The following is a 121,896-nucleotide window of genomic DNA, read 5'->3' on the forward strand; positions in this document are numbered from 1 at the left end:
AAAATTGCAGATGTGAAGATGTATATCAAAGCAACACAAAATGAGTTGTGCTCGACAGTAAAAAAGTTACCCGTGTTGTTAAACAAAATAAACAAACTATGAAGGTGTACCTCTAGCTTATAACATTCTTAACTACTCGTAATAATGGGGTTGTTCATAGTTATGATCTGCCGCAGTCGACGTCCTGAGTACATTGACAGTCACTGTAAATTAACTACTGGAGAGTTAATTTGGTTCAGTCTTGTGTTAAGTTTCATAATTTTTATTATACTTTCAAAGCAAAATCAAAGTATTACTGCATTAGCCTACAATACTTACAATACAAAAAGGGCAGCTACATGCTCATTGCTCAAAAACCAAAACCAATGGACTACATTGCCAACGTATCTGTAGCTATTTATACTTCCTTAACAATCCCAAACAATCCTCAGCATTGTTTAAAATGATTATTTGATTAATTAAGAAATAAAACTCTCATCCTAAAACAAATGACACATTTCAATGATTACCTAGATTCTTACATATTAAACACATGAGTGAATTCTAGTCTCTATATTAATCATATCGTGTATGAACACTAAGGTATCAAATGCAAACAATACACTTGTTATATTTACTAACTACAGAAGAATCATATCATACAAAATGTTCCTACAAATTAACAGACCTCTACACATTCTTTAGTAACCGACTGTAAATTATACATACGAGGGTCGGTCAAAAAGTAATGCCTCCCATTTTTTTTCTACTTAAAGAAATTAAGTTAAGTGAAAAATTTGAATTTGGCGCCATTCCTCAAACCTTCTTCTGCAATCCACTGCAGTAGTAACTTTCTGTGTCAACAGGTGGCAGCACAGCAGAAGTTTGTAAGATGGCCGACATCGATGTTCGTTTGAGACAGCGTTGTGTGATTGAATTCTTGAATGCAGAAGGTGAAACGCCCATACGCATTCATGAAAGACTGAAGAAGGTGTATGGTGTTGTGACAGTGGATGTCAGCACTGTTAGACGATGGGTTCGTCGTTGTAAGGAAGCTGAAGGGCAAACACCGTTGACTGACGAAAAGCGGAGCGGCAGGCCGGTGAGTGCAGTGACTCCACACAACATTCAGCAAGTTGATGACATCATTCGTGGTGACCGTCGGGTGACTGCAGATGAAGTGTGTCGCATTATTTCTCTTAGTAAAGGCAGTGTGATCACGATTATTAAACAATTGGGGTACTCAAAAGTTTGTGCACGGTGGGTTCCAAGAATGTTAACCGATCAGAATAAAGAGGCAAGGAAAACAATAGCCTCCCAACACTTGCAGCGCTTCCGTTTGGAGGGAGATGAGTTTCTGAAAAAAATTGTGACCAGGGACGAAACATGGGTGCATTTTTTTGAACCCGAATCAAAGAGGCAGTCAATGGAGTGGCGTCACACAAGCTCGCCGAGGAAGAAAAAATTCAAAACTGTGCGATCGGCAGGGAAAGTTATGGCAACAGTTTTCTGGGATACAGAGGGTGTGATTCTGGTTGATTTTTTGGAGCAGGGATGCACAATAAATTCTGTTCAATACGTCACAACCCTCAACAAACTTAAAGCACGTCTTCAGCGAGTTCGCCCAACAAAATCAATGGCAGATGTTCTTCTTTTGCATGACAATGCAAGACCACACACCAGTCGTCACACCTCTGACGAGATTGTCAAAATTGGATGGGAAGTTTTGCCTCATCCCCCATACAGCCGTGACCTGGCACCATCAGACTTCCATCTGTTCGGGCCACTAAAAGAAGCTCATCGTGGGATTCATTTTGAAGATGAGGAGGCCGTCAAAACATCCGTGCGTCAATGGCTTAGGAAGCAGAGCTGTGATTTTTACCGTGCTGGGATACATGCCCTTGTTCAAAGATGGACCAAAACTGTAGAGATGGGCGGAGATTACATTGAAAAATGACAAAATGATCCTCAATGTTGTGGTTTTCAACCTATGTAATTGCATTTAAATTTCCTGACAATTAAACGTAGAAAAAAAAAAAGGAGGCATTACTTTTTGACTGACCCTCGTAGATTAAGAAGAAAAAGCTATTCAGAAAAAATAAAATGAAATAGTGAGCAAGGTAAACATTAACCACTAACCTATAAGCCGTGGAAGGTAGGATCGGCAATCTTTCAGAAGCAAATATTATCAGATCTCGCAATATGCAATATGATTCATGGTGTGGGTTCCTGTAGTCATGTCCTAGTTCATGAACCACAGGCAACGTATGAGTGGCCAAGTAAGTGGTCCCGACAGTCGAGATACCAATTGCTTTGGAATAAGGCTGGGCATCTCGGACATATTCTGAGTCGTGGTCACCTTTGTGCTCATACGCCAAAGACTACCAAATCCACCGGTTAGTCCCTCAGCCATTAGGGGTAAAACCCGATGGGACTCGGGGCAAGTAAGGCTAGCAACCTGCTTCCCTGGTACTTTAAATATGATGCTGGCAACAATCAGAGCAAAATGCCTCGGACCTTTGGAGGTGACGGAGTCCCACCTCTAACTGACAAACCAGGGACTCCTAAGATATGACTTGGCAAACAAATGGTAATGAGATGGGGAGCTATTAATATCAATAGGGGCTACTCTGGGAAGAAAGTAGAGCTGGCAGAGGCTGCAAGTAAGATGGGGCTGGACGTTTTAGCTGTTAGTGACATTCAGGTAAGGAGTGAGAAAGAAGAGGAAGTGGGAGAATACAAGGTCTACCTGTCAGGAGTCAAAGCAGGAATAGCACAATGGGGTGCAGGGCTTTACATCAGGAAAGAAATGGAACCCAGCATAGTTGCAATAAGGTATGTAAACAAACGACTGATGTGGATAGATTTGACAGTGTCTAGCAAGAAAATTAGGATTGTGTCAGTATATTCGCATTGTGAAGGGACAGATCAAGATAAGATGGATAGTTTTTATGAGGCACTCAGTGATGTAGTTGTTAGAGTAAAGGACAAAGACAGTGTTCTGCTCATGTGTGATTTTAACGCCAGGATTGGAAATCGAACAGAAGGGTATGAAAAGGTTATGGGTAAATTTGGAGAGGGTATGGAGGCCAACAGGAACGGGAAACAACTCTTGGATTTCTGTGCCAGTATGGGCTTAGTAATCACAAACTCCTTTTTTAAACATAAGAACATTCACCGGTATACTTGGGAAGGCAGGGGAACCAGATCTGTCATTGACTATGTAATAACAGATCAGGAATTCAGGAAGGCTGTAAGGGACACACATGTATTCAGGGGATTCTTTGATGATACTGATCATTATTTAATCTGCAGTGAAATTGGGATTGTGAGGCCGAAAGTGCAGGAGGTCAGGTCCACATGTAGGAGGATAAGAGTGGAGAAACTTCAGGATAAGGAAATCAGGCACAAGTACATAACACCGATCTCAGAAAGGTACCAGTTAGTTGAATGTAGCCAATTACAGTCATTGGAAAAGGAATGGACAAGGTACAGGGACACAGTACTAGAAGTGGCTAAAGAATGTCTTGGAACAGTAGTGTGTAAAAGTAGGAAGAAGCAAACAGCTTGGTGGAATGATACAGTCAAGGCAGCCTGTAAAAGGAAAAAGAAGGCGTATCAAAAATGGCTACATACCAGACCCCAGGTAGACAGAGAAAGTTATGTTGAAGAAAGAAACAAAGCCAAACAGATAATTGCAGCATCCAAGAAGAAATCATGGGAAGACTTTGGAAACAGGTTGGAGACTATGGGTCAAGCTGCTGGAAAACCATTCTGGAGTGTAATTAGCAGTCTTCGAAAGGGAGGTAAGAAGGAAATGACAAGTATTTTGGACAGGTCAGAAAAACTGCTGGTGAATCCTGTGGATGCCTTGGGAAGATGGAGGGAATATTTTGAAGAGTTGCTCAATGTAGGTGAAAATACGATCAGTAATGTTTCAGATTTCGAGGTAGAATGGGATAGCAGTGATGATGGAAATAGGATCACATTTGAGGAAGTGGAAAAAATGGTCAATAGATTGCTGTGCAATAAAGTGGCTTGGTGTGGATGAAATTAAGTCGGAACTCGTCAAATACAGTGGAATGTCAGGTCTTAAATGGCTACACAGGATAGTTGAAATGACCTGTGAGTCAGGACAGGTTCCATCAGACTGGACAAAAGCAGTAATCACACCAATCTTTAAACATGGAAACAGAAAAGATTGTAACAACTACAGAGGTATCTCTTTAATCAGCGTTGTGGGTAAAATCTTCTCAGGTATTGTTGAAAGGAAAGTGTGAATATTAGTTGAGGACCAATTGGATGAAAATCAGTGTGGGTTTAGGCCTCTTAGAGGTTGTCAGGACCAGATTTTTAGCTTACAGCAAATAATGGAGAAGTGTTATGAGTGGAACAGGGAATTGTATCTATGCTTTATAGATCTAGAAAAGGCATATGACCGGGTTCCTAGGAGGAAGTTATTGTCTGTTCTACAAGATTATGGAATACGAGGCAAACTTTTGCAAGCAATTAAATGTCTTTACATGGATAGTCAGGCAGCAGTTAGAGTTGACGGTAAATTGAGTTCATGGTTCAGAGTAGTTTCTGGGGTAAGACAAGGCTGCAACCTGTCTCCACTGTTGTTCATATTATTCATGGATCATATGTTGAAAACAATAGACTGGCTGGGTGAGATTAAGATATGTGAACACAAAATAAGCAGTCTTGCATATGCAGATGACTTAGTTGTGACCGAGCGAGGTGGCGCAGTGGTTAGACACTGGACTCGCATTCGGGAGGACGACGGTTCAATCCCGCGTCCGGCCATCCTGATTTAGGTTTTCCGTGATTTCCCTAAATCACTCCAGGCAAATGCCGGGATGGTTCCTCTGAAAGTGCACGGCCGACTTCCTTCCCCATCCTTCCCTAATTCGATGAGACCGATGACTACGCTGTCTGGTCTCCTTTCCCAAACAACCAACCAACCAACTTAGTTGTGATGGCAGATTCGATTGAAAGTTTGCAAAGTAATATTTCAGAGCTAGATCAGAAATGTAAGGACTATGGTATGAAGATTAGCATCTCCAAAACGAAAGTAATGTCAGTGGGAAAGAAATATAAATGGATTGAGTGCCAAATAGGAGGAAGAAAGTTAGAACAGGTGGATGGTTTCAAGTACTTAGGATGCATATTCTCACAGGATGGCAACATAGTGAAAGAACTGGAAGCGAGGAGTAGCAAAGCTAATGTAGTGAGCACTCAGCTACGATCTACTCTCTTCTGCAAGAAGGAAGTCAGTACCAAGACTAAGTTATCTGTGCACCGTTCAATCATTCGACCAACTTTTTTGTATGGGAGCGAAAGCTGGGTGGATTCAGGTTACCTTATCAACAAGGTTGAGGTTACGGATATGAAAGTAGCTAGGATGATTGCAGGTACTAGCAGATGGGAACAATGGCAGGAGGGTGTCCACAATGAGGAAATCAAAGAAAAACTGGGAATGAACTCTATAGATGTAGCAGTCAGGGCGAACAGGCTTAGATGGTGGGGTCATGTTACACGCATGGGAGAAGCAAGGTTACCCAAGAGACTCATGGATTCAGCAGTAGAGGGTAGGAGGAGTCGGGGCAGACCGAGGAGAAGGTACCTGGATTTGGTTAAGAATGATTTTGAAGTAATAGGTTTAACATCAGAAGAGGCATCAATGTTGCACTGAATAGGGGATCATGGAGGAACTGTATAAGGGGGGGGGGGGGGGCTATGCTCCAGACTGAACGCTGAAAGGCATAATCAGTCTTAAATGATGATGATGATGATGATAGTGAGCAAGGTAAACATTAACCACTAACCTATAAGCCGTGGAAGGTAGGATCGGCAATCTTTCAGAAGCAAATATTATCAGATCTCGCAATATGCATGTAAATAAGGCACAGGATAGGGAGCACACCACAACCTGTTGGTATTTATCCACAAATAGTTGTATAGCAGCTAGCAGTGACAGTTGTATAGTGCAAATTGTAAACTTAACCACAACTCCAACACCTGGGCAATTACCAACTGCAATTACAGGTAACTACAATAACATAAATATGACCAAAAATGCCACATGTCTATCAACAACTTTTGCAGAGGAAGGTTTTCTGAGACATCGACAATTTCCTACATTCGCTAACAAAGGTAAAAGAAAGAATCAGGTAGTATTTGTCAGTGCTTTTAGTCATGTACAGGGTGATCAAAAAGTCAGTATAAATTTGAAACTTAATAAACCACCGAATAATGTAGATAGAGGGGTAGAAATTGACACACACGCTTGGAATGACATGGGGTTTTATTAGAACCGAAAAAAAAAACGAAGTTCACAAAATGTCCAACAGATGGCACAGGACAACAAAACTGCTACCGTGACGGGTGAGAGGTACACCAATATGTTACAGAATTGCATCATCCCCAGCCTGGCTGATAAACACCTGCTGGAACATACGATGTTTATGCAGGATGGCACTCCACCCCATATTGCTACATGCGTGTATCGTTTGGTGATGATCATGTGCTCAGCCGCCACTTTCATTGTGCTTCACCTCCCAGACCTCAGTCCATGCGATTATTGGCTTTGGGGTTACCTGAAGTTGCAAGTGTATCGTGATTGACTGACATCTCTGGGAATGCTGAAAGACAACATCCAATGCCAATGCCTCACCATAACTCCGGACATGTTTTACAGTGCTGTTCACAACATTATTCCTCTTCTGCAGCTGTTGTTGAGAAATGATGGTGCACATATTGAGCATTTCCTGTAAAGAACATAATCTTTGCTTTGTCTTACTTTGTAATGCTAATTATTGCTATTCTGATCAGATGAAGCGCAATTTTTGAACTTTTCTATTTTTTTGGTTCTAATAAAACCCCATGTCATTCCAAGCATGTGTGTCAATTTGTACCTCTCTATTTACATTATTCTGTGATTTATTCAGTTTTCAAATTTATACTGATTTTTTGATGACCCGGTATTTCCATGCAACTGGACAGAAGCACAGAAAATCAGATTTGCTGTGGGATATACATGAGGTTATGTACTTTCATGGGCAACTGAAATGGCCAAACGTTGTAGCACTTGCACACAATTTGAATGAGCTTTCCTTGGCAAATACTGGTCTGAGGCAGTACAAGGCAGACTCGGACATGAGGTTTTCAACCCCCATCATTCATTGGCAAATAAGGTAGTCTACATGAATACTTTGAACAATACCTGAGCAAGACACACTACTGGATGAACCCAGTATCACAGGTAGACGTATTAAAAATTCTGAAGTCGCTTACCATGGCACATTAGAGAAACGTTAGTCACAATGCCAGAGCATGACACTGCATATTTTCTGTCAGTGCTTGATTCTGTCAATTTAATATATCAAGAAAGACCTGTTCTGAATAGAGCAACAGAAAATCGGGCACAACTGCATAGTTACATAAATCAGGCCATGAAATGTGATCTAAACACACAGCAGTGATGGTACGTACAACAGTACAGTTACATACCCAGAAGTAACGAATATGGGAATGGAAAATACATAAGATTAAAAAGAAATTTTGAAAACAGGAGTAATTTCAATACATGATCAAATTACAATTCACCATCACAAGGTCATATGCTGAATACAAACAGAAACAGTCAGCCACAGCAGTGGCCGACATGTGCCAACGGCATGCCTTATGCTGTACAACAGCCAACTTATGGACAGCTAAGTAACAGCACAGCAGTTTCTACTAATAAGATGAGCACTCGCAAAGAAATGCCATGAGCAGCCAACAACACAAACCTGGCACTCCAGGTAATGAATTGAGTCACACTAAGCCATCGGGAAACCCTAGTAGGTCGTTGTTAAGCACCAGCTATTGACTTGTCTGGGAGTGGGGGCAAAAGAAAACTACTAACTTGTTTTATAAGATTTGACAAACGAGGCAACGTCAAGAGGGATCTGTATCAGCATGAGTTAGACACAATGAATAATATGCAGGAATAACAAGTACAAGCAATTTTTAAGCTGAAAATATTTCATATTGACACACAGTTAATTTTAGGTACAGTTTCATATACAAACCTAAAGTCAAAATCATTTTTCTGTGAATCGAAGAAAAAAGGAAAAATTCCAACATACCCTGTCCAAAATTGCAAGGTGTGAACTGCTACAGGCGGTAAGACTAAATTGCTGACACATCAGGCACTTATTCCATTACAAATTGAACATTTTACAGTGAAGTGCAACTGTCATACAATTCACAAGCTTAGTTGTCATATTGGCACGGACACGTTTAGAACATACAAACCACAGATTGACATAGGTAATGGTAAATTCCACTTTTATGTAAAGGATTAGATTTTTTTCTGTTGATTTAGTCAAAACACCCGATTAAAGTAACAAAAACACACCAGATTCAAATGTAATAGTACAATATTTGTCTCCAAATGTGAATTTTACAAATTTGATCCCGAATGAGAAGCAAACACTGATGTTAGTAACGAAATGGTAGAGCAGACACTATGTGAATCACAGATACTAAATGATATGCAATGACAAGAACTTTCAGAGTTGTTGTTTAAGCATGCAGATGTTTTCAGTAAGAAGCCTGGAGTAATCATACACTATGAATATAAATTTGAAGTTCATCCACATGAAATATTTTGTGTAATGTAATATCCTACTCCATGGGCAAAATGAGAGGCAGTAAGGGAAGAGATCAATCATATGATCAAATGGGAGATTATATACTCTTCGTTTTCACCCTATTGGAGTCCTATATTACCAGTAAGTAAACCAGATGGGTCTGTAAGTTTAGTTCTCGATGCCAGAGGTATCAATAAGACTTTAGTAACAGTGTGCATGAGACCAGAAATCGTGGACAAATAGCTTTTAAAGTATTACAATACAAAATACCTCAAGGAGTCCTATTGGCAAAGAAAGCTCCACAAAGAAAGTTGATAAGATACAGCATTTGTTTGTGGTGGCAGGAGGTATGAATTCTGTGTTCTACCTTTTGGACTGAACATGAGTGCAGGCATGTTTATATTGGCACTGGACAAGGTCTTAGTACTAGAATTGCTTAGCAAAGTCACTGTTTATGTGGACAACATGCTGATAGCCACACCCGCTTGGTTAGAATGTATCGGGCTGACTGAACAGGTGCTTGAACAATTTGCAGATTATGGAGTAGCAGCCAATTTAAGAAAGTCTAATTTTGGTAAGGAACAAGTCAAATGTTTAGGACATGTTGTGTCAGAACAAGGTGTATTACCTGATCCGAAAAAACTCATGCCATATGCAATTTCCAGCTTTATGGAATAAAAAACAATGAAAAGCTTATTTAGGACTAGTATCCTGGCCTTAGGTAGGGGATGACAAGTGTTAGGAGGAATTTAATAACATTAAGCAGGTATTAATTTATGCAAACATTCTTAGCCACCCTTACATGGCCAATAATTTTTGTCTATGCGCAGCTGCATTATCTCAGGGACTGGGGGCATGCTTGTTCCAGATGCGAGAAGAAGGTGAAGAAGGACCCATGCTCATTAGTTTTGCTAGTTGAACATTATCAGAAGCAGAAAGACCTTGCTCTGTGTCAAAATTGGAAATTTTAGCTGTAAATGGGCATTTAAAAAGTTTGAATATTTTTTATGGGGTAAAAATACCAAAGTTTGCTGTGATCATCAGTCACTGTCATATCTTTTAACATATGAACAGTTGCACCATAGATTAGCTAGGTGGTGTCTATATTTACAAGAATTCAGTTTCAGGACCATTTATATTAAAGGATGTTGATGCAGATGCCTGGGTTACCATAAGATTTTGAGGAATTTAGTGAATTAACAGAGCAAGATAAAAAATTAAAAATGTTATAAAGGCAAGGTACAACACAACCGTACGATTACCACAAGTTTTGTAAGCAAATGAAAATTATACAACAGCAAGATCGCAGATGGAGTAATTTCATGTAAAACATTAAGCAAGAGGAAGTTGGGAAGGTAAGTAAATGGTATCAGGAATACAAGGAGCAGACAAATGAACAAAGAACATTATTCACTTTTCTTTTTACATGATTTTATTTCACTCTCTCATATTATGTAGAAGGATGGTTGAGATATATTGCTCAAACTACGACATGCTACAAGTGTTGTGTATTATATGTGATTCTGAATAAGAGAAGACTTAATAACAGTATTAAATATTTTTATTGAAGTGAGATAGAACCAAGTTGGGAGGATTTCCTTCACTTTGAGAGGCACTGGTGCCCTTGGAGTCAGCTGCCTGCATCTACAATTGAAATGTAAGAGAGCAAGTCCGTGGTCCTATTTCGTAAGATTAACAGAAGTAAGAACTTTCAGAAGACGACAAATATACATATATATAGTGATGGAAGTGAAGGAAGAATAGCACTATTTCATACACACAGTTCATTTACTAATAATGCAATTGTACTATCCCTTAATTTTTTCCATATTAATTATACGTCATTTATTATTATTGACCTTTTTTTTCTCAGACTTAAGTCTGGTTAAAAATGGAACGTGACGCGGACCTCGGTCAAGCGTGACTTCCTTGTAACTGTATGGTATATGTTATATTGCATTTAGGAACTTTCGGGTAATTGAACATGTATCAATAATTACAGATTTTTGTAGTTGTATATATATGTTTGGATGTAGCTGTATTGCATTGATGTACTGGTGGATATTGTGAGGTATGACTCCTGTAGTTGATAGTATAATTGGGATAATGTCGACTTTATCCTGATGCCACATGTCCTTGACTTCCTCAGCCAGTTGGATGTATTTTTCAATTTTTTCTCCTGTTTTCTTCTGTATATTTGTTGTGTTGGGTATGGATATTTCAATTAGTTGTGTTAATTTCTTCTTTTTATTGGTGAGTATGATGTCAGGCTTGTTATGTGGTGTTGTTTTATCTGTTATAATCGTTCTGTTCTAGTATAATTTGTATTCATCATTCTCCAGTACATTTTGTGGTGTGTACTTGTATGTGGGAACGTGTTGTTTTATTAGTTTATGTTTTATGGCAAGTTGTTGATGTATTATTTTTGCTACATTGTCATGTCTTCTGGGGTATTCTGTATTTGCTAGTATTGTACATCCGCTTGTGATGTGATCTACTGTTTCTATTTGTTGTTTGCAAAGTCTGCATTTATCTGTTGTGGTATTGGGATCTTTAATAATATGCTTGCTGTAATATCTGGTGTTTATTGTTTGATCCTGCATTGCGATCATGAATCCTTCCGTCTCACTGTATATATTGCCGTTTCTTAGCCATGTGTTGGATGCGTCTTCATCTATGTGTGGCTGTGTTAGATGATACCACTCATCTGAGATGAGTGGTCATTATTGCTATTATTATTATTATTATTATTATTATTATTATTATTATTCAACAACCACTTAATACCCATAGGAGCTGGAGTGATGAGGTTGTGACGTGGAAGGTTAACTCAGAAGCATTTGAAGCAATTTCAGTCAAATTTTGTATATTCATAACTCATTATGTGTATAAGAATACTGCCCAGGTATCATCACCCAATCACTGTTAGGAAAGGCATTGTGGGTGTGACTATTAGCACCTTCCTTTAGGAGGATAGATTGATAGACTGAGGAAAGTCATAAAGGAATTGTAGGCCCAGTATGAGAGACACCCACATGTGGTTATGGTGAGGGTAGGCGAAGATGAAGGGGGAGACACCAGAGAGAGTACAAGGTGAAAGATAGTATACTGGCAAGCACTGTGTCTGCTTCAGACCAGAGATGAGGGCAGTGTGAGAAGTAAAGATAGCTTAGGTGAAGAGCAATAGTCCAATGCAGAACCAGGAGAGCAGAAAAGAAACAGAAAGATATGAGGAAGGACAAGAAAAATGGATGGTGAGTGGAAAGGAAGCATAGTGAAATAAAGTGGGAGTAAATGTATGTGAAGTCTAGGATGTTGTTGGGATCTGAGTGTGTTGGAATGTGAGCTCCTCTCTGGATTTCAGGGAATCTGCTTGGTCTCAGTCACTCATCAATCGACCACACATCCATACCAACTTGGTGGCCATGCTCCAGGTGTTATCTGCCACAGCCAGCACAAATGTCAGTAAGCTAAACCCCAACCTGTGCTCACCTCATATATTAGTAAACTTTCCTGACGGTGACCATAGACGTCGAATTGTTATCTGTGGCAGTCGAAATGAGAGGCACCCGTTTTGCTGGTGGTAGAGTGTGGATGTTCACCATGTTGCTGCAATCATAGCCTGTGTTTTACTGACATCATGTCATGTGCCCATTAGCAGGTCACACCGTATCTCCGTGCCATGATGGTATTTATGCCAGTGCACTATCACAGAATGGCTGTTCAGTCCCAAACATCGAACTAGTTCATGTCATGGGTGCTCTGGACAGTTATGCTGACTACTGCTACAGATCCTCATTGCCTCTCTGTCAGTTGTCCTGCATTTCCAAAACTGATTGTGGGCAGAGTTGCAGCCAGCATGCCCTTAGGACAGCCACCTATGAAGGAAACTGGAGCTGCCAACCTCCTTGTCATTTCCATGCGCAATTGGTCTCTACGATTTAGCACCTCACACACAGTATTGTGGCTAACTAGCATATTTGGACTTGCAGACTGTTATTCTGTAGTGTGGTTCTTCATATATAGGCTTCGTTACTTTTCCATGTACTAGGGATTCAGAAGATTAGTTATTGCATTCAAACCTTAACAGTGTTTCAGAACTGAACTGTATTTTCTTTATTGTGGGGGTCTAATAGATGAACCAGACTGACTTTGCTTGGTCTAATTTCATTTATTTCCTGGAAACATTCAGGATAACTAAAATACATTCAAGAATGTACTACAAATAAAAACCAAACAATCATAAAATACTTAGCATTTCACACTCCAAAAATGCCCTCAAGAGTATCTTTAAGTATTCTTAAATTGACATAATTAATCAAGAATAACCTAATTTGAAATGAAAAAATTCTGCACCCACTTAGATTTTCTTTACAGAACACTGAGAACATTCCAAAACATTTGACAACATGCTAAAATATTTGAGAAAAATCCAAAATATTCGTAAATAACATTTGAGGACAGAAATTTTGTTTTTTTGTCTCCAGTTAAATACACTTTGAAAAATTTAAAAGATTTGTTCACCTCCCACATGGGGCTCACAGTTTTTTCATGAGTTTTTGTGTGTTGCATACTGGACCCTGCATTATTGCAGCCCATTTTTCTTTCACTGGCTGCATTTCCTGCACCCTGTACCTCTCTCCCTATCCTCGCTCCTTCCCCGCAGCCCCATTCTTCCCCTTCTTCTGTGTTCTGATTTATGTCAATCTGGTTATCGACTTGGTTCCCTGTATTGCTTGCAATTTTGTTCCTCCTGCCAGTTCTTTCATCCTTTTTGGTGTGTAGGTCCTCAATTGACGTTTGACCTCCACGTTTAAATTTTCTGTTTCTAGTCTGAGCCTTTTGGTCAAGAACTCTCTCCCTGGTGTCTATGGCATGAATTCCTCTCCCCCTTCCCACCCCTCTTCCATCCTTGCCATAGCCCCCCTCCACCCTGCTAGGTCACCATCCCGTGTAGACAGTCCATGTGGTGGGACTGTTATGTATCCATTTGGCCAAGTCTCCTGACAACACAGGGATCACACTACTGACACCTGAGCCATTCCCACCCCACGTAATCCGAGGATTGGTTGCTTGTCTTCCTCGAGCATAAGACCTCCCGAAAATGGCAGCTGTGCCAGGCGGCCCTTGCTGTGGTTGGGTGGAGGCCATGGGGAGAGCCCCTGATCAAAATGAGTGGTATTCGGTTGGTTGCTTTCCCTGTAAAGCATATCAAACTGGAAAAATTTGGCCATTCTAAACTTGTCCTCTCTTTGAATGGTGAGGGGCAATTGAATGCTGTTTGTATCACCCGGCATCTTTCCCTTCCCCGGCTACAATGCGGGAGGAGGTCCACGCTTGCCATCTTAGGATGAAACACTTTCCCCACAACCTCATCTGTACTAGGATGGACAGGAATACATTCACCACCACGAGGCCATTGTTTTCTATAGAGAATATTGAGGACATGTTTGGTGAAGTGGATTGTCTCAGTAAGGTGTGCTTGGGCTCCATTGTGATCAAAGTTTATTCTGACACCAAATCTGCAGGTCTTCATGCTTGCGATGATCTCGGCAATGTCCCAGTGTCTATTACCACTCTCCCGTCTCTGAATATAGTCCAGAGAATGGTTTTTCATAGGGACCTCATTTTGAAAACTGATCAGGAACTTTGGGCTAATCTGGAGTTACATGACATTCATTATTTTTTTATGTGTGCAGAATGGTCATAAAGATGAGCGAACCAATACTGGCGCCTCCAGTCTGGCTTCTGATGGGGAGACCCACCTAGAGAAGGTGAAGTTTATGTGCTATGGGTGTGATGCGAAGCCACAAGTCCCACAACCCGTGAGGTGCTTTCAGTGCTTGCTTTTTGGGCATAAGTCTTTCCACTGTATGGAGGACCCCCTGTGTGGTGATTGTGGACATCCACTCCATGATGGAAGCACCTGTGTTCTTCCACCTGTGTCTGTCAGTTGTCACAACCTGCACTCTCCTCACTTGCCAGATCGCCCAACTTACAAGGGAGAAAAGAAGATCCAAGAGTACAAGTCCCTGGATTGCCTGTCTCCTGCTGAGGCTTGACAAAAACATGAGAGACTCCATCTGGTGTCACTTTCATCAACTTCTGCCTCCATTACATCCTTTGCCACTGACACTCTAATTTTGGCAGAAACAGCAAAGGACTTGGAAGAGCAGTTGAACGGAATGGACAGTACCTTGAAAGGAGGATATAAGACGAACATCAACGAAAGCAAAACAAGGATAATGAAATGTAGTTGAATTAAATCAGGTGATGCTGAGGGAATTATATCAGTAAATGAGACTCTTAAAGTAGTAGATGAGCTTTGCTATGTGGGCAGTAAAATAACTGATGGTCAAAGTAGGGAGGCTATAAAATGAAGACTGGCAATGGCCAGAAATGCATTTCTCAAGAAGAGAAATTTGTTAATGTTGAGTTAGGATTTAAGTGTCAGGAAGTCCTTTTGAAAGTACTTGTATGGAATGTAGCCGTATATGGAAGTTAAACATGGATGATAAACACATTAGACAAGAAGAGAATAGGAGCATTTGAAGTGTGGTGCTACAGAAGAATGTTGAAGATTAGATGGCTAGAGCAAATAACTAATGAGGAGGTATGGAATAGAATTGGGGAGAAGGGAAATTTGTGGTACAACCTGTCCAAAAGAAGATATCGGTTGGTAGGGGACATTCTCCGAGTCAAGGGATCACCAATTTAGTACTGCAAGAAAGTGTGTGAGCTAAAAATTGTAGAGGGAGATGAAGAGATAATATCAGTAAGCAGACTGAGGGATGTAGGTTGCACTAGTTACTCGGAGATGAAGAAGCTTGCACCAGATAGAGTAGCATGGAGAGCTGCATCAAAACAATGTTTGCACTGAAGTAACGACAACAGCAACAAAATCCATTCCCACTCGTACCTCTTCCTTACAACAGCCCTATCCCCCTCTCCCCTCCCTGTCCGCTGCACTTCCCATGCCTGCCCCTTGAGGAGCCACTTCCCCTTCCTTGCTGAAGAAGTGGCCCCATTCTTTGGCACCTGCCAGTGATTGCACCCCCCACCCCCCCCTGTGTCCCCTCTCCACGGTGTCTCTTGGACTGGAAACCAACTACCGTACCTCAGCCACGAGACACACCATCTATCTGTGCATACTAAGATTTCTTGCTCTCTTTCGGTTCTGGGTCTTTCACAATCCTAGACTCCCTCTGTGCCCTACCCTCCTCCGCCTCCGAAAGAGAAGAAAAAGAGATGTAAGTCCCAGGACAAGCACCCCTCCCTCCCTCCTGGTGGCCCCAGAATAGCACTCTCCCTCTTTGAAACCTGAGTCTGATGACTTGCAACAAATTTGTTATTAAAAATCAGCTGTAATAAAAAATACACACAAGGCATGCAGTTAAAAAGTAGCAAAAAACTTTAAAAAACAGTGACAAAATTTTTAATATGCCTCTTCTTGGAGCATTGCTACAAAACGGACTGCTTTAGTATCGGTTCTGTGAACTTTGATGTGAAGAGAGCAGATTGTGTGAAGGATCAGTTTGCATGGTTAGCTGTCTTGTATTACAGTGTTGTGAGTAGTTTTCTATTTTTGTCAACACTGCTGTGTGCAGCTGTATTGGCTAAGGAGCCATCAGCAAAGGAGGTGCCCACCATTGATTCCTGTAAGTGCGATATATGTTCATAATTCACTTTTGCACATGTAAGGTACTCCATGCATGGATATTGATTGTCAGTTGATGTAAGTGTATGGTGACAAGTGTATATCCATTCAATGCATTTGAAAATAGTGCACGGAGTTTAGTGCCAGTCACAAGAACATCCACAATGAAGAACACAGTGGAAGAGCTTCAGTTTCCGAGGCAGTTATCGAAATGGTCCAATGCAAAATGCTTCAAAATAGGAGGTTCACAATCCATGAACATTTTGCTAGGATTCCTGGGAGTTCTTACGGTACAGTTGAAAGAGCTTTGATGGAAAAATTTGGGTATCACAATTGTTGCCCTTGATGGGTTCCATGTATACTGACAGCAGAACTCAAGGATATACGAGTTTGCTGTGCTGGCCCATTTGTTCAACAATGTCAAGAAGATAAGGACGGATTGTTGGAGTCCATAGTCATGGAATACGAAATGTGGGTGCTTATTTCACTACCGAAGTGAAAGAAAAATCCAAACAGTGGCGTCACTCAGGGCCAACAGTTGCAAAGAAGTTTAAACAAACTCCTTGTGCTGGCAAATTCATGACGACTGTCTTTTGGGATTGTAAGGGGATACTGGTGATGTATTTCAAGGAACCTGGGACAACAATCACTCATGTAGTTATATTGAAACTGTAGGGAAAATCAGGCAAGCTATGCAGAACCACCAGAGAGGACAACTGGCAGAGGGTGTAATGCTGCTTCACGATAATGCCCGACCTCATGTCTCCCACCAAATCCAGGAACTTTAGAGAAACTTTTGTTGGACTGTCATGCCCCACCCATCTTAGAGTGAAGACCACGTGCTTTGTGATTAACACTTACTCCCCAAGTTAAAGGAACATGAGGATGGCCACCGCTTTCGGGAATGACAGTGAAGCGAAAGAAGAGGTGAAGTGCGTCAGCAGGTTGGTGGCAGAGTTCTACGGCATGGGGAATCCGAAATTGGAGCACCATCTACAAAAATGCGTGGAAAAAGTTACAATTATGTAAAAAAATAGAGATAAAAAGTTTCTTCTTTCTAACAGTGTAAATTTCTACGAAAATAGAAAATGTTGTATGTTTGAAAAAGTGAAGGGGACCTTACATCGCGACCAACCCTCGTACTTCAAGGGAGTGGTACATTGCCCCTCTGGCTATCTAATACAATGGACTACTTTCTTTGTTATTAAAGTCGCCACTCTGCTTAACTGATTTCTCCTTTAGCTATTGCTCAGATAGATTTAACATCTCAGATGTTGATATCAGTCAGTATACAAAGATTTTTGATCACTAACTTGAGTACCATACAGTGTTTCTTGCAGTACAAAGACAGTCCTACTTTATCATTTCAAAGAGTTTCCTTTCCCTTGCTCATATTTTGATTCATTTTATAATCCAGAGCTTATTTGAACTGTACTCTGTCATTTCATTGGGAAAGCAGCTGCTAGAGCTTGATGGAAACCAGTAAATAAATACATTCACCTCGCTGGAATTTACGTCTTTCACAATATATACATCCTCCTAATCAATATTTTGTAAGGCTGCATTGAAAGTTTCTGTTGTTTGTTCATTTATTCATATGTTTTGTATGATACAATTTAGTATGGCTAGTTATGCATCATGGTCAGAGAGACCATTCACTATTGGATAACATTTATGTCACTGATTAAATGTTTACTTGCGAAAATGTTGTATATTATTATACTGCCTTTCTGTGTAATTCTGGTGGAAAGTTATCATTATAACTCACGTTCCAAGTGGTAAGCAATATTCTCAAATCATTCATTTTATCTTAATGAACCAGAAACATAATATTACCATATTATACAAAAAGTGTTATTACAACACTGTATGGGCCTGAGTTATTTTAATTTTCAGGACAGTCTAATTATGTTGTATTTATGTTTGAATAACACATGTCTGTTTTCATTTTGGAACATGTAGGGCTAATGGAATTTTAAGAGTAAGGCTTCTTTAGCTTAGATGTCTTCCTTGTGAAATCTCCCTCTGCAGTTTCTTGAGCATTCCTGTGACACTCAAATGCTGCCCAAGCAAACATGAGACAAGCACAGCAACTCTTCTCTGAATTTTTCTGTCTCTACAGTTAATTAACTTAGGAAAAGATCCCGTAACAAGAAACAATATCCAAGTGATGGTTGAATGATGGATTTATACATAACATCTTATTCTTCCCTCTCCCATTTTCACATACATTATCATTGAAATAACTATACCTGTAACATGGCCTCTGTTGTAATATTTAGAGAGAATAACCTGTAGAAGGCTATAGAACTCAGCACAATGTGGCTGGCTGACAGTTAAGAAGAATCCGGAGGCTGGCAGTTAAGAAGAATCTGGATTTTACAGGATAAATGTATCTCAACTACTCCAGTTACCTCAGGACTACATGTAAATCAACTCAAGTTCTTGCTACTTTAATTGAAGATTGTACATAAAATTGTTCAGATGTGGCAACACTTATGTCCATTTCAATTTAGCTTTTCCTGGGTGAAAAACCTGTTGTGATTTAGGCTTAGCTGCTTCGATCCATGGTTTTCAAGATGCAATGTGAGTTAAGCACAAGTAAGTTTTTGCACAACTGATGGTTTCAAAAATGGTGTTAGTTGGCACAGAGAAGGTCATTGTACCTCATAATGTTTGTATTCAGAATATATTTCAAGACTGGTATTCCCCTTTACTGTTTCATTCCTGTGGTAGGTTTGATGTGGTATATGTAGGATATAATAACTGTAGAGCTTACAAATTTATTTCAGAGTTAATTATATGTATGTGACTACTGTTGCTTGTTGGTGGGTTTGATGTGGACGGACGTGTGAAGCTGGCCATTGGACAGGTGGAGGTCAATGTCAAGGAAAGTGGCATGGGATTTAGAGTACACCAGGTGAATCTGATAGAACCAAAGGAGTTGAGGTTGGAGAGGAAATTCTGGAGTTCTTCTTCACTGTGAGTCCAGATCATGAAAATGTCATCAATAAATCTGTACCAAACTTTGGGTTGGCAGGCCTGGGTAACCAAGAAGGCTTCCTCTAAGCGACCCATGAATAGGTTGGCGTACGAGGGGGCCATCCTGGTACCCATGGCTGTTCCCTTTAATTGTTGGTATATCTGGCCTTCAAAAGTGAAGAAGTTGTGGGTCAGGATGAAGCTGGCTAAGGTAATGAGGAAAGAGGTTTTAGGTAGGGCAGCAGGTGATTGGCGTGAAAGGAAGTGCTCCATCGCAGCGAGGCCCTGGACATGCGGAATATTTGTGTATAAGGAAGTGGCATCAATGGTTGCAAGGATGGTTTCCGGGGGTACCGTCCTCCATCACAGCGGGACCCACCTCCTCTTCCTCAAAATCACCCTCTCCTAACCTTCCAGGAATTTCTGACTTCCAGCCTTGCCTCTCAATCCTTCTTAAAAAACCTTAATCCTACTCCCAACATCACCACTGCTGAAGCCCAGACTATCCGTGATCTGAAGGCTGACCAATCCATCGTCATTCTTCCGGCGGACAAGGGTTCCACGACTGTGGTACTTGATCGTCGGGAGTATGTGGCTGAGGGACTGCGTCAGCTTTCAGACAACACTACTTACAAAGTTTGCCAAGGTAATCCCATTCCTGATGTCCAGGCGGAGCTTCAAGGAATCCTCAGAACCTTAGGCCCCCTACAATACCTTTCACCTGACTCCATCAACCTCCTGACCCCACCAACACCCCGCACCCCTACCTTCTACCTTCTTCCCAAAATTCACAAACCCAATCATCCCGGCCGTCCCATTGTAGCTGGTTACCAAGCCCCCACAGAACGCATCTCTGCCTACATAGATCAACACCTTCAACCCATTACATGCAGTCTCCCATCCTTCATCAAAGACACCAACCACTTTCTCGAACGCCTGGAATCCCTACCCAGTCTGTTACCCCCGGAAACCATCCTTGTAACCAATGATGCCACTTCCTTATACACAAATATTCCACATGTCCAGGGCCTCGCTGCGATGGAGCACTTCCTTTCACGCCAATCACCTGCTGCCCTACCTAAAACCTCTTTCCTCATTACCTTAGCCAGCTTCATCCTGACCCACAACTTCTTCACTTTTGAAGGCCAGACATACCAACAATTAAAGGGAACAGCCATGGGTACCAGGATGGCCCCCTCGTACGCCAACCTATTCATGGGTCGCTTAGAGGAAGCCTTCTTGGTTACCCAGGCCTGCCAACCCAAAGTTTGGTACAGATTTATTGATGACATTTTCATGATCTGGACTCACAGTGAAGAAGAACTCCAGAATTTCCTCTCCAACCTCAACTCCTTTGGTTCTATCAGATTCACCTGGTCTTACTCTAAATCCCATGCCACTTTCCTTGACATTGACCTCCACCTGTCCAATGGCCAGCTTCACACGTCTGTCCACATCAAACCCACCAACAAGCAACAGTACCTCCATTATGACAGCTGCCACCCATTCCACATCAAACGGTCCCTTCCCTACAGCCTAGGTCTTTGTGGCAAACGAATCTGCTCCAGTCCAGAATCCTTGAACCATTACACCAACAACCTGAAAACAGCTTTTGAATCCCGTAACTACCCTCCTGTCCTGGTACAGAAGCAAATAACCAGAGCCACTTCCTCATCTCCTCAAACCCGGAACCTTCCACAGAAGAATCCCAAAAGTGCCCCACTTGTGACAGGATACTTTCCGGGACTGGATCAGATTCTGAATGTGGCTCTCCAGCAGGGATACGACTTCCTCAAATCCTGCCCTGAAAGGAGATCCATCCTTCATGAAATCCTCCCCACTCCACCAAGAGTGTCTTTCCGCCATCCACCTAACCTTCGTAACCTCTTAGTTCATCCCTATGAAATCCCCAAACCACCTTCCCTACCCTCTGGCTCCTACCCCTGTAACCGCCCCCGGTGTAAAACCTGTCCCATGCACCCTCCCACCACCACCTATTCCAGTCCTGTAATCCGGAAGGTGTACACGATCAAAGGCAGAGCCACGTGTGAAAGCACCCACGTGATTTACCAACTGACCTGCCTACACTGTGAAGCGTTCTATGTGGGAATGACCAGTAACAAACTGTCCGAATGGACACAGGCAGACAGTGTTTGTTGGTAATGAGGATCACCCTGTGGCTAAACATGCCTTGGTGCACGGCCAGCACATCTTGGCACAGTGTTACACTGTCCGGGTTATCTGGATACTTCCCACTAACACCAACCTGTCAGAACTCCGGAGATGGGAACTTGCCCTTCAGTATATCCTCTCTTCTTGCTATCCGGCAGGCCTCAATCTCCACTAATTTCTAATTTCAATTTGCCGCCGCTCATACCTCACCTGTCTTTCAACATCATCTTTGCCTCTGTACTTCCGCCCCGACTGACATCTCTGCCCAAACTCTTTGCCTTTACAAATGTCTGCGTGTGTCTGTGTATATGCGGATGGATATGTGTGTGTGTGCTAGTGTATACCTGTCCTTTTTTCCCCCTAAGGTAAGTCTTTCCGCTCCCGGGATTGGAATGACTCCTTACCCTCTCCCTTAAAACCCAAATCCTTTCGTCTTTCCCTCTCCTTCCCTCTTTCCTGACGAGGCAACCATTGGTTGCGAAAGCTAGAATTTTGTGTGTATGTTTGTGTGTCTATCGACCTGCCAGCGCTTTTGTTTGGTAAGTCTCATCATCTTTCTTTCTATATATATATATATATATATATAGATATATATATATATATATATATATATATATATATATCTATACACTCCTGGAAATTGAAATAAGAACACCGTGAATTCATTGTCCCAGGAAGGGGAAACTTTATTGACACATTCCTGGGGTCAGATACATCACATGATCACACTGACAGAACCACAGGCACATAGCCATGGAGACGATCGTAAAGATGCTGGATGTAGTCCTGTGGAACGGCTTGCCATGCCATTTCCACCTGGCGCCTCAGTTGGACCAGCGTTCGTGCTGGACGTGCAGACCGCGTGAGACGACGCTTCATCCAGTCCCAAACATGCTCAATGGGGGACAGATCCGGAGATCTTGCTGGCCAGGGTAGTTGACTTACACCTTCTAGAGCACGTTGGGTGGCACGGGATACATGCGGACGTGCATTGTCCTGTTGGAACAGCAAGTTCCCTTGCCGGTCTAGGAATGGTAGAACGATGGGTTCGATGACGGTTTGGATGTACCGTGCTCTATTCAGTGTCCCCTCGACGATCACCAGTGGTGTACGGCCAGTGTAGGAGATCGCTCCCCACACCATGATGCTGAGTGTTGGCCGTGTGTGCCTCAGTCGTATGCAGTCCTGATTGTGGCGCTCACCTGCACGGCGCCAAACACGCATACAACCATCATTGGTACCAAGGCAGAAGAGACTCTCATCGCTGAAGACGACACGTCTCCATTCGTCCCTCCATTCACGCCTCTCGCGACACCACTGGAGGCGGGCTGCACGATGTTGGGGCATGAGCGGAAGACGGCCTAACGGTGTGCGGGACCGTAGCCCAGCTTCATGGAGACGGTTGCGAATGGTCCTCGCCGATACCCCAGGAGCAACAGTGTCCCTAATTTGCTGGGAAGTGGCGGTGCGGTCCCCTACGGCACTGCGTAGGATCCTATGGTCTTGGCGTGCATCCGTGCGTCGCTGCGGTCCGGTCCCAGGTCGACGGGCACGTGCACCTTCCGCCGACCACTGGCGACAACATCGATGTACTGTGGAGACCTAACGCCCCACGGGTTGAGCAATTCGGCGGTACGTCCACCCGGCCTCCTGCATGCCCACTATACGCCCTCGCTCAAAGTCCGTCAATTGCACATACGGTTCACGTCCACGCTGTCACGGCATGCTACCAGTGTTAAAGACTGTGATGGAGCTCCGTATGCCACGGCAAACTGGCTGACACTGACGGCGGCGGTGCACAAATGCTGCGCAGCTAGCGCCATTCGACGGCCAACACCGCGGTTCCTGGTGTGTCCGCTGTGCCGTGCGTGTGATCATTGCTTGTACAGCCCTCTCGCAGTGTCCGGAGCAAGTATGGTGGGTCTGCCACACCGGTGTCAATGTGTTCTTTTTTCCATTTCCAGGAGTGTATATGTGACTAACATTATTTAAAGGTAAGACTAGTTGACAAATTTTTTGTACGTTCTGTAAGCCAATTGACATCAAATTTTTTTCATGTTGTTTTGTGGGACTTCTGTGAACCCTCTATGTAGACACACAACAAATGAGAATAACTCAACCAGGTATCTGCTGAATGTTTGTATTGTTATTTGATATGGGGAGATAGCGGGAGACTTGCCTTAAATTACCTACTGTATTTTGCAATAAAATGGATGGTAAAGTTTGTAAGCTTAGAAACACTCTGTACGGTTTAAAGCACTCTCTCAAATTATGAATGTTAAATTTGACAAAGTAATAGCTGACTTAGGATCTGTGAGCAGTGATTATGAGGATTGCTTGTATTTAAGTCTGAAAAGAGCAATAAAACATACTTGTTTACATTGATGATCTGCTGTTAGCTTAAACTTCCCAAAGTGGAATGGATGACTTACACATGTTTCTAAGTGATAACTTCAGAAATAAGGATTAAGGTCTGATTAGGAACAATATGGAAATGAAAATTTTTCACAATTTAGTGAAGGGTACTGTTACTAATTGTGAATGTTCCTGTCTTGAAAAAGTATTAAAAGTTTTTGATATATATTAATGTAATTCTGTTTCAATTCTCATGTAGTAAAGTGTGTTGAAGAGAGAATAATATGAAAATTGTGGCGTCATCGCCAGACACCACGCTTGCTAGGTGGTAGCCTTTAAATCGGCCGTGGTCCTTTAGTATACGTCGGACCCGCGTATCGCCGCTATCAGTGATTGCAGACTGAGTGCCGCCACATGGCAGGTCTAGAGAGACTTCCTAGCACCCGCCCCAGTTGTACAGCTGACTTTCCTAGCGATGGTTCACCACCTACATACGCTCTCATTTGCAGAGGTGACAGTTTAGCATAGCCTTCAGCCACGTCATTTGCTACGACCTAGCAAGGCGCCATATTCTGTTACTATGTCTTCTGAACAGATACTATTGTGACTTATGTACCGTCAAGAGCGACGTTCATCGTTAATGGATTAAAGTTAAGTATCAAACTAGTTACGTCCACTTTCTGAATTCTCATTCCTTGTCATGTTCCAGACGTCACATCAGTATAGTTCTTCCCTCCTCACGCCAGCCCGCGTGAGCTAAAACATGTGCATTTCAGCCTCTACTTGTAACACGGTGTTGGCTCTTCTGCTAACCCAAAATTGGGGACGAGTAGTAAAAATTGTGTTTTATCTATACTGACATACGTCGCTGAGACTGCCCTGTTTTAATTGTGTAATGGCTTCGCCACAATCTCCAGATGTACTGTCCGAATTTTATCGTAAGAATCAGCAGACGCAGGCATTACTGGATGCCCTTGGACAGCGGCAGTAGCCACTCCACCACTAATGCAGCCACAACACGCAGTTGCACCGACCTCCAGACCTTTTGATGCTGCACTGGAAAGCTGGACGGAGTGGTCACACCAATTTGGATTCCATCTCACTGCCTACAGAATTCAAAGTAACGAGTGGCAGCCTTTTCTTTTGTCGTCCGTCGGTGTGCAAACCTACCGTGTGATAGTCAAATTATTTCCCCGACGTGACCTAGAAACTCTGTCCTACGAAGAAATTTTGTCTGCATTAGATGCATATTTCAAACAATCAGTCAATGTAGTTGCGAAATGGTACACCTTCTTTTGTACAAAATGTACGGCAGGTCAGACTAATCGGGAGTGGGTTGCAACCTTGCAAGGCCTCGCTAGGGATTGTGCTTTTGAGTGTCAATGTGGACTCCCATATTCAGATACTATGGTACGTGATGCTGTTGCACAGAACGTTTTTGATGTTCATTTAAGGGAATAGATTTTGAAACTAGTCAATCCCTGCCTTCAACAAGTGATGGACATATTGAATAGGCAGGACACACTTGACTTTGCTTAGGAATCATTTGAAACTTCGCCAGCCATGTGTCAGGTTAACCGGCCTGCTGGGCGAGCTGCACGGAGTAGTAAACAGACCTCGCGCCCGGCCGTGCCGCTGCCGCCAGGCTCTCAACCACGTGTGCCATGCCGGCAAGCAAATGCAGTGCTCAAATCACGCCTGCGGTCGCTACTAAACATTCGTGTGAGAATTGCCTGTCATGCCAAGCTATTTGCTTTTACTATAATAAAAAAGGACATGTTCAGAGTGTTTGCCAGAAAAAGCTCAGATCGGAAACTCAAAACCATTCCAGGCCCTTTGCTTCATGCCGGGGCCGGAACTGAACCAGGGATACTCAGGCTCGCGAAACATCACACATGGAAATTCATATCATTCGTTCCACTCCGCCCAGTGCCACTCTCTCTAACAGTGGCTGTGTTCATCCCACAAATTGTGTGCGGTGACATCGCCAGAACTCCCGTCAAGTCGCAAGTGATTTTGTACCAGTGTCCGTTCAAGTTGCGCGAGGCAGTCGCTCTTTTTGTCAGCAGGAAAATAAACTTTTTGTCGACTTGGACATTAACGGCAAAGTGATACCATTCCAGCTCGATACCGGAGCTGCAGTTTCACTGATCAATCACGACTCTTACAAACAGCTGGGCACACCTCCGTTGTGTGCCGCAACTGTTACGTTAACTAGCTATTCAGGTCAAGAGATCCCTGTGTTAGGACAGTGCAGCCTTCTTGCAACATACAAAGGACAAACACAACTTTTGTCATTTTACATCCTTTGTTCTTCTTCTGCAGTCAACTTGTTTGGTTTTGATTTATTTCAGTTGTTAGACTTGTCTATAGTAAATCAGGTCCTATCAGTGAACCAGACTATGCCTTCAGACAGTGTTTCTCGTCTATGTGAAGAAGTTGCAGACATTTTTGCACCGGACCTCGGTTGCGCTAAGAACTATAAGCACATTTGAAACTGAAAGTAAACGTGCAACCAAAGTATTTCAGAGTGCGCAATGTTCCCCACACATTGTGTGATGAGGTTGCAAAAACATTACATGATTTGGAATCACAAGGTGTAATTGAACGTGTGCAGGCTTCTCTCTGGGCATCACCCATAGTAATTTTGCCAAAAATTGAGACTTTGTGTGGACTACAAGGCAACAGTGAATCCACAACTAGTGATTGTAACTTTTCCTTTACCTCACCCGGTAGATCTTTTTGACGAACTGTGCCCAGGCACATATTTTTCGTAGTTGGACCTAGCAGGTGTGTACTTGCAAATGCCAGTGGATGAAGAATCTCAGCACATTTTGGTGGTTAACATGCATCTTGGTTTGTATCAATTCAAATGACTGCCATTCGGGTGTGCATACGTATCTGCATTGTTTCAGCAATATCTACAATCTGTTTCTGCGTCGGTCCCTACTGCAGCAAACTGTCTGGACGATATTGTGATCTCTGGAAAGACGGAAGTAGATAATTTAGCCAATCTCAGAACATTATTTCAGGTCTTGCCACATAATGGTCTTCGCTTACGGAAGGACAAATGTGTGTTTTTTGCTCGTGACTTGCCTTACCTGGGCCATGTACTCAATGCCCAAGGCATACATCCCAGACCCATGCACCTCTGTGCCATACAAGACTTGCCTTTGCCACAGAATTTCAAGCAGCTATAGTGTGTGCTGGGAAAAATCAACTATTATCACAGATATGTGCTGCATGTCTCTTCCATTTCAGCTCCGCTTCATCGCTTACGCCCTAAAGGTGTTCCGTTCGTCTGGACGACGGAATGCGAATGTCCCTTTCGCCGGTTGAAATCGGAGTTGCTTTTCAATACTTGCCTTACGCCATTCAATCACTAGACGCCCCTTTTGTTGATGGTGGATTCATTGGATTTCGCGATCGGTGCTGTGCTTGCGCACAAAGATGGCTCGCACGATTGCCCTATTACCTTTGCGTCCAAATTGCTCTCGTTTGTGCAAATTAATTATTCACAGATCGAGAAAGAAGCATTGGCTCTTGTATTTTGTGTTACAAAGTTTCATGACTTCTTGTGTGGTCATCACTTTACCATAATCACAGACCACAAACCTTTGACATCGCTTTTTCATCTGAACAATACTGTACCTCCATGTACAGCGCAGAAATGCATTCTCTGGTCTATTTTCCTTTTGCAGTACCGCTACGATATCTTGTATTGGTCCACTGATAAGCACGGAAACGCCGAGGCATTATCCCGTTTGCCTGTTACTGAGGACAGGGCATTCGATTCCTCCGAACTTGCTTGCATGTTCATTGATTCGGAAACCGATAATGTGGTCGAATCATTTCTGATTGATTTTCGTCGTGTAGCTACAGCCACATCTGCCGACCCTGTCCTTGCTACCATTCTGCATTTTGTTGCTACGCAATGGCCCTTGTCAAAGTCACAGAGCGGGGACCCGTCGGTTCGCCAACTTTTTGCTCACAAGGAGAGACTTTTTGTTCAACGTGGTGTTTTGCTGTTACGTTCTGATAATGATCAGTCCAGGGTCGTGGTCCCACGTTCATTACAGTCCTCTGTCTTAAAGCTTCTCCACCGAGGACATTGGGGTATAGTGAGAACGAAACAACCTGCTCGTCAGCGCTGTACTTGGTTCGGAATGGATGCTGCGATTATGAATATGTGCTCTTCTTGCATGGTGTGTGCCGAATAACAATTAGCACCACCGCGGAAATTTTTTGCATGGCCAAAAGCCACTTTTCCTTGGCAACGCTTACACATTGTTTTTGCTCTTCCATTCTGGAATGCTCGATGGTTGGTTGTGATAGATTCATTCAGGAATTTTCCTTTTGTTGTCTGGCTGACTTCCAAGACATCATCTGCCACCATCCAGGTGTTATCTGCTATCTTTTGCATTGAAGGTCTTCCACAGACAGTTGTTTCCGACAATGGCCCACAATTCATGTCCACAGAATTTCAGTCATTCTGCTAGGCCAATGGTATTCAACATCTGACGTCCGCACTGTTTTCGCCACAGTCATATGGTGCTGCTGAACAATTCGTCAGGACTCTCAATTCACAGATGTTTAAGCTGAAAGAGTCACGTTCTCGGGAGGATGCGTTATTGCTCTTTTCGGCCTCGCATCGCTCTCAGCCTCGAGATGGTCACTCGCCGGCTGAGTTGCACCACGGTCGCCATAATTGAACCTTGATGTCTTTGCTACATCTGCAACATCCGGTTCCTGTGCACGGGCAGACACCTGCTATTGCCACAGGCGACGTTGGGCTCAAAGGGCGCATTCTCTGCTGCCTCAGATGTGCTATGTATCTGGTTTTTGGGGACTCCGGTGAGGTGCGCCGGCATCTCAATCAGCTGCGCCTCTGTCGTCGCACGGGATCTGCCGCTTGCCATCTGCTTTCAGCGACGGTGCCGTACGGTCAGCGCCGCAGGGACCCATCTACTGGCTCGCCTCAGCCCCAAGTGTTATCTACCCTACCTTGCATTTTGCCCCATGGCAAAGCGCCATCGCCACCACCTGTTCTCCCGCCAGGGATGCCCACAGTGGATGCGTCGCTGCAGCCGCCAGGCGCCCCCCTGGATCACGCGCCGCCGATTGCTCCCCGCATCCAGTTGTCCTCCAACATGGAACCCTCGCCCGCTCCGAACCATATGTCGTCTTTGCCCGTCGGATGCCCCGGCCCATTGGAGGTCGACCCTTCGGCTCCTCCTGTCTCTCTACGGGCGCATACCCCGCATGTTGTCGTGCACCCTAGAGTATGTTTTCAGACGTTCCCTAGCTCCCCGCAGTTCGAATGGCAGGGTACGGGCGGCACAGCCTCTCCTGTTGTTAGGCTTCCCCACCTCGTCGCATACGTCAACATGAGGTACTCCCCACGGCGGGTGGAGGCCTTATACCACAACCATCCGCTGATTTGCGGGGGAGGAATGTGGTGTCATCACCAGACACCACACTTGCTAGGTGGTAGCCTTTAAATCGGCTGCGGTCTGTTAGTATATGTCGGACCTGCGGGTCGCCACTATGTGATTGCAGGCCGATCGCCGCCACACGGCAGGTCTAGTCTAGAGAGACTCCCTAGCACTCGCCCCAGTTGTACAGCCGACTTTGCTAGCGATGGTTCACTGACAAATTACACTCTCATTTGCCGAGACGATAGTTAGCATAGCCTTCAGCTACGTCATTTGCTATGACCTAGCAAGGCGCCATATTCAGTTACTATAATTACTTCAAGAATGTATTCTGAACAGATAATATTGTGAATCATGTACTGTCAAGAGCGACTTTCGTCATTAATGGATTAAAGTTAAGTATCAAACTAATTACGTCCGCTTTCTGAATTGTCATTCCTTGTCATGTTCCAGACCTCTTCCCTCCTCACACCAGAATGCATGAGCTAAAACGCGTGCATTTCAGAATCCACTCGCAACACGGTGTTGGCTCTTCTGCAAACCCAAAAAAAATGAAGACATTGAGAACTGATGTAAAAAGTTAATGGGATCATTGATGTATGTCACATTAGATTCCATACCAAATATTCTTGTAGCAATAAGTATTGTGACCAGGTACCAAACGTAAGTTAGTCTGTGTTTATGGAATGTTTTAAAATTTGTGCTGCATTAAATTACGTGAACCATAAAATGAGCTTGTTGTGTGCTAAGGATAAAAACTGTACGGATACCATAATTGGTTATGTTCACTCTGACTAGGCTGGTCACAGAGGACATAGAAGTCCACAAGTGGTTATCTTTTCAAAGTTTTGGGTTGCAGAGTTTCTTGGGCATCTAAGAAACAGCCTACAGTGTCCCTGTCGACAACAGAATCAGAATTTTTAGCTTTAAGTATGGCGAATAGTGAAGGCTGTCAGCACAGTACTATGTAACATAGTGTTTCTGGCAGTCAAAGAGCTGTTGTACTGCATGAAGATAATATGCCCGTAACAAGCTTTTGCAAGACCACACGGCTCCATCAAGCTTAAGCATATATATGTAAATATTTGGCCTGTGAGGGGGAAAGCTTTTGTGAAGAAGTTGTGTTAATGTGTGTTAGCACAAATGAGCAACAAGCTGATGTTATGTCACAGCCAGTAGGTCATAAAAATTTTTAGAACTTTACAGCCTTGCTAGGACTTACTCAAATCTTATAATTTTTGTAATGCCAATAATTAACATTAAGGGAGGACATTAGCCTTACAATGTGAATATTCTTTTAAAAAACTCGGTACAGACACAATCATTAGTGAGCTTGATTTACTGCATCTGATTACAAAAGACCTAGATCCGCTTTGTGACAGTACACTAAAAGTACTGGATACCCAGCATATTCATATCTGAAACAGTTCAGTCAGTTTTTCCTATGCATATCATCTTCGAAGACCTAAGATCAGAGCAGATTTCTCCGTTTTTGTCCCAATGAATCAAACTACATGTCTTGTGTTTTCAGATTCATTCCATGTTCACAATCCACTACCATTTTAAATCTTCTCTGGTACTGCATGTAAAAAAAACACCACTCTGTGTGCAATTATTTAAAAGTGCCGTTGTTGTTGTTGTTGTGGTCTTCAGTCCTGAGACTGGTTTGATGCAGCTCTCCATGCTACTCTATCCTGTGCAAGCTTCTTCATCTCCCAGTACCTACTGCAACCTACATCCTTCCGAATCTGCTTAGTGTATTCATCTCTTGGTCTCCCCCTACGATTTTTACCCTCCACTCTGCCCTCCAATACTAAATTGGTGATCCCTTGATGCCTCAGAAAATGTCCTACCAACCGATCCCTTCTTCTGGTCAAGTTGTGCCACAAACTTCTCTTCTCCCCAATCCTATTCAATACTTCCTCATTAGTTATGTGATCTACCCATCTAATCTTCAGCATTCTTCTGTAGCACCACATTTCGAAAGCTTCTATTCTCTTCTTGTCCAAACTATTTACCGTCCATGTTTCACTTCCATACATGGCTACACTCCGTACAAATACTTTCAGAAATGACTTCCTGACACATAAATCTATACTCGATGTTAACAAATTTCTCTTCTTCAGAAACGCTTTCCTTGCCATTTCCAGTCTACATTTTATATCCTCTCTACTTCGACCATCATCAGTTATTTTGCTCCCCAAATAGCAAAACTCCTTTACTACTTTAAGTGTCTCATTTCCTAATCTGATTCCCTCAGCATCACCCGACTTTATTCGACTACATTCCATTATCCTTGTTTTGCTTTTGTTGATGTTCATCTTATATCCTCCTTTCAAGACACTGTCCATTCCATTCAACTGTTCTTCCAAGTCCTTTGCTGTCTCTGACAGAATTACAATGTCATCGGCGAACCTCAAAGTTTTTATTTCTTCTCCATGGATTTTAATACCTACTCCGAAATTTTCTTTTGTTTCCTTTACTGCTTGCTCAATATACAGATTGAATAACATCGGGGAGAGGCTACAACCCTGTCTTACTCCCTTCCCAACCACTTTTACATTTACATTTACATTTACATTTACATTTATACTCTGCAAGCCACCCAACGGTGTGTGGCGGAGGGCACTTTACGTGCCACTGTCATTACCTCCCTTTCCTGTTCCAGTCGCGTATGGTTCGCGGGAAGAACGACTGTCTGAAAGCCTCTGTGCGCGCTCTAATCTCTCTAATTTTACATTTGTGATCTCCTCGGGAGGTGTAAGTAGGGGGAAACAATATATTCGATACCTCATCCAGAAACGCACCCTCTCGAAACCTGGCGAGCAAGCTACACCGCGATGCAGAGCGCCTCTCTTGCAGAGTCTGCCACTTGAGTTTGCTAAACATCTCCGTAACGCTATCACGGTTACCAAATAACCCTGTGACGAAACGCGCCGCTCTTCTTTGGATCTTCTCTATCTCCTCCGTTAACCCGATCTGGTACGGATCCCACACTGATGAGCAATACTCAAGTATAGGTCGAACAAGTGTTTTGTAAGCCACCTCCTTTGTTGATGGACTACATTTTCTAAGGACTCTACCAATGAATCTCAACCTGGTACCCGCCTTACCAACAATTAATTTTATATGATCATTCCACTTCAAATCGTTCCGCACGCATACTCCCAGATATTTTACAGAAGTAACTGCTACCAGTGTTTGTTCCGCTATCATATAATGTTCCGCTGCTTCCCTTTCATGTCCCTCGACTCTTATAACTGCCATCTGGTATCTGTACAAATTGTAAATAGCCTTTCGCTCCCTGTATTTTACCCCTGCCACCTTTAGAATTTGAAAGAGAGTTTTCCAGTCAACATTGTCAAAAGCTTTCTCTAAGTCTACAAATCCTAGAAACGTAGGTTTGTCTTTCCTTAATCTTTCTTCTAAGATAAGTCGTAAGATCAGTATTGCTTCACGTGTTTCAACATTTCTACGGAATCCAAACTGATCTTCCCCGAGATCGACTTCTACTAGTTTTTCCATTCGTCTGTAAAGAATTCGTGTTAGTATTTTGCAACTATGGCTTATTAAACTGAATGTTCGGTAACTTTCACATCTGTCAACACCTGCTTTCTTTGGGATTGGAATTATTATATTCTTCTTGAAGTCTGAGGGTATTTCGCCTGTTTCATACATCTTGCTCACCAGATGGTAGAGTTTTGTCAGGACTGGCTCTCCCAAGGCCGTCAGTAGTTCCAATGGAATGTTGTCTACTCCGGGGGCCTTGTTTCGACTTACGTCTTTCAGTGCTCTGTCAAACTCTTCACGCAGTATCGTATCTCCCATTTCATCTTCATCTACATCCTCTTCCATTTCCATAATATTGTCCTCAAGTACATCGCCCTTGTATAGACCCTCTATATACTCCTTCCACCTTTCTGCTTTCCCTTCTTTGCTTAGAACTGGGTTCCCATCTGAGCTCTTGATGTTTATACAAGTGGTTCTCTTATCTCCAAAAGTCTCTTTAATTTTCCTGTAGGCAGTATCTATCTTCCCCCTAGTGAGATAAGCCTCTACATCCTTACATTTGTCCTCTAGCCATGTCTGCTTAGCCATTTTGCACTTCCTGTCGATCTCATTTTTGAGACGTTTCTATTCCTTTTTGCCTGCTTCATTTACTGCATTTTTATATTTTCTCCTTTCATCAATTAAATTCAATATTTCTTCTGTAACCCAAGGATTTCTACTAGCCCTCGTCTTTTTACCTACTTGGTCCTCTGCTGCCTTCACGACTTCATCCCTCAAAGCTACCCATTCTTCTTCTACTGTATTTCTTTCCCCCATTCCTGTCAATTGTTCCCTTATGCTCTCCCTGAAACTCTGTACAACCTCTGGTTGTTTCAGTTTATCCAGGTCCCATCTCCTGAAATTCCCACCTTTTTGCAGTTTCTTCAGTTTTAATATACAGGTCATAACCAATAGATTGTGGTCAGAGTCCACATCTGCCCCTGGAAATGTCTTACAATTTAGAACCTGGTTCCTAAATCTCTGTCTTACCATTATATAATCTATCTGATACCTTTTAGTAAGTGCCGTAAGAAATGTAAAACTAAAAGCATGTTATTTATTGAGTGGGAAACACGAGCTGATAAAATTTATAAATTATATAAATCTGAAACAAAAAACCAACATTACAATATAATACTGTATCACATTTTATTTGGTAGTGTTTGAGGAGCTGGCATATGCGTTTCTAGTGGCGATCGAGGGAAACACTGCACGTAAGCATATTGTAAGATACTGGCATGTTACTTATTTCATTATTTGCTTTTTAGTTTACGTCGATTTCGTGGAAAGCTCTCAAATGTCTGTACAAATCCATCCTGATTGTAAAATTGAAACCATATATTCCGTACAGTGCCTTCCACAAATCCCTATTCGCACTATAATCTGAAATAAAACGCAGATCATCAAAATTTTAAGAGGTCTTGTATATGTGTCAGTTAATTCTTATTAGAAAAACTACACAGTTAACTGTTAATTATATCGTACTTCATGCCAGAGAACTTATACATTGCGATTATCAAAGCAACCTCATTTCTTAGCAACATTTTCGCGAATTCGGTGGTCTGGACAAAGATCTCTCTCCACAGCGTGAGGGTTGTCACGTGACCGATTTCAGATAAACTTCCTTCTCACGCTATCGTATGACACTCGCCCCAGATTGTATTTAAGAACTTTGTCAGTGGCCTCTATGGTGCTTCTCTGTCAATTACACCCGTGTTGGTCGTTGTTGACCTTTCGAGAAAAGAAAATGCACAATTTTGTTTTGTCATATCTATCAGCACTCTCGCTTTTGTTTACAAATAGCTCATTGGGCAAACCATCGTCATCTCAGTAAATTAATTATCGTCGTCAACGAAACATCTTATAAGAAATCGTTTGCGGGTATACGAAAAATTAACACAAATGCCTAATATTTCCCTGCAAGCAAGGGTCGCTGACAACATAGGCCTAATCACACTACGTCGTGGCTGCGGTACATAAAATTTAATCGGGCCATAATATTATCTTTCGTACACTGTTCGTTATGTAAATGGCTTTACTATTGGTATTGTTTCCGTTACATACATTTTTTTTAGGAAATGTTGATAATTATACTATATTTCGAAAACAGGTTGAACAATCGACAAAATACTTCACTATTATTCCGTTACCGCTACGGATATTTTTGGGATTTATGTCTTTAAAGCATAATTTCATGTTCTGTGAATTTCCTGTCATCAGCTATTTTTTGCTCTGTTGTCGAATTTGTTTATGATGCTCATTACCTACTGTTGGTGCAAAATAATCCAGCATGTAATCGATTACACCATGAAACATGGCATAGGAGAGTCGTATATGTTGGCACAGCTGAAGCAAAGATGAGTCACTTACCTCAGACGAGGAAAGGAGCGCAGTTCAATTCTTGCTGTATCAGCTGTAGTTCCTGTTTGATAACCGAATAACGCATTTGTAATGGCTGATGGTGAGCGTTTGCAAATAGTATTTTGTAAATAGTTTAGATGGCAGAGTCTGTTCAGTGATGCAGAACGCATTGCTAGTGGATTTAAGTAGTATGCATCTGGTATTTTCTGTAGCGTCAGTTGTAGTAGTGTGTTTCCCTAAAGAGACGCCTGCATTTTGTGCACAGTACTTTAGCTGTAAAGCGGCATAGGTATAAACGTGGTTTATTTCCGATTTAGGATAGTGGTAGAATTCTAGCACTACTACTTACATGTGTTCAGGACCGAAAGAGTTTAAACCACGATGCGGAATAGAAGTGTTACCCAGTGAAATAAAGATCGAGAAAATGGTTTCCGTTTTGTATGCAGTTTAATATGAATAGCTGGAGCCATTTTACGTTTACTGTCTTTCCACATGTTCGCCATGTTGAATCTGTAATATGGTTTTCATCCTAACTCGAGCCACCGGAAACAGGTGTAAGGCTACATTATTCTACATAAATTTAATGTTTAAGCTTAGAACGTCTACTTCTGCTGTAGATATGCTACAAATGTTACATAGGCCTATTTACTTGGCTATGCCACTCTATCCTTTCTTCATACCAGATAGAATTTCGTTACCAAATTATTCATACAGTGTAATCGGTAGATAATTATGCAAAGAGGAGGCATTTTCTTCCATGTAATATAGCTTGCTTCAGTTTTCTGCTGTAACCATACCGACAACTTTGACAAAGTTCACGTTAGCCAGGAAAAATTTGAAAATATTATCGTTTATAATCCATGGAGGAAAAAATGAAACCAAATACATATGATACCCAGTAAAATGAAAGCATTTGAAAGCATTTCGGAACAAATGAGAAGAAACTGCTCTACGTAGTGTTACTAGATTTAATGTAAAAATATATGGCTATAGCTGTAGATTAATTGCCACCTACTTAAGGAAATGTCGTAACTGATACAGTTCTTTAATCTCTTTGAATTTTGTAAAATGAAGTAAGAATTATTATTTAAAATATATTGTTCGAAGTCTCACTGAAAATTAATGTTCTTCTTTTCTTTTTCTCCACGCAATGACTGTCCATGCTGTAATTTACCAGAATGGCTGGAGATCTTTGTGCGGTACAATATGCTTATGCTACATATTCTATACAAGTTTTAAGTTAATGATTGTTTAAGTACTCATTTATGCTTACCTTAGGTTTCGCTTTAAACGTGTAGCAAATAAACAGTTACCTGTTCTTGAGTCCAACCAACAGTACTGGACCCCTGATTTGATGTGTAATATAATGTGGCATGTGACGTCTACATGCAGAAGCAGAACAGTCCACTTAACTGTCTTATCTAGTAAATGACGTGGTTCAATGGTATAGTCTTTGAAGTGCCTTTTGTTTGCTCCTCCAAGTATCTGTAGTTTCTTATAGATGGCCAGATGTATTTTGTTTGTGTTTACGATATCATTTGTCTTGTGAAAAAAGAGGTGGGGGGGGGGGGTGTCTTCTTTGTGACATTTGATAGCTCATAGATTGATTTGAAATGTTTGCTACATTTGTCGTCATTACGCTGTTCTCCTACCACCAGTGAAAGCATTCTTTACCTTTTTTGTTTTTGAGGATGTTGTTGTGACACAGTGTACTGAAACCAGAGTTCTAGATTAGGCTGGATGCATTATCACTTGACCTATTTTGCTCCTTTTCCTCTTTTAGTGGAGACAATGTCACCTAGTCCGATGTCTTGGCTGTAATCAGGAGGTTGCTTGAGTTAATATTCCAGATCCAAACAGTGGAATTACTGATATTACCTGTAATGATATTCATTTGTAGTGTCATTTGTGTAAGTGACAGGCTTGTATGTGGAATGAGTCACAACTTCTGTCATTACTGGTGCATATATAACTGTAATATTAAGATGCTATGAGTCTGATGAGTAGTGTATAGAAACAGTAGGATATTCAGCAGTATTTTTTTGTTTGCCACACAGTTGATAGGAATATTTCGTAGTGTGTAGTATTTGAACATCACAATTTTTTTTATTGTACTGGGAAAGTATAGATCTTTTCATACTGTAAACTGGTATTGGGCAGTACTTCCTTAAATCAGCCTTTAGCAAGGATGTTCATTTCTTATGTCCTTGGTACAATCTGGCATGTGAGATGTTAGCATCTTGCCCCAGAATATTGTGCTGTAACATATTTGATGAAACAGGCTGACATCAAGATGCTGCAGCTACCAAAATGAGGGATCACTGTGTTGCGGCAGTTTGTGTCTGGAGAACATTAAGTTACTGGATGTTAATAGTGGAATATTATTTTAGTGTAACATACATAGGAACTGTTACCACTTAAGTTACTTCAGGAAGTAATAGAATTTTTTTCATTTCAGATTTTTACACTCTGTGTCAAAATCTAAATTACTCTGCCACCAAGCCAACCCAAATCTGTGTTGGTCTGTCAGCTCAAATGGAGTCACTTGTGGTATGTATGGAGAATGAAGGTACAGTGTCCTATTTTTGCTTTGGGAGTGTGTGTGTGCTATGAAATGGTGAATTTATATTTGTCTGCTTCCGTTCTCCATCTGTTAATTACTGTTTTCCATGTTTTGTGTGTTGTCTTTCTGTAGAATATTATTGCAGTATTGGTTGTGCTGTTGAACCTCAGTGTAGTGAATCTGAGTGTGACTATTGTTAGAGCAGAATATTAGTGTTTTTCATATAGAGATCAATGTACATTGTGGATCTGGTGAACTAATTCACAATCTGCATTGACTTAGTGGATAAAATGCAAAACGAAAGCATTGATTTTGTGGATAGTGCATTCATAGATTCTGTCCGTGATGGAAAACTGCATCCCTGCTTCTCAGTTGATCACAGTATTTTACCGTGAGTTGTTCGTGTTGTGTATGAAGTTGGAGCTTTGAAAAGTATTCTCCAATCCATGTGATGCATAAAAATAATTAATTTTTCTATATTCCAGAGCTTAATTATGCCAGGTATGTCAGGTTTAAGCATTTACCTTGAGCTTAAATCGTACTTTATGTGCCCAGGTTCGCTTGAAAATAAATTTTGGGGGAAGGATTGTTCCTTGAAAGAAGACAATATTTTTTCCTTTTCATCCGAACATGGTGTAGCGAAATTTAACCATCAGGAATTTCATTTTCCATAATACCACATATCGTTCATGTATATGCCTGAAGTGAAGTGCAGTTGGTCTGTAGTTTTTGACGTCCACATTTCCATGTCCATCAACTACTAACACACATTCTGTATGTGAAATGTTCAGATTGTCTGCTGTCTCATTTAATGTTCATGTATGAATAAAACATGGTGGAGCTGTTGAATATTTCATAAACAGTGACATTATGTATGTTGGCATATAATTTCATATGCATGACAGGGTGGTAATGGCATAAATGGCAATGATACAAGTGCATAAGCTGCACTTGCAACAAGGCAGTTAAGTGGATGACAGTAAATGCAGTTACAAGAGTAAAGGGAATCCACTGACAGGGAAAAATCAATGAGGCATGCATGTTGGTAGTGTTTGTCTTGGATTTGTGATAATTTGAATTGTATTGTGGATATTAGGTGGTTCCTCTTGTAAGGTACATTCCACACTATTGTTTTGAGCATTTTGAGTGCTGGGAAGGCAACTTGCTGGGGGTGGGGGGTGTAGACTTGATATTTAATTGAATAAAGCTTTAATATGTAATGAGATATTTCTGACTTGCCAGCAGAACTTTCATGTATATGTGTGACACTTCAGTTTAATGCATGTAACTTGTCAGGATATAAACTTCATTTTCCTGATAATCCTGCTGTCATAGTTACAATTAGTGATATTTGCAGTCACAACTCCTCTGTGTATTAACATTTGTAAGTTTGAAGAGGCAAATTTCACTGTAATTTCTAAAGTATTGTATGTTCTTTTTTTAAATTGCTCACTAAATCTTGAGAACCGCAGCTGCATGGTACCACTTCTTAAACTGGGATATCCTTAAACTGATTTGTCAGTTTTTATTATAAATTTTCTCTTTCCATTGCTGCACTGAAAAAAGCTGCTTTGACAGTTAACATTTTTTAATTTTTTTTTTTTTTTTTTTTTTTTTTTTTTGCAGTGTGCAGACCAGGACATCTATTCTGCAGAGCAGGCTGGAAGCAGTACATCCAGGATTTACTGCTGAGAGCTTGGTGGAAGTCAGGTATGGTTTGTGTAATAGACTGGTTTATTAAGCTTATTTCTGATGCTTTGTTTCATGTTTGCCTGATTGGCAGTGCTAATTATATTATGTGGCAATATCAAGTTACTTTCATTATGAGATAACTATTAATGAAACACTGACATTGAGAAATAAGAAAAGCTTTGTTATTATGGGCAGGTTTTTTGCTACGGCTACAATGAGTGATATGAATACTCAGATAAGAAAACCTGTTTCTACTTATGGAGGTAATTCTTTAGTGTTTGTGTATTGTTCAGTCACTTGTGAAACTGAGCTCTTAGCTGCGGAGTATACAGTCAGAACTCTTCAGTTCCAAAACAAGTGCTTCATTGCCTCACTGTTAAATTGCCAGTTACGACCTCCTGGTATTTTGGTACTTCACTAAAGTTCTGTACTGTGAGGAAGGCATTGTTCACTGGATTCTGGGCAGTTGGCATCTCCTAGTGGTCTACTTTATCTATGTAACAACAATATTACATTAAGAGAAATGTCAAGTGCTGGTTAGGGTGTTTTGATAAAAAGGCAGGAAATATTCAACACTAGCTTCTTTGCTCAAAGACACAGATTTTAGCTTTAGCTCCTGATGATTTACTTTCATAAGTGGTATGCAAAAATGAAGATTGGTACAACATATGTAACAGAATTATCTTTGTGATTAGTCTGTTGGTGTATATTTAGAAAATTGTAGCTTTGTGTAGTACCAGTGTGCATAAGTGTTTACATTTTTATAATCTTGTGGTAGGTTTGATGTTGGATATTCCAGTAGATGGGACTGTCTTTCAGAAGAGGATTTGTAATTGGTGCATTGCCATGTGTGAAGGGCACTGAAAACTATTGAAGTTGGCTGTACAAAGCTACTTACCTGTTTGTTTTACATGCTCAGTTAATGTGGGTATACATTTGTTGTTTAAGTGTAAAATTCCTTTCTGATATTTCTCAATGTGTTAGTTTTCAAAGCTGAGCATACAATTAGGCATACAGATGACCCGATATTTATGATGTATGGTACACCCATGTTTAAATGAATTTAAAATGGTTTTTATTCACTTTTGTTGGCTTGTTGATGTACTAGATATCAGCTAGGGTGCCACTTGGGTGGTGTGGTGTAGGTCAGTTCTCTCATCCCCTCATCTTCCCTTAGGTTCTGAAAATCAGAGGGGAGACTTTGGGGTAGCTGACTTGACTGTGATTCTAAGCTCACAGTATTGGCACAGTGTTGTTTCTGCTCGAAGCGCTGTTTGGGTAACATTGGATGAAGTAATGACATTCGAACCCACACCTGTCCTTCAGAGTATTCGTGTGGCAATACTGTGCCTAATTTGTGCTGTTTCTGGCACAATTTTGCAATTTTAGTGCTACACAGTAACCAGCATTTCGTTGTGTTATAATTGCGTGGAAGTGTCTTCAAAGAGAGCAGTGATTTGCGTTGTTTAGTATTGCTATTTCGTTCGAGAGGTAGATATGAATTTTTTCACAGGCTTAAAGATAATGACAGAAGGGGTGAAATAGTATTGAAACAACAGACTGAGTCACCCAAAGCATGTGGTGTTCCACTACAAATTGTACTGAGAAACTTTGCAGAAGTACAGGCAATGGAATGCTGTGGTCAATAAGTGGTATCTGTCTTCGGAAAGATACTAATGAAGTACTGTCACTTATTTGGATGATTTCCAGCAGTACATTGTTCATTGTGCTGGTTGGAATTTTATGAATATTGCTTGTTTTCTGAGGGGAAAGGTGGCACATGTTTCAGTACAGTAACACTGGTACAGAAAGTGCAAGGCTAGAAAGGCTGGTTTTGATGGATAGATTCTGGTGTTATAGTAGCTAGAGCTAGTTTTCAGGAAAGACAAAACATGAAGGAAGATCTTCACTTTGGCTCAATCAAAAAGGTGATGCCATAAAACACATTCGACAGGATTTAGAAGGTAATGGCAGGATGAAAGCAGTGTCTGGCAACGAAAACTTCAGTGGGGTAATCTGAATATCACTTTAGGCTAATACTTGCATCCTGGAAATCCAGTTATCATGCAGGGAATAGTGTTGTATAGGAACACGGGTTTCAAAATTTATGTGGTTCATAAGAGAATTGTGTTATTATGGAAAACACCAGTTATCATCCGCTAAAACAGTAGAAACTTCCAATGGACAATTAAACAACAATAAATGGTATTAACCCATTAGCATTCAATTTATTATTAATTGACATGTATTCTTAATTTCTGGATAACAGTATCCTGATGGCTCAATTTATGTAAATATGAGTAAATTTAATTTACTTAGGGCATAAAAGAAAAAAAATTGGGCCATTTTCATTTGAGAATGCTGAGCACTTGCCAGTTTTCACCTTACACTGCTTTGTAGGAAAATTGGTAGTATAACGAAATTGATGATAATAAACTGATAACATTTCACTATTATTGTCTATTTTACAATAACTCACGTTTATAAAAGATTTAACCCATCATCTTTCCAAAATGAAAATTTAATTATGGCCAAATACTATGTTTGGAAAGCATTTGGTAGGGAGCGTAACATTCCACTCACCACAATATGTTCTAGGCTTTCCTCTACAATTCTCAGACTGACATAATCTTCGCTTTTCTCATTTCTCTGAAACACAGTTTCTGGTTGCATTGTGCTGGGACATGACGCAGGATTCATAGTTGTTACATTAGTTGACATTTGATATGTTCTGGCAATTTGTTTTCTGAACCCTTTCACTGGGAGAAGTTCCTTCATTGCACCTCTTGGAAGCCAGTTGTGCATTTGTAACTGTCATATCTACAATTGTTGTAAAAACAAAAAGGAACCAGTATCACTATTAACCATGTATTGCAATTGTATATTTCTCTTAGACATCAATGAAGAATGCCACCTTCATGATATTCTTGTGTGTTCAGTGCATGGTGTTGTGGAATACTGAGCTTCTGTTTCTGGGATGAATTCCAATGTTAGACTTTGACCGTGGGGGTACAGGGTCAATCAGTTGCTAGTACAACATACTCCTTATCATTCCATTTTGTGACAAAGATTTTGTTCTCTCTATCACATCTGAACTCCAAACCTCCCATCCCCACCTTTCTTTTTCATTATCTGGTGATAAGGTTGACATTATTGTTCTGCTTTCTCTTAAGGTTGCACATGCACAGAAGCTTAGTTCCTACTGTTGGATGAGGTCATGACTAATAATTAGTGACAATGGACAACATATCCAAAAGTACTTTGGAACTCAGTGGTAGATCCTCATTGTCTTCATTCTGGTTCTTCCCAGTATATAGTAAGATGATGTAACACACATAGTTTGCATCCAAAGTGTGTGGACATGAGTCTGATAAATTGCTTTATAGGGTGTTTCCCATATTGAAATGTAATTCAGGTTTCAGTTAAAGATGCCTTTTCTGAATCAAAGAATCTTTCACTGTTTGAACACAAAGGTCATCATCCTCAGACCAATAATTTCTTTCACTGCATAATTTGATAGCCAGTAAAGATCGACAACACAACAAATACACGAATTTCATTAGGTACAACTGAAGAAAGTATTTTATTTTTAAATTTCCCAACATATCTTGAGTTTCCTCTCCAGTGATGCTTACTGTCGTTCAAATAGCTGTATGGTACTGCTCATTTACATCCAGATCTGCTTCTCTTTCTTCATACAATCAGATTATGCTGCCTCTTCAACCATTCCCAAAATCTGGTGAGCCTCTTTTGAACAGTCTTCAACTGAATAACTGTATGAGAGATATAACATGAGCACTCATTGTCAAAGGAAACCTCACCTTACCACAATGACAGCACACTTTGTTGGAAGCAGTGTACACTGTAATTGAGGGCGATGGCCATAGAAGGGTTAAACATTGTTCATTCCTCTCCTGAAAGTCTTTCCAGTTGTCTTTCTTTTCCTCTCTTCCCAAAAAATACGTAAATATCTGGCAGACGGACCATTGTTCATACACAGCCTGTGTTGCTGTCACGTTTGTTGAAGAGCCTGGTTTTGTACTAAGGTTAATATTGATGTGAAAATGTAAAGAATGCTAAACATTCACATAATCAAAGCTGATTTACTTTATAATTTAACAGATTAGTAGTGATAAAATGTATTGTTTGTAATGTGCCTTCCAATACCACAAGGAAGAAAAGCTAATGCTGCATGAAATACATCCCTTCATGATTTTTTTTTTCCATACTTGACCTATTTCACAGCATACTTCAAAAATTTTTTTATATATTTTTTTTTCATCCTTAGGTGCACCATCTCAGAAGATTGCCATAGTACAGTGTGGAGTAAATGTATGCAGTGTAAACAAACATTGTGGTTGCCAGGTCGGCGTACTAAAATACTGATGTAGTGAGAAAATGGTAAAGAATGCATACAGTTCCTACTTTCATTCTCATCTTTAATATGGGGTCACTTTTGTGAAACTTGAAAGCAGCTATGAGCACATTCAAACTGCAAAACAAAGGCAGTTAGAATCATGTTTGGATGAAAACCTACTCTTGTGTAAAACTAGGAAAAAGAATTTCTGGTATTCCTCCTTTAGCATGTACCTACATTATGGAAAATAAAAGTAGAAGGGAAGCACAGAATATTCAAAAAATGGATCACCACCACTTTACCAGGCAAAGAAGAAAATTATACATCACTCACGTCAGATTTGCAGCATCACTGCTTTCACACCATTTGAAAATATCTAAGTTTATGAAATGTGCAATGGGCACACTTCATGAATTAAGTGTTATTTGCAGTATTAATGTATGCATAAATGGCTTTCACTTTTCCAATGCCGTGTCCATAAGCTGCTTTTGTAGAAAATGGGACCAAAATAGTACAATAGTGGTTTTTATGAGTACAAAACAGCCCTCAGCTGATCTTCATTTGTTTTGAATTGCAGTATTAAGGTAAACTTTTTCCCTGAACAAATAGCCTGTTTTGTGACTGTTTGTGCTTTTAATCCTCATGCTTATATCGGCAAACTTCATTTTATGGAGTCATTCAGTGTCTTTTGTGTTCATTATGTAAATTGAAGGAGAGGGGAGAAAGGGAGGGAAAGGAATACCAACATATGCTGCATCACGACTCTGCGCAGCATCAATGGCGATGAGTGAATAAGAGTGAGTGCTGGCCTGGGATTCGAAGTTGGGAACCACAGTGCCACCCAGACACAATGTTTATTGCAGCTATCTTGGCACGCCTCTTCCTACCTTGTGCCACCTGTCTACAGTCCCTGTTCATTTCCTCCATGCTCACTCCTTTTTGATGATGAATGAGATAGGACACTGAATGTGGTGGATCTATTGCCCATTGAGGCAAATCAGTTATGACTGTGTGGTGTGTGTTCTTTTGAACGTGTCTGAAGGAATAGACACTGTGGATTTGTGTAACTTTCTATTTGTGTTGGTCAATGTGCCACGTACTGAGCCTAGAGTGATGCTGTCTGCCCACTCTTAATTTAGTTTTGTTCCTATTGTGGTCTGCACAGTTGAGGGTGTTAATAAGGAATGATCCCATGTATGTAATGGTTCGTTTGTGTCCAATTTTGTGTGACCCTCAGCATAGATATTTTTCCAAATCATGGAATTGCTTGTGTAGACCAAAATCAGCTGATTTTGGGTAAAAGGAATTGTTAGATGGTGGTTAGCTTCCCTTTATCAAATGTAGTAGTTGAATCCATGCTTATCTGTTGAAGTATTCCTTATTCACGTCCAAGAATTAATGACACAGCTGCATGCTCAGAAATGATTACAGCTATCTTATCAGCATAATGAATGGTGCAGGAAATGTCTGCATACAATCGGAAGTTGTATTTGTTTATATCCATGCATCGACCATGTATCTATTTTTATAACTACCTGTATCTGTCCAATTATTGAAATCCTATGGCATGTGAGACAATGGTGTGAATTGCTATTATATTTATGTTGACGTTGCTATCTTTGTTTCCCTATTACAGGCGTAAGTAGTTGCTTGATTGTATGTTAAAATATGTTCATTTCACCATTTTGACTGTAATGATACTTCCTAATGTAACACAGATATTTCAATTGCAGTGCAAGAGAGACACAAAAATACTCCCTGAATCTGGAGGCACCAATTTTTGTGAGGTACGGTATACTCATGTTTGATATAATTAAATCTCTTCTTGTCCGCCTAGTACTCACACTTGATGCTCTGCTGGTCTTCAAATATAATTATAGTGTGTCAACTGCCAAATAGAATTTTCTGTTGATAAACTGTCTCAAATTAATATCAGCAACTTTTATGTCTTTTCAGTGCCCTCAGCGAGACAGGTCCACATCCTGTGGACCTTTATCCCGCGTCCAACTTAAATCCATGGGCACCGGTGTTCCACGGGTAGAGTATAATTGTGTTCAATGCATCATTGATAGTTGCTCATCTCACAGTACCCCTACTATTTCAGTAAAATAACTGAACTAGAAAGTGACATTTCAAGTTAGGCACTGATAATTCAGACATTGGGACTCAGGATGTGTAAATGTGAAAGACTATTTTAACAAGCAACCCATATTTCAGAAGTGGGACACGAGATACAAAAGGAGACAGTTGTGACAGGCTAGTCAGTAACTGGCAGATGTGATTATACTGCTGATGTTGCAGCTTACTGGGCCCATTTGATACATGACCATTATTGTTGGTGTGTGTGCATTTACACCTGAGAGCTTGGAACCCAAGAAACAGAGGGGCAGTTTTATCATTCTGCTGCACTATTGTAAACCTGTATTGAGGGTGGTGGGACTGTCAACTCAAAGCTGGTCACTGACAATACCTATATTAGCCTTATTTGATGTATGGCTGTTTAACTGGACGAGTAGTTGCTGCTTCTCCTTTGTAGATTCATACCTCCAATTCCGCTCCACCACAGTGAGACAGTGTTTGAGACTGATCTGTCTGAGATACCAGTGGGATTCATAAATTTAGTATGCATTACCTCTATGTACTTCATTAATAATTTCTTACCTACACTGCATGGTGATGTTACATTAATGTATCATGTACAATGTTTCTTGTGTCCTATGAAAAGCCTATAATCATCATTAACATGAATGAGTTAATGGATGGGAGACATCAGAGTTCAGTTCAAATGGTTCAAATGGCTCTGAGCACTATGGGACTCAACTGCTGAGGTCATTAGTCCCCTAGAACTTAGAACTAGTTAAACCTATCTAACCTAAGGACATCACAAACATCCATGCCCGAGGCAGGATTCGAACCTGCGACCGTAGCGGTCTTGCGGTTCCAGACTGCAGCACCTTTAACCGCATGGCCACTTCGGCCGGCTCAGAGTTCAGTAAATTGCTCAGTCTTGAAATAATATTTTTTTTAAAGACTACAACTGATTAGAGGTTGCTAGTTTTATCAAAACATCGTGAGATAAAACATGTACTAAAAAGAGTCTGATCATTCTTAAAATGCTTTCTGCTGATGATTGTGCAGTATGTGAGGATACACAGGGTGGCCAAAATACATCCTCCAAATCCAAGTGGCACAGAATAATCACCCAAACATATTAATCCTATCTTTTCCACATGTTACACATATCAAAAATTACAGTCCGTAATTTGCTTCAGCCATATCCTGTCCTCCAGGATGATGGAATTATATAAAAAGTGAAAGATAAGGTATAGTTACTGGTAGTTACTGATGTGATGGCAGTTGAACTAACAAGTGTAATGTTGCAGGTAAAATGTGGCATCTGTTGGTGTAAAAAGGATTTTGGATGCTCCACCCACACTGAAGCAGAGAGGATATGGCTGAATCTCTACGTCATGAGGGATTTTTGCCACCTTCTCTAGTGCGCAATGTGGAAGGGAAGTACTGACAAAGGATGTTAATCCTGAACACATAAGGTAAGAATTAAATCAATATGACCTTGATTTTTGTGCACGATTAGTATTATAATTTTTGTCTTGCAAATAATGGTACTTGACACATCATGACTAAATGTAGTTCAGAATTACAGTTACATGAATATATAAATAAAAGAAGTGATTATCTGTATGTTGCATAACATTTAGCTGCCAGGTACTGTTACACACTGGATTAAAGATTTTCTTTGAAAACAGCCATATTTTGTTTCATCTTTATGTACTATGGCAGATTACTGTGTAGGTAGCATGTTGCGTTTATGGATTCTGTCGGTCAATTTTAGCAGATTTGCTTCAGCAGGATTACAATTTTCCCTTGTGTTAAAATCATAAGTATGTGTTTAATAATGCAGCACACTTAGTTTTTACATAAATATTGGTTTCCTTTAAGTGCAGTGATCATACTGTTTATTCTTTAGTAAAATTGCACTTAGGTTGTTGGTGGCCTTAGCATTGTGTAATGATGTTAGTAACAACTATCTTGACAAGCAATGAGAACTGAATCTGATGAATCAGGAGTCACTTGTCAGAAGCTAACCTGAATGCTCATACCTATATTTAATAGTTTGTCAGTATATTTAGCTGGTTTTTGTTCCATTACATCAGAGTTGGAGTAAGTTGTCAGAAATAAGAAGTGGCAGTACATTACCGTATTTACTCGAATCTACGCCGCACTCGAATCTACGCCGCACCTGAAAAATGAGACTCAAAATCAAGGAAAACATTTTCCCGAATCTAAGCCGCACCTGAAGTTTGAGACTCGAAATTCAAGAGGTGAGAAAAGTTTTAGGCCACACCTCCAAATCGGAACAAAGTTGGTCCTTTGTAATATGAGACACAATTTAGATTGAATAAATGCCAATACAGCTACAGTAGTTTGGTTTGAGTCGTAAGCTTAGCAATTAAGCTGTACCAGGTAGCCATTGCTATGTGTCAGTCACTCCGTCCATATTTATACGGGTACCCTTCCTTTTTCACGTGGTTCGTCTGGTTTGAATTAATTTATTTTTCTTTGATCTGATAAGTGCCGTTCTTTGTTATAGGTGTTTACATCACTCTTAAGCTGAAAATGCATTACTGTACTGTCATGCATTGTTTGTCGCATTCTGATAATGAGTGTTTACGACCTGTCATCGTTCGCGGCAAAAAAAAAAGAGGAATCGTCTAATTATCGAAACAATGGCAAGAGACTGCTTTTGTTGTTACTTACACTGCTGCTTTCTTTGATAATGATCAAAAAGAACCAAATAATAGGCTGCGTATGATAGATGATGTTCTGAACGAGAGTTTAGTGAAAAGTTTTCTCCGCTTGAAAATCTTTGCAGACACCTCTTTAGTACATTACTTTCTGCACAGAAATTAGTCATCTTAGATTCAAAAATCTAGTCAATTGCCATGCTTCATTTCTGACTGTATCCCTATTAGGCATAAGAATAATACGAATATAAACATGATATGATATGTGTATACTTCCGCGTTTGCTGTTGTCTCACTTGAGTTTCGTAGTTTATTAGCCAGGCAGGATTTAAATGAGATGGCAGCAAACACGAAAGAATATATGGCAAAATGTTTATATTCGTATTATTCTTATGGTGAAGACAATACTGCATGTGATTCACAAAAGTTCCCATTAGCAACCATCTCTTCTCACAGGTAGGAAAAAATTCAGAACATAGAATTGGCCATACAAACATCGCAAACAGTCTTGCCAGTCGGACTTTTGTAGTACATTGAAAAGCTGCTACATTCGAAGATGAACAATATGAAATTTGTATTTACTTCGTCGGATGATGTACGAAAATGCAGTGGTCGACACTCGGGACGGAGAAAAAAGCTAGTCTTCCACCTTTTTTAATTTTTTTACTGACGCAGAGATTTTGGCGCCAGTATTTATCTTTATGCCTGCAAAGCATGCTCGTGTAGCGCTACACATATTCGAAGGCAGAAGTTAGTTGTGGCGGCTCCTACCAACATTTTTCAGAACTTCCACTTACTTTGCATTCGATTCTAAGCCGCAGGCGGTTTTTTGGATTACAGAAACCGGAAAAAAAGTGCGGCTTAGATTCGAGTAAATACGGTATTCAATGATGAACTCCTCTCCAGCTGCACTACATGTCAAGCCATTAGAACTCACAAATTTTCTTGCTGATGTGTTGGCTCTCGGTAACTCAACCAAAGTGTTATGTTCAAACGTAACATAGGCCTCGGGTGATGGTACTGGTCAGTCTGTCAGCACTTTCTTCTACATCTACATCCATCTACATCCACACTCCGCAAGCCACCTGACGGTGTGTGGCGGAGGGTACCTTCAGTACCTCTATCGGTTCTCCCCTCCATTCCAGTCTCGTATTGTTCGTGGAAAGAAGGATTGTCGGTATACCTCTGTGTGGGCTCTAATCTCTCTGATTTTATCCTCATGGTCTCTTCGCGAGATATACGTAGGAGGGAGCAATATACTGCTTGACTCTTCGGTGAAGGTATGTTCTCGAAACTTTGACAAAAGCCCGTACCGAGCTACTGAGCGTCTCTCCTGCAGAGTCTTCCACTGGAGTTTATCTATCATCTCCGTAACGCTTTCGCGATTACTAAATGATCCTGTAACGAAGCGCGCTGCTCTCCGTTGGATCTTCTCTCTGTCTTGTATCAACCCTATCTGGTACGGATCCCACACTGCTGAGCAGTATTCAAGCAGTGGGCGAACAAGCGTACTGTAACCTACTTCCTTTGTTTTCGGATTGCATTTCCTTAGGATTCTTCCAATGAATCTCAGTCTGGCATCTGCCTTACCGACAATCAACATTATATGAGAATTCCATTTTAAATCACTCCTAATGCGTACTCCCAGATAATTTATGGTATTAACTGCTTCCAGTTGCTGACCTGCTATTTTGTAGCTAAATGGTAAAGGATCTATCTTTCTGTGTATCCGCAGCACATTACACTTGTCTACATTGAGATTCAGTTGCCATTCCCTGCACCATGCGTCAATTCGCTGCAGATCCTCCTGCATTTCAGTACAATTTTCCATTGTTACAACCTCTCGATACACCACAGCATCATCTGCAAAAAGCCTCAGTGAACTTCCGATGTCATCCACCAGGTCATTTATGTATATTGTGAACAGCAACGGTCCTATGACACTCCCCTGCGGCACACCTGAAATTACTCTTACTTCGGAAGACTTCTCTCCATTGAGAATAACATGCTGCGTCCTGTTATCTAGGAACTCCTCAATCCAATCACACAATTGGTCTGATAGTCCATATGCTCTTACTTTGTTCAATAAATGACTGTGGGGAACTGTATCGAACGCCTTGCGGAAGTCAAGAAACACGGCATCTACCTGTGAACCCGTGTCTATGGCCCTCTGAGTCTCGTGGACGAATAGCGCGAGCTGGGTTTCACATGACCGTCTTTTTCGAAACCCATGCTGATTCCTACAGAGTAGATTTCTAGTCTCCAGAAAAGTCATTATACTTCTTAACAAAGTACATGAAACATTAACCAATTTTGCAATTCCTAATAACCAGATGAGCAAAAATTACTCTGGTGCTCTGCATATCAAAAAGAAATGTAATTAATTTGTGTGTTCCACTGAAGGAAACCGTTAGATTCAGTGATTCTCATTGGCTCTTGAATATAATCACCTGTTTGGCTGTGACCAACATTCACAATTTGCCAACATCTGCACGCAATGTGGGAGCTGCTGACACTGAAAGTGCCCTTTAACCTTAACGTTTAGTTCCATAAATCTATGTCTGTAAGAATATTTAAGAAGTCATGTTGTAGTATATCTACAGCTTTCTTTTTTAACTTTACTTACGTTTGTATGTGTGTATTTGCAGAACTTCTACAGGCCACAATACCATAAAATAGTTGTGAATTAAGTAGCCCATGGTACGCTGTTAGTAGTGTCCATGTGCATGCTGTAGTGACTTTTTGTCATCAGAAATGTTGTTGAACTCAATTCACGGCAGATGTTATTCATTGTTGTCCCATCTAGAGTACATACCCATAACCACACCCAGGAATTTTTTAGCTCAACATGTGCAACATTTTTCAAATTGTTTTGGTAGCATGTATTTGCTTACATGTGGATATGTTAATATTTTATAAAAGAAAAATATTATTGAAGTGAGTGTTCCCAGTTTCATATTTTGAGAATGTTTTGTTTGTAAGTAGACTGTTAAACTGTAATTACAAGAAGTGAAGCATTTCCACCTACTTTGAGGCACATCATTTGCATGTAAAAAAGAAAAGCACTAGGTAAGGTACTCGCACACATTCTTGGGATATTCCTGAAAAATGATTTAACTGATTCTTGTGTTACAATTAAACACAAGCAGAATGTTGCTTAGATAGAATTGGTGTATATTTTAATTGTCCATCATTAATTTCCAGATGTCAATTTGATGTACTGACTCACTCTATGACTTGGAGATTTGCTCTTCCTTTTCGTCCTACAGAACCAGATGTGTAAAACGCGGAATGAAAAAAATACAAACGTACTATGGATAGGATAGATTGCTATTCACTATAAAGATGACAAACTGATTTCCAGGCACACGATGAAAAGACTATTATATATAAGCTTTCAGTCAAAGCATTCATCTGAGAAGAGAAATGTACACTCATTCACTAAAGCAGACGTGTGTACACGTGATTGCTACCTCTGAATTTTTGGCAGTAGACTCTCTCATACTAGCTGTTTGTGAAAGGATTTTTTTTCTACTAATAGCTTTGTATTTTAGATATGAAATGGAGCAAAGAGGCATTAAGTGTCCTAAATCAGGCATACAGTGAGGAAAGGTGTATGTATGACCCACTGTATCCTAATAAGGTAGTAGAAAATCATTTCTTTCAGAGTAGTATGCGTGTAATGTTATATGGTGATTTTGCGATTTGTATCGTAATACCTTATCTAATGAAAGCTCATATTTGATTTGATTGCATCGCGTCCTTTATTTCAGTATGCCATTAAAAAGTAACTGGCAGTGAAAGGGAGAAAGTCATTGCAGTTTCACCTAGTGTGACAGATGACTGCGAACCTGAGTAGAACCCACACATACATAGTCCAAACGTGGAAGAATAGCACAAGTACACCTTTAAGTACTGGTTCTGTAAAGTGTTGCAATCTGCAGTGGGTATATCCACAACAACTTTTGAAATAGTGTGCTGTGCTATTGTGTGGCTAAAAGCCAGAGTCTTAAGATTCCCCAGTCGCCAGTAAACGTAATGTTAAATCCAGCCTGCAATGTAACAGGGCATTTACCGGTATTTTATTAGTGATTTAGTTTGGTATAATCACAAAAAGTATAAACATATGGTTTAATTCTTATTTTCGAGAATGTGAGACAGCCTTCCTCGTGACTGTCGCACTTGCTAATTCCATCTTCTGTTATAGACAGCAGCTTCTCGAAACAGGCCATGTCCATCCTCACGAAGCCCCGAAATTCATGTGGATTTTCGACCCTCAGTTCATTCATAAGTAGTGAATATAATCCCCTGCCTTTGTTCCTTCTTTTTAGCCAGGATCGAACTCGATGACGTCTGGCTTTTTATTTTTGTCGTCGTTCTGCCCTAATCCGAAGATTTACTGTCACTACCAGGGCAATAGCTCCAAACGCAGATGGGTACTCCATGTGCAAAATGTTGTATAAATACATATACCTGTGCAACTGAGTGTCATAATATAAAACTAACTGTTGAGTCTTTAATTCAGAACAGTAGTAACCTACATAAGAGAATAATAGTTACTTAATAAATACTGATATTCATTTTCTTATGAATAACTCAAACAGATGACTTTCCAATATATCACACAGTCCACCTTTGTTTCGTGCAGTATAACGAACAACTTCAAGAGATCAGACAGTTCTGTACATGTTTCATGCGTTACCATTGTTTACTATGCATTCACGCCAGGTATATCCTACGTGGATGGTGTAATGGGTCTTCATGACCCTGCCTGTAGTTACAGAAATGTTACAGAAATGCACACTTGGGGCACTGGTGCACAGGTCTACGGTTTAGGCACATTGTGTAATAGGGACTTGTGTGTCTTTCCTGAAGAAGGTTTTGGCTGAAGGCTGATACATCAGTCTTTCCATCATGTCTGTCTGGTTATCAATAGTTTGTCTTCACAGTGAGTACCAATGTATCCTTTCCATGATAATGTTTATATTGTGACCTAGAATTTCCACTGTTTAAATAAATTAAAAATTTGAACAGATACTTGCAAAAGTGCTGTTCACTTTTCTTTCCACACTTCTTAATTTTCCATGGATAATTTTATACCAGCCCCTTTCCCCATTACACAGTCAGGGAGAATATCTAGTAGTAATGTTGTGGCACACACAAAGGCCTCTGAATATTCAAGAAATATGCCACAAACTTCTTTTAACCTAGTGCCTTAGTTGCAAAAACTAAACAGACAGCTGCTGTTGTTCTGGTAAATCTAAAATTCCTAAACCCATGCTGGGCATATTTCTCCTATAAAATTAACTACTGGCTCCAGTTACATTCTGTTGTTTCAGATAATGTTGGTGTAATAGTTACTGGTCTGTAATTTTCTGTATCTTCCTGACTGCCATCTTTGTGTACTAGTATCACTTAACATTGTCCTCTTGAACGTAATGTGAATATTCCTTCTTCCACAGCTAAGAAGAGCTGTAGGCTGTGATAGCCACTGCAGACAGCATTTAAATAGTTGATCAGACACATTGTATAGTCCCTCAGTAGATTGTATTTAAACTGTATTTTATTTTTACTGAGTCAAATAATGAATAAACATTGTCTTGTGAGGAGTACTTTTTGTGCATCTTGTGACAGTAGACTTTCACATAATTAATTGGTTATGATGTTAGTTTAAGATGTTTCTAGTTTACTGAGTGTCCACGATATCTTTATAGTTTGCCTAGGCTTGCTGGATTTGTCACAATTCATTAAAGCTGTTGTGTGGCCTTTTTGTCTTGTCTGGTAATTCAGTAAATACCCCATAACGATCTGCAGTGGCTCTATTTAAGACCTGTAACTAGACTGTAAAGTGGTAAATTGATAATTACATGATCTGTGTCTCTGTAATTTCCCTGCATCTTGTAGGGCTGTTTCAGTGTAACAGTTGTCTTTCAATGAGTTCATGTTTAGGTCACCTGCTGCCATTATGCAAGAGAATTCACTGATAGTCCTGTGTGAAAGCAGTTCTAGCTCCTTCAGAAACACATTTACCTGCCTGTTTGGTGATGTGTATAGCCCTGATGCCAAACACTTTCCTCTTTTCAGCATTGTCAGTATTGACGCTAATTCAAATTACATTTCTTTTCACTTGTCCACTGACCATGGAATGCAGTTCCTCCTTTCATGTGCTGCAGCTCCTCCACAGTGAAGGTTGTTGTGGGGATATTGATTACCATTTCTTCCATTGTTGACAGTGGGATTGGTCTCGTTCTTTTCTTGGACAGCTTATACTATCTGGCATTTCTTTGCACAGTATAGTTTTTTAAATCATTAATGTGCTGGATGTGTTCCATGAAATGCTCCTTTACTGAGCTTGTAGCTCCAGCAAAAAGCTACGTATATTCTTGAATTTTCTGTTTGTACTTTAAGTCTTTGTTTACATGCCAGGCTTCACTTAGACCATGCCCACGTGGAGTGCTCACAAGAAAAAACACTTGCTGCATGTGGAATTCTTTCTGAAGTTCCTTTTACGACCCTGTTCGCATTGTTGTTTGGATTTTTATAGATGTCTATTTCTCTTCCATTAAAGTTCGTTGAATCCTTTTCATCCCTGTCTCAGATGTTTTAGTGCTTGCTGTAGAGGGACACCAAGCTTGTTAATGCTAATTTCTTTGTATTTGATTTTCAGTGTAGCCATAACACTTGCAGAGCTTCTTACATAGATACCTGAAAATATTTAACTTTGTCCTTTCTTATTCATATTTGGTGATGCATTTTGCAGATACATGGTATTTTCTTGTATCTTCAAAACACATATTTTCTTGAGTGTGTGCTTATCATGGTTTATAGGCCTACTTGGGAACTCACCATGTAAAATATAGAGTAACAAATCATTTTTGGTACCTCTACGGTGATGTGGAAATCCAAGTGGTGTTAATAAGGTAAATAATTTGTGTACATGGTTCTCTTCACCTTCATAGTTACACATAATAGGATAAAGATGTGAACAAACAAGCCTCAACTGAAATACATAGCTAATTTTCATTATTAACTGGTCTGAGTATTTTGTAGTGACTGTGGCTTCACTGCTGTTGACAAGTGTCAGTATCCACTGAAGTCCCATAAAGTGTATTGTGAACACTGTAATACATTGTTCGTCGTCATTGCAGGTCTATTCACTGTACTGCAATGTTGTTCTATAAACTGATCTCATCTTTTAGTCAGATGATGCCATAAATTGTCCTCATCAACTAGATGCAGTACCACCACACGAGCTGTTAAATTTATTCATAAAACTTTCACCATTCTCCAGTAACATTGCTCCAAAAGCTATTTCTTACACATTCATAAAGTTAATGCGATTTCAGACTGTGTAAGTGGTTTTTCATTTTCCTATGTGAATACTTGTTATACAAGATGGAATATGTATTTACTGTACTGCATGAATGCTGCCGGTAGCTTTCTAGATGTGATTTATCAACTGTTGGTGCTTTAATTCTGCCACCCACAATAATAAAGTGAAACAGTTGAAGTACTCTTCTTGAGAGTTTCTGTATAAAGTGATTAGTGTATTATGGTTATCTTATTCTGTAGAACCTTCAGAAGTGATGTTACCAGCCTCTGCCAGTTTAGAGCCACTCCTGAAAGTCACTGTCTGCTGACCTTGTGAAAGGCTGTTAATTGAACCAAGTTCCTGGATTCACATTGAAGTTGCTCTTGTAGCAGTAATGACACTCATGATTAGTCACTTGCATCAGTAATCGTTAAGATTATCGGTGTGTTGTTCCTCTAAATCAGCTCCGTTTATTGAAATGCCAGAGCCAAATTAACTTGGTTGTCAGAAACTACATGTGGGGTTCAGTGTGTAATAGTACTATGCAAGCTTACTAATTTCTCCTTTTTTGTGGTTGTGGTGACAGACCAATCTATAGTTCAGACCCAGGAATAGATCAGTTTGAAAGGTGAAAAAATTGTTGCACGGCCAACAAATCTGTTATGGAAGTAATGATTGTGGTTACAAATTGCAAATTGGTTTGTAACATAGCATGATGTCTACATTTGTGCCATATCCAATGCACTTTTCATTATAAAAACTGAAACTGCCAGGTGAATTGAGAAAACCTGTAGAGAGTAGAAGAAGAGTTCCCAAGAAGCATTTTGGTGGATGTACATACGTCATGTATAAACTCGAGCAGGGGTTGGAAATAACTTTCAACCTCATGTAGGAAGAAATTGCAATTTATTTAAGGGCAATTTGTTAAGAACATGAAATTTTAGTATAACATGGTTCATACCCTCTGCAACAACTGAAATTTTAGGTACTGTAATACTAGGTCCATTTTTTTCACTTTTGCTGTTTCTGCTACAAATGCACAGACGGATGAATGTATTTGTGCAATGGTGCAATAACAATATGTTACATTTTTCATACTCTCAAGTAAAACACTAATTCCTGAAATAGAAGAACTTCATTAACTGGTGTTGTCTTCATCCAACCTTATTTGGACTACCACCACAATTATAACTGCCTATTTATTGAATTGCAGAAATTGGACTAGTATAGATTTTGCACCAAGAAATGCTTTTTAATGTTCAGAAATTAAAGTAACTAAAACAAACAAGTATTGGCACTTGAAAGCTTACTGAATATTATGAGCAGTATGCAACTTAAAAACAATTGGTACCCTAGTGGAATCACAAGTATGTTTGGTACACTAGTTCATTATGCTTCTCTTTCTGATGAACAGTAAGTGGCATCTGTAACTGTTCTGTCACAGATGACCTCGTCATATAATCCATGTCTGATGATGGCAAGTTCTTGCACAGCCTCGTGATCTGTTTCTGTTTGTTTGTCTGATTTAATTAGCAGAGTCACTTCCTTAACGTCCTTCTCAGGCAGTGTAGCTGAGGCTTCCTGAATGATGAAATAGTGATCGTTGTAGTGTGTCATTATGACAACCTGTCAAACTACATGCTTACATGCAATGGAGTACTTACAGAGCCTTTATTTTGGAGAAGTAAACTTCTCGTTTTCAGCCATCTGAGTGTTAAGCTGATACAGCAGTTTTGAGGGAGACGAGAAGTGTAAAACTACATCTTGTGTAACATCAACCACAGTGAACTCCTTGGATGTATTTCACATGCGAGGATGGCTACTGTTCGTTGCAGTGACAGTGCAAGCTATTGACATGTCTGGTTCTTGCCCCAAAGACCCAGTGTCAAAAACTCCATTCCCTGTGCTACCCTCAATTGGATACATGAGAGGTCTCAATCTTGCATCGTGTAATGGAGCAATTTTCCAACAATGTAGTGGTACTAAAATCGTATTTTTGGCCAAAACTGTACATTCCTGGCTAATGCACCAATGCTTTCTTGGAAAGTGAACTATTAAATTTCAGAGGCAAGTGCTACTAAGGTCTGAATACATTACGTTCATAACAGGTTGCAAAGATAGGTATCAAGAAACAGTTTGAAAGATCTTTTAGATGATGTAAGCAAATTGTAATTAAGATATGGTATGGTACTCAAATATTGACGTATACACTTATAATTTGCTAAATGCTAGTTATTAAGCACATTATACTATTTCAATTCTTGTGATACAAATTTGACTTGATCCATAAAATGTATGTTGTGTACGGATCCTAAAGATAGTAGGGTCGCCACCGGCGCCTTCATTTTGGCTTTAGAGGGTGACACCCTGCCCGAGGTGGTCAAGGTGATGATCTATCAATGTGATGTTAAGCCTTACGTCCCTCCTCCCATGCACTGCTTCAAGTGCTGGAGGTTTCGGCATACGTCATCGAGATGTGATGCCAACCCTACCTGTCGGGATTGTGGGCGTGCCTCCCACCCCAACGACCCATGTTCGTCGCCCCCTATTTGTGTCAACTGCGGACAGAAACATGCACCCTGCTAGTCAGACTGCGAAGTTTATCAAAAAGAATGGAAGGTTATGAAGTATAAGACCTTGGACAGGCTCACTTACATAGATGATAAACGCAAGTACGACCAACTTCACCCTGTGCGCATTTAATCGACATATGCTGTAGCAGCTTCGATGTCGCCAGCCCTGGCGATGAGCCCCCAAGCTCAGCGCTTTTTGTGGACCCTCCAGCTTGGCTGTCTATTCCTGCCGCCCTGGTAGTTGGGGGAACTCCCTCTTCCATTGCTCCCCTGTTTTCAACATCGGGAGTAACGACTTCTCCTTCTTTGGGAACTTCAGTCCCCACCTCTGAGCCGGAGAAGTGCCCAGCTCCTCCGGCTCCCCTCGTGCGGAAGGGATCATTTGGTGCCCTCCCTTCCACGGTTACAGCCCCTCTGGAGGTCAGCCAGTGGCTGAAAAAGCCACCACCTGAGGGCCGTAGGGCTTCCAGGTCTTTCCCGGTCCATGAGACTGGGTCGGAAGAGCCCACCCAGGCTGATAAACCGAAGGACAAATGGGATCCTACCAAAAAGAAGAAAAAGCAAAAGCAGGAGAACATAGACAGGAAAGGAGTGTCACCACTGCACCTGAAGATGATGTGGAGCATCTAGCGTCCACTTAGGAGCTAGATGTTGCTTGACCTGCAGCTCCTATTGAAGTTGATAATGCTACTTCGCAATCGGTGGCGGTGAGCGCTTCTAAGGCGTGACATATCCCTCCCAGGTTCTTTCATGTTTCACAGTCAGATACCATTATCCTTCAATGGAATTGCTGTGGTTTTTTCCACCACCTTGCTGAGTTGAAACAGGTTCTGTGCTGCTTCCCTGCCACTTGTCTGGCCCTACAGGAAACCTGTTTTCCTGTTCAGCAGACCCCCTTGCTCTGTGCCTACCAGGGTAACTATAAAAACCGCGTAGAATATGACAGGGTGTCTGGTGGTGTCTGTTTTTATGTTCTTGCCATTGTTCCTAGTGCCCCAGTGCCATTTAACACGGCTCTCGAGGCTGTGGCTATTAGAATCTGGGCAGGAATGGAGCTTACCATCTGTTCCCTCTACCTTCCCCTGGATGAGGTTGTCCCTCTTGCTGACCTAGCTGCCTTGTTTGCCCAGCTCCCTCCGCCATTCCTCCTTTTGGGAGACTTCAATGCCCACCACCCATTATGGGGTGGGGCCATCTCGGGCCAGGGTAGGAACGTTGAGGCTCTCTTGGCACAGCAGGACATTTGCCTCCTTAACACTGGTGCTCCCACATATTTTACCTTGGCTCATGGCACATACTCGGCCATTGACCTCTCTCTTAGTAGCTCAGGTCTTCTTCCATACCTCAGTTGGAGGGTCCACAATGACCTCTGTGGTAGCAACCACTTTCCTATCCTGGTTTCTCTTTTTCAATCCCAATCCCCTGACCAGCTGCCACGATGGTCTCTTCATGGAGCTGATTGGGCAGCCTACACCTCAGCTACTATGGCCATTGCTCCGCTTACTGGTGACATTGGTTTGGCAGTGGACGAGGTCAATATGGCCATTGTTTCTGCTGCCGAGGCAACTGTCCCCTGCTCTTAAAGTACCCTAAGGCATAAGTCAGTCCCTTGGTGGACACCAGAGGTTGCAGAAGTTATCCGGGACTGCTGGTGAGCCCTGCAACGAGACTGGCGTCATCCTTACCTAGAGAATCGGGTTGCCTTTAAATGGCTGCGGGCCCGGGCTCGGCGGTTAATCCAGTGGAGCAAACAGAACTGCTGGGAACAATATGTTGCCACCATAGGTTCTCGCACCTCCCTTTCTCAGGTGTGGTCACGGGTTCGGCTCATTTTTGGCTTTCGCCCTCATGTGTCTGTCCGTTGCCTTTCTCTTCGGGGTACACTTTGTGCTGACCCAATCGCCATCGCCGAACATTTGGCAGAGTACTTCGCTCATAGTTCCGCGACAGCAGGCTACAGCGCAAAATTCCACGCCATTAAAGAGCAGGCTGAGCGTACGCAGTTGTCATTTTGCACATACCGTTGGGAACGATACAACGCCCTGTTTAGTGAATGGGAGTTTCAAAGTGCCCTTACAGCTTGCCCCGATACCTTTCCAGGGCCAGACTGAATTCACAACCAGTTTCTTCGCCATCTGTCTGCGCATTGTCAGGGTGAATTACTCACCCTGTTTAACCGCATCTGGACAGGGGGCGTTTTCCCAACTCGTTGGAAGGATAGCGTTACCATGCCGGTGCTGAAACGTGGTGCAGATCCACTGGTGGTCGATAGCTATTGACCTATCAGCCTTACCAACATTATGTGCAAACTCCTGGAACGGATGGTGAGTGGGTGGCTCATGTGGATCCTTGAAGCTCGGGGCCTCCTGGCCCAGCAACAGGGGGGCTTCCGTCAGGGCCGCTCAGCGATCGACAATTTAGTCTCGCTAGAGTTGGCTATTCGTACAGCTTTTACTCAGCGAGAACATCTAGTTGCTGTTTTCTTTGATCTTCGGAAGGCGTTCGATACCACTTGGTGCCATTATATCCTTGCTACGCTTCACAAATGGGGTTTATGGGGTCCACTTCCGATTTTTCTACGGAATTTTCTCTCCAATTGCTCCTTTCGAGTTAAGAGTTGGCACTTATTTTAGCTCTACTCATATTCAGGAGAACGGTGTCCCGCAGGGCTCGGTTCTCAGTGTTCCCCTCTTTTTGGTGGCAATTAATGGTCTCGCAGGTGCGGTGGGCTCATCGGTCTGTTCTTCTCTATATGCCGATGACTTTTGTCTTTATTACAGTTCCCCAAGCATCAGTGTCGCTGAACGGCAGCTGCAGGGAGCTATCCGTAAGGCACATTTTTGGGCATCCAACATGTTTTTCAGTTCTCAGCCTCCAAGACCTGAGTGATGCATTTCTGTCATCGTCGAACGGTCCACCTCCATCCAGAACTCTACCTTGCCAATGAACTCCTTCGTATTGAGGAGACGCATCGCTCTCTTGGCGTGCTGTTTGATGCTCAGCTCACTTGGACACCTCATCTTCGTGAGCTTAAACAACGGTGCTGGCGGCACCTCAACATCCTTCACTGCCTCAGCCACACCGTTTAGGGGGCTACACGAACAACCTTCCTACAGCTCTATAAGGCCTTAGTACGGTCCTATCTCGACGATGAGAGTGTGGTGTAAGACTCAGCAGTACCTTCAACGTTGCAGATCCTCGATCCAATTCTCCATTGCGGCATCAGACTGGCGACAGGTGCCTTCCGCACTAGTCCGGTGACTAGCCTCCTTGTAGAAGCTGGAATCCCTCCCCTACGATTCTGCTGACAACAGTTGTTTGCGTCATACATTGCCCGTGTCCATGCCTTGCCCGACCACCCAAACCGGATGCTCCTTTTTCCATCTTCTGCACTCCCCACCCCACGACGGCGGCCTAGCTTGGGTCTCCCGATCGCGGTCCGCGTTCGTTCCCTTCTCTCGTCGCTAGATTCCTTTCCCCTTCCTTCATCCTTCCGGCCCTCTTCTTCTACCCCTCCTTGGTCCCTCCCTCGCTTGTAGCTTTGCTTGGATTTGTCCTGTGACTCCAAGTCCTCTGTTCCACCTGCCAGTCTTCGTCAATAATTCATGGCTCCTATTGCCTCGTTTTGCGATGCAGATATAGTCTAAACCGATGGTTCTGTGGTTGATGGACGCACGGGGTTTGCTTTCACCCTTTCCACTCCAATGTCGAGTGCCACTCGACATCGTGAAATTTGTTTTCCACTCCGATGTCGAGCCTCATTCGACACGACTTTTCGAAGCTCTCAGACGTATTTTGAGTCTACTAGGCATTATTGCTGCAGTGTGCTGTTATCTAGGAGAACTAGTGTTAACTCAGTGTTGAACAGTAGCAGATATGTTAAGTCAAAGATTGTAATTATTATGTTAAAGTCCACACGCTCGAAATGGCTAGTTCTTCACGTACAGTCCTTTCTGAGGAAGAGATTTTAGATCTTTTAGAGCAATCTCTAAGTGAAAACGAGAGTGAAAATGATTTTTATTATGATTGTGATTCATTTCAAAACAATTAGTGACAATGACGAAGAAAACAGTGACATTGCACATGTTTCTAGTGATTCAGCAGAGGATTCGTGGCAAATGTGGAGCGACACTGACACCGAGTTCAGATTTTACTTTTGACGAATCAAAATGTGGTTTTATAACGGAAAGTAGTTCTGTTCCATCATCGCCCGTCGGATTCCTTCAATTAATTTTTACAGATAACCTATTTCAACAAATAGCAGATAAAACGAATAGGTATGCTAAATCAAAAATACGTCAAGTGACACCACTTCCACATCATTTTGCATGGTGGGACTGGAGAAATGTCACCATGGAAGAAATGAAATACTTCCATGGTTTGCTGCTGAATATGGCATTACAAAAGTGTAAGAACTTTCAGGACTATTTTTAAAAGAGAATGGTTACAATCGTCCAACTTGTTTCCAGACCGTTCTAGTCGCCGACGATTTATGCAAATTTATGCCTTTGGGAACACGGCACTTGCATTAAGAAGCTTTCAGTTCCCATGGGTTTGACTCTGAAATTTGAAGTTCTGGGCTCTTAACCAACAAGGTGTCCGCCATGGATTTTCGGCTGAAGAAGAGGTTCGCCAGCTGAAAAGGTTGGGAAGCCCTGCTCTAGGCAAAATTCCTACTACTATGCTTTCTTTTTCTTTCCTTTCTCCTAGTCAATGTTTTATTATTTTCCCATCTCTTCCTACTATTGGATTCAAATCTCCTATCATAGTTAAATTTTTGTATCATGGAACTATATGAATAATTTCTATTTCATCAAACATTCTTTCAATCTCATCAGCACATTTAGTTGACATATAAACTTGTACTATTACTGTGGTGTGTGTTGGCTTTTCCTGTGCTGGCTATGATAATGCATTCACTATGCTTTTAATCCTAGTTCACCTGTGCATTCCTATTTTTTGATTCATTATTGGACCAGCTCGTGCATCACTGCTTTTTATTTTGTGGTACTCAGCTGTACAGAACTCCTGTTCTTCCTGGCACGGCACTTTATTAATTTCCACAATATCTAACTTCAGCCTATGGTTTGTATTTGAATTCTCTAACCTGTACAGCTGCATGCTCTTGGGAAAAATAACAGCTTGCTAACTATTCCGTGTACCAGCACAGCAAGGATGTTTGTGTAATTTCACAAGACCAGATCAGTCAGTCATCCAGAATGTTGCGCCCCCTCTCCCATGCAACCTCTGAAAAGGCTGTTGCCCCATTTCAAGTAATACACATTAAACTTTAATTTCCACAGGTACACTCCCAGTGTGGTTGTGACCATGGTATGGCAATCTGGTGAAGTAAGCAATCCTCCCCATATTGGCCAGGTCAACTTCCATAGTTACATAACACAAAAAAAGAACACAATCAAAATAAAAACATGCTCCATCTACTTGCACTCAAATAACCACCCCTTCCCCACCCTAACTAAACCCCTCCAACACATTACCATACACCCGTGAAATTAAAATCAAATGTAGTTCATTAATTTTTTAACAACAATCACAGGTCCCACTGTCTGCCACATACAGTTAGTTCAGAACTCACTTCTGAACAACGTTCACTAATGACAATCTTGTGATGAAACCATATTTAAAAATAGGTCAAATAAACTATATTTTGGTTCACCAGTCTCAATTTTTTCATATCACGTTCCACACCATATGAACATCCACAGGTTGTTCTTTGCCATATGAAATTGTCATTGGTCTGTGACAGAGATCCATCATTTTCTTTACTTCTCAATACAGTAACACTTAACTGCAGTCTGCCAAAATACCATATTGTTTCAGAAAACTTACTGTACATGGCACATCGCCTGTCACGTGGTTCAACAATTGAATGTATTTCATTAAAATGAATCTCTATTACAGTTTGAAGATGTTACACTTCCTCCACCCCACCTCCCTCAAAAAAAGTGTAGGCAGAGTCTCTCCGATAGCAGGAATTCTGTTGCGTATTTGTGGTTCTTTTGCCTTCACACCTAAGGCCAGTATTAAACTATCAAATTTCTTTGTCAAAGATTTGATCAAAGATATGATGAAATATTTGTCACATTTATTTGACAAAGATCCTTGCCTTGGTGCTAAAAAGGGTATTACACTGTCGTATTTTTTGTCAAAGTTCAAGATGGCTGACAACAATAACTTATTAACCGCAGCAGTTGCATGTACCACAATTTCACTGTGTGCACATGTGGGAGAGAAGCAGAGGGAAAAGAGGAAACGTACCTGGGTGAAGCCGTGGGTTTTACGACAAGACTATAAAAGCATTCAACAAAACTTAGTACGTGAGCTTATAGGGGAGGATGTCAAGTCATACATAAATTACTTAAGAATGGAGGAGCATACATTTCAGTATTTGCTCAGTGAAGTTTATCCTCATATCACAAAGCACAGTACTCACTTACGAACTGCTATATCTGCAGAAGACAGGCTCACTGTAACCCTCAGATTCCTTGCAACAGGAGATAGTTAAGTTAGGTCTCCAATCTTCATCTATTTTTGTATTCACGGTGCCTCACGTTGTAAAGTGCCTCATCAACTTCATACACCTCTATTAATTTTGTAGTTGACAGTACACACAAATTGTATTTACCGGCCATGTTTATAAACACACTACAGATGACATAATGCTGCAGCGATGCTAGTGCTCCATGTGGTAACATTCACATTGCAGTGAACAGAAGACAAGCGACTTTCCTGATAAAATCTATAGTGAGGCCCTAGATTTGATCAAATTTATTTCATGACAGACGAGATTTGACAAAGTGCCCTACCACCAAACTACTTTGACAAAAATATTTGACATATCAACTTTGACAAAGAAATTTGATAGTGTAATACCGGCCTAACAAATCTACTAATCTACATTTCAACCCCCCCCCCCCCCCCCCCCCTATTAAAGTGTAGTCGATGCTGTGTGTGTTACCACCTGCACAGCTTGGCACTGATCCGAGGTTAGCCTTTTTCTAAGTCACTGTGTTCAATTCCCAGGTATTTTAGTAAAATGCGTTATTGTGCAGCATAATAAGGTACCTGCAAATTGAACAGGGTGACTTAGAAAAAGGCTAACCTTGGATCAGTGCCAAATTGTGCAGGTGGTAACACACAGCAGCCAAGGCAATTTGTGCCAATGCAGAATCTCAACAAATTCCACACTTGCGAGCACAGTAATGTGCTCCTAATTTGTCCAGATTATTCGAGATAATGCATCTGAGATTCTTGGCTAACTTTCTTATTTGAATATCTGTTTGGTGGCTAGGTACCTGGGAAAGGCTTAATTCCACAGTGTGTGTTAGTGGGATCTGTGAGCCTATTTTTCTTGTAGAGTTTGCCTACACACAATTACTAGCTAGCAGCAAGAGTTGTAATTTCTTATCTGGTATCAGATAATTTGATGCATGCATGCATGAGTAGTTTTTCAGCTAGTCCTTACAGCAGTATTAGCTCTATCTTTGCTGTTATTAAAATCAGTTATAGGTGGTGACACTATTTTTGAATGAAGCAAATGCTACTGCAGTACAGCCATTTCTTTACACTTGCATACCTCCCCTCTTTTTACCCCCGCTCCTCCATCCCTCTCCCCAACACCATCACCACCAAATAGTTTATAATTTCTGATAGTTCTCCGTGCAACAGATGCTGCTAAAAAAAAAAAAATGGTTTGGTTGGGATGTCTACTCTTTAATGTTCTTTCATGTTAAATAAATGTTGCATAGCAAAGCCAGCCCAAGTGAATTGGATGAGCTACAAATGACATTTTTAGAATGCTTTGTAAATGATAGTGATCAGTTGGTGAACGATGGACTTTCAGAGCAAAGACAACTTTGACAGTGTTGTAATGTGTCTAGATTACTCAGGATAGCGCATCTCAAATTCTTGGCTAAGCTGATACCTGTTCCTGATTATTAGTGCTTCATCTTTTTTATTTGAATACACTAGTCATAGTATTTCTGTATGTTATTATGCACAGATGAATTTCTCCCCCCTTCCTTCATTAGAAGCCATACTTCTTGTTTAAAGGTGGAAAAGAAGAGTAGGCTGATTTGTTTAAAGTATTTGACCTGGGTGTTGGCCTAGTTTCTCTAATGAAGTAATATCTTTCGGGACACTTCCGTGATTCAACTTCAATGTAGCTAATTCAGGGTACTTGATAAATTGAAATTAATGAAAGAATCGATAAAGTTCACAGAAAAGATGTGCAGTTCCTGACATGTACAAAGGCCTTCATAAGACCATGACAGATAATTAAGACTCATTCAAGAAAGTATGTTGCCATCACATTAAAAATTCCAGGGCTATTTCTTCACACATTAGCCAAGGAACACACATATATCTGCCATTCCTTTACTAACATATAACATGTGGATCAGTGTTAAAATCAGTTTGGGGCATAGTTAATTGTTAATTTATTAATATTAATGGTGTTAGTTATTCCTTTTCAGGATATGTAAATGGATACAGAATGGGCTAATAATTATTTTGTGCCTTTTCAATCACCTGATTGCTTGTGAATTTTCAGTAGATATAGTTCATTCATTCAGAATCTCATATCTTTATTTTGATTTTCTTTCAGTGTAGTATCATTCATTCTCTTAAGAGCAGATACTAAATACCAAAGCTAGCAGAAAAATCTCAGATTAGATGCTTATGAAGGAGTGTGTTCCTCAGATACAAAGCAGATTTAAGTGTTCCACAGTATTTGGTATTATAGAGGTCATTGCCTGGACAATATTAGAGCATGAAGCAGTAAAATAGTATAATATCTGAGAGAACAATAGATCTGTTAACCTGAACTGTCAACTACATTAAGGCATCAGCAACTTACAGAAACTGTGTATGAGCAATTGTGTTGGGTAGACTGCAGAATGTGACTAGAGATCAGTTAATTTCCATAAACTGTGATGCTCATGCCCTGCAATCTTGAAGATTGTATGTTGCATAATAATATGACGGTGGGAAAACAAACTTTGCTCGACCCTTTGATGATGCAAAATCGACAAAATACACAGCCAGTGAGTCGTCAAATATGCTAGCGTTTAGTATAAATATTTGGCTAATTTGACAGCTGCCCATGTGTGTTGGACTTGGATACCTGCATTTCACTGTTGGGGTTGCTACAATTGAACAGTGTAAGTGTGGCTCCTACACTACCCATACACTGTAACTTGTCACTGGCTTCTCAACATTCCTTCCAAACATGGTAAGGGCTCTGTTATGATGCTTATATCCTCAAGGGTAGTTTTAAGATATGTCTTTGAGCAGTCACAAATACTTGACAGCTTTGAGCTAACACATTTTACGGAGTTGTCATAGATACTTATAATCATTTCTGCCACATTTATTTATCAGGATGGCTTGTGGACCTGCAAGTAATTTACAACAAATGCCAAGTTTGCAAGACCTAGCTTTTCAACCAGAAGTTAAACCCAGTTCTTCAGAAGAAAGTTCTAATGGCCCTCAGTGCTCACATAAGAGTTGGGACAAACTTCCCAAGCTTAAAGTAGCTCTTATGCAAGGTGTGTACCATATAACCTCATTAGTCCAAACTCGCACAAGACAAACTCGCAGTTAACGCGAAAAAAATATTGGGCCCACCAGGAATACATTAGTTCTTACGGTATGTTTTATCGGTTACACGAATTTTGGTTAAGGCGAATTACGAATTCTGTTTCAGTTCCTACCATAATTAAATTTCACTGTAACACAAACTTCCGACCTTAGAGTATTCTAAAGCGTAATTTTTTTTTTCCGAGATGAATGTAGGAAATGTAGCTACAAAGCTAATTATAGTTATTGTTGACTCTTTTTTAACGTATTGTAGGTCGGTAGCCGCGATTATCACATCAACAATCAGCGTATGCTGCACATTGTAAGACATTCGATAATGTGTGCAGCCGCATTTAGGAATGTACTCGGTGCCAAGTTTGACATGTGTTCTGTTAGTCATAGCCGTATAGAGTTGAATACCGAATAAAAACTACAGTTACAAATGGTACCGTAGCACACAAAAATGGCAAAGAGGAAGCATACAGCTCTAAATCTACAGTTAAAGCTTAAGATTCTAGATGAAGTGGACTGTGGTACCAAGAAAACAGCAATTGCAGAGCAGTTTGGAATACCGAAATCTACTTTATCTGCGATTATTAAGAATTGAGAAAAAATTATTAATGCTGCAGCATCAGGTTCTGGAAACAAATCTAAACGACTTCGTACCACCAAGTATGAAGACATAGAGACGTTACTGCTAGAATGGTTCAATCATATGCGTGCATCTAACATACCTTTAACTGGCCCTGTGATTCAGTCAAAAGAAAATGATTCCAGAATGAGATTTTCACTCTGCAGCGAAGTGTGCGCTGATATGAAACTTCCTGGCAGATTAAAACTGTGTGCCGGACCGAGACTCGAGTTAGTCTCGGTTCGGCACACAGTTTTAATCTGCCAGGAAGTTTCAAAAGAAAATGATGTTGTTACAGATATGGGCATCGAAGACTTCAGTTGTTCTGCTGGTTGGTTGCATCGGTTCCAAAAGAGACATTCAATTTCGTCTGTACAAATTTTTGGTGAAGCAAATAAAGTTGATGAAGAAAGTGCGAACAGCTGGTTGCATGAATTCAACTGAGTGAGGGGAAAAGTATGCCTCAGGTGATATGTTTAACATGGATGAAACTGGATTCTCTGTAATCTTTCCAAATTACACCCTGGGGACAAAAGGTGATAAGTGTTACGCTGGAGCACGAAGCAAACAACGTGTGACTGGTGTACTGTACTGTAATGCTGACGGCAGTGAGAAGTTTCGTCCCTGGGTTACCGGTAAATCCGAGAAACCACATTGTTTTAAAAACATAAATATGGACACTTTACCTTGCATCTACTCTCACCACAAGAAAGCTTGGATCGATGGCACATCATTTCACAAGTGGCTTCTTTGTTTCAACATTCGAATGGTTGCTCAAAATAGATCTTCTTCTTCTTCTTCTTCTTACATTGGACAGATGTACTGCCCATCTGAACCTATCCAACATAATGGTTCAGTTTTTTTCCACCCAACGCCACAAGCTGCCTTCAGCCTTTGGACCAAGGCATAATCTCTCTCATAAAGAGAGCTTATCATAAGCGACTTGAAGAGCTGCAATTCGTGCTGCTGAAAACAATAGTGCAACCCCAAATTGGATTCTTCTTCTTCTTTCTTGGCTCTACAGCTCTTGATGAGCCTTGGCCTCTTCTAAGATTTCCTTCCATCTCTCTGTCCTTTGCCCATACTCTCCAGTTTCTATAGCCCATCTTCCTAAGATCTTCGATTACTCCATCTTCCCATCCGACTCTTGGTCGACTACATCCTCTCTGCCCTCCTGGCTTTCCTTGTGATATTCTTTTTGGTACTTCTGTATCATTCATGCGAGCCACATGTCCCGCCCACCTCAGTCTGGATGATTTCACTATCCTTCTGATGGGTTGGTCTTTGTATATGGTATACAACTTATGGTTGTATCTCCTCTTCCATCTTCCTTTTTCACAGATTGGGCCAATAATTCTTTCTCTCAAATGTATCCAGTGTTTCAATACCTTTAGTTGTTAATGTCAAGGCTTCAGAGGCATATGTAAACACTGGTCGTATAAATGATTTATACATAGTTAACTTCGTGGTACGAGTCAGGAGCCTTGAGGATAGAAGTCTTGTTGGGGCAAAATAGGCTCTGTTGGCCAGTATTAATCTCTGCTTAATTTCAAAGGAGGTGTCATTTATATCTGCAACTGTCGAGCCCAGATACTTGAAATGTTCAACTCTCTCAAATGTATAATTGCTCATTGTTATTACATTTGGCATATTTTCTCTATGTGCTTTTCCAGCTGCCATATATTTCGTTTTCTGTTCATTAATAATTAACTCCATGTTCCTACTGGCCTTTTAAACTGTAAATCTCTCGTCCATTGCTTTTTGGGTTCTTGATATTATATCTATGTCATCTGCATAGGCCAGTATCTGCACCGATTTATAGAAGATCGTTCCTCTGTTCAGAAGGTCGTCGTAACTGCCGTCTGCTTCACGTCTGCTGTGCAGCGAGCTACCATAATTTAAGTATTAACTGTATTTTTCTTACTTGTCACTTCTTCTTCCGTGTGTATTTGCTGTTAGGAAGCTTTAATTGTCGGGTGCTATTAATAGTGTTCCATAGATTTTGTGTTTGTTTTGAATACAGTCAGTCCCTTTAGTCAACCATAGTGCCAGTAGTGCTAGTGTTTGTTTTCAATACAGTCCAAAGACAGGTAGTGCTATTTTCATTATTTTCTACAAGAAGTGGCTAGCAACCACAGTTTAGTGAATAAACAGCCGCCTTTAGTGAATTAGCAGTCTAGTTAAAGGTTGATTAACTCTCTTCAGTAAATTGATTCCTTAGGATGGATAGGATGTGTGACTGCTGTGTACGGACGCAGGAGGAGCTGGCCACTGTTCGTGAACAGCTGAGTGTGTTGATGGCCGCGGTCAGCCGTCTTCAGGCTGCTGCCTCGGTGTGTAGCGGCAGTGGTGCGTCGCAAGGTACACCCCAGGTGTTACATGCTTCACCCACTCTCCCTGCTGTCGAGACATCTTCGCGGGTACCGGGCGCGGTTGGGCCACCCTCTCCCCAAGGGGAGTGGCGGGTTCAGTGGCGTTCGCGGTGCACGAGGCGGAGGGTCAATATGGAGGCTGGCCGTGTGGCATCGCCCGCTCTGCCTGTGAGTGGACCTGTGGCTGCTCCTTCAGCAAGGTCCGAGCAGGCACACGGGGGGAGGGGTTTATTAGTTATTGGGAGCTCCAACGTTAGGCGGGTGATGGAGCCCCTTAGGGAAATAGCGGGAAGGTCGGGGAAGGAGGCCAGTGTTCACTCTGTCTGCTTGCCGAGGGGGTCTCATCCGAGACGTGGAGGAGGCCCTACCGGCGGCGATAGAGAGCACTGGGTGCACCCGACTGCAAATTGTTGCTCATGTCGGCACCAATGACTCCTGCCGTCTGGGTTCAGAGGTCATCCTCAGTTCGTACAGGTGGTTGGCGGAATTGGTGAAGGCGGAAAGCCTCGCTCGTGGGGTAGAATCAGAGCTAACTATTTGTAGTATCGTTCCCAGAACCGATCGCGGTCCTCTGGTTTGGAGCCGAGTGGAAGGCTTAAACCAGAGGCTCAGACGATTCTGCGGAGATCTGGGGTGCAAATTTCTCGACCTCCGCTATCGGGTGGAGAAATGTAGGGTCCCCCTGAATAGGTCAGGCGTGCACTACACGCCGGAAGCGGCTACAAGGGTAGCGGAGTACTTGTGGAGTGCACATGGGGGTTTTTTAGGTTAGAGAATCCCCTCCCTAGGCCCGTCACGACGCCTCCTGAGACGCGGCAAGGTAGGAGTAGGCAAAATGCAACAGGGAATAACAATATTAATGTGCTAATAGTAAACTGCAGGAGCGTCTATAGAAAGGTCCCAGAACTGCTCTCATTAATAAACGGTCACAACGCCCATATTGTACTAGGAACAGAAAGTTGGCTGAAACCAGACGTAAACAGTAATGAAATCCTAAACTCAGATTGGAATGCATACCGCAGAGACAGGCTGGGCAGTGAAGGGGGAGGCGTGTTTATAGCGATAAGAAGTGCAATAGTATCGAAGGAAATTGACGGAGATCCGAAATGTGAAATGATTTGGGTGAAGGTCATGGTTAAAGCAGGCTCAGACAAGGTAATTGGAGGTCTCTATAGGGCCCCTGGCTCAGCAGCTGTTGTGGCTGAGCACCTGAACGATAATTTGGAAAATATTTCGAATAGATTTCCCCACCATGTTATAGTTCTGGGTGGAGATTTTAATTTGCCGGATATAGACTGGGAGACTCAAACGGTCACAACGGGAGGCAGGGACAAAGAATCCAGTGAAATTTTTTTAAGTGCTTTATCTGAAAACTACCTTGAGCAGTTAAACAGAGAACCGACTCGTGGCGATAACATATTAGACCTTCTGGTGACAAACAGACCCGAAATATTTGAAAAAGTTAACGCAGAACAGGGAATCAGCAATCATAAAGCGGTTACAGCATCGATGATTTCAGCCGTAAATAGGAATATTAAAAAGGGTAGGAAGATTTTTCTGTTTAGAAAAAGTGACAAAAAGCAGATTTCAGAGTACCTGTTGGCTCAACACAAAAGTTTTGTCTCAAGTACAGATAATGTTGAGGATCAGTGGACGAAGTTCAAAACCGTCGTACATTATGCGTTAGATGAGTATGTGCCAAGCAAGATCGTAAGAGATGGAAAAGAGCCACCGTGGTACAACAACAGAGTTAGAAAACTACTGCGGAAGCAAAGGGAACTTCACAGCAAACATAAACATAGCCAAAGCCTTGCAGACAAACATAAATTACGCGAAGCGAAATGTAGTGTGAGGAGGGCTGTGCGAGAGGCATTCAATGAATTCGAAAGTAAAGTTCTATGTACTGACTTGGCAGAAAATCCTAAGAAATTTTGGTCTTATGTCAAAGCGGTAGGTGGATCAAAACAAAATGCCCAGACACTCTGTGACCAAAATGATACTGAAACAGAGGTTGACAGACTAAAGGCTGAAATACTAAATGTCTTTTTCCAAAGTTGTTTCACAGAGGAAGATTGCACTGTAGTTCCTTCTCTACATTGTCGCACAGATGACAAAATGGTAGATATCGAAATAGACGACAGAGGGATAGAGAAACAATTAAAATTGCTCAAAAGAGGAAAGGCCTCTGGACCTGATGGGATACCAGTTCAATTTAACACAGAGTACGCAAATGAACTTGCCCCCCTTCTTGCAGCGGTGTACCGTAGGTCTCTAGAAGAGCGTAGCATTCCAAAGGATTGGAAAAAGGCACAGGTCATCCCCGTTTTCAAGAAGGGACGTCGAACAGATGTGCAGAACTATAGACCTATATCTCTAACATCGATCAGTTGTAGAATTTTGGAACACGTATTGTGTTGGAGTATAATGACTTTTCTGGAGACTAGAAATCTACTCTGTAGGAATCAGCATGGGTTTCGAAAAAGACGGTCACGTGAAACCCAGCTCGCGCTATTCGTCCACGAGACTCAGAGGGCCATAGACACGGGTTCCCAGGTAGATGCCGTGTTTCTTGACTTCCGCAAGGCGTTCGATAAAGTTCCCCACAGTCGTGTAATGAACAAAGTAAGAGCATATGGACTATCAGACCAATTGTGTGATTGGATTGAGGAGTTCCTAGATAACAGGACACAGCATGTCATTGTCAATGGAGAGAAGTCTTCTGAAGTAAGAGTGATTTCAGGTGTGCCGCAGGGGAGTGTCATAGGACCGTTGCTGTTCACAATATACATAAATGACGTGGTGGATGACATCGGAAGTTCACTAAGGCTTTTTGCAGATGATGCTGTGGTGTATCGAGAGGTTGTAACAATGGAAAATTGTACTGAAATGCAGGAGGATCTGCAACGAATTGACGCATGGTGCAGGGAATGGCAATTGAATCTCAATGTAGACAAGTGTAATGTGCTGCGAATACACAGAAAGATAGATCCTTTATCATTTAGCTACAAAATAGCAGGTCAGCAACTGGAAGCAGTTAATACCATAAATTATCTGGGAGTACGCATTAGGAGTGATTTAAAATGGAATTCTCATATAAAGTTGATTGTCGGTAAAGCAGATGACAGACTGAGATTCATTGGAAGAATCCTAAGGAAATGCAATCCGAAAACAAAGGAAGTAGGTTACAGTACACTTGTTCGCCCACTGCTTGAATACTGCTCAGCAGTGTGGGATCCGTACCAGATAGGGTTGATAGAAGAGATAGCGAAGATCCAACGGCGAGCAGTGCACTTCGTTACAGGATCATTTAGTAATCACGAAAGCGTTACGGAGATGATAGATAAACTCCAGTGGAAGACTCTGCAGGAGAGACGCTCAGTAGCTCGGTACGGGCTTTTGTCAAAGTTTCGAGAACATACCTTCACCGAAGAGTCAAGCAGTATATTGCTCCCTCCTACGTATATCTCGCGAAGAGACCATGAGGATAAAATCAGAGAGATTAGAGCCCACACAGAGGCATACCGACAATCCTTCTTTCCACGAACAATACGAGACTGGAATAGAAGGGAGAACCGATAGAGGTACTCAAGGTACCCTCCGCCACACACCATCAGGTGGCTTGCGGAGTATGGTTGTAGATGTAGATGTAGATGTAGATGTAGATGTTGATGGTTTGCGTTTCTCATCACCTTTTCCAGGGCGGCATTAAAGAGAAGGCATGCCAATCCATCCCCTTGTCGCACTCCATTATTAATACTCAATGTGTTGGACATCATTCCTCCTATTCTTACACTACCTTGTGTTTCACTCGTTATCATTCTCACCACCCTTACCAACTTTCTAGAGATTCCCAGTTAATCTAGAGCTTGATATAACTGCTGTCTATTTATGCTATCATAAGCTGCTTTGAAATCTATAAAGAGGTGATGCGTGCCAACTCCATATTCATTTGTTTTTTTCCAGGATTTGTCTTGAGGTGAATATTTGATCTGTGGTTGACTTCCCAGGAAGGAATCCGCATTGGTACGGCCCCTTCTTCCTCTGTATGAATGGGAGTATTCTGTCGAATATTATATTAGAGAGTATTTTATATCCCAAATTAAGTAATGTGATCCCTCTGTAATTGCCACACTCTATCTTATCTCCTTTCTTATCTCCTTTCTTATATATGGGACATATGATACCCTCTTTGCATTGTTGGGGCATTTTCTCCTCTTCCCATATTCTGGTGACCATTTTCAGAAGGCTTTGTTCCAGCTCTCTGCCTCCTTGCTTAAACCGTTCTGCTGGAATACCATCTGTCCCTGTCGCCTTATTGTTTTTCAATTTCTTCATGGCAGTTTTCACTTCTTCTATAATTGGTGGGGTAGTGTTGTTGTCCAGGTCCTCTTCCCCATTCATGTCTGTTGGGTTCTCTGGTGCAGATATTCTAGGGTTGAGGAGACTATTAAAATACTTGTGCCATCTTTCGCATATTCCCTTCCCTTCACTTATTATATTCCTTGTCTCATCTTTTATTAAGCTTGTTTTGCTACCAAAAGGCTTCCGTGCTGCATTCACCCCTCTATAGAATTTTCTTATTTCAATTTGCTTCTCATGAGCTCTGTTTCTTTGACACTTGCTTTCATCCATTCTCTCTTTTTTTCTTTGGTGAGTCCTCTTTTCAATCCTCCATTTTTCTTTGTATTCTTCTACTATCCTCCTCATACAGTGCGATCGCAGTGTCCTTCTATATGCTTTGTTCTTTTCTTCAGTTACTATTTCGCATTCAGTATCAAACCATGATGGTCTTACTTGTCTTGCCCCAATTCCAAGTATCTCTTGCCGATGTCTCCACCGTAGTTTTTATCGCTTCCCACTGATCTTCAATATTGTTATATTCTCCAGCATTTTCTAGAATCCAAGTTATCTTCTCCCGATACTATTCTCTTACTTCCACTGATTCTAAAGTTGTTATATTTCTGTGCCCTGGGTCGGTCTCCTTTTGCTGCGTTAGATACCCTTTCCCTCACCTGTGCCCATACCAGAAAATGATCTGTATCTATGTTTGGGCCTCTGAGACTCCTCACGTCCAATAGGTCTGATTTGTGTCTCACATCCATCAACACATGGTCGATCAGGTTTACTGTTTCCATCCGGTGAGTTCCATGTTCCCTTATGAATTTCTTTATGTAGGAACAGTGTTGATCCTATTACGACATTTTTAGATGCTGCGAACAGTATAAGCCTTGTTCTGTTATCATTACTTGTTGCGTGTTTGCTGTGGGGGCCAATTATCAGTCTATAAATCTGTTCTTTCCCCACCTGAGCGTTTAGGTCTCCAGCTATTATTTTAATATCATGCCCTGGGAATGTTAGAGCTCATTTTAGTTTCATCAGTATGTACTGTACTTCCTAGATTCACCGCCAGTTGGCCCAATTGAAGGAAGGTAATGTTGACTTCGGTGCTTGTGTTGACATGCGACTGATTGCTCTATAGTACTAGCATCAAGCACATCAGTACGTAGCATCAACAGGTTTGTGTTCATCACAAACGTGGTTTTGCAGTCAGTGCAATGTTTACAAATGTGGAGTTGGCAGATGCCCATTTGATGTATGGATTAGCACGGGGCAATAGCCATGGTGCGGTATGTGTGTAGCAAGACAGATTTCCAGAACGAAGGTGTCCCGACAGGAAGATGTTCGAAGCAATTGATCGGCGTCTTGGGGAGCTCGGAACATTCCAGCCTATGACTCGCGACTGGGGAAGACCTAGAACGTTGAGGACACTTGCAATGGATGAGGCAATTCTTCATGCAGTTGACGATAACCCTAATGTCAGCGTCAGGGAAGTTGCTGCTGTACAAGGTAACGTTGACCATGCCACTGTATGGAGAGTGCTACGGGAGAACCAGTTGTTTCCCTACCATGTACAGCGTGTGCAGGCACTATTAGCAGCTGATTGGCCTCCACAGGTACACTTCTGCGAATTGTCCATCCAACAATGTGTCAATCCTCATTTCAGTGCAAATGTTCTCTTTAGGGATGAGGCTTATTCCAACATGATCAAAGTGTAAATTTTCACAATCAACATGTGTGGGCTGACGAGAATCCGCACTTAATTGTGCAATCACGTCATCAACACAGATTTTCTGTGAATGTTTGGGCAGGCATTGTTGGTGATGTCTTGATTGTGCCCCATGTTCTTCCACCTACGCTCAATGGAGCACGTTATCATGATTTCATATGGGATACTCTACCTGTGCTGCTAGAACATGTGCCTTTACAAGTACGACACAACATGTGGTTCATGCACAATGGAGCTCCTGCACATTTCAGTCAAAGTGTTCGTACGCTTCTCAACAGCAGATTCGGTGACCGATGGATTGATAGAGGCGGACCAATACCGTGGCCTCCATGCTCTCCTGATCTCAACCCTCTTGACTTTAATTTATGGGGGCATTTGAAAGCTCTTGTATACGCAACCCTGGTACCAAATGTAGAGACTCTTCGTGTTCGTATTGTGGACGGCTGTGATACAATACGTCATTCTCCAGGGCTGCATCAGCGCATCAGGGATTCCATGCGATGGAGGGTGGACGCATGTATCCTTGCTAACGGAGGACATTTTGAACATTTCCTGTAACAAAGTGTTTGAAGTCACGCTGGTACGTTCTGTTGCTGTGTGTTTCCATTCCATGGTTAATGTTATTTGAAGAGAAGTAATAAAATGAGCTCTAACATGGAAAGTAAGTGTTTCCGGACACATGTCCACATAACATATTTTCTTTCTTTGTGTGTGAGGAATGTTTCCTGTAAGTTTGGCCGAACCTTTTTGTAACACCCTGTAGATCTGATCTACACCTTATATTTCTCTTCTTCCTAATTTTCTCTCCTTCATTTACCTGTATTCCATCCTCTTTGTCCTTTTCCATGCCAGGTCCGTCTTCCTTCATTTGTCCGACTTTACTTTGTAGAAGTTTCACAACAGCTGTTTTTTACAGAGCAGGCTGACAACCCTGAGTCCAACCCCTACCAAGGGAAGGGTGATTTTTAATCAGGGTTTTCTTCCCTTAACCTTTGGAGACTCAACTCCCAACTGCAAAGCAGCAGTTCTTGTTTCGATAGTTTTGGTCCACCCCAGATATTTTATTTCCCCAGTGTCCACCACATCTGGTGAACATTCCCCAATCCACCACCTGAGGAGGCACCCGATGGGAGACTAGCAACTCCACATAGGAAAATTGGAATCTGCTTGATGCAATAAAAGACATCGCAGCAGCCTGGAACTCAGTATCAAAATGGCTCAAATGGCTCTGAGCACTATGGGACTTAACTTCTAAGGTCATCAGTCCCCTAGAACTTAGAACTACTTAAACCTAACTAACCTAATGACATCACATACATCCATGCCCGAGGCAGGATTTGAACCTGCGACCGTAGCGGCCGCGCGGTTCCAGACTGTGGCGCCTTTAACCGCTTGGCCACCACGGCCGGCGAACTCAGTATCGTCACATCATATAGGGAAGGGCTTTAACAGAGCTTGGGGACATAGCAACACTGAGGGTGTCCCCGAGTTAGAAGATGCCACTTCACCTGATGGATGGGCAGTTCTGCAGGACGTTGCGAACCCTAGGATTAGTTTCAAAGAATTCATTAGTGTAGACGACGATGTTGCCGTATGTGCTTCTGTGGAATCGGATGTGCCAAAAGTTGTGAACAAGGTGCAAGAAGGCCCCTCAGAAGGAAGTGAAGAGGAAGAGAATACAGATACCATTCCACCTACCCGTCAGGAGATGTTTACAGCCTTGGACTATGTAGAACGGTTCGCTTAAACATCTGACGTCACTGCTGGGTTTACGGATGCTGTCATTACAATTGGTTGTGAAATTACAAAATATTATTGTTCCCATGAACATCAGCGAACCATGACCAAATTTTTCCAAGAAAGTGATGTACATAATTTGTGAGTACTTGGATTTTACAATCACTTTGTAGTATTATAAGTCTACAATAACGTGATTGATAGTGTAGTGTATTACACATTAGTATACTTATTCAAATCTGTGTTTTTCACTTAACACAATTGTGTGTTAACGAAGTTTGACTGTATATATTATTTGTCTCGTAATATTAATTTTCGTGTCTGTGGAAATAAATATAATTTGAACATTTTTGGAAGGTGACTATCAACAGCTGTCAAGTAATGTATAAAATGTGTTTGACCACCAGCTGTCGTTTATTTTAAACCTAAATATTGACCAGTTTGTCACATACAGAAAATGTTACAAATTCTGTTCCAAGGAATGAATACTTTGGGAGCAACACCCCTCCCCTCCCCCCCCCCCCCCTCCAACCATCGGGGATATCAGTCCCCACCCACTTCTGTGCCAGAGAAATGTAAGTCTTCTTCAGCTCCTCTTGATACGAGGTGGACCCTTGGGTCACTCCCTTCCCAGGTTTCTGCTAGTGGCAAATATGACACCCACCAGTGGCTGAAAAGCCCAAAAACAGCTGGTAGTAGGTCTTCACACTCTTCCTCAGTCCTGGAGACTGAATCAGTGAAGTCCTCCCAGCCAGGAAAACCCAAGGAGCAACGAGAGATATCCAAAAAGAAGATCTCAAAGACCAAGGGAATTGTGGTGGCACCCACACCACCGCTACCTACAAGCTCTAGTCTGTGGATGAGGTGGAGATTCAGCATCTGCTGAGGACCTAGATCTCACCGGACCCTCAGACACAATGGATATAGACTGCGCAGGCAGAAAGTCAGTGGCAGCAGGTGACCCTGAGGTGTAAACTGCCTCATTGAATGTGCCATGCCTTCCCAGTCTCACAGTGACATCATTCTCCAGTGGAATTGCGGCATTTTTTTCTACTGCCTGGCTGAGCTACAGCAACTGTTAAGCTTCACACATGCTTCCTGCATTGCCCTCCAGGATACCTGGTTCCCAGCAATGTGGACCCATGTCCTGCGTGGCTATAAGGGATACTACAGGAACCGTAGCGACTATAATAGAGTGTCAGATGGAGTTTGCGTTTGTCCTTCGCTCAGCCTGTAGTGAACCTATGCCCCCTTCTTGAAGCTGTGGCTGTCAGGATAAGGATGACACAGGAAATTGCTGTTTGCAATGCATATCTTCCTCCATATGGTGCTGTATCCCTGAATGTATTAACTGCACTGATCGACCTACTCCCTAAACCTTTCCTACTTTTGGGAGATTTTAATGCCCATAACTTGACCTCTGCCTCGTAAATACTGGGGCTGCCACACATTTCAGTGTTTTTGATTTATCACTTTGCAGCCCAGGACTTCTCCCATCTATCCACTGGAAAGTACATGACGCCCGTAGTGACCACTTCCCCACCTTCCTGTCACTGCCATGGTGTCAGGCCCATGGTCGCCTGCCCAGATGGGCTTTAAACAAGGGGGATCAGGAAACTTTCACCTCTGCTGTCACCGTTGAATCCCCCCTCACACAACAGTCGTTTCTGTGGCAGAAAACATGATCCCTCACTCTTTAGGGTGCCCCCGGCAAGTCCCTTGGTTGTCACTGGAAGTCACTGAAGCAATTAAGGAGCATCGGTGAGCTCTATAGTGGCATAAGTGGCACCCTTCCCAGGAGCACCTCATAACCTTTAAATGGCTCCATGCCTGCGTTCGCCAACCTGTCAAACGATGGAAGCAGGAGTGTTGGGAGAGATACATCTCGTCCATTGGGTACCATATGTCACCTCAAGTCCGGACAAAGATCAAACATGTTTTTAGGTAGCACACCCCAACAGGTGTTCCTGGTGTTAACATAAATGGTGTGTTATCTACCGACGCAAACATGATTGCCGAGCACTTAGCTGAGCACTATTCTCGAGCCTCTGTTTTGGAGAATTACCCCCCAGCCTTTCACACTCTCAAACGGTGGCTGGAAGGGAACGCCATCTTGTTCAACACATGCCATATTGAATCCTATAATGCCCCATTTACGGAGTGGGAGCTCCTCAGTGCCCTTGCACATTGTCGCAACACTGCTTCTGGGCCAGATATCAGATCCATAGTCAGATGATTAAACATCTCTCATCTGACTACAAGCAACAGCGCCTAGTCATCTTCAACCGTATCCGGTGCGATGGTGTCTTTCCATCACTTTGGCGGGAGAGCACCATCATTCGGGTGCTCAAACACAATAAAAACCCACTTGATATGGATAGCTGTCGGCTCATCAGCCTCACCAACATGTTTTGTAAGCTGCTGAAATGTGTGGTATGTCGGCAGTCGGGACGGGTCGTGGAGTCACATGGCTCCATGTCAGGGCGGCTTCCGCAAGGGTCGCTCTGCCACTGATAATCTTCTGTCCCTCGGGTCTGCCATCCGAACAGCATTTTTCAGGTGCCAACACCTGGTTGCCATCTTTTTTGATTTATGAAACGCGTATGGTACAACCTGGTGACATCATATCCTTGCCACATTATACGAGTGGGGTATCCGAGGCCCACTCCACATTTTTATCCAAAATTCCCTGTCACTTAATACTTTGTGTCAAAGTTGGTGCCTCCCATAGTCCCCCCCCCCCCCCCCCCCCAGCCTTTACATACACCCATATCCAGGAGAATGGGGTCCTGCAGGGCTCTGTATTGAGTGTATCTCTTTTTTAGTGGCCATTAATGTTCTAGCAGCGGCTGTAGGTCCATCTGTCTCACCTTCTCTGTGCGCAGAAGACTTCGGCGTTTTGTACTGCTCCACCAGTACTGATGTTGCTGAGTGAGTGGTGCCTACAGTAGTAAGCCCTCCCTCCTCCCCCCTCCCCCCCTCTCTCCCCAGGGGGTCCAAAACAATATTGTGGATACGTGCGTAGCAAGCACGGGACCCCGAGCTAATGTGGCCTTCCTTCCTTTCCGGGCTGCATATCTTCCCTTTCCGCATCCTTCCCCATCCCCCCTCTTCGCCCCCTCCCCTCACCTCTGCCTCTTTCCTTCCCTTTCTTCCCCTCTGCGAGTATGTTTTGTGCCTACGTCCGGAGACGGACGCTCGAAACTGTAACAAATTCTTTGCTTTCTCCGCTTGCAAGTCTTTGTCCTTCCTTTGTCCTTCTCTTTTCCTTACCTCTTCTCTTTGCCCTTTTCTCCGCTGCGGCGTTTGAGACATCTCTTCTTTCCTTTCCCTTTCTCTTTTTTCCTCCCTGTGCGTGTCTGAAGGCCGACCCATGCATTTCCATGCGTAGCCGGTGACAGGGTAACGCGTAATTCCCCTCCCCGGGTAGACAGGTAGGACACGTACGTACCCCCTGGTAACGGCCAGGCCCAGGGAGGGGTGATTACCTGAGCTGATACCTTCCAAAAGTGCCGATTGGTCCCTCCGTCCGTTTGTCGGGAGGTGTGACCTGAGGTGTGAACAATCACCTAAGGCGGGAGTGCCCTCAGAGAGGGCCCCCACAAGGAAGGAGCGCGCCATCGGAGACGCTGGTAATCATGGGGGATACTTTTGCAATGGTTTCCTCATCTTCTACTATGTCAGCTCACAAGCGTAAGTTCAATGAGTCTCAGCCACAGACAGTCCTTCCATCGTTGCCACGGTTCCTTGTTGTTTCTCGGTCTGACGAAGGTCACGACTTCTCCACAGTCAACCCTTTCATTATTCAGAAAGGTGTCGATGCAATTTCAGGTCCTGTAAAGTCTTGTTCCAGATTACGAAATAGCACCTTGTTGTTAGAAACAGTCAGTGCCCTCCAGGCACAAAAATTGCTGCGTACTTCACTGCTATACACCTTCCCTGTCCAGGTGAAACCGCACCGTACTTTAAATTCATCACGTGGGGTCGTTTATACACGCTCCCTCGACGGATTGTCCGATGAGGAAATTCAACACCACCTGTCTGACCAGGGCATAACGGCAGTTCAGAGACATGAAAAGGGTTGACACGAACATCATTCCAAACCGTACTCTCTTCTTGACATTTGACAAAGTTCAACTCCCATCAAAAATCAAAGCAGGCTACGAGATAATTTCCGTTCGCCCTTACATCCCAAAACCTACGTGTTGCTATCGGTGTCAGCGGTTCAATCACACCAGCCAGTCCTGTTCCAATCTGGCCAAATGTGTTACGTGTGGCAAGGATGCCCATGAGGGTGCTTGTCCACCTCCATCCGCTCGTTGCATAGACTGTATGTGTGACCACAGTGCTTCCTCTCGAGATTGCCCCATTTTTAAAGACGTAAAGCTCATCCAGGAAATAAGAGTGAAGGAAAAGGTGTCAACCTTTGCTGCTCGAAAATTATTCGCCAGTCGACAGCCCACCGTGCCTCAGACAGGAAAATACAGCACTGTCCTTGGCTCTCCTCGGCCAACAAAGGAGGCGGCCACGCAGACTTGTGAGCTTACCTTTAGTGCCACGGTCGTCAGATCGGCCAGCGCAAAGATCGTCTGTTCAACCTCCCCACTTTTGCCTGCCCACTCTATGTCTCACCCTTCATCAGGTTCTGCTAAATCTTGAGCCCAAAAGTCAGACACCAAGACTTCGAAAAAAGAGCATACTCGTGATGATTTTTTACGTACCCCAACTTCACAACCATCTGTTCCTCCTTCATCTAAACATCATGTTTCCAAGAAGGCTAGTAAGAAACCCAGTTCCTCTCCTTCTCCGCCAAGGCGTGTCTCATCTACAGCACCTGGCGGTAATCTCCCTCGGCCGTCTTCTGTGTCACCGAGGCGCACTGCTGGCGGCCAATCAACCAACCGATCGCTGGTGGCAGGAGCTGCTCCTGAACAACCTATGGATCAGGATCTTCTGCCTTTGGCTGAATGCCATTCCATGCTGTCGGTCGCAAGCTCTGAGCAGTCGCTGAGTTGACGGCAACCTTGCGTCACATTCCTCCATTTTCTGTTCACCCTATGTCCATTATCCACTGGAACATCAGCGGCCTTCGAGCCAATCGGGATGAATTGTCGATCCTCTTATGATCCTACTCGCTGGTCATCTTCTGTCTTCAGGAAACAAAGCTGCGTCCCCATGACCGCTTTGTTTTCCCCCATTTTCAGTCCGTTCGATTTGATCTCCCCTCTGTTGAAGGCACTCCAGCACATGGAGGACTCGTGATTCTTCTCCATGATACTCTCCATGATACTCTCCATTATCACCCAATCCCCTTCAACACTTCCTTCCAAGCTGTCACTGTCAGTCTTTCCCTTTCTGGATATACCTTTTCTCTTTGTACTCTGTACATTCCATCGTCCACACCAATGGCACGAGCTGATCTCCTTCATCTTCTTGGTCAGCTTCCACCCCCCTATTTGCTGGTTGGGGAATTCAATGCCCACCACCCGCTTTGGGGATCTCCACATCCTTGTCCACGTGGCTCACTATTGCTAGACATCTTCCACCAAGCGATCTAGTTTGCCTCAACACTGGGGACCCTACATTTTTGTCTGCCTCCACGACAAATTTCTCTCATTTGGACCTTTCGGTCGGTACTTGTCTGCTAGCTCGGGGCTTCGAATGGTTCACCCTTGATGATACACACTCGAGTGACCACTTTCCATGTGTCCTTAGACTGCAGCCTCAACAGCCATATATGCGTCCGCGATGCTGGAAGTTTGGCCAAGCCGATTGGACACTTTTATCGTCTCTCGCAACATTCTATGACTGTCACTTTCCCAGTGTCGACCATGAGGTCAAACATTTAGACGTTATTCTTACAGCTGCGGAACGTTCAGTACCACGCACCTTTGCATTGCCCCGGCGCCTCCCAGTTCCTTGGTGGAACGCGGCATGCCATGACGCAATACGTGAGCGGCAACGTGCTCTTTGTGTTTTCCGCCACCATCCTACTTTGATAGCAAGAAGGAAACCTGGAAATTCTTTATTAGCTCATTTAACAACTTCACTCCCTCCTCGGAAGTTTGGAGTCGCATTAGACGGTTCTCAGGTGCGCCTAGTTTCTCCCTGGTCTGTGGGCTCACTGTCACGTGTGATACATTAGTGGACCCTGTCGCAATTTCTAACTCATTGGGTCAACACTTTGCTGAGATTTCGAGCTCTTCAAATTACCCGCCAGCGTTTCTCCAGAAGAAACTTGCAGCGGAAGTGCGACCTCTTGCTTTCTTCTCTCGAAATCGCAAAAGCTACAATACTGTTTTCTCCATGCGGGAACTCCAACATGCACTCTCTTCTTCTTGCTCCTCCGCCCCAGGACCGGATGGTATCCACATCCAAATGTTGCTGCATTTATCATACCATAGTCTGCTTTACCTCCTTCGCCTTTATAATCGAATTTGGACCGACAGTACTTTCCCTAGACGATGGCGGGAAGCTATCGTTGTTCCTGTTCCGAAACCTGGAAAGGGCAAACCTCTCCCCTCTAGCTATCGCCCCATTTCTCTCACGAGTAGTGTATGTAAGGTTTTGGAGCGTATGGTGAATTGCCGTTTAGCTTGGTGGCTGGAGTCCCGCAGTCTTTTAACACCTGCCCAATGCGGTTTCCGAAAGCATCGTTCTGCAGTTGACCATCTTGTTGCTCTCTCCACTTGTATCATGAACAATTTTCTCCGGAAACGCCAAACAGTAGCAATATTTTTTGATCTGGAGAGAGTCTACGATACATGTTGGAGGACAGGTGTCCTCCGCACACTGTTCTCTTGGGGCTTTCGAGGTCGGCTGCCCCTTTTTCTTCACGAATTTATGGCAGAGCGCACATTTAGAGAGCGGGTGAACACCACTCTCTCCCGTACTTTCTCCCAAGAAAACGGGGTACCCCAGGGCTCTGTGTTGAGTGTTGTACTGTTTGCCATTGCCATAAATCCGATTATGGATTGTCTCCTTCCTGATGTCTCGGGCTCCCTCTTTGTGGACGATTTTGCGATCTACTACAGCTCTCAACGGACCAGCCTTCTTGAACGACGTCTTCAAGGATGTCTCAATCGCCTCCATTCTTGGAGCATCGACACCGGCTTCCGTTTTTCTCCCAGTAACACCGTTTGTGTTAATTTTTGGCAATGTAAGGAGTTTCTTCCGCCCTCCTTACATCTAGGTCCTGTCAACCTTCCGTTTTCTGACGTCGCTAGATTCTTGGGTCTTATGTTTGACAGAAAACTGTGCTGGTCCTCCCATGTTTCCTATCTTTCGGCTCGCTGTCTGCGATCCCTCAACACCCTCAGTGTCCTGAATGGTACCTCCTGGGGAGCGGACCGAGTGGTCCTCCTCCGCCTCTATCGCGCCTTAGTGCGCTCGAAATTGGACTATGGAAGCGTTGTCTACTCCTCTGTTCGGCCGTCTATTCTTCGGCGTCTCGACTCTATCCACCACCGTGGATTACGTTTAGTGTCTGGAGCTTTTTACACCAGCCCTGTGGAAAGCCTTTATGGTGAGATTGCTGAACCTCCGCTGTCCAATCGGCGAGCTGACCTGAGTCATTATGCTAGCCATCTGTCTTCTATGCCTGCTAATCCGGCCCATGACATGGTTTTCGATGCCAACTTCGATGTATGGTATGCAGGCCGCCCTTCCTCCCTACTACCACCGGGAGTCCGCTTCCGCCAACTGCTCCATTCTCTTTCCTTCCGCTTTCCTAAAACCTCCTTGACAACTTGGGGTTCAGCACCGCCTTGGCTCCGTCCCTGGATCTGCCTGCTCCATGACCTTTGTCAATTTCCCAAGGATGGTACCCCTTCACTTGTTTATCGTCGGTCATTTGCTGCTCTATGTGCACAAATGAAGGAAGCCACATTTATTTACACTGACGGCTCGAAAACATCGTTAGGTGTAGGGAGTGCCTATATTGTTGGCGACACCCCCAATTGATTTCGGCTTCCCAACCAGTGTTCGGTTTATACTGCGGAGCTTTACGCTGTTCTCCAGGCTGTCCAATACATCCGCCGCCATCAGCGGATACAGTATGTTATCTGTTCAGATTCTCTCAGCTCTCTCCTCAGTCCCAAAGTTCTCTACCCTGTCCAGCCTCTGGCCCACCGGATTCAGGACTGCCTGCGCTTGCTCCATTTGGGGGGCATCTCTGTGGCGTTTGTCTGGCTCCCAGGACACATTGGTATCTGTGGCAATGAGGTGGCCGATATAGCAGCCAAGGCTGCAGTCTCTCTTCTTCGGCCAGCTATTCGATAGATTCCCTTCGCCGATATACGGAGCGTTTAATGTCGTCGTGTTGTTCTTTTATGTCATGCACATTGGTCGACACTTCCCCATAATAAATTGTGGGAGGTGAAAGCTCTTCCCTATGCTTGGACCTCTTCCTCCCGAACGCGTCGTCGGGAGGAGGTAATTTTAACTAGACTCCAGATAGGGCACTGTCTTTTTAGCCATCTACATCTTTTAAGCGGTGATCCTCCCCCACTCTGTCCCCACTGCTCTCAGCTGTGGACGGTAAGACACCTTTTAATTGAGTGCCCCTATTTTACTCAGTTACGCGCCCGTCTACAGCTGTCGCCTGATATACCGTCCATTTTAGCAGATGACACGCACTCGGCCGATCGCGTTTTCGAGTTTTAGTGCCAGTGAGATGATGTCAGTCATTTGAAGCTCTTTTTGGGGACAACCAACCCCTTTCCGTAGTGGATTTTTAAGCTTTTCTTCTCCTTTTAGTTTCTCCAATTTTTTGAGTTTCGTTCCCATTGCTGCTGCTTTCCATTTTCGTTTTTTAGCGTTTCCTAAGTCACAGACCGGGTGCTAATGACCATAGCAGTTTTGCGCCCTAAAAAACCAAAACAAAAAAGTAAGCCATCCATAAGGTGCAGTCATGGGCTCCAGGCCATGGTTTCCAGTTTTCGGCCGGAAACTCAGAAGTTATGCACTTCTGTTGTCATGGTTCCTTTCATCCGGAACCAGAACTTTACTTTAATGATGATCCACTCTCTGTAGTGGAGACACATTGCTTCTTAGGACTGGTTTTAGATGCCCAATTAACTTGGCTTCCTCACCTTCATCAGCATAAGCGGAAGTACTGGCAGCATCTCAATGCCCTCAGCTGCCTGGGCAACACCAACTGGGGTGCAGCTCGCTCTACGCTGCTGCAGCTCTATGGAGCCCTTGTTCAATCCTGCTTTGCCTATGGGAGTCTGGTCTATGATTCGGCAGCACCCTTAGCATTGCGCTTACTTGACCCAGTGTACCCCTGTGGTGTTCACCTAGCGACAGGAGCTTTTAGGACATTGGATGATGATGGAAACTGTCAGGATGCGTGGTATTAAAACTCGTCAGTTTCCCAAGGGAGTGATTATCTTCAGCTACGGTGCCTCCATTCCTCTCAGTCTGCGTCACCGGTTCATGCACTGCTGGGGACACCACTTCGCTGCCTGCGAAATGGCTCGGCTCGGAATGGCTGCCTCAGTGACCCGTGCAGTGCCCTGCTGTGTGTCAGCCTTGTGCAACTGCGGAGTTGTGATGTCAGGATGCACCAGCAGTCGACTCGGCAGTCTCCGTCCCTGCTGCCTCAGTGCCGCCCGCTGGGAGCTGCAGGGCGGCCTGTGGCGTGCTTCCTCTCCGGCGTGGCTAAGATCGCGGGGATGACAAGCGCCCACGATCTGGCGTCTGAATCTGCGACTCTCGCCTCGGGATGCCCCCGGCGTGTGTTGGGAGTCAACAAGACTGCCCGCAGTAGCGAGCCGTGTCGTGGCCCGCTGCTGGCTGGCTGTGAACCCTGCATTGGCCTCAGAGGGTCTAACCAGTGACCTGCTGTGGACTGGAACACTGGTGCCCCATGTGCTGCTGCATGTAGCTGGTGGTGTGACACACCCTGCCGTCCAGGAGAGCTGTCACACTTGAATGCCTTTTTAGTGAACTGGCTCCTATCTATATGCGGCTGTGTGCCTCTGTTTTGCTGACGTGCCGCTCAGTCATGTACTCGTAACACCTGGGTTGGGGCAGTGGGCCTGTTCTGCCTGTAACTTGTGCCATGCACACTACTGCATTTTCTCTTTTCAGTGGGTCTACGGCCCTGTGGTCTCCGTTCTACTCCGCAACCGCTGGTAGCGTAACTTACTGTCAACAGGCCCACGACTGGCTGTAACTTGTGCGCTCAGAAATACTGTACCAAAGGTACCCTTTCCCATCTTAAATGGTGGTGCTGCTACACGTCTTATGTATGTGAGATGAATTTAGGTTGGGACTCACTGCTGCCCATTCCATTACCTCAATGTCCAGGTTTCACAAGTCATCCCTTCTGACTCCTGTCACATAGGCCCTGGCAATAGAAATAATTCTGGGCCTCAACTGTGCAGCATCCGGCACATGATCAGACAGGATACGTTCTACTTAATGTATGGTGCTAAGCTGATCATGAATGACGATGAGATCCCTGTAACTGTCAACACTGATGCCTCCTCAAAGCAACATAGAACCTTGGAGATCGGTAGATTTCTGGACATCTGGGACCACTCATCACATGTCATTACACATTAACATCACCATCACCTTGCATTGTGGCATATCTGGACTAATCTGTGAATAACACATTTCACTAGAGATGAAGTAGTGAGTTGACATCAGAACAGCAGAACAGAAGGTGAGCTGCTAGATGTCCTATCAAGCTGGTTGTGGTCCTTTCTCAAAGCCTGTTCATTAGTCTGACCATACACAGTGGCTCCAGTGGCCCTCTGAGATTGTCTTGCAGTACTCTGGTGGTATCCGTGAGAAGCCACACAGAGATGGCCAGATACGTCTTCACGTATGGTTGCAATGTGTTGGTGTCCTTGTCCAGTTTGCCTTGTGTACTGACCTGTCTTCTTGTAGAATGTCCACAACCTATGGATGACGGATGGAGAGACTTTGGTAGCTGCAGTAAATCCAGCAGAAAATCCATCCTTTTTGGATAAAACAGACCACCCTTGCAACTTGTTACATTGAGATGTCGTGTTGCATGTGCTTGGTTGAATACAACTATCAATGCATGACATGGCCAATAATGGTGAATGATTTTAATTGTTGCATACATTGCAAGTAAAGATTTCAAGCCATGCAGTAACACCTGTATCAAAATAGATTTAAAATACTGGGCGTTGATTCACATGTTCTCCTAATTATTTTGAACAGTGTGCTTTATACTGGACAGGCATACAAGAGTAGCAACATGGTCAGGGCAGAAGAGGGGTCTCAGGCTTCCGAAATTAATTGAATTGTGGTATGTTCGTGATACTCGCAATGAAGGACAATTCACCCAAGGGCACAAGTAAATGTTGACTGCCAGTTTAGGTGATTAGGTAAAATAAAGAAATAGGGAGCATGAGAAAGGCGGTTCACATTTGTGTGACCAGTGAACTTTCCTCTCTGGTCGAAAGCTGGAGTGCAAGAGAGTGTATAGACTGCACTCTGCGCTCCAGATACTACCACAACCTTGATTTGTCTCCCACTTATCCTGTTACTTTGAGCAGTTAGTTCATGAGCCCACACAAATAGCAAACAGTTATGAAACCACACTTTACCCCTTAGCAGCAAATAATCCTGAGGTAGTAACAAACATCAAAATGAATGCAGGGATTAATGAACAAAGGGTTGTCATTCTGCAATTGAATATTGTAACCCCCCAAATCCTAATAAATGAAAAATATCCTATTCAAAAAAGCAGATAAAAATTTGTTTGACACCTTTCTGAAACAGAATCTCCACTCCTTCCAAATTAAGTATAAGTGTCCCCCCTGCGGGTTTGGGGGTTAGAATAGGCCTGCGGTATTCCTGCCTGTCGTAAGAGGCGACTAAAACGAGTCCATCCCCCTCAAGGGGGTAGTTAGCGCCTGCGTCTGGAGACGGACGGTTCCACGACCTATAATTGTGGTCTTTTTGGTTTTTCACTTCTCGTTTCTTCCTTCCTTTGGTTGGTTCCTTTCTTTGTTCTTCTCCATCTCACTGTCTTCCTTACTCTTTCCCTTGCCTTCTTCTCCTTGCCTTCTTCTCCTTGCCTTCTCTGGTCTCCGCCTCGGCGTTTGAGACAGTCTGTCCTCTCTCTCTTCCTTTTCCTCTTCTTCCTTCCTCCCTGTGCGTGCCTGAAGGCCGACCCACGCGTTCGCACGCGTAGCCGGTGACGGGGTAACGCGTAATTCCCCGCCCTGGGTAGACAAGTAAGGCACACACGTACCCCCTGGTAAAGGCCAGGCCCAGGGAGGGGTGATTGCCTGAGCTGATACCTTCTGACCATGCCGATTGGTCCTTGGTCCCTCTGTCTGTTTCTTGGGAGGTGTGACCTGAGGTGTAAACATTCATCTAAGGCGGGAGTGCCCTCTGAGAGGGTTCCCATAAGGAAGGAGCGCGCCATCGGAGACGCTGGCAATCATGGGGGATTCCTCTGCAATGGATTTCTCTTCTTCTCTCTCGACTTTTGCCCACAAACGGAAACATGACCAGCCATCAGTGACAAAAGTACTACCGCCTGCCCCACAGTTCCTCGTCGTTTCTCGATCTGAGGACGGAAAGGATTTTTCCTCTGTCAACCCTTTCGTTATCCAGAAGGGCATAGATGCCATAGCTGGTACTGTTAAGTCTTGTACAAGGTTGCATAATGGTACCTTGCTACTAGAAACTGAGAGCGCCTTTCAGGCACAGAAACTGCTTCGAGCCACACTCCTTGTCCGGGTGGAGGCTCACCGAACTTCGAATTCGTCTCGTGGTGTGGTCTATACTAGATCTCTCGACGGATTGACTGACGAGGAGATTCAGCCTTTCCTTGCTGAGCAGGGCGTGACGGCTGTCCATAGGGTCGTGAAAAAGGTCCACAATGACCTTGTACCGACCCAGACACTTTTCTTGACCTTTGATAGTGTTCAGCTGCCATGGCACATCAAAGCGGGCTACGAGGTTATTTCTGTTCGCCCCTATGTCCCGACACCTATGCGCTGCTACCAGTGTCAGCGTTTTAATCACACTCGCCAGTCTTGTTCCAATGCGGCTAAATGTGTCACTTGTGGCAGGGATGCCCATGAGGGTGACTGTCCACCTCCGTCTCCTCGTTGTGTGAACTGTCAGGGTGACCATGCAGCGTCCTCCCGCGACTGTCCCATCTATAAGGAAGAACGATGTATCCAAGAAATTCGGGTCAAAGAGAAAGTGTCCACCTCGGCTGCTCGCAAGCTATTTGCTAGTAGGAAGCCCACGCTGCTCCCAGCGGGTAAATACAGTACTGTCCTCGCCTCTCCTCGGACTACCAGGGAGGTGGCAACCCAGACATGCGATCTGACCTTCAGCACCACGGTCGTCCGTTCGGCCAGTGCTATGATCGCGCGGTCGACGTCTCCTCTTCCTCCCATCACCCCACAGACACAAGCCCCTTCATCAGCTTCTGCTAAGACGAAGACCCAGAAGTCAGATGCATGGGCCTTCAAGAAGGAACCGTCCCGAGCAGACTTCCTACGTACCTCGACCTCCCAGCCATCGACCAGTACTTCCACTAAACGACCTTCCAAGAAGGCTCATAGGAAGCACAGTTCTCCTTCTCTGCCACGGCGCATTTCTTCTCCTGCGCCACCCAGCGGTTGCCGCCCCATGCCGTCATCCGTTTCGCCTGGCCGCACTGCTGGTAGCCAAACATCTGGCCGTTCACCAGCGGAGGAAGCTCCCCCTCCCGGCCATCTTACCAAGATGGCCGATGAACCTATAGAACCAATGGACGATGACTGTCCACCTACTGATAGCGGCGGCAGTGCTCGCTCGAAGCCAGGCCCTCAGCGGCCTTAAAGGTGACCCCTTCTTTCATCTTCCTTTTCTTCTTACGATGGCACTTATTCACTGGAATATTCGCAGCATTCGCTCCAACCGAGAGGACTTGAAGTTGCTGCTCCACTTGCACCGTCCGCTCGTCGTAGCCCTCCAGGAAACGAAGCTACGCCCATGCGATCAAATTGCCTTGGCACACTACACCTGTGTGCGTTTTGACCTACCCCCTGTGGTAGGTATTTCGGCTCATGGAGGGGTTATGTTGCTGGTCCGGGATGATATTTACTACGATCCCATCACATTGCACACCGGCCTGCAGGCAGTTGCCATCTGAATTACTCTCCCCACTTTTACATTTTCCATTTGTACCGTTTACACTCCAGCGTCGTCTGCCGTTACCAGGGCAGACATGATGCAAATTATTGCTCAGCTATCTGCACCATTTTTGTTAACTGGAGACTTCAATGCCCACCATGCCCTTTGGGGCTCTCCAGCATCCTGCCCGAGGGCCTCCCTGTTAGCAGACCTTTTCAACCAGCTCAATCTTATCTGCCTCAATACTGGCGCCCCTACTTTTCTTTCGGACACATCTCACACCTATTCCCATTTAGACCTCTCTATATGTACTACCCAACTTGCACGCTGGTTTGAGTGGTATGCACTTTCTGATACATATTCGAGCGACCACTTCCCGTGTGTTATCCATCTCCTGCAGCATACCCCCTCTCCGTGCTCATCTAGTTCGAACATCTCCAAAGCAGACTGGGGGCTCTTCTCTTCCAGGGCGACCTTTCAGGATCAAACCTTCACAAGCTGCGATCGTCAGGTCGCACACCTCACGGAAGTCATTCTCACTGCTGCTGAATATTCCATCCCTCATCCTACTTCTTCTCCACGTCGCGTACTGGTCCCCTGGTGGACCGCAGCATGTAAAGACGCTTTACGTGCTCATCGACGTGCTTTACGCACATTTAAACGCCACCCTACAGTGGCGAATTGTATCAACTATAAACGATTACGTGCACAGTGTCGTCGTATTATTAAAGAAAGCGAGAAAGCCAGCTGGGCTGCTTTCACAAGCACCTTCAACAGTTTTACTCCTCCTTCTGTTGTCTGGGGTAGCCTGCGCCAGCTATCTGGCACTAAGGTCCACTCACCAGTTTCTGGCTTGACGGTTGCGAATGACGTCCTTGTGGCCCCTGAGGATGTCTCCAATGCCTTCGGCCGCTGTTTCGCAGAGGTTTCGAGCTCCGCTCATTACCACCCTGCCTTCCTCCCCCGAAAACAGGCAGAGGAGGCTAGGCCACCTAACTTCCGCTCCTCGAATCGTGAAAGTTATAATGCTCCATTCACCATGCGGGAACTCGAAAACGCACTTGCCTGGTCACGGTCCTCCGCTCCAGGCCTGATTCTATTCATATTCAGATGCTGAAGAACCTTTCTCCTGCGGGTAAAGGTTTCCTTCTTCGTACTTACAATCGCATCTGGATTGAGGGACATGTTCCCCCATGCTGGCGCCAGTCTATTGTTGTCCTGATCCCTAAGCCGGGGAAGGACAAGCACTTGCCTTCCAGTTATCGACCCATCTCGCTTACCAGCTGTGTCTGTAAGGTGATGGAGCGAATGGTTAACTCTCGTTTGGTTTGGCTGCTCGAGTCTCGACGCCTACTTGCCAATGTACAATGTGGATTTCGTAGGCGCCGCTCTGCTGTTGACCATCTGGTTACCTTGTCGACCTTCATTATGAGTAACTTCTTGCGGAAGCGCCCGACCGCAGCCCGTGTTCTTTGATTTGGAGAAGGCTTAAGACACCTGTTGGAGGGCGGGCATTCTCTGCACCATGCATACATGGGGCTTTCGCGGTCGCCTCCCTCTTTTTATTCGTTCCTTTTTAATGGATTGACAGTTCAGGGTACGTGTGGGTTCTGTCCTGTCAGACACCTTTCGCCAGGAGAATGGGGTGCCACAGGGCTCAGTTTTGAGCGATCAATTCACCATAGCGATCAATCCAATAATGGATTGCCTCCCAGCTGATGTATCAGGCTCCCTTTTCACGGACGATTTTTACCATCTATTACAGCGCGCAGCGTACATGTTTCCTGGAGTGCTGTCTTCAGCGTTCTCTTGACCGTCTTTGCTCCTGGAGTGTCACCAATGGCTTCCGTTTTTCTGCCGAGAAGACGGTCTGTATTAGCTTCTGGCACTACAAAGAGTTTCTCCCACCGTCCTTACGACTCAGTCCGTTGCTCTCCCATTCGTGGAGACAACAAAATTTTTAGGTCTTACATTTGACAGGAAACTTAGCTGGTCTCCACATGTCATATTTGGCTGCCCGTTGTACCCGTTCTCTAAATGTCCTCCGTGTTATAGTGGTATGTCGTGGGGAGCGGATCGAACCGTCTTATTTCGTCTATATCGGTCGATCGTCCGCTCCAAGCTGGGTTATGGGAGCTTCGTATACTCCTCTGCACGGCCATCCATCTTACGCCGCCTCAACTCCATACAACATCAGGGTTTACATCTTGCGATCGGAGCATTTTATACTAGTCCCGTTGAGTCTTCATGCTGACGCTGGTGAATTGCCACTCACCTACCGGCGCGATATACTGCTTTGTTGGTATGGCTGTCGGCTGCTGTCAATGCCTGACCACCCGTCTTATCGTTCCTTTTTTGACGACTCTCTCGACCGTCAATACGGGTTGTATGTCTCTGCCCTGCTACCCCCTGGAGTTTGCTTTCATCGCCTCCTTCAACACCATAATTTTTCACTCCCTGCAACCTTTCGAGTGGGCGAGAGCCACACGCCACCTTGACTCCAGGCTCAGGTTCGCGTTCACCTTGACTTCAGCTCGCTCCCAAAGGAGGTTACCCCCGGTTCGGTCTACCACTCCCGTTTTAACGAACTTCGTTCGAAGTTCATTAATATGACCTTCATTTATACAGATGGCTCCAAGACCAATGACGGGGTCGGGTGTTCTTTTATTGTGGGGGCACAGAGTTTCAAATACCGGCTCCATGGCCATTGTTCGGTCTTCACAGCTGAGCTCTTTGCCCTCTACCAGGCTGTTCTTTACATCTGCTGCCACAGACATTCTGCTTATGTCATCTGCTCAGATTCCCTGAGCGCCATCCAGAGCCTCAGTGATCCGTATCCGGTTCACCCTTTCGTGCACCGGATCCAACGCTCTCTTCAGCAGCTGGTGGACGTCGGTTCTCCGGTTAGCTTTATGTTGGTTCCTGGCCATGTCGGTATCCCTGGGAACAAAGCTGCAGATGCTGCGGCCAAGGCTGCGGTCATCCAGCCTCGGACAGCTTCTTGTTGTGTCCCTTCGTCAGATTGTAGCAGGGTCATTTGTCGGTGCATTTTATCGCTGTGGCATACCGATTGGGCTGCACTTACAGACAACAAGCTTCGGGCCTTGAAACCTCTTCCCGCGGCTTGGACGTCCTCCTCCCGCCCTTCTCGGCGGGAGGAGGTCGTTTTGGCCCGGTTACGAATTGGATGCTGCCGGTTCAGCCATAACCATCTGCTGACGGCTGCGCCGGCGCCGTTCTGCCCATGTGGGCAATTGCTGACGGTCCGCCACATTTTAATGTCCTGTCCGGATTTTAACACACTGCGTCTTGATCTTGGCCTGCCATGTAGTCTAGATGCCATTTTAGCGGATGACCCACGAGCAGCTGCTCGCGTTCTTCGTTTTATCAACTTGACCAACCTCACTAAGGACATTTGATTATGCTGTTTTTTTTTATCCTATGCCTGTCAGTCTGTCTTTTATCGTGTTTTCCCTTTTAGTTGCTGTTTTAAACTTGTGCCTCGCGGTGCATTCCTAACGTAGTCTGGGCGCTAATGACCATTGAAGTTGTGCGCCCTAAAACCACAAAAAAAAAAAAAAAATAAAAATAAAAAAATAAAATAAAATAAAATATAATAATAATAAGTGTAAGCGTAGGCTGTGGCTTGACTTTAAAAAACAAAAGTATTGGTAGCAGTTGAGAGATTTATACCCAAAAAAATTAACAAACGGCAGATTGGAGCTCCCTTGGTACACAAAACTACTCAGAACATTGTTGCAGAAACAATGAAAAAAGCACGCCAAATTTAAATGGACACAAAATTTCTGATATTGGTGATCGTTTACAGAAGCTCAAAATTTAATGCAGACTTCAATATGAGATACCTGCAATAGTTTCCACAGTAAAACTTTGTCTTGAAACCTAGCAGAAAAATTCAAAGAAATTCCAGTTGTATGTAAAGTATGCTAGCAGCAAGACACAATCAATGCTTTCTCTACATGATAGCAATGGAAATACTAGCAATGATAGTTCTGCCAAAGCAGAATTACTAAACACAGCCTTCAGAAATTCTTTCACCAAAGAAGATGAAGTAAATATCTCAGAATTCAAACCAGGAACAGCTGCCAACATGAGTAAGTCAGAAGTGTAGATATCCTTGGAGTAGTGAGGCACTTTAGATCACTTAATAAAAGCAAGTCTTCTGGTCCACACTGTATATCAGTTAGGTTCCTTTCAGAGTATGCTGATGCAATAGCCCCCATACTTAACAATCATATACAACCACTTGCTCAACAAAAGATCCGTATGCAAAGACTGGAAAATTGCACAGGTCACACCAATTTTCAAGAAAGATAATTGGAGTAATAGTAGGAGTAATCCACTAAATTACAGGCCCATATTACTAACGTTAACTTGCAGCAGGATTTTGGAACATATAGTGTGTTCTAACATATGAATTACCTCGAAGAGAATGGTCAGTTGACACAGTCAACAGGGATTTAGAAAACATCATTCTTGTGAAACACAACTAGCTCCTTACTTGCGCAAATTGTTGATGGCTATTGACAAGGAATTTCAAATTGATTCCATATTTCTATATTTCCAGAAAGCTTTTGACATTACCACACAAGCGGCTTGTAGTCAGTTTGCGTGCTTATGGAATATCGTCTCATTTATGTGACTGTTTGCAATTTCCTGTCAGAGAGGTCACAGTTTGTAGTAATTGATGGAAAGTGGTAGAGTAAAACAGAAGTGATTTCTGGTGTTCTCCAAGATAGTGTTTCAGATCCTATACTGTTCCTTACCTATATAAATGATTTAATAAAAAATCTGAGCAGTCATCTTAGGTTGTTTGCAGATGATACTGTCACTTGTCTAGTAGTCATCAGAAGATCAAAACAAATTGCAAAAGATTTAGAAAAGATATCTGCATGGCACAAAAATTGGCAATTGATCCTAAATAATGAAAAGTGTGAACTCTTCCACATGAGTGCTAAAAGGAATCTGTTGAACTTCAGTTCCGTGGTAAATCAGTCAAATCTAAAGGCTGTAAATTCAACTAAATACCCAGGTATTGCGATTACAAACAACTTAAATTGGAAAGAACACGCAGAAAATGTTGTGGGGAAGGCAAACAAAAGTCTGAATTTTATTGGCAGAACACTTAAAAAATGTAATAGATCTACTATGCTTGTCTGTCCTCTTTCGGAGTACTGCTGCATGGTCTGGGATCCTTACCAGATAGGATTAACGAAGTACATAGAGAAAGTAGAAAGAAGAGCAGCACATTTTGTACGTAGTGAAATAGAAGTGAGTATCACTGGCATGATACAGGATTTGGGGCAGATGTCATTTAAAGAAAAGCATTTTTTGTTGTGGCAGAATCTTCTCACGAAATTTCAATTGCCAACTTTCTCCTCTGAATGCAAAAATACTTACATTGATGCTGATCTGCATAGAGAGAAACAATCATCATAATAAAATAAGGGAAATCAGAGCTTGCATGGAAAGATGTAGGTGTTTATTCTTTCTGCGCGTTGTTCGAGGTAGGAATTATAGAGAATTATTGTGAAGGTGATTCGTTGAACCCTCTGCCAGGCACTTAAATGTGATTTGCTGAGCATCCATGTAGAAGTAGACGTTGGTCATCTGGGTAGTGCGTGTAGCTAGGTACGTCAGCAAAAGTGTCAAGAGTGATGTGATGTTAACTTATTCAGCAACAACAGGAAGAGTGGTGTGAAGCTGACTCTTTCAAATTCCATCAGGTGTTCGTGTGCCACTGTGAAAACTCACATCAAGAAGTTGTTTGAAAGATGTGGCTAGTGTGTTTAAAGTAAAAATTTAACTAATTCCCCAAAATATTCCTTACAGGCTAGCTGTCCTGTACAAGACAACTACTGGTATACATGTTGTTGGAAACAAGGTTTAATCATGAAAAAGAGACATGTTTGTTTCTCCACATTTTGTAATGAACAAGTAGTGAAATTTATGTTTCTAATGAGTTCAGTGATGATTTTTTTTATGGTCTGTTGTTGTGAACTGTGATCAGTGTAGTTCAGTTTCAGTGATGTGGTTTTCAATGAATGCACAATTAGCAGACATTGAAAAATCCAGGATGGAATGTAACACTAGCAGACATTGAAGGATAAAAGATTCCTGTACATGGTGCTGTATTATGTTGTAAAATAACTGTCACTGACTGTCACTAAATGGCTGAAACTGCCATTTCAGCTCTGTTGTAGTGGCCAGGCCCTTGGTCTGTCAGTTGTGAATCTCCCTGTAGTAGACACGGGAAGAGGCTACTGTAACTGTACCCAATACGATAACCCATAAACATGCATTATACAATGTTGTTATTGCAAATAAAGGAACTCTATATAATCAAGTAAGCAAATACATCTGTCGGTTTTTAACCTACGTGTACATACTCTCATAAAACGTGTACAGTCCCTCTTAGAAGAAAGGTGCCAAATGAAAGTGGTGCAAAATGTCCATCACTCATTAGTTGCTCATGTATGGTTTCAACTGTGGAATGATTTTATGCTGCAGAGTTGCATAAATTCATCCAGGAGAAGTGTCTGTGACTAATTGTGCTATAGCAATAAGCACTGTAGAGACCTATCCAGTGGATACTACTAATTTCTTTGATCCACCTTTGTCCTCTGAGCTGTGGCTCAGTCTCTGATCTCAACAGGAAATTAACTCTTAATCTACCTCATTGACTTTGGCTATGTGGTTCATTTGATCTGTTTGAGGGGCAGCACTGCTAATAATGTTTTTCAACAAGTGAGTCCCAAAGGGAGAGAAGTAATTTTTTTCCCTCTCCTTTTAATTTTTCATAGATAAACATATTGCATCTCTTTCCTGGGCTTCTGCCCATAGATTTATTGATTGTGAGTTTAATTTGTCTTGTATTTTTTCCATTTATTACAACTCCAACTCCTTAAATGTATTTCACATTCATTTCAGATGTCTTGTTTCTTGTGAGGTTTTCCTGGGATGACTGATCTATGGTATACTTTTGGCTGCACAATATTTAGATGATAGACTCAGCCATCTTCTTCAGATGCTGTCAGTTTTGCTGACTGGTTGGAATCCAGACAGCAAGTAAATATAACACAAAAACTTACAGCATTGGAAGAAAATAGTTGGGGCAATCATTGAAATATTATGTGTAAAATGAAACAGTAACTCATCAGAACACCCAGAAGCACATCATCAGTCCTGTTCTTAATTTTGTATAAACTTTAGCTGTTGTGTTATTGCAGTGAGGTGTGCTACTGGTGCTTGAACTGCCAGTACTGCTATTTTAATTGATTACAGGGGTTGGATAAAAAGTAAGGTTAATACAGTGGAAATGATGTGTGTCAGATGGTATGCATACTCTACAGCCAACAGCAGGAGCTCAGTTGAAGTAGTGCAGTGAATGGTGACGGCTGTGTTTGAGTCAGTTGCAGTGCCTACTGTCTGGAAATGTCAGAAGTCAGTTCAAGCTCTGTAACAGTATGTCACTGTCACTTACTAATACAGTTTCTTGTGACATTACCTTCATCCTACAATGAGAATAAGAGTGATGGCACCTGGAACTGCATCACATCATCCTTGATGTCGCTGCATGATGCCACACAGCAAACACTTTGCTGGAGCTCCTGTGTATATATGGGTGGGATTAAGACTTGTACACCAGAATGAAGGAACCTGTTCCTGGCATGCACTACAGTGTAATAGGAGACATCACAATGCCACAGGATGGTCCTTAAGAGACATCGATAGAGACGGACGCGCTGACAGTGTATGACACCTTCCATCTATGTGGGGGAAGGTGATCGAGACACAGGGTTGTTTTATTGAGGGCATTTAATATGGCGAACATCCAGTATGCTTTATAACAGTGCTGCCATTACTATCTATCCAACCCATGTATTGGTGACTTCACTACAACTCTAAACATTACTGTTGGCATCTTTAATCTAATAAAAGCAGACATTTTCTTCATTCATCCTGTAAATAACCTGGTGTTCTCGCCAATTACCTTTGTATGAATGGGGTATTACATTTCCATAAATAAGAAAAGAGAAGGGACAGTCCGATCATGTATCTCCTTTCCACTAAATTCAAATACTAATTGTGAATGACTCTTCCTGTCTAAACTTAGCTATAATTTGAATAATACAGTGTTATATCACTTTCAATTTTGTCAACAGGTAAATAAAAAACAGCAGAGTGTTGGGCAAGAACAACATCCTAGTAACAGGTGTGGTACTAAAATGTATCAACAGAAAACAGCAGTGCCTGTTACTCTTGGATTTATTAGAAGTGCTCAGAAGATTTCTGGTATGAAAAAATGAATGTTCCTTAGTATTGCTGAAGTTATTTGTCCCTTTTTCATCTTTCTGTCAGGTGCTTCTCTCTCTCTCTCTCTCTCTCTCTCTCTCTCTCTCTCTCTCTCTCTCTCTCTCTTTATGAGTTGGTAATAGGTTTTTGGTTAAGTTAAGACAGGGTGTTTTAAGGGAAATTACATGTGGGTTTCCTTAGGTTAAAGATATTCTGTATGCCAGATGAGAACTAAAATGTATTGTGCAGCTCTTTCAGAGAGGGATGCATGTGCTGTGGCATGAATTTCTTTTTCTGTGGTGAGTGGAGTGAGATAGTGAGCACACTTTTTTATACACTGATTGAAGGAATTTCATGATAATTAAAAATAACAACCCAGCATTATGATACCACGAATGTGTGTCAGAAGTACATTATCTAAAATGTGAACTTATTTTAACAAGCAACTCTTGCCTGTCTTATCATTGTTTGTTCATTAAACATCATTTGCCAGTGTTTTTGTGCCCTTGCTATAGATTAGCGATGGTTGCAGTGAACAAACATCACTCATCACTCATTTTCTCTCAAAACACTAAAAAATAATGCCGTAAAAGAAGGCAATGTTGAGTAATAAGCTGTGTGTAATACTGTTTGCAATATTTGGCATATGTTACGACTTATCTCATCTAAATTGAAACTAAATTAAAATAATAAAATAGAATAATCAATAATGAGAGCGACGGGCGATGTGTACACACCTCAGAGCCAATATCAGTTAAATTAAATAAATTAACACTTCATCTAAATACTTCAGATTTGTGCTGATTCTGACCTGTGGAGCAAGAGATGAAAATGGGGGTGAATACTCTGGAGAAATGAGTACTTTAAGCAAGAAGGTTATGTATATTTCCTAATCAGAGAATAAATACTTAACTGCGGGGACCTTTACTGTAAGATCCCAGAATTACCATTAGTACAGGCTGAAACCAGAAATTTAGCAGGAAAATATTTTTGAATGGTATGTGCATAGGAAATAGAGGTTAGATGCCAATAACTATGGTGTATTTATTGTTTTAAAAACCACAATCTTAAGTCAGGAAATAAATAATGATTTAGACTATGAGATATTCCATATGAAGTTAGACATAAAAAATGGACAAATGCTACTGATCAATTCCTTCTCTTACCCATCTTCATCAAGCATTGAAGGCATCAGACACATCGGAGAAAGCTTAACATATTCTTGTAAACAGTGTGAGCTACAGTTGTAAATGGAGACTGAAATTTGCAGTAGCAGAGTGAAAGGTGCACATTTTCATTATTAATGCTAGGGGTGAAAATTCACATTGAGTGCCTAAACAACATATTTGCTATGGTAAGAACTCAAATATCCTGACAAGAGGTGCACACGGTGAATTTAGTACAACTTCATGATCGTATCACTAACTATATCAGACTACTGCAGTTGTCGAGGGGATTCTTAAGAAAGGTATAAAATATTTCTTCTTAACAAGTGTGATAAGAACCTGAGTTCTAATTATCCAGGCAGCTGGCACTCTCATGGGAAGGGGTATATACATACAGAATCAACAACATAAACCAAATTATTGCAGGACATGTGTTAGATAATTATGTATCGAGTAAGGTAGTCATGGATAGAAAGGGCCCACCCTTGGCCAGTACAGTAACAAAGTTGGTAAGCTAATATGAAATCACACTTTAAATGCAGTTTCAAACAAAACTGTATACTGCAGAGAAACAAAAGCTGAATGAAGTGAGAATGAGTAAGAACGGCTATGCAGGGAGTGTTTAAGCAAACTCTTTACCTGCCAAATTTCCAGGAAAAGAAATAAAAATCCAGTAATGTTTTGTCCTATGTAGTCAGTCAGGAAATTAAAAACTATTCTTCGTGTTGCTTGTTCATCACACTGACATGAAGGTGGAACATAATGATATGCGACCAAATAAACTATATACTGTTCTCTGAATTCACATCTCCTAAACAATGGTGACCACCGTTCTTACTGTATGCCACATAGGCATAAAAATGATGGGCTTAAGAGACTACAAATTCAAAAAGCATGTTCCTTGGTACAGGAAAAGTATGGACATGATGGAATATCTATTAGAAACATATTGATTATGCAAAATAATGAACTACTGCTCTAGCAAGCGTTTGTTTTTATTATAGATCTTCAGATCAGTAGTGTGGCCAATAATAATGGAAAAAACACAATTTATGCATTTTAAGGAGCGTTGACTTTTGGTGACTAGGATCAACTTACTGTACAATTATGGATTTTGGCTGCTTATTATATTTTGAAGACCAGTCTGATTCTATATATGAGGATTTTGTGAAATTCAGCTCCAAAAGGCCATAGTTAATGAGGTCCTGGTTGATTGTGGTTTTTGTGTCAAGGAAACTGCGGTGCTTCATAGTAAATAAACTGATATAAAATAAGAGAGCAGCATGTGATTGAACTAAAGTTGTTACCAAAGGGAATTCAGTACATTGTTCGCAGTGAGGAAACTTCTGATTAAAATATCATCAGACATTGCTCAGGAAAGTGCGAAAAGTCCATTGCAGTTAAGAAAATATGTAAATGACCATTACATAACCCATACCTCTTTGCAGAGCAAGGCTGAGTCACTAGCAAATTAGGAATTGCAGGAAGACCTGTAAATTACATCACCTTTTGTCAACTGTCAGCTGACCACTGCAATGTAACCATATGTTACTACAATTATATAAAAAGACTTGACGACAATCTGAGAAAGAACAAAACCCCTCTGAGCTGTGAAACATATAAAGGATTGCATCTGGTGGGCTTTTAAATAGAGTGACCCCATAAATCTAAGTATGTGGTGTACAGGTGCCCGACTAAAATTTGTTAGAAGAACCATCAGAGAAAGTAGTTTATCCATGAACGAAGTAAGATAAAATGTTTACGTGTTGGTCTTAAAAGTATTGTCTGTCAGTTTGGAAGCTCTACGAAGGTGGACTAATTGAAGATAGGTAGCAATCAAGACCTTCATTTCATGTTTTATTTATTTACGTTTTATAGCCTTCATTGGACCACTCTAGCCAACTTTATACAAAGAATTTTTCAGTTTTCTGTCAGCCCAGTACTTCATTCTCTCGGATATCATCCTTTCTTATTCAGAAATCACACTTCCCATTGTCTGTTTGTCGATTCTCATTTCTGGTTTGTCTGTGAGTTTCCTGATTTTGTTAGTTTTCTTTCTTAGTTCTTCAAATCTTTAGCTCGGGGATATCTTCCTTGGTTTCTGTAATCCACTTAATGTTGCACTTATTTTCCACAATTTTTTTATTATTCTCCTGATGATCCTGCTATCTGGTGTTCCAATTAGATGTCCAAAAAATGAAATGCATTTCTTCCTGGTTGTACTCTATACTGGTTCTATTTCCTTGTAGACCGTATCATTTGTAGCTACTCTCAAGTGTCCATCTTTCTGGTACGATTTGTTGATGCACATTTTGATGATTCTTCTCTCTATTTTGAGGATTTTGTCTATTTGGGCAGTGTTAGTTGTTTTGAAGATCGTTTCACTTGTGTATGTTATTTCTGGTTGGGTGACTGTTTTGTAGTGTTTTAATTTTGTTGCTATTGACAGGCTCTTTTTATTGTAGGTGTTCTTGGTAATACATTGTGCTCTAGTCAATTTGTTTATTCTGTTATGCAATGTTGGCTTTTCATTGAAGTTTTATGTTATGATTTCTCCCAGATATTTAAATTTATCTACAATGTTCATTTCTTGGTTTCTATGGCAATTTTGTTTGAGTTGAGTCAGTTAACATGACTGTTTCTTCAAAGGATATTCCAAGACCAATTTTCTGTGCTATATCCTGTAGTGAGATAACTTGTTGTTTGGTTTCCTGAATACTGTGTAACAAGAGAGCAAGGTCATCAACAAATCCTAGACAATTTAAACTTATGTTGTCTTTGGGTCTTCCAATTTGGATGTTCTTTGGGTTCATCTTGTACCATTCCCTCATTATGTATTCTAAAGCGCAGTTGGTTAAGGTGAATTCTATCAGTTTGATTAATTTTGTATGGAGCCCAAAATTTGTTAAGATTTTTAACGTTGAAGGTCTATGGATACAGTCATACGCTTTTTTAAAATTCCACAAAGGTTATTAAAAGAAGTTTATTTCCTTTCTTGTAATGTGCTATGGCTAATTTTAAAGTGATGATCTGTTCTGCACAGCTCCCCCAAAATCTGAAGCCTCCTTGGTATTCAACTAATTCTTCCTCTAGTTGCTCTTTGATCCTCTTGTATAGGATTCTGGAGAAAATCTTGTATGTGCAGTCTAAGAGAGCGATACCTCTGTAATTACCTGGGTTGCTTTTATCTCCTTTTTTGTGGAGTGGGTGGATTGTGGCTGTGGTCCAATGTTCGGGAAACTTTTCTGTTATCCAGATTTTTGTTAGGGCATGTATAAGGATGTTTGAACTGTATCACTGGCATATCATCACATCAGTCATCTGCTGCCATTGTCCATTATTGCTGAATTTTGGTGCACTGTCCTAACCAATAAGTTGGTGGTACATCCCACATTGATTTCTGTGGTGATTTCACACAGGGTTGCTTGTCTGTTAGCATTGACAATTCTACATAAACACTGCTGCTCTCGGTTGTTGAGTGGAGGACGTCGGTCACTGCATTGTCTGTGGTGAGAGGTAATGCCTGAAATTTGGTATTCTCGGTACACTCTTGACACTGTGCATTTTGGAATATTGAATTACCTAATGATTTCCAAAATGTAATGTCCCACACATCTATCTCCAGTTACCATTCTGTGTTCAGATCTGTTAATTCACGTTGTGCACCCATAATAATGTTTGAAACCTCTCCACATGGATCACATGACAGTTCTGCCAATGCACTGCCCTTATATACCTTGTGTACACAGTACTACTTCATCTGTGTATGTGCATTTTGCTGTGTCATTACTTTTGTCACCTCAGTGTACACTGGTGTGCAAAACATAAAGATGAAAGTAAATTTTGCATCATGTCACTGCCATGTAACATAACCCAATGAAACTTGGACGATACACAAGATGATCTGCTACAGTATAGTACAAAAGTCAACTGAAAGAAATATGCAATGCAGTTAACAGAAATGACACTTTCAGTAAGAGATAATCATTATACTGAAGTCTTTATCTACATCAATACCCTGCAAACCACCATGAGGCGCATGACAGAGGGTACGTCCTCCAATTGTACCAGTTATTCCTGTTCCATTCACATATGGAGCACGGGAAGAATGTTTGAATGCCTCTGTGCTTGCAGTAATTATTCTGATCTCATTTTCACAATCTCCGTTTGAGCCCTATGTGAGCTTTAGCCTGTTCTTCAAACTTAGACAAACTATCCTGAGAAAGTCTATTAACTATCTTCCAGTTCAGTTCCTTCAGTATCTCTGTGACTCTCCCATGGATTAAACAAACCTGTGTCAATTCATGCTGTCCTTGCCTGTACACATTCAATACCCCCTGTTAGTCCTATCTGGTATAGGTCGTACACACTTGATTACTATTCCATAACCGGTTGCATGAGTGATTTGTAAGTAATCTCCTTTGTAGACTGATTGCACTTCCTTAGCATTCTACCAATAAATCGAAGTCTACCACCTGCTTTACCCACAACTGAACCTATGTGATCATTCAATTTCATATTCCTACAAAATGTTACACCCAGGCATTTGTATGAGTTGGCCAGTTCCAACAGTAACTCATTAATATTATAATCACAGGATACTACATTTCTTTTTTTGTTTTGTGAAGTGCAAAATTTTGTATTTCGAAACATTTAGAGCAAGTTTCCAATCTCAGCACCACATTGAAATCTTATCAAGATGTGACTGAATATTTATGTAGCTTGTTTCAGATAGTACTTCATTACAGATATGCAAAAAGCCTGATTTTACTATTAATATTGTCTGCAAGCTCATTAATATACAACATGAACAGCAAGGGTCCCAACACACTTCCCTGAGGCACACCCAAAGGTACTTCTACATCTGATGATGACTCTCCATCTCTCCATCCAGGATAACATGCCATGTCCTCACTCAAGTCACAAATTTCACTTGATACCCCATATGATCATACTTTTGAAAATAAGTGTAGGTGTGGTACTGAGTCATATGCTTTTTGGAAATCAAGTAGTATTGCTTCTACCTAGTTGCCTTCATCCAAAGCTTTCAGTTTGTCTTGTCAGAAAAGAGTCATTTGGATTTCACATGATCGATGTTTCTGAAATCCCTGCTCGATGCCATTGAGGTGGTCATTCTGTTCAAGATACCTCATTGTGTTAAAGCTCAGTATATTCTACAACAAATAAACAAGGATACTTAACGGTAGTTTTGTGGATCACTTCTGCTACCATTTTTGTAGACGGATGTGACCTGTGCATTTTTCCAAGAACTGGGCACAGTTTTTTGTTTGAGGGATTTATGACAGATTATAGTGAGAAGAGGGATTCCATCAGGACCTGGAGCTTTGTTAAATTTTAACTATTTCAGCTGTTTCTCAACACCTCAACACCTATTTCATCCATCTTTTCAGTGGTACGGCCATTAAATTGGGGCAATTCTCCTGGGTTTTCCCTTTGAAAGGAACATTTGAAAGTGGAGTTTAGCATTTCAGCTTTTGCTTTGCTATCCTCAGCTTCAGTTCGTATCTCATTCATTAGGGCTGGACACTAACTTTGGTGCCACTAACAGCCTTCACATAATGACTAGAATTTCTTTAGATTTTGTAAAATGTCATTTGACAATATTATGCTATGTTAGTCACTGAAGGCATCAAGCATTGCTCTCTTGACAGCCAAACGCGTTTCATTCAGCATCTCTCTATCTATAGGTCTAAACTTTGTTTTATGCCTATTATGCAGTAGTTTCTGTTTCCTTACAGTGACTGTATCGTGGAGATTCCCTCTCAATATGAACTGTTGTACTGGCACGTATCTATCCAGTGCAGTATCACTATGATTCACCCAGGAATGGTCTGTTGGACATCATAAAACCCGAGACATGACTCTTAATAGGGTGTGTGTTCATTATGGACAGAAGTGCATGTTCTTCAATGTACTCCCAAGTTGGCCACAAGGTTGGTAAGGAGTTCTTATTTGTAGGGTGTTTCATTTTCCACCAGCACAGCTGACAAGTACTGGATGGTCATTGGTGCATGTGGACATGCTGCAATATGTCTCCTGAATGCTCAGTGATATTTTAGTTGGGAGGGATTGCAGGCTAATCCATTAGCTGAACACCTCATTGAGAGCTCCGCTTCACCTGCACTGTTCAATGCAGTCGCACATTATCATGACTAAAATTTAAGTCGGGGCCAAACACACCCCTGGAACGATACACATGTGGAAGTAGTACAATGTCACAGTAACGTTGACTGGTGAGTGTACATGTTCAAAGATTTGGAGATTGGTATGCCCATGCAACATTATGGCTCCCTACAGCATAACACCTGGACTACCAAAACGATTATGTTTGGCTGTGGTGTATGCGTCCTTATATGGAAAGAGAAGTTTTACAGTGTGGGGGACCATAATGTTGCACAAGAGATTTACTGGCCTCCAAATTTTTGAGTACAGTATACTCACTGGGCAATGTTATTGTGACATTTTACTGTTTCCAAATGTGTGTCTTTTCAGGTGTGCGTTCAACCCTGACCACATTGAACTGTAAAAGTGGGAGCGGCTCTGGAAATGAGAAGATATTTGGCAAATGGACTTACCTGCCTGTTCCCTTGACTTAAATCCCAACCACATCCACATGCACCAATGACTGTGCAGCAGTTCTTAACTGCACTGGTGAAGGAATGGAATGCCCTACCACAAGAACTCCTCACCAACCTTGTGGCCAGTATTGGAGCATGTTCTAGAGTGAAGATCGCCGTCCTTGGTAATCACATGCGCTATTAAGAACCATGTCCCATCTTTCTTAATGTTCAGTGGACCATTGAGAACCACAGTAACTGCACTGTAATTACTATCTTTGAATAAAAGTGTCATTTCTATTCATCTCATTGTATATTGCTTTGTTACCTTCAGTACTATACTGTAGGGCTCCTATGTATGCTCAGTTTCATTGAAGTATGTTACTTGACAGTGACACATCGTGCAAAATTTACTTTCATCCTTAAATATTACACACCATTGTTACCATTTCAGTAATATGTTACTTACATTGAAATTCAAATATTACTTGCATTTAATTTTGCATAAGCACATTACAGTGCATCTACTCACTTTAATGCAAAAGTCACAACTATTATGACTTTGTAGCATTCAGCACCCTTAATGTTATCTTCAGATAACATAGCAATACATTTAAAGAGCTAAAACTCTCCTTGAGCTGGCTGTAATGCTAAAAAAATCATATCTTCACCATTATTTTACTTTCTGGCCTGCTGAGCTGGCTACCACTTCTTTTCTTTCAAAATGTGTGAATATGAATGATTTAATCTCTGTGATGTAAGCGACACGATTATAAAAGAAACTTAAATTTCTTTTCTTTAGCTTTGTTCTCTGTCCAACAGCTCCAATTAATTTTACATCACTTATTGGTAATGTTAATATTTTCTTTTGTCTTAGTCTACAGAATCATACTGAAATCTGCACCTGCATCCAGCAGCTGTGACCATTATCTCATTTACATTAATGTTAAACACTTGGTTGTTTCTGTTTATTCTGCTTTGACTTGTTACTTCGTTATATGGTAATAGTTTTCACTGCATTTGTAGCTTTGCCCAGCAATATGCAATGCAACTGACCATTTTTTAGTTTTTTCTGTCCATTTTGTATATGTCCACCTTCATTCCTGTTTATTTCATCATTATCGAGTTCTTGTCCATTATTTCTGTTGTTGTTCTAACATCTTTTCAGTCCACATCTCCAATTTGTGTCATTTCAAACAGGTTGGCGTCTGTGATTACATTGTGATGGTCAATGTCTAATTCTGTTATTCAAGCGTTCAGTGGTTTCTTTTCTGTTTCTGTCTCTGTTCTCATGTCACATATCACTTCCGTTTGATCTTACTTTGTCACACTTTTGTTGATTCCATGATTTACTGCGTCACCTTGTGTTGTGTCAACTTTGAGTATGTGTGGCTCTGTGATTTTCCTTTGGCTTGTGTTGTTGAGGACAAGTAAAATTGCCTCCAAGTCATGGTCTGGTACCGTTAACAATTTTTGTCACATGTTTAGTGGAAGTTCATTATTCAGAACTCTCAAAGTGACCAGTTTTGATATATCTTGGTGTCCGTGTATGGCCTTGTTTGGATATTTTTCAAAGTATCTGCAGAGAACGGAACTTGTCCTTGCATATGACCTTCAACTAAAGTCTAATTTTCTCATTCTCTGTCTAATTTTGTAGCAGTCCGTGGGTGTTCAAACACGCATTTCTTTTACTTGGGCTGCGCTTTCATTTACACCTCCCCCAGGGGGTCCACAACTCTTTTGTGGATACGTGCGTGGCGAGCACGGGGCCCCGAGCCATTGCAGCCTTCTTTCTCTCCAGGGCTGCATTTCCTTTCCCTTCCCCTCCTTTCCCCTCCATGCTTTTCCCCTCGCCCTCTCCTCTCCCTCTCTTGGTTTCCTTGCTTATGTTGGCCCCCGCTATCCTCCTGGTTATGTTGGTTTTACAATTCAGCTTTGTTGCATAATCATCTCCTCCTTTTGGCATTCCTTGGTCCCCCTCTGGGGTTTGACCTCCATTACAAAATTTCTCCTCCATAGTGTGAGCCATTTGGAGAAGAGCACCTTACCTAGTGTCTCCGATGTGCGCCCTCCTAGTACATTCCACCTTTTCTTTCACGTCGTTGTCTGATACTAGGGTGCATAGCCAGCACGGTAGCCAGCCCGTGTGGTGGGGTCACTATGTACCCTTTTGGTTGAGCCCCCTGAACACACAGGGATCACACTTCTGATACTTGAGCTGTGGCCTCCTCATGCATGCCTTGGAGTGGTTGCTCGTCATCCTGGAGCATCGGAACTCCCGGCAATGGCTGCCATGCCAGACAGCCCTTGCTGTGGCTGGGTGGCACCCGTGGGGAGAGCCCCTGATCGGAGTGGGTGGTATCAGGGCGGACGCTATGCAAATGAAACGCATACGGGTCCAAAACTCTGGCCGTTCTTCTGCGGTTGTCTCTCTGTGTGGAACTGATTCCTCAAGTGCTGCTTCTCTTGCCCCTTCGGCCTTCCCTTCCATGGCTACCCCCTGGGAAGAGGGTCAGGCCCGTCGTCTAGGGGCAAAACCTCTCCCCCGTTATCTAGTTTGCACCAGGACTGATTGAGATACTTTCACCAATACCAAACCTTTATTCTTTGTGGAACACATTGAAGATAAGTTTGGCAAAGTGGACTCCCTGAGCAAGATGCGGTCGGGTTCGTTGCTGATAAAAACTGCTTCAGCTGCCCAATCTGCGGCCCTTCGTGGCTTACCCATCTCGGCACAATACCTGTGTCCATTACCCCCCACCAGTCTCTAAATATGGTACAAGGTGTGATTTTTCACAGGGACCTCATCCTTCAAACTGATGAGGAACTTCGGGACAATCTCGGACGGCGGGGTGTTCACTTTGTTTGGTGTGTTCAGAAGGGTCCTAAAGACAATCATATTGATACTGGTGCCTTTATCCTGGCCTTTGAAGGGGATACCCTCCCTCAGAAAGTTAAGATTATGGTCTATCGCTGTGATGTGAAGCCATACATCCCACCTCCTATGAGGTGTTTTAAGTGCTTGCGTTTTGGACACATGTCTTCCCGCTGTTCCCAGGACCCTCTCTGTGGTGACTGTGGACGTCCACTCCATGAGGGGAGTCCCTGTGTTCCCCCTCCTGTCTGTGTAAATTGTCATGGTAGTCATTTTCCACGTTCACCAGATTGCCCAGTATATAAGAAGGAAAAAAAGATACAGGAGTATAAGTCCCTCGATCGTTTAACCTACACAGAGGCCCGTAAGAAATATGCACGACTCCACCATGTGTCCATGACATCTAGTTACGCCTTGGTTACATCTTCACCCCTTACTCCCCCTTCCTTACCCCCATCCTGGACCCCTCTCCTCCCCCCTTCCCCTGCGGCTCCCACACCTTCTCCTATAGGTGCTGCTCCCCCTCCCCAGCCGGAGAAGTGTCCCACTCCTTCGGCGTCTGCCGGTCAAGGGCGCCTCTCCCGGGATGCCCCTTCCTGGCACCTTCCAGACCAAAGGTCTGCCGCCGCGCGACGACTGCGAGAGCCGTGGTCTGTCGGCCTCCAGGTCGCCCGGTCGCTTTCTGTTCCTGATCTTGCTGCAGCTGGCTCCTTCATGCCACACAGCCCTCCTCGATCTCAGCCTGAACGGAAGAAGAAACATAAGTCCTGGGACAAAGAGCCTCTGGTGTCACCGGAGGTCCCTTCCCCGACATCACAACCGGATTCTGACCTGTCGTTCATGGATGTCTCCCCCTCCTTGTCGGTGACGGCTGGGGACCCGGCGGTATGACTGGATTTAAAGTGTTCAGCCCCCATTTCAACCATTGTTCTGTGGTTCTCCAATGGAATTGTAATGGATACTATCGCCACCTTCTGGAATTGAAATCCCTTCTTTCGTCCTACTCTGCAGCTTGTGTGGTTCTCCAGGAATCTCATTCTACTGATGCTCACTCACCGACCCTCCGTGGTTTCCGTGTTTTCTGTCGAAATCGGGCCGGACCCCTGCGGGCTTCTGGTGGCGTTTGTACATAGGTCCGTACAGACATTGCTAGCATGTGGATTCCTCTTCCAACTACATTGGAAGTGGTTGCTGTTAGGGTCCACTTCGACTTTGCAATCACAGTTTGCAATCTTTATCTCCCTCCTGACAGGACTCTTACACCTGCTACCTTAACCGCCCTTCTTCAGCGACTCCCTCCTCCCTTCTTCCTCCTCGGGGATTTTAATGCTCATCATCCTTTGTGGGGCAGTGCCTTTCCATCTAGACGAGGTCTTCTTATAGACCAATTTATTGTAGACCACGACCTGTGCCTTCTTAATGATGCCTCCCCTACTCATTTCAGTGCTGGTCATGGTACCTTTTCTGCCATTGATCTTTCTCTTTCTTCTCCCTCTCTCCTCCCTTCATTACACTGGTCGCCACATGACGACCTTTGTGATAGATTTCCCGTTGATTATCACGCTCCCTTCCCGCTCCCCGATGGACAGGTTGCCTCGTTGGTCTTTCCAACATGCCGATTGGCCTCTATACACTGCACAGGTCGCGTTTTCTCCCTCTTTGTCGGGTTGTATTGATGACGTCCTACGTGACGTGTCTGAGGCGATTGTTCGCGCTGCTAGCCTTGCTGTCCCGCGCTCATCTGGACTATTTCGTCGCCGGCAAGTCCCGTGGTGGAGTACGGCTATTGCCATTGCCATTGCCATCCATGATCGCCGTCAAGCTTTGCAACATTTTAAGAGGCACCCATCTGTAGCCAGCCTTACTACCTTTAAACGCCTTCGCGCTAAAGCCCGTTATTTAATCAAACAGAGCAAGCGGATATGTTGGGAATGATTAGTTTCTTCCCTTGGTTCTACTGTCCCTCTGTCACGGGTATGGGCTACACTTCGCTCTCTCCAAGGTTGCCATCGGCAGTCCACCCTCGCAGGCCTTCACCTCCCGGATGGCATTTGTACGGACCCATTAGTTCTTGCAGAACATCTAGCGACCCATTTTGCAGTGGCATCATCGTCAGCCTCCTATCCAGCTGCTTTCCTTCATCAAAAACAGTGGGTTGAAACTTCCACCTTATGTTTCACCCCTTGTGAGTCAGAATCTTACAACGAACCTTTTACTGGATGGGAATTTCTTTCTGCTCTATCTTCTCATGATAGGGCCCCTGGCCCAGATTCCATTCATAACCAACTGCTTCAACATCTCAGTGCTCCACAACGGCAACATCTTCTTCAGGTGTTTAACCGTATCTGGCTCCAGGGTGACTTCCCTTCTCAGTGGAGGGATAGCATTGTGGTTCCTGTCCTTAAGCCTGGTAAGAACCCCCTATCTGTTGACAGCTATCGGCCAATTAGTTTGACCAATGTTGTTTGTAAGTTACTTGAACGGATGGTAGCCCGTCGGCTCAATTGGGGCCTCGAATCTCGGGATCTATTGTCCCCTTACCAGTGTGGCTTTCGAGAGAGACGGTCTCCAATCGATCATTTACTCCGCTTGGAATCCGCAGTCCGGCAGGCTTTCTCCCAGCGCCGCCATTTGGTTGCAGTGTTTTTTGACCTTCGCAAGGCCTATGACATGGCCTGGCGCCATCACATCTTACTTACCCTTCATCAATGGGGTCTTCGGGGCCCACTCCCGATTTTTATCCGCCAGTTCCTGATCCATCGGTCATTCAGAGTCGGAGTTGGTACTGCTTTTAGTTCTCCACAGACCCAGGAGACGGGCATCCCACAGGGTTCTGTCTGGAGTGTCCTTCTTTTCCTCATTGCTTTCGATGGACTTGTGGCCTCTGTCCCTCCCTTGGTTGCCCCTGCCCTGTATGTGGATGATTTCTGCATTTGGGTTAGTTCCTCCTCAATGGCATCTGCAGAACGGCAGCTCCAGGTAGCTATACGGCGTGCCTCTGCGTGGACCCTCTCACACGGGTTTCAATTCTCTCCTTTAAAATCGCGAGTGGTCCACTTCTGTCGCCGTACTACGATCCACCCTGATCCAGAGCTCTATCTCGCTGCACAAAGATTGCCTGCGGTCCCACAGTTTCGTTTCTTGGGTCTTCTTTTTGACAACAAGCTCACTTGGCTGCCCCATATCAGACTCCTGAAGGTAGGAGGTTTCTGTAAACTCAATGTCCTTCGCTTCCTTGCCCACTCCTCTTGGGGTGCGGACCGTTCCCTCCTTCTCCGTCTTTATCGTGCTCTAGTTCTGTCTCGCTTGGACTATGGTTGTCAAGTTTATGGTTCAGCTGCTCCTTCCACACTGCACGTACTGGATCCAGTCCACCATCGTGGTATCCGTTTGGCCACCGGTGTCTTCCCTACTATTCCTGTTGATAGTCTCCTGGTTGAAGCTGGGACCCCCCCCCCCCCCTTTTCTGTTCGGCGGTCCCAGCTTCTGGTGTCTTATGCACTCAGTATCCGTTCCTCTCCCACTCATCCTTCGTATTCTATCCTGTTCCCAGACCATGGACGTCACCCACCCAACTCCCGCCCTTGGGCGGGTTTACCAGTTGGGCTGTGCCTTGCGTCTCTTTGCCGTGATTTTCAGCTTCCTTCTTTGTCCTGTCTTCCTCGCTCCCTCCCTTCTACCCCTCCTTGGTTAGTTCCTTGGCCTCGAATTCGGATGGATCTCCGGCGAAGTCCGAAAGATTCCATCCCCACGGTGGTGTTCCGTTCCTTTTTCCGCCAAATTTTATGGGAGTTTCGGGATGTTGTTGTTTTCTGAATCTGCTGATCATGTGGGGTATGCCTTCACGTCCTCTGTCGGAACGGAAAATAATCTGCTGCCACCTACATGTGGGGTGTTTACTGCGGAATTGATGGCAATTTCCCAGGCCTTTACCTTTATTAAACAGTCCCAACACAACCGCGTTTTGTTATGTGCGGACTCGATGAGTGGCCTTCTTGCTATTGACCAGTGTTTTTCGTGCCATCCCTTGGTCTCTGCCATCCATGACCATCTCGCTGATATTCACCGTGCTGCTTCTTCCATTGACTCCTTTGGGTCCCTGGCCATGTAGGTATCCCGGGTAATGAGCTCGCTGATCATTTGGCTGGGGGAGCAGTCACTTACCCCCCGTTTTCTGTAACCCCTCCTGTAGTGGATTTACGGCTTCACATCAAATCCCACTTCGCACAGTCATGGGCCACTTCTTGGGAGGCTACTCCCCTGTCTAATAAACTTCGTGCAATTAAGGTGACACCAGGCCCGTGGCGTTCTTCCTTTCGCCTCTCCCGAAAGGACTCGACCACACTGTGTCTCCGCATTGGCCATACCAGGCTGACCCATGGTTTTCTTTTGCGTGATGAGCCACCCCCACTATGTGGTTGTGGAGCCTTCCAGTCAGTAGCCCACATTTTGGTTGAATGCCCCCTTCTTTTGGCTCTGCGTGCTAAGTGCAGACTCCCCAGCACTTTACCTTTGATGTTGCCTGATGATTCCCGGATGGTCTCTCTGGTTCTAGGTTTCCTCCAGGAAAGTGGTTTTTATTCTCAGTTTTAAGGTTTTTAATCTCTCTCTGGTGTTGGGGCAGGGCGGTGAGTGTTTGGGTGTCTCCTACTGTAAGCAGTGTTCGGAGATTCCCGATTCCCCTCCCTGACCGAAATGCTCTTTTCTTCCCCTTTTACTCTGATTTTACCTTTTTTTTTTTTTTAAGGCTTGGTTAGTCTTTCTATTCCCATACTTACTTTCTACATTCTAGCAGTTGTACCTTTTACGTCACAGGTGGTCTTGCCTATGCTGCTTCAGCATAGTGTTGGGTACGTTCTCTTGCCGACTTCCCCTCATTTTGTTTTTTACCAATGACAACATGACTGCCCTTTTACGTTTTTACCTTTTTCTGTTTTATTTTTCTGACTTTACTGCGAAGTCCCATTAGCGGAATGGAGCCTATTTGAAACAAGGGACTGATGACCTTGCTGTTTGGTCCCTTAAACCTCAAACAAACAACCAACCAACCATCATTTACACCTTTTTTGACATTTTTCTGGACATTGATAATTTCCATGACTCTCTTTTTTAATTCCTTACAAACTGTTCATTGTATCTTGTCCACATTTTCGTAAATTTCACATGTGTGTTCATCTGCTTTTTTCTTAGGCATAAGTTTGCAATCTGATTAGTGCTATAGGATGTCCATCTGTTTGTGACTCGTAAACTCGAAAAGCTTCTAGACCCTTGTCCTACAATTCTTTGGCTTGTGATCTTGTCCATTCGGTGTAATTTTGTCATGTGGATCATGCCATTCTTTGAAGTTGCAATTGAACATTTTTACAGATGGATTGTACTTCTGAATCTCCTGCAATTGTTACAGTCAGATCTTTTGTTTGATCAGCTTACTTACTTGTCCACTTGAAATAGTATTTTTCAGTTAACACTTAGCTTTCATACACATTATGTAATTTTAACTGTTGTGTACTATTTCATTTCAGTTGCAACAAATAAATATTTGTTGATTACCAATTTGTATAATTAACATAGCTGCAGTTCAGTAATGTTTGCGATTGCATGCACGGTTGCTCATGTTCTCAGCTCAGCATCAACCATTACTTGAAGTGCATGGTCTAGCTATACCTTTTCACTCATCAAGGAATAAAAATTTCTACCACAGTCCTTGCACTATCTCCTTTAATTCCATGATTGATTTGCACATTTTTATTCATGTGGTGGTCGTTCTTCATTGTTGGTCATAGACTGCTTCCATCTTTGTTAGTAGTTAACTCCATAAAGTAAAAAAAATAAAGGATTAGTTTTACATAAATTCACTCTCATTATATTCTAAATTTAATTCTAGTTGCAAAACTATTCTTCTAAATCCAGAGCAACAGTGTTTTGAAGTTCTTGTATGTGTTAAGATATCATATATAAAAGAAATCTCTTCACTCTTTCTGTTGACCTGAGCCGGCTGCTGTTAATTTTTGTTCAAACTACATAAATATGAGAGTTGTCTAAAAAGAGTTCCACAATTTTTCTCAGAATGTTTATTCTTAAGTTACAATTCGCCAACAGTAAAAGCATCATTTATTTTGCATGTTCTATCATATATAGTGTGTTCAAAAAAAGTGTTGGAATACTTTGAGAGCTGGTAGTACTCATTGAAACAGGAAAAATAAGTCCAATAAACATGGGTTCGGAAATGCATACCTCATGCGATAAACACGTTTAAAGAAGGCGTTAAACATGGCAACTGTTCATGACAATGAACCCCTCTGTCCTCCGGGATAAGAAATGATGCACCCACTGAAGCACACCCTGTTGTTGTTGTTGTTGTTGTTGTTCTTGTTGTTGTTGTTCTACCACCTGTGGGCATGCACTAAAGACGCGACCTTGTAGTGTCCACGCATCGTTGATTAGTGTGGCATAGACTGACAAATTGCTTAGTGTCCCCATTAGCAAAAGTCTAGGGGACTGAGGCACAGCCTCCAGCAAGGTAGGCGGTACATAAATGAAAAAGTCCAGAGCATGTGCCCCAGTTAACCTTTGTGGTAGTATATGTGGCCCTATTAATCTATCGCCAAGTACTCCTGCCCATACTTTCATTAAGAATCAGTGTGGATGCCGCTTTCCTGAATTGCTTAGGAATTCCCATCTGGCCATACATGCCGGTCATTTGACTCTAAGTTTATTTACATGGAAATTCAAAATTATAGTTACTATTGGTGTGTACTTATGTTTAAGCTGTTGTAACATAAATAATGTTATTACTTTTTCAGAATGTTGACAATATAGAAGAAGAATTATGGAAAGAATCTAGTTTTGAAATAATTGAAAAGCTAAAAACATGGTTAAAAAGCTGGATGAAATGTTAAATGAACTGGCAAATTTGAAAGAAATTGTTAAGAAGTCTTCAAATCAGGAAACTGTTTGTAGAAAATGTTCATGTCACTGCCACTCCACACAAGCAACTGTTACGAAAAGCAGTGGCAGTACAGAAACAAATAGTTTGGAACAGATAGGAATTAAGGTATAGGAATTACGGTCAGCCCTGAGCACCTTTGTTATTTAGCCTTCGAGCTCTCCTTAGTGGATATCCACTAAGGTGAGCTGGAAGGCTAAATAACAAAGGTGCTCAGGGCCGATTTACCTTAATTCTTATCTGTTCCAAATTATTTGTTTCTGTACTCAGTATGCATATGAGTCTTAGGAAGAGTACAAAATAACTTAAAACTCCTCGACATGGATCTGCTAAAAAGACGAACACCCAAGGAAGAATTTCTGGAAATTCATTTGTCAGTTGATACATTTACATGTGTAAATGGCTGAAGTTATTGAAATGACATGTATTTTATGTTTTTACCATTTTTAGTTCTTGGATATTTAAAATGATCATTGTGTAAAATAATTGTGAAACTCTTTGATGGAGGTTTAAATGCTTGATTTAATTTTGTAAATATGTATGAAAGTTTTAATAAAACTCACCTTTATTAAAGAGAAATGCTTTGTTTACATAATTTTAGATTGTATCCTTGCTGAGGAGGGGAGCAGGATCATTTGTAATTTTAAATACCTTTCCTCCTATGTTACACAATATAATACAGTAAAAGCCTAAGCAGTCACTGCGGTAAAGTCTGTGTTACATGTGTTATACACCAGACATCAGTCAATGAAAGGTAAGTGGTTGCCATTCCTTATATCTGTTTGTCATCTCCATCGTGGAATTTCCAGTTCCATAGAATACAGTTAAAACTACTCAGACTGACATACAGTGACAAATGTTCAAATGGGAATAGTTATTAGCAGAGGCTAGAACCTAAAATGGGTCTAAATTGGACTTTCACAGAAAAAGTGGGGCCAAATACTACTTTTGCAGAAAAAATATTTTTAATTTTTAATTAATGCTAAGGAAAATCAATAATCTGAATTTGCAGATTTTAAGAAAAGAATAAAATTTATACACTGCAGTGAAAAGCAAAGAATATGTATGGTGCAATGTTGCTTGTCTTCATTGCGCTACAATGTTGGCCTGCTGCATTGGTGACGCTTGAGTCTACTTAGTCTTGTAGTTCAGAAGATATGAGAAATATAGCCTGTGCTGAAATCAATGCTGTTTGAGAATATGTGTACACACAGCTGTGTTGGGACAAACCCAGCCAGCCATAACTTAAACGCCATCGGGACAATAAAGAAGTATATTGAATGAACAAAGCATTGTCACTTGTGTCTATTTTTTTAGTTTCAATTCAGTTTATTAGTGTCCTTGTAGTACACCATCAAAATGACATAGGACTTGTCAATAAACATTACAATTTAAAATACATGTACATGAAAACGTATAATTGAATTTACTTGTCACTTAGACATTAAAATTTTAATAGAACATAAAAATATACAAGTAGGATAACTTAACAAAAAAAAAAAAAAAAAAAGAAAAGCTAGTGATTCTCACATCAAAGATTATTTCCATTCTTACATTAACACTGTTTCACACTTTCATAGAAACAGCAAGTATTTAAATGTGAGCAAATTACATATATTTATTATGTCAGGGAAATACTAACTACACTTTTATTGTCAATGATTCATAAACTCTTCAATACTGTAAAAACTATTGCTCAATAACATGTTTTTTAATTCTCTTTTAAACATGTGCAGTTTTGGTATTATTTTTAGTTCTTTGGGGAGAGCACTGTAGGGGATTTTGGGTTGGTATAGTACACTTTTGTGATACATAGCTGTTTTATGAATTTCTCTGTGGAAATCATTCATATTCCTTGTTTTGTAGTTGTGAAATTCTCTGTTTAATGTAGAAAATTCCTCGTGTTCTTTTAAGAAACATATGCTTTCATATACATATGAGGACGGTAGTGTCATGATATTTAATTCTTTGAAAGCATGCCTACAAGAGTCTCTATATCCTATACCTTTTAGTATTCTGATGGCCTTCTTTTGTAGTCTAAATGAATGTTTTGTTAGACTCTTGTTCCCCCAAAACTGTACACTGTATCTTAATAAACTGTGCATGAATGAGAAATAAACACACAACACTGTTTTAATATTACATGAGCTTTTGAGCATTCTAAGTATATAACATGTTTGACTTAATTTTTTGTTCAATGATATTAGATGCTTTTCCCATCTTAAGTGTTCATCAAACTATACTCCCAAGAATTTAGTGAATGATGCTTATTCAATCTTACTTACCCAGTTCTACTGTAAGGTTGGTTTTTATTTTATTTCTAATATGTCTGAAGTTGACCCACGTTGTTTTTTTTTTGCACTCAAAATGAGTGTTTTCATTAAACAATCTGTCTGCTTCGTCTGTTGCTAATGTGACTTTTTCCTGTAAGTCAGCTTCACTATTTGCTTTAACAAACAAACTTGTATCGTCAACAAACAGTACTGCCTCTGCTTCAGACAGTTGACTTGGTAGGTCATTGATAAATATTAAAAACAGTAATGGCCCTAATACAGATCCCTGGGGTACTCCATACAAAACACTCTCGAATCTTGATAAATATGTCCTATCTGCATGGCTTATCTCCACCTACTGATACCTGTCCGACAGATAAGATTCAAATCATTTGTGGGCAACTCCACGTATCCCATAGGCATATAACTTCCTAAGCAGTAACTTATGGTCGATGACATCAAAGGCCTTTGATAAGTCTAAAAACAATCCACAATTTAATTCCTTTCTATTTATGGAATTTAGAACAAGTTGCAAAAAATTGAAGATAGCTGTTTCAGTTGATTTATTTTTACAGGAACCATTTTGCGCATTAACCAATATTCTATTCTTAATAAGAAATTTGTATAGTCTATGATACATTATCCTTTCTACTATTTTTGAGAAACCTGATAACATTGATAAAGGCCTAAAGTTACTAACATCATATTTATCACTGTTCTTGTAAAGTGGCTTTATAGTTGACATTTTAAGTTTTGATGGAAACACCCCTGTCTTAAAAGATTCATTTATAATTTCAGTGAGATGTGAGGCTATGT

At 42.4% G+C, this 121,896-nt stretch overlaps 2 long non-coding RNA genes across 2 annotated transcripts; both read left to right on the forward strand.

Annotated features, from left to right (window-relative positions):
• Nucleotides 1–35,191: 35,191 nt before the first annotated feature.
• Nucleotides 35,192–39,415, forward strand: LOC126106733 (uncharacterized). The gene is made up of 3 exons (XR_007523391.1): nucleotides 35,192–35,229; nucleotides 37,588–37,679; nucleotides 39,319–39,415. It is a non-coding gene; the product is annotated as an uncharacterized LOC126106733 (long non-coding RNA).
• A 7,710-nt stretch (nucleotides 39,416–47,125) lies between these two features.
• Nucleotides 47,126–118,936, forward strand: LOC126106732 (uncharacterized). Its single transcript, XR_007523390.1, has 3 exons — nucleotides 47,126–47,292; nucleotides 101,113–101,242; nucleotides 118,665–118,936. It is a non-coding gene; the product is annotated as an uncharacterized LOC126106732 (long non-coding RNA).
• Nucleotides 118,937–121,896: the final 2,960 nt, after the last annotated feature.

This window comes from Schistocerca cancellata, chromosome 10, assembly GCF_023864275.1.
Source record: "Schistocerca cancellata isolate TAMUIC-IGC-003103 chromosome 10, iqSchCanc2.1, whole genome shotgun sequence".
NCBI lineage: Eukaryota > Metazoa > Arthropoda > Insecta > Orthoptera > Acrididae > Schistocerca > Schistocerca cancellata.